Source organism: Helicoverpa zea, chromosome 4 (assembly GCF_022581195.2).
Source record: "Helicoverpa zea isolate HzStark_Cry1AcR chromosome 4, ilHelZeax1.1, whole genome shotgun sequence".
Taxonomy (NCBI): domain Eukaryota; kingdom Metazoa; phylum Arthropoda; class Insecta; order Lepidoptera; family Noctuidae; genus Helicoverpa; species Helicoverpa zea.
In genome coordinates, this window is record NC_061455.1 from 7,378,286 (window position 1) to 7,500,181 (window position 121,896).

Here is a 121,896-nt window from a genome sequence, read left to right on the forward strand (position 1 = left end):
TCAACGTAATCTAATTTGGTTGGCTTTATAGCATTGCGTTTTTCTTGCTCTGTTTTTGGCGCTGCTTCCAGACGCAACTCATGGCTGACTGATTTCAGAAATTAACATTAAAATGCTTTAAAGGAGTCTGTGCGCATAGCGAATAAATAACTGTTCTGTTTATCAGCTGTTTATCATCTAGCTTAATTGTCTTTTGGGGAAATGAGAACGGACTCACAGAACTGATAAGGAGTTCTGCACCATATTAATTATATTTTTTATCTTTATGTACTTTAAGCTGATTTACTGCCAATACTTTTGTGGAGCTTTGATTAATACACTAAAATAATGAAGTAATAAAAAATTGAGTTAGCAGAGCAAAATCATGTAAAACAGCAGTCCGTTGAAAAGTGAAGCGAGTCAAAAAAGAAAGTTTCACAAATTCACTAACATCGAGTGAATGACATATTTGCTCAATATTGACACTGCGCCGAAAAACGCTGTGAAAAAGAGGCTTACCGTTTTAGTTTACAAACTGTACCAGTTGCTAAAACTGTAGATTGGTCCGGCCAGCTCTTTTATAGATTCCTAACTGTTGAAGTGAATTAATTCGGTAGCACATGTTAGGTATAGAATTGTATAGAAACCTGAAGATAGGAATTAATTTCGTGGAAAGTTGTAGATATAACTTCTCATACTTAAATATTCGAAACTAATCAATCAGTTATAAAAGTTACACACAACAATGAGAATCTTCTACGAAAGCCTCTTGACATAAACATGACGCTTAGCTACTATAAATGATGTCCTAAAATACCCCGTAAACAACAAATAAAAGCTACACTTAGTATTTAATTAGTTAATAGAATAAACGTGTCTGTGTGTAGTATCGAAGTAGATTCAGTGTTATTTGCTCTGGCTCGGACTACGAGTCGTTTAACAAAATGACGGGCCCTTTTTATCTTAGTCGGGCTACAATTTGTTTCTGGCTCTATTTTCTCGAGACCGCAAACCGACGGTTGCTATTTTGAATATCCCTTTTCTTTAAAATTAAACTGTGTGCGTCACTTTGGTGGTTAAGCTCGTATTTTAGGACTTGAGAACTGTTTTTTTTTGTCTTTGGAACTTCGAAAAAGCAATTGATAAAAAATGCCTGCAGTTGAAAATATTGTATAACATTAACTTATAATAAAAATATAGCTTTAAATAACTTAATTAAATAAAAAGCTACTAATTAAATGTATCTATAAATATCAGAGTACTTTATTTCCTAGCCCGCTCTTAAACATGGTTGAAGAAAATGAGACATTTATCAATGACGAAGAAAATAATATTTCCGTGGCTTGGGAGTATAAATTTCTTGACATCTACAACAGCATTTAGATACTTCGAGGATGTTAGCTTCAACTATAAACCAAGTTTAACTCTGTTTGTAGGGGAAATGTTAAATTATTTTCTTTTATTTTGTTATATTGATTTTGGGACGATACATTGGACAAATACATACAAACATACGTATTTAATTCCTAGAACACATACAAACAAAAGATATTATAAGATCAGATATATATTAAAAAAATAAACTTCTTACTCTTGGCTTTAAAATGAATACTTCAATCGTACATAGCATTATGTGTTATTTGTTTGATGCCTGAGATTACCTCAGCGCTTTATTTCTATGATATAAACACTATGCCCTGATGTACTTCCAATATATTGTCTGAATCCGAAGAATATTCCTGCTCCCTTGTTTCTAGTAGATTGAAACAAGACGATTTCTATTTAAGTTCGATGCTGCTGGCTAAATCTTCAACATTCCCTCGTACACAAACAACCACACACAAGATCTAAGTTTGAAATCCAGTCTAACTTAAGCAAAATAGTTTGGATCGAGTGGCTATCCCTGACTTTCGTCTCACTAACCCGCCATAGGTACCTATCCTGAAACGTGAACGTACGTAACTTTTAGGCCTGAAAACCTATTTGTTTTAAATACCTACGCGTTTTACGCAAATAGATTTCATGTAATTTAAAGTTTTGCAGGCTGATGACGCAAACAGAAGCGTCAGCGTTTTGCAGTTAAGCAACAATATCATTACCAATATTGTGGTGCCTATTTCAAGGTGCAACAAAGTGTCTCTATGTGTAGGCGTGTGGATTTTGCAACTGCTTTCATTTCACTATTGTCATAAGGTCACTACAGTCATGTAAAAGTCAACATTCAACCTTAATTTTCATGCTTCAAATACAAATAAGCTGTCATACGCTGTTTCTAGAGGTATAACTGCAGATATCGCTGCAAAATACGCCGCTTGTAGGCAGATATAAAAACTCAATTTTCGCTTAAGACTTAAAACTGCAGGGGTGAAAAATTACATGGATTCCTAAAACACAGATATCTATTTTTAGGAACCTGGAAATAGCGGAAGATCTACATAAACGTATCACGTGTTTGTTGTTGGCCAAACACGTGGGCTGATAACGTTTTACATTCTGAACTATTATTATTTTAACAAAGGCTTGATCACCACAATATTTACCTTAAGTTTGTAAGCTTGAGGCCAACTTCGATTCTGTAGGATAATTTTCAGCTCAACTATCAACGATTCAACTATCTTTGGTATACTTTTACTTCATAGTGAGGCTTAGAGTTGGGTATTACCTCTGTTGCTGGTAGCAGGTAGAACCAATGGAAATGATGCAGATATGCTATTTCAAATTATGTTTGAGCTGACGTCGACCTACTTTTATACAAGATACTTCTTCCTTGACTACAGACCCCTAAAAAGGAAGATCGTTAGTCTTCCACATTGAACTGCCTCCGGAATCTTGCGCTTATACCAATTCAATAGAGTCGCCGAACACTTTCAAGAAAACCGTCTGTGGCCGATAAATCTTGCAGTTAACAAGCGGTTGGAGGCTCGTCGGTAGTTCACTTGAATCGGGCTGGGCCGACGGAAGCCGAGCTCGGCGCGCACTTCGTTTGTCGCGATATCGCTCATAAGCGCGCGCTATCTCTCCGCGCCGCCATCCTATTCACCCGAAATAGTACCTCAAGGAGTTTGGTAATGAGTTCCCTTGAAAACTGTTACTAGCTCCCCCACTATTTTTTAACGACGTCATTTTTGAAAATTGACTCTTTGCGGTGTACGTTTCTTCGAGCTACGCCATACTGGCTTTATTCAGCTGCTGGAATTTTTACGGTAAAACGGTTTACCTTTTAGAGAGTTTTAGAAACTATTTATATAGCTGTACCCGTTTTCTGTCGTTTCTGAGGCTCCTTTTATTTGTTGTTAGACGTTATGAAATATGTTTTCCGACCAAAGCTTAGGGCTGTAAATATGACACGAAAATTTATCGTTCAAGCGACTCTTTATTCTATAAATTATTATATGTTTCTTTTTCCAATGATAATAAAATTCCAGTCTAAAAACAGAGACTAAATGGAATTTATTTACAAAGCAGCGTTTGCGATATGCTGTTGTTTCAGTCGCCGCCGTTGTATTATACAAAATGGTTTTTTAACCAGCTTACAAAATCTCGATACTTTAATTAAAAGTTAATAACAAGGCAACACAGCGACCGTCAGCTACGGTCGGCCATTTACTTCACTTTGCCCGTCCGTACGCTACGGACTAACTAAGGAAAGGTAAATTTACATTACAAACGAGCGAAATACAAAATCTACGTTCGTATATCATTACAAATGTATTTGTCCTGAGGAACTTGGATATTTAATATGTTTGCTTTTAGTTCAGAATTAAGTTACTGCAGCTCCGAAGATATTTTAGCACATTGTTCGCAACAACATTATATCTATATTGCGTTGCCTGAAAGGTGACATAGTTGTAATTCAGACAGCTATCTAAATAAGTCTATAGCGAAAGGATTGACAATTTTAATATGCAAAACACGGATTACATTATTGAAGCTAGTCTGTATTCACAAAACATAGATTAATAGACTTTTAAATCCGTTCCAATTTACTGAAGCACAAACATTTTCCGACCGCAAATGGAAAAAGTTTTGAAAAACTCAAAAACATCGGACGTGACCGCACGGAGGTTGAATGCCGCCTACTCACATACCTGCCTCTGTTTCGCTGTTTTACAAATTGATTCCTTAACCCGGTTCGATGGAATTTATTTACATACATATTATTATTTACCCATAGAACCGTATAAACGTATCTGCCTACGTCCGCTTTATACCTTGCTCAATTTTATTTAACAAGATCCCATGGCGTATTATTGCGTATTATTGGACTTGAATGGGAAAGTTCGGAGATCACTGAAGGTTCCATTAAAGGGTATTTTGTAATGAAGACAAATCTGCTGGATGAGTTTTCATTGCTGTATTTTGTGGTACAGTTTAAAATAAGTTAGTATAAATGAAATTAACCAGTATAAAGTAATGGGGATTTTATAATAAAGTATCTCGGAGTAATTTAAGTCACCATTCTGTAGTTTAATCTTGTAAGGAACATGGAATTTTCTGTTGATAATAGTAAGAAGAGCTAAAAATATGAAGTAGGGATGTCTGTTCTTATTCAACATTAAACTACTGTTATCCAAACTAATATTATAAATGCGAAAGTAACTCTGTCTGTCTGTCTTTCTGTCTGTCTGTCTGTCTTTTCTTCACGCCTAAACTACTGAACCGATTTGTGTGAAATTTGGTACAGACATAGTTTGAAACTTGAGAAAGGACATAGGATAGTTTTTATTACGAAAAATAAAAATAAAAAATAAAATTTATTACGGACATACAGTGCCATCTATTGGTCAAATGTCGAGCTGTTCCTATGCTCCGTAGATAGATGGCGTTAATCGCGCAATGGTGTCATTACACGTGTTCGGTTCATGTTATTGTTTTAATTCAAGATCGGGAACTATGTGGGTAAAACCAAAAATCTACCGGAAGTCACTATTCCACGCGAACGAAGTCGCGGGCAAAAGCTAGTTTCAATATAAATTGAATCTAAATACCTAGACAAATTATAAGCATAGATAATCATATAAACCTCGTAAACATATAATCTATGAACCTTACAATGAAGACGTTTCCAGTACCTACCAATTTAAAGGACAAAGAACAGGAAAGTCATTAACTAAGAGGTTTTTTTAGTTAACGAATGTATCGAAACGTCACACGTGTAGTTTCGTCTGACGATTCGAAAATTAATGATCGTCTAGTCGGTCGGTCAGTTCGTACCGAGAACTATATTTGGAATACCAATCTTACCAATCTGTTGATTGGATAACATTTGAGAATATACCTTAAGTTGATGTTCAGGAATTGATACTAAAGCGACATTGGAGAAAACTCACGCTAAACATATTTAACCAACCCACATCATTATCACTACCTACATGGTCGAAGAAAAGATTAATTATGTTCAACAATAAAAACCCCAAAAACCCATGTGCCTATGTTACCTATTCTTGACAACAACTTCTTTAGCAACGAACACATTGAACAAACATGGCATGGCGACCAACATTCAAGCAGTATTAAATACCTCCTTCTCACGAAGAAATGGCGTGATAACAGCTTACATTGCTTTTACACTTACGTGGCTATGCAGTTTCCAAAATGCAAACTCCCGTCTCAAGCAGCACTTCGTACACAGTAAAAGTCGTTCGCGTTCCGCTCTGTCTGTGACTTGTACAATCAAATTGAAATAAAACCACAAGAAGTTTTATCTTAAAAACATTTTGGCGAATTCTTGTTTTGAATACACCCGTATTGTGTTTGTTTCCCCGTCTTCGTCCTTTAAAATTCTCGAGGCCGATTTTTTTTTTATTTACGAGAGTACGTCTCAATTAAATAAGTATTTGCAAAGTTCGGTTTAATAGGGGATCAAACACCGTTGGCATAGTAACAACAAGAGTTTCTAGTCGCTAAACATTTTCTTACTTTTCAGATAACATTTGATATTCTAGTGAGCTCACAATATAAGAACGAGTAATACAAATGCATGCTATTAACCCAAATACTTGACATTTCAGAATAGACTATTATCCTCCCCTTTCTAACCAGTCTGGAATATACGCAGTGTATCGGCCAGTTTCAACGAAGTATAATATTTATTATGAATACCGAAAACGGACTCCAAAATATATGTATAACGACTGAAACTCCTATTTCCAGACGAATGTTACAGTAAGAGCCAAATATAGGGGCTTTGTTTTTGCATTGAGGAAACAGAATTAAGAAAACATAATCTTTTCGAAGAAAAATATTAAATTCTCCATCTGAATGTAAGAAGAATGAGCGTTTTACTTGCACGATTTTAAATAACGAGGAAACAACATAACAAAGTTACAATAAAGGTAATTTCGTAAGTTATAAAGCTTATGACTTGCAAAAAATAAGAAGCTATGTATACAGTGCGTAAACTTTTATTTTATTGAAGCGGCGGTTCGATACCGTGACGGGTAAGTTTACGCGTTCAGCAATTTCTTTGTTAAGTCAAAAGATCGGCTTTCTTTTGCGCAAAATAATATGAAACATAACATGAATTGAAAAAGTTCACCGAGGAGAAACTCGTGACAACACAGCGGAGATCCATTGTTGAAAACGACGGTTACTTTAAAAAAAAAGAAAGACGCTGGGTACCCTTTCTACAGAACTACCCGTTCAAATCTTGTAATTACATATTTGTTTTTTCTTTTCTGGAACCGTTGAGTTGTTAAATAAACTTTTACTAGAACCTTATTTATAAGTCTCATCGCCTGCATTCAATTCTCTCAGAAATTTCATGTAGGTGTTGTATATTTTATCCATCCATTCTGATACGTTCGTGAAGAGAAAGCTTTGGCATAAACACGTGATGAATTTTGCACCCACAACGCAGAGCAGCATACATAGAGCTCTTTGTACTTTTACGTTTTATATCTTTTGTCGAATTTCAGAGTAAGCTTGCAACGGAGATAACGTGTTTTTTTTTTAAAGAGTAATATGCAGTACCGATAATAGTGCTTTGACGTTGTATGTTAAAGGCTTATTACTGCAGTGCTGTTAAGTAAATGAAGGCGGTCAGCGGGGCCGAACTCTCATCGTTAGCGAGGCGACAGCGACGCTTTGTCCAACTCGGAATGGAAAAGCATCGACATCAACATTGAAATACCTAAATATTTATGGGATAGAAATTTTAAATGTATTCGGGTACGTAACGGGGCCGTGTATCGCAAGCAGAGATCGCCGGCAACAAATTGCGGTTGGGCGAGATAAAAAAGGTCCGTCCGTCATTTTGCTAAACGACCGGCCGGAGTACGGCGTGGTCGGGTTGCGGCTAAAAAAACGACGCCGTCGACCCTTGCCGGGAGTTCCACTTCTGTCTTGAAAAAATGATACCACTGTCAATTCTATTTACGATATAGCTTCAAGTACGTACCTACTTCGTTGTCCGCAGCTCGCCTTAGTGAAGACTGACTTGCAAATCCCCATGATTTCTCACCCTCCGTTTCATGTCGAAGAAGATATCCTAATTGAATTATTCTTCTTGATGTTTTAAAATAAAGTCGATACTTACGCAAAGTTTTCAACAAGAATATGACATATAATAATGGAATAAAAGATCACAATATAATAATGTTCCGAAGCTATTGAAGAAACATATTGGATTCTTAGAAGTCCTTTGATGTTTGCATTCTATTCTCATAGCAGTCAATCGCATATGGCTCCCGCATAGAATAGCTTTATAATGCAGTTCGCTTTCGAATATATAAAATACTCAACTGACTTGTTATTTTGTAGGATATTGAAGTTTCTACAATACTACCTGATATGACGTTTTGATTTCAATAAAACAATGCTTTATATTTTACTGTACCTTATTCCTATTTATAAAAAAAGTCACATACAGTTGACATAAAAAAAATGGAAAACATTCGTAAAAACTACAAGATTCCATCAATCGGCAGCAAGTATTCTGACTGTAGATAAAAAGGAAAACCGCCATTCTTGGAAATGGGTTCCGAGATGGGTTGCGTCTATAGCCTGTACTGGGATTCTATAAAACTCGATCAACAACTCGCATTTCACTTCGATTCGTAATGTCATTTCATACTTTAGGGGAGGTAGGGGAGGGATGGGCACTTTTTCACAATTTATTGCATAAAAAATCAGATTTTACAGATCATTATCAACTTTTATTGCCATTTCTTATATTCGGCTAGATATAATGAAAGAGCTTTCCTAAAAATTACAATCAGTTTCAACATTACGAGATATTTAAACGGTTTTATTTAGCTCACCCCGTTTGTTTTATTATTTATTCTTGGATCAAATTTAGTAATTCAAATTTCACCCTCTTCCTGTCAACCGATTGGTCTGAAATTTTGTATACACCTTTAATTAAATCCAATATGGCCGCCGGCACAAAATGGCACAGCCCCCTCAATATGGGTATCAAATGAAAGGGCTACACAAGTAGAATACTGTCAGCAACCCCAGCGGGGCGCAACAGGGCCAAGGCCTGCCTGCACGTCGATTCTATAAAATTCGAACAACAACTCGCATTTCACTTCGCTATTCACTCTCACTTCGCATTCGATTCAGAACGACCTTGATTTTGCATTCTGTAAACATCACCTAATCACTTGCGAAGTGAAGTGAGCTCGACATCGACCAATGCTGTGCTAGTGACTTCCCCACTCGACAAAATGTCAACCGAGATTAATCAGTTTTTAATTTTATCAGTTTTGACACAGAATTTTTGCTGCTCTTCCACCATCACAACGGCGAACGGAATTCTCCTCCATGACTGAGAGATTCCTGAGGTTGGAAGAACAGCAGCTGGAGATACAAAGATTGAATACGCAGATCATGCAGTCCTTTCTGGAGAGGAGTGCAGAGAGGGACAGAATTTTTGCTGAAGCTGTAGCTGCAGTCGGTCAAGGGCTGCAAGCATTGGCAGAGGCCGTCAACAGAGATAGGAATTCTCCTCCATGACTGAGAGATTCCTGAGGTTGGAAGAACAGCAGCTGGAGATACAAAGATTGAATACGCAGATCATGCAGTCCTTTCTGGAGAGGAGTGCAGAGAGGGACAGAATTTTTAGATTAAAGTTGTCTCAAAAGGGATTCAGCGTTTGGCTTCGGCCTAAACTAAACTTCGAGGTCCTAAACTAGGTAAATTGTTATAGGTGGTTGAACAATAAATAAGCTAATTTACATAAGTTTATTTTTTTATTTTTTTCAATCAAAACAAAATAAACATCAGCTAAGATTATTGAAAGAATATTTAAAATTGGTCCAGTAGTTTTTGAGTTTATCCATTACAACCAAACAAACAAAGTTTTCCTCTTTATAATATTAGTATAGATATATAGATTTAACTGCCTCGTTGGTCTAGCTGTCGCAAGTGCGGCTGCTGAGCACGAGGTCTCGGGTTCGATTCCCGAGTCGGGCCGAAATCGCTTTGTGGGTTTTAGAAGACTTTCACATAGCAGCCCGGAGCCTGGAAGGTGGTGATTGATACACCCGTGCATCGGAGAGCACGTAAATGTCGGTCCTGCGCCTGATCTCTTTCCGGTCGTGTCGGATTGCCGTCCCATCGGGCTATGAGAGTTAAGGAATAGTGAGTGCACCTGTGTCTGCGCAAATGCTCGTGCACTATAATATGTCCTGCGCAGTTGGCTAATCTCCTTACATGAGAACAGCCGCCGTAGCCGATAATCGGCTAGGAGAACATCATCATAGATACATATTGTCACACCCAGACCACGGCCAACAAGCATGCTCATCACACAAATGTCGACCGAACCGGGAATCGAACCCAAGACCTCTGGTTCAGCAATCCGGCATAGTTAATTGTGGCTGACTTAGTAATTTAGAAGCCAACATACATTTTTGGGCCGAATAATGATAATAAAAAGAAGTCTATTTAATTAGCACCCATTAATTATGACGTGAACGCCAAAGCCCATTCACAAAGTTTCGCCTTCGTAATTGACCTAAAGCTAAATCGGCGTTGGATGGTAAATCTCTAGTTTGCCTCCTTGTTGCTTCAGCAATTATTTCAAGCTCTTCTACTCTTTCTTCCTCGGAAATAGAGATTGCCGGAATTCCCGCGCGATTGCACATGTTGTGCAAAACACAACATGCAATTACTATTTTTGCAACTACATCTGGATGGTAGTCGAGTACTCTGTGTACTAATAAGCACCTAAATCGTCCTTTTAGGAGGCCTATTGTTCTCTCAACTGAGTTGCGAGCAGTTGAATGACGCTTATTGTAATAAGCTTCAGGGGAATTCTCTTCAGCGCCACTAATTGGCGTCATGAGGTAGGCACGCTGAGCATATCCTGAATCACCTGAAAAAAAAATAACTATGTAGTTTTTATACTTAGTAATTAGGCTTATATTCTGAAGCAGGGTCAGGAAAGGATCTACTTACCGAGCAAAACTACTTCTTCACCAGCATTTGTTAATGCCTCTAAATGGTCTTTGATAGCACTATAATTAAAAATGAAGCTATCGTGAGTAGCTCCTCCATATGTGGGATCCACGTGTAAAATATTTAAATCTGCATCTGTTATCTGAAAAAGAAATAAATTACAATGACTCTATTATACCTAATTATAATTGATTACAACATTGAAATCCATTTTACCAATTGCACATTTCTTGCATGGTAGCCTTTGCGGCAGTAAAACCGTTCTTCGTTCTCTGCTGGTCTCTTCATTGCCACCAGAGTGCCATCAATACAGCCTATGGTGGCTGGAAACCCAAACCTTTTGTAGAACCTGTAATTTACAATAATCACTAACATGATCAACTGTAAAAATAAAAGGGTCAGTTTAATTATAATAATATTAAAATTATATTATATCTAGGTACTAACCTTTCTTTTAAAATTTGCCTTTCTTGCTGATTTTGAGGAAACCTTATATATTTTTTTACTACGGCCGGATTGTTCAGAGCTTCCACTACTTCATTTATGCAACGAGATGCAGACGGTTGCGATAAATAAGTTCTGATGCCCTCTTTAATAACCTTCTGGTAACTGCCACTAGCCAAGAATGATAAAGTACATAGTATCTGTGAAACAATAAATCAATAAAAAATGTAATACCTACTTTATCTGGATTTAGTGAAAACAAAATTGAGACCAATTTGGTTATTTTCATGCTTAAGAGAATACCAATATTATAACTGAAGTACAGAGGCTTTTGAAAACATATCAGCTGGCGGGGAAACCACATAAAGGGAATACTCCTTATTAAGAACTAAGTGTTTTTCTTATTATTGTGTGCTTGATTACAATTTTTCAACTATAAACTGTGTCAATACTTACTTTTACACGAGTTGTAAGTCCTTTGCCTCGACGTTTTGTGGGCTTTATCAGGGGCAGTAAATCAGACTCCAGTTGGTCAATTAGCTCCTTTGACAATCTATATATGCTCACATAGTCATCATCGCGAGTTAATAAAGGTAAACTACGAATTCTAGCAGATTGTTGACGCTTTTCTAAATTATCTAAAGCATGAGCTTCTTCTAATAAAGATTTAAGCAAAAACATTCTAGCCATCGTTAAATGTAGGCACTTAATCACTTTAAAACACTTAGAACTTTATTTAAACACTATTTTAAATATAATAGTCTCTAGATCAAGTTGGCAACGGTACCTGAAACAAGATTCTATAAAGGATTTTTCGCGCAGATTTATAACCTCACAAATTTTCACTGACGAAGAAAAGCCTCCCTACCATAGAGAGCATTGGACACTTTTGACTTAGTTTATGAAAAAAAAATCGGTAAAAAAACTTTTAAGTTAAACGGTTTTATCTTATGTGCACTGAAAACTAGAAAATAAAAAATAGTTACTTACCTGTCAACCTACGTAGGTGGTCCCGGTCATATTAGACTAAAATAAAAACGTGGGGCCCATTAACTATTGCTGTAGTACTCTCTTCTAAAGGTATAATAGGTGTGGATTGCATCGACTTACTATAATTGTAACTGGAGATTTTGACAATCAATAATTAATAATAGAAAATACACATACCTTTCATTAGTTTTCTCTTTATAACGATCCGAAACCGCAACAAAATATTTAAGTACTTTTACGAGTGTTTGTTCTTGACAACTCACAGAAATGACAGATAGTCAAAGGATGAACACCGTTACCAGTCGGTAACGTAAACTACCCAATTAAAAAAAAACAAAACTATGATCAGAAATCAGAATAAAAGGACCCCCCTTTTATTCTGATTTGATCATGTCTCCCAACTGCCCATCTCTCCCCTACCTCCCCTATAGATAGACAGATTTTGACAAATCTGTCAAAATCTCGACTTTGATTTAGTTCAACTTGTCAACACGCTCGATAGTGAAGCGCTAGTGTAGTTTGACAATGTCAATCACGAAACTTTAAGGTAGAATTCCGTGGGTCGCGATTGTCGCAGCCGCGCGCGACAAAAGTCAACCTATGAAAATGTATGGCACCGCTGCCGAGGGCTGCGACAGTCGCGCGCGGACGACGAATTTCGTGAGCCGCTCGCGGCCGTACGCTTCTCAACATGGTCTAGCGCTTAATAACATCTATAGAATTTTAGTAAAACCAGAATTAAATTTTTGACAATGCCGCGAGCAGCTTACGAAATTCGTCGGCCGCGCGCGACTGTCACGGGCCTCGACAACGGTGCCATACATTTTCAAAGGTTGACTATTGTCGCGTCCACGGAATTCTACCTTTAGATCGAAGTCGAAGTGAGAGTGATGTCGAAGTGAGTTGTGATATTTTATAGAATCGACATGCTGCTCTATATAACTACGTATGTACGCGTATACACGTAGTACACAATCTGCTATTGTCTACACTATATAAACTCCTTGCGGTTTCTTTGTGTAAAAGGTACACGCTACTTACTCGACACTGGCAACTAATTTTAGCGTCGCCAATATACGTAATACTGAGTACAAACACAATAATGCCTATTAGTCTTGTAATACTGTTGTAACAAAACCTCATTCGAGCAAAACAATACTGGCACACCGAATACGCAGTATCCATTCAAAACAGAAATATTTTGCACTAAAATTAAAATGGAGCGAAATAGCGGACACAATTAACATGTAAATATGGTACAACTCGGGAATTGAACACAATTTTGTTTTCAAAGGTGTAGTGGGGATGTTGCGGCCATAATGAGACAATTCCACGGCAAACAATCGCCAACCGCGTTAAGTAGAGGTGCCGAGTTATAAATGTCGCTAATTTCATCTTGCACTGTGGATTTTTTATTGTCCTGTTGAAGCAAAGTAGCACAGCTACATAATGAATTATTATAAATAGAAAAAAAAACAAATCACTCCCAAATCGTACGATAAAATCATAAACTGTATCCTCAACAAACATAATAAACAACAGAATTTCTCTATAACTAGGCAATTGGAACCGCACAACAATTGGGCAAATAATGCTTTTCTGAGAACATAAATAATATGGTTCAGTCAATCATTAGGAGCGGTAAATTGTAAGTAACCGACGGAACTTACCGCCGGTGTATGGGAAAAGGTTCCGTGGGGTGACCCTTTGACCCCTGACACCCGTGACACCTGTACAATCTGAAAGTGTCGTAGACTTTTTAACAAGGTTTGGCTGCGACCCGGATTTGGGACCAATACTGATGTTGAAACGTGCTGTGGCGATCCCATTTTGTACTTTATAATAACGAAGTTTAATAACAGTCATTTGTTTTGTTACTAGAATTGCAATAGATTGTTTTACTTTTATTCTGTCAATAGATAGATATAATTATGAACCTATAATTTAATTAACCTGAAAATAAATACGGCGTATATAGTAAGGCGTTATTTAAATTTTTTATATTCATTTTGAGTTTGAGTCTATATTCAATCCCGGTGCAGGCGGTAGCTCTCACGGGACGCGGGCAGAAGCGAGGGAAACTGCTAGCTCAAATATTTATACCTTTACACCTAAAAAAGTAAAAACTTATAACAAACAAGCACGTTAATCACTTTGATTGTCTTTACGGTAAATTAAATAAACTCAAATTTAATTAACTAGCATGTAGCATAATCCACCACATGACAGCAGGCTAAGGAAGGCTTCTCAGGCGGTAATTCAAGGAAGCCATTAACAATAATTATCCTATTATATTTCAGCAATAAAGACGTCAGCTATACAATTTATTTTCTAAGTAAGCTTTACTGATTTTACCCATTATATGACCTATTCGATTCATATTTTCATTTTCTTGTAAAAATGTTATGGAAGATCGAACACACCGTAATGACACACACACATCTCTAGAGTTTTTAATAACACTTATCCCAGTGTTGCGAAACCTCATATAGCAAAACGAAACAAACAGTCGCTATTACAACATTTCTTACCAGGTTATTTTATTTCCTAAAGAAAACATTAATTGATATGATCCATATTTGTAAAGAACTAACCAAACCCGAGCCCAAATTCATAAAGTCAAGGTTTAGTTCATTTGTAAACAAAGGCTACACAAGACAACGTCATCCACGTACGTCGTAATCTGAATAATGAATAGAAGTGCATGGTATTAGAGTTGTCCGGCGTGTCCCCGTCTGCCGACGGATTCGCAGGACAATAACATTAAATCAACATGAACTTATTGCTAGAATACGCAACGGGAACGCGACGACATCGTCCCGACAACGGAAAGGCAATTTACAGCAACAATAAAAGTATCGCTTTTATTGGCGAACACACAATTCGTTCGGACAGCTGTAATTGCGAACTCTCGCACTGTCTATTGGTTCCGTAATTTAGATCCCACAGTTTTAGCATCATGTTCGTGCACTGAACCGATTCTATTTTTATTTTTGCCTGTTTTCGTGCACTAACTGACCGGCACTATAAATAACGGACTGAACTACTATAAATTCGGCAATTAATTGGAGTTTTAACGACAGAAAAATTAGTAATAGGATGTAGGACTTTTTTTTTACAGCGCATTGTATAGTTAAATTAAATTGTGGCTGTAATAAAATCCATTACAGGTTTTAGATTGAAGCTGATGGTGCTAATAAAATCCCGTTATAATAATTTGATCTTTAAATGTCAAATATTGATGATGGAAGTCTCCATAATATTAAAACCGCAAGAAATAAAATTCTATAACAAAAATGTAAAAGAATGTAACGGTATTGGTTTTTGTTCCGCTACCATTTATGAAGCAAATAATTACCGAAGCTGACTAGATTTGATGCGTAACAAACTACCCCCATTAAGAACTTCCAGCAACGGCCTGTAATTATGAGTTGCCGACGCTAAATAGTCCAATACATACCCTTCAATAAAGCGTAATTGATCAAGTTACTAGTTCATCAATTGGTACAAAGTGTCGTCGGATAGCGCGTGTGAAACTCCACCGGCCGCTGGCACTAAGCCAGTATTATCCTGAATACTTTTGGTTCGTTAGTTTTACAAAATTATTGAGTCTCGCTAAAAGCACCTGAGTATGCGCTGTAATAAAACTGAAAGACTAAACGGTGTTCATTGAAAATATTTCCATGAATACTGTTAAAACATTGCGTACCTACCTAGTTCGTCGAAAGCTATCTTGCATACTAAATGTAAGTAACAAAGACGGAATTCCGCGCCATAATTCTAAATATTGTCTCGCTTTGGGCCTATTTATTTGTTTCTTGATCTGATGAATGCTGCTGGTTGGACGAGAGGTAATAAGCTTCGCTATCTTAGAGATGGGTGGATTCTCTCAAATGGTTTGTGTTTGCGCCAAATATGTACATAAACTGATGTTATGGATTCCATATTTAAGAATTATGGACACCTTATTGTTATGCAACTATACCTACGAATACTTCTAAATAAAAAAAATACTGAAATAAAATATGTTTCAACATTAAATGCCTTACAAGTACCTACTACGACAACAAACTAATATCAAATAACTGTAACGAATAAAGCTTTATATTCATCTGAATATAAAAAGTTAGCCCAAATCATACTTCAGCTACGGATCAGGAACACAAAGTTAAAAACTATTTCGATGGAAAAATGCAATATTTTTCGATGAACTCTTTTATTTCATATCGATTAATTTAACCCAGCATAGTCTAAAAATACTCTTACCCAAAATAGTAGTAGGTTTATTTAAGGGTTGGTTGGGTAGCAGCCCAAACTACTAGAAAGCTCAAGCCCTGAATACCTACTGAACGAGATTAGGATAATTCGGAGCCCAAAACAATAAAAAAGAATAACTTCATACAGTATTTTATCGTAGACCGATATTTTATTCTAGATCGTGTACGGAACGGTTGAGAACCTTTCTTGAGAATTGTACTTGAGCCAAGAATGGACGTGGAGTTTGTTGGAGTAAGCGTTTATACTGAGAAGGCCTAATCTAGTTCAACAGTTAAACAAACTTTAGATCTTCTAAAACTGTTGGCGTCCACACTCAAACATAAGCTGCTTGTGGAATAAAATTCTCATAACTGATTTAGGTAACTGAATTAATTTGTAGATTTTGAAACTAGATAGTTGGAACTGATTAAAATTTTTTGTCTTAAGATTTTATTAAAGGTTTAGGTGTCGATTTACTAATAGCGTCCTCCAACCTTTTGCTTAAAACATAAGCCCTAATATGATTCAACTGTCCCTTACAATTTAGTATAAACCAAACTATCAATAAATTGGATTCATTTATTCTAAATGGATCAAATACCTCTCCTGCTTTATTTAGCTCCAAATAGAAAATATTTTGGAAAGGTTGCTTGAATAACATTTTCCTCGAGGAAATAGGACAAATGTCTAGCTATTTGAAATGCTGAGTTGTTCTCAAACGTTGTATGTAGGTACCTTCATATACGGCTGCGAGGATTTCATAAGTTGATTGTCATTTATTTATTTCCCGAGGAAGAAGAAGCTTGATTGTGTGAGCCCATAGATGAGCTACTTATATATCTGCCAAGTTTCATATATATCCATCCAGTAATTTTAGGTTAAAAGAAAAACAAACATATACTTACATACACACAAACTTTCAGTTTTCTAATCCTATTCATAAAACTGAATCGAAATAGTATGGATAAATAATAAAACACTAGGCATAATATAATTTTGGTATTAAGTCTTGATCAAGCGCCAAGACGCGTAAGTTCCAAACTTGCCAAACTCACTTTGCCGACTGACTTTAATTTTACATCATGATCTTAGAAACTTAGTCTAACAATCTATTAGAATCCTTCCTTGAAGAAATAGTTAATATTCCCTCTCTTCACCCTTTAAGCTTATTTTCTGTGCAGATATGCTGTGTCCGCCTGTTGTTGGCATACCAATCATTTTCACTTGGCTGACAAAGCAAAATGTCAAACAGCTACATTGTTGTCCTGTTAAACTTTGTACTATTTACAAGCTAGTTTTGCGTTGTTCCCGTCCAGGCTTGCTTACTTACCGTACCTATTAATTTATGGCTGTATCTGGTACCTCCCAGCAGCGACGCGCCGAACAAACCCCGCAATTCGATTTTGAATTTATCTCTTCCTCTAAAAATGTTTGTTTTATTCAGAACCAGCTCCACAGTGTACAATGACTACAGAGTGTTTTAATAGAATGCGTTAAAATGTAAGCTTGTTTCACAAATAAAAAATGTACATTTCATAGTAAGTGACCCAGAGTTTGTTGAATCTGACAAAGTTTGTGTTAGCTAAATTCCTACACTAACAAATTGACCTTCAACCCTATAGTGCTGGAGCGCAAATAATATTAAAATGTACATTCATACCATTTTTTTTATTCTTATTCAAGAAATTTGATAAAATCTTGCATCATATAAAAGTGTTATCGTGATGGCCCCGAGGTTAAGAGGCCCACTTCTAAAGCGGCTGAAGTGCCTCTCAAGATCCATCATTATTTTCTATTTCAAATAATGTTTACCTTACAAACTTATTCTTGAATCTTGTGAAATAAAGGCCAAACAGAATATAATAGCTCTCTAAATATTTTCCACTTTGACAAATCACGAATTATTAAAGTCCATGTTTAGCTGTGAATAATAAAAGCTTCTAGGTTTATGAATAGAGTTGAGCCAGAAATATTCCTTGTCCAAAGGAGTACCGTTCCTAATTGAAGTGCTTTCAAAAGCCATTGAATATAGATTGCAACAAGACGTTTGCATTTCCAAACAAAAGGGAATGGTGAGTAGCGTTCATTCAAATATCAAAGCAGGTCGTTACTACTGTTAAAGCACTGACTTTATTGTATAATGGGGAATTTACATTGCTAGATTGCAATGTTAATGACGATTGGAATACTGTTGAATAATCTTATCGTATTCCTCTCCTGGGTTAATCTAGACTTTCCTCCAATCTCTTTCAATTGAACTTTAGATTTCAATAATTAGACTCATCTCGCCACCGTTTCCAAGTTAGTGGGAATACTAATATTCAATCGTTTGTGTTCATCCGAGATTAGCCAAGTTAGGAATGTCGACGCTTAAAAAGCTTAGGTTTTATCTGATGCCCGTACACAAAGACCTTATGTGTTCTGTTTCTTACCGTAGTTGATGACTCAATGGAAACCATGTGGGTAACCAATTCAAGTGAGGGAACAGAGCATATTGCCACAGACACGTATTCTGTATGAGCGACCGCTACCATTGATTTGATTGGACCGACCACGTCTACAAGCTTGTCTTGGTTTGCCTGATTTCATTGTTTTATATAAGGATCGGTATTGACGTTTCTTGTTACGTAAGTATCATAAATAGCAATCATAGCCTTGCGAATAAAGCATTTCTATAGTAGAAAAATTCTTACTTAAAATATGTAGTTTTTATGATTTCATCAACAATTTAGTTACATAAAAATATCAAAAGATGTTTTTTTGTATATGTATTCATCCATTGTATTTATAGCGCAGTCAAAAGGTCGACAGTCAAATTTGCCACAAATAGAGCTTAATGATGCGTGCATTTTCAGTTAAACATCATTTACGCGCTGAAATTTATAGTTACGCAAAATGAATATGTGCCTACAACTATTTTAGATATTTAATATTTCTTTTCAAGTCTTTGTCATCAAAACAAGTGAAAAGCGGCCTGGCAAGTATTCGCAGCATGTGACTGACATCCAACATGTTCCGACGAACCGCACACTAACGACTGCGGTACCGACAACTTTTATATCAACTTTGTTAGCTTTCTGAAGTCGTTTCCCCGATTTCAGCCACGTGAATGCCTAGTAATAGTTGCCTAGTTGATCCATACTTTTTTTACTAACGTTGATGAAATCATAGGGTACACCTTTTATAAAATAATCAAATTCAACATAAACGACTTTGAAGGAGTTGTAAATTTTCTTTCAAACGTTTTTATGTTGATGTTGGAATTGGGGAAAGTTAGAATGTATTATCCGCTTACCCACCCACGTAAGTTGGAAAAGTTTGTAGGTGGGCCCGCTCGTACCTTTATGTAACATTTGATTGATATTATTTACATTAAACATATTTGACGTTTAATACTATTAGCAATTTAAGACTTTTATTTTGGGCATTCAGATAATTCACCTGTTCAGCTAAATTATTTATGAAACCTTATCATCCCACGCTCGAACAAACGTCTTTCTTCAATTCCCTTTACAGTGATAACACTTTCCACGTACATTCTACGAGGTGTGCTGACACCGAGGATTTATTTTTCTTTCATTGATACTTACCCTTTCAGAATGTTTGATACTTGGTCCTCTTACAATAGCTTACTAAAACAATTGAGACATTGAAAATGATTTATTTCAACTTGAAATTATGCTTTCATGTTTTCACTTTCTTACAAACAATTATTTTTAATGACTTATCAACATCAGTTCAAATATGAACGCATTTATTTACAAGTTCTTAACTTTCTAACAATTCATGATTGGGTCACTTTAATCACAAGTCATCCCATGTCTAGTAGATTATTATAAATGTCCGATCACATATTCGTCTATTAAATCAGACGTGATAATATTTACAAAACATCTACTTAATTACGATATAGTAATGACGTCAACCACTCAGGTCTCGGCTGTGAAGGCTTATACTCCGAGGGGCTTAGAGCCAGCGGAGACGCAGCATCTGCTAAAGCCACCGAGGACGAGGTCTCTGTCACAGCTATACTAGGCTTTGGTTTCAGTATAGACCGCAACTCGTCGTTGTCTGAAGCCCGGTTGCGTTGCAAATTCTCCCGGGTCTCCTTCATCCTTGAAAGTTGTTCTCTCAAACTTCTGTATTCTTCAAGGAACTTTTCCAACTGCGAAGCTCGGAAATCAAAGTCCTCAATAGGTTGACCTGTCCGAGAATAATCCCGTAACCCGGAAAGGTCAAGGAGTGGTGTGGCAGAGGGCACAGTAGGTTGCTCCCTTGAAGGAGAAGCCGGGAGACTAGGATTTCGACGAATTCTATTTCCACCTGTGGAAAGATCTAAAAAACTATTCGACCTCCTGCCAGATCTTTGCCTGCTTTTTTCATAAGTTCTATCCAAAAAACTAGCAGAGTCTGCACCAGAACTATTTCTCCGACTATTAAGGAGAGGACTACGACTATCGCCATCCTTTTTTCGTGGTATTGTGTAAAAGTAGTATGGATCATGTTTCATTTCACTTCGTAGGTACGAGGAGGTTCCTAGAGCACTCATTTCGATGAGGTCGGGGTAATTCTTTTCGCTGTCACTACCAGACAGGTCGTTGTCGAGGCGCTCGCGAGGTCGCGTACGTGGACATGTGCGCCCATTGTTGTTAAACCGACTGTTTTCAGATAATATCTCTACATGGGCACTCATCATTCCCGTAGAATTGGAGCTCTGCACTGACTCTGACGTGGCATCAGATCTGAAACAACGAACGGGTTTAATTAAAATATGGCACATGGAAATGGAATAGAATAAAACAATGGAAAATAATGACTGTGTGACGATACGTATTTTCCGTTGCATTGTTTTGCTTAAATCAATATCTTGCAAGCGGCCAGAGGGCTCGGAGCAATCAGCAGTCAGCCGACTGCCTCACTAATCGAAACTATACACACATGGAGAGATGATTGGCACAATCATTGTACTCGTCCGCCAAAGACGAACAAAGACAATTGAACTATTCAGAATTTACAAAATAAACATTATTCCTTCCCCCGATTGAAGCCCAGACCTCTCTGTCTGAGACATTAAGCTACTAAACCAAGAGGATTAGACAATAATTACTGAACTAATTTTCTCTCGTGCTCTCTAGGTTTGGGGAGATTTTCATCACGAGCTCGCCCCACGACCCACGTTAATTTGTAGTAGGTTCGCAATCAGTTGCGATTTAGGCACTTGGCTTAGCATAAGCCCTTACAGACATAAAAACCCAACACATAAACGTTTATTGACCAAATAGGATTGTCAAGGCTGTTTAATGTATTAAATCAAACTTCCAATCCTACTTTTTCATACACGGTAGGATCTTATCTTCTACATTAATATAATCTACCTATTCAAATTTTCACACCAACAAAATATGCTTTACGTTATAACATAAAATATTATATTGAAGGTAATAATCCTTTTGTTAACGAGACGAACATTTCTGATTGTCCTATATTGATAGAATTCGCAAACACCGCAGTAAAACTTCATCTCACTTCGAACAAGTCATATTGTCCCTTATCTGTTATTGTTTTCTGCGACTCTGAATAGGTATAGGTACTCGTAAATATGTATTCTAGTCGCCACCGTCACAAAACTGAGATTTAACGATGTCAAAGTCTTTGATGCTTTACATAAATGTAATTTCGATCCCATTTAAAATATGAATACTCTTTGTCACTATTAACTTGTAACAATAGAAATACTAGTACCTTCAAAGTGCTTAGAAAATACCGTTTTGTAACCCGCATTTGCTTATGCTATAGAGATTGTATTTCATAATAGGCAAGATCAAATAACCAATTATTATCATAAATTACGTAAGAAATATTGAATTACCGTAAATTGTAGTCGCTGAACCGTGGTATGTGTAGATCTCGTTCGGGAATGTTACCCCTTGAGTTTGGCGGCTCAAAGTCAGCCCTGCGCCACCCTGCCTCCATCGTCGGCGTCACAGAACACTCCCTTTCCTCCCGCGCCTCGCCTCTTAAATACCCCTCGAACTCATCCTCTGGGTCATGTGATGGCACATTCCTATAGTCACCTCTTTTACGAGCACTATCAGAAGCTATCACCCGTGGCACCTCCGCATTCGTTTTGAAATTCGCTTCTAATTTATCGTAACTATCATCGCGATGATTAGTTGTCACTATCTGTTCGTTCCATCTATCTAATTGTCTTTTCTTACGAGTCTCGTATACACACAATCCTATTAAACACGAACTTAACACTATCACTGCTGACACGGCCATCCCGGCCATCAGTGCGCGCCCACCAAAACTTTTATTTTCTGGTTTCTTTTCTATTGCTAAACTTAAAATCACCTCGGCTTTGCCAGCACGATTTTCGGCATTACACGTGTAAGACCCAGCGTCCTGCAAATCTGCCGATTTTATGGTTAAATTACTAGTTTGTCCTTCACTACGTAACATAAAAGCTCTACCAGAATTGACATTATTTGAAGTAGTGTTGGCAAGTAGACGACCCGCTCGGACCCATCTAACTCTCGGTGCAGGCACTCCACTCACTCGACAAACCAGTGTCACTTCATCACCTTCTAGGCCTTTGAATTGACTTGCTGCGCTTACTTCTGGGTGACAAGCAAAATCCTCTAAATCTAATCGATCCCAAGATTGAGACATTAACCGTGGTGGCAACGCGCAGTCGGGTACCACTGTTGCTGGGACATTCTTTCTTATCATCCAATCTCGCATGGGTCTCAGAGCACAAGTACACTCCCACGGATTACTTGCTAGCTCCAAGCCTTTCAAAGACCGCAGCGGCGCTAAGACCGCTACGTGAAGTACTTGAAGTTTATTCTTACTAAGCTCCAAATACTCCAAAGAAGATTCGAGTCCTGCGAAACCACGAGGCTCTATTTCGGCTATTTTGCAAGCACTAAGTGTAAGGCGTACTAGATGGGGGAGTGCTATAAAGGATTCGTCCCCAACTTTCGTAATGGGATTACCACCGAGCCGCAGTTCTCTAAGCTCGGGGATTGAATCGAACGAATGTGAAGGTATTGCTTCCAGACGGTTGCGAGAGAGGTCCAATTCGACGAGGTTAACAAGCGCTCGGAAAGCGTATTGTCTGATGGTCCGTACGTTGCAAGCGGGGAGGTAGAGGCGCTGGAGGTTAAGTAGGCCGGCGGCAGCGAAGGCGTCGTCGCGGACGGTGGGCAGGCGGTTCTCCGCCAGGTCGAGCAGCTGCGTGGTGGGGTCGAGGCGCGGCGGCACGGAGGTGAGGCCGGCGCGGGCGCACAGTGCGGACTCCTTGCCGCTGCGCCACTTGCACTCGCAGTGGCGCGGGCAGTCGGCGGACGCGGCCGCCGCCAGTGCCAGCACCAGCAGCACCCACATCCCCTGCGCCTGCTCACCCAGCGCCGCGGCGTTCGTCTTCACCGCCCAGCGTCATCCCCCGAACCAAGGGCACCCTGCACAAAAACACTTCGCTTTAATTATGCTATACTCACATAACTATGCCTATAACTTTATTGTAGTAAATGTAAAGCTACTAAAATAGTAGCTTTGAGTAATATTAGTTTCAGTCTTGAAAGTCAGGACTTTTAGTCTATAAATGAAAAATATGGTATGAATATTATTTAGAAACATATATTGCGTAGAAAGACGTAAACATATAGAGTACGTTCGAACTTTTATCCATTCAGGTATCTAAACAGACATATTTGGACAAGTGCTATTTCAGATTTTGTTTTTACTTCACGCCTACTCTGTGTTACTACCTAGAGGGGCCCGTAATAATAATATTTTATATGTAATATCTTAGCCGTCAACAAAAATATTTTTATTAGATACCTACTTAGTTACATTTTGCGGCTGGCTATAAACTTTATGTCGTTACAGCTTGACCGAAAAAAGGAAAAAAAATGGTTCCATACCCTGAAGTTTATAGAGGTTACTATAGAATCATAATATAAAGACAGTGCTATAGCCTCGTGGAGATTATATTTGTTATAAACTACATAGTGGCTTCTAACAGTACTTGACAATGCCATTAACGTTTTATATGAAGGTTGTAAATGAGAATGAAACTTAGGTTTGCAGGTTATACGATATGTTGGTGATAGACAAGGAATGAGATCGAATGGAGCTCACCACGACTTTGTAGAGGTAAGCTCTCGTGCCAAATATTACTTTACAGCTTTGCGGTTGTTATGCAAATACTGTTATCAGTTCGGGCACCTAAATACCGACATTGTTGTTCAACCCCGCTATTATGGTTAAATAGAACTTTCAACTTGTCTGGCGATGTTTCCAACCAATGCTTTCAGGTAAGAAATTGTATTACACTCAATGTTACCGTGCGCACTTATCGGTATACTCTCGAGAGCATAATTGTTTTTTATTTGTTTCCGATAAAATGTGACAATGAAGCTTTCTATAGAATTGCTGTTTCGATATTGTATGTTACTTACTGTGCTAGCGACACCTGTAACTGTCAATTTAGAGTGCAGTCTACAATTCTGCATAATGGATATTAAAAAGATTGTAAGTATACAATATTGTAACTTTTGTATGTATGTGGAAAGATAGCAATAGGAAAAATAGCTTTGAATTGCTTTTAGGGACCATTATGGGCATAGACCCCTCAAAACCTAAGCCCTTCGAAGTGGAGCAAAAAAAAAGCAAATCGAAGAGACTGATACTCACGACAATGCCTCATACTGACATGCTTTTGTAACTTATGCAGATGACATGACTCTAATAGTATAAATGCGAAAGTAGCTCTGCATGTCTGTCTGTCAAACATGCACACCAAAACTACTCAACTGATTTATGTGTAATTAGAATTTAGATAGTCTACTAGCGCCTGAGAAAGGTGGCTAGTTTTTATCCGGCTGTGGGAAGTCGTATACCCGAGATGCTTTTGGAACGCTAGTATACAATAAGCGACCTGTTTTGATATACAAACATAGGTAGATCCTTTTTATTTTATTCATTCATACCTTTATTTCAGACAACTAGAAATTAGGCCCTAGAAAAGACAAATTCATAGTTATTAATAACAATACCTTCTTATAAACTAATACCTACATAAAATAATAATAACGTTACTATTTTTATCTGAAACGATTCTGAAATATGTACTTGAAAATGCCTACTTATGTACCAACTAGTTTGCTAGTTAATATTACCTAGAAACTGTAGGCAAAATTCTCCGTAAGAGTACATACAAATACACTCTTTTGCAAAAAAAGCGGGCACCTATGCGAAATCTTGGTTTTGAGGACTTTACGTGCATTTGAAAGGGTTTTAATAACTGTAGGATGTTACTAGCATCAAAAGAGTTATCCAGGCATGCGTGAGAGTGTATTCTAAATTTGAATTTTGGAGAAATGCTAAGAAACTGGTTAAACCTTGTTTGGGACTAATTCCTGGTAGAAAGTTCGTCGGCGTTTTGAAAAGTTTTTGACGTGATTTTCAGAAAACTGATATTGCAGTTTTAATTAATGTTTAATGGACCTTTTTTTTACATCAATTTTTTTTTTAAGAACTATGCGTCTTTGATAAAATTTTCACCTGCTCTGAAAGGTCTATAATGATGGTTGATGGCAATGTTAAGGGTTTCGGTATTTTTGTGTAAAGCGTTCTATTGTTTAGATATTGTTCTCAAACGGTTAAAAATATCCCTTTCTCATAAATAAACACTATTTAGAGGTGTATCATTACTTTGGGCTGCAACAAAACCAATTTAAAGTCAGCAGTGCCGTTCACAACACAGTCCTATCAGACTACATACAATAGACATACAATAGACATATACAATAGACATTTAAAAAATACCGAACTTTGTCATAAATGTTAAATTAACCATATGAAAAATGTTGAGGAGGGTTAAACCTATCCAGACAGTAAAATTATTGCCGCGTTGAAGCTCTCGATAACTCCATAGGTGTCGGGTAAATAAACGATGTTTTGGCTGAAAGAGTGTCTTGAATTCAAAATTATTGGCCGAAGGTATGTTTCTTAACAAATGAGCAGGTAGCCAATTATTGTTCATGATTTAAGCAGGAAAGTTCTGTAGATACACAAAAACCTCGGCGCAGGCAAGTTTGTTTAACAAAATGTCCGTTTGATGAAAACATGTTATTTGAACGCTCAGACTCATAGATCTTCAGAGGTCCACGGGGTTTCTCCAGAGGCGAAGTAGTTTAAAAATCAGTGATTACGAGACCTTAAGACCTCATGCTTACAGTCTATCCGTTATTTTCTGTATTTTGTAGAATTTAAAAATTTTTCAAAATGTCAAAGTCTGATAGGAGATGAGTTGTGATCCGCACTGCTAACTTTAAATTGGTTTTGTTGCAGCCCAAAGTACTGAGCCTCCTCTAAATTGTGTTTATTTATAAGAAAGGGATATTTTAAACCGCGTGAGAACAATATCTAAACAATAGAAGGCTTTACACAAAAATACCGAAACTCTTAACATTGCCATTAACCATCATTGTAGACCATTTAAAGTAGGTGACAATTTTATCAAAGACGAATAGTTCTTAAAAAAAAATTTGATGTAAAAAAAAGGTCCATTAAACATTAATTAAAACTGCAATATCAGTTTTCTGAAAATCACGTCAAAAACTTTTCAAAACGCCGACGAACTTTCTACCAGGAATTAGTCCCGAGCAAGGTTTAACCAGTTTCTTAGCATTTCTCCAAAATTCAAATTTAGAATACACTCTCACGCATGCCTGGATAAATTTTTTGATGCTAGTAACATCCTGTAGTTATTAAAACTCTTTCAAATACATGTAAAGTCCTTAAAACCAAGATTTCGCATAGGTGCCCGCTTTTTTTGCAAAAGAGTTTATTTTGTCTACCTATGTTAATGCAAATATTTGTGTGCTCAGTAGTTTTCCGCAAGGAATCTAATCTTTCGCTGTGGGTGGCGTAAAAGGTAACTAGGTTGGAGTAAATGCTACAATCACCATTTTTTTCGCTAAATGTGCGGGTGATAGCAATATTCTCAAACAAACGTTCACATTATCGCTCTAACAGGATTTTTGTTACACTTTTAAAGGTTTCAATGTGATTAGAATCTTATAGAATTCTATCTCAACTCCTTTTCCTCGAATAACGCGTAGAAGCTTATTCTGACTAAAAGTACACTCTCACCAATCATTAAATCGAAAGTGCTCTATGAGTGCTCAAAAAGTGGACCCTACCATTAGCGTTAGATTTTCCCTTATTTCGATCGCAAATGTCTTTTACCATTTCTCGGACGCCGAATGAAAAAAAAAGATTCGGATAAAACGAAAAAACCTGTCTTTACGAGGAACGTATTTCACTCAGATAATGATTAAGTAGTAGGTAGATGTTTGAATATCTTCAAAATAGCGGTATGTTTCCGCAACTACGGTAAATCAAAGTGATTTCCCGCGGGGATTGAAAAACACTTTGAAACCAAGCATGAAATGAAGTCGCGACAACGAAACCGTGCACGACAACTCACTGTCAGTGCTACTAAATACGACGTCACATATATCGCAGTTTAGATACAATGCATAAAATCAACTGTCCTTCGCAAATCACTGCCCCATTTGCATATGCCTTGAACTCGTGCCGCTGCCGACTGTACGGCACGCCTAATTGCACCGCAACAAATCTGTGGCGCACTGTACCCCCACAACTCTATGGCTCGACGTGCACACCTAATGGCTGCCACTCCGATCACGCAACACTCGCGTGTTTCGTTTCATTCACGTACGAGTACCTTATATGCAATGTATGATTATTCGATTCCACGTGTTATAAGGCCTGCATGCCGCGGGGGCAATGTAGGACACGAGGTCATATACTTCGCACACATACACAGCAAAAGGGTTCACTCTGAACGATGTACTCATTTAAATAGCTATCTTGGGACTATTAATAAACTGTAGCTCACAAACACTGTTTGTTTCATGTTGTTTTTCTATTAACAGTTTTTTACGGAACGAAAATAAACATTTTGGCTATAAAGATACTATAAAACTATAGAGGACGGGTAAATAAACGTCCTGACGATTTATGTCCAATAATGAAATTGCAGGCCAAAGCTAGTCCACATTTTAATCCTTTGATAGTCGTTTACGCCGAACTGAATCTGCCCTCTGACGCAGTACTAGATTTATGGTTAAAATACACTAACTGGAAATCTATAGGCAGATAATCCCAGCGTAGCGTGCTGATACATTGTAATAAACGTTAATGTCGAATCATTTGACAGTCTTCCAAACAAAAAACTCGCCCTTTAGATAAAAGGGTTTTTTTTAATACACATCACCCCTGGTTCATCCCTAAGTCCACAAAACTCTGTGAATAATTTAAAATCAATTGGATTGCTCCAATAATCCGGAACTTTCTCGTGAAAAATTTTGTACTTTGAACAAAAGGGTAGCGCGGGAACTTATTCAATCATTTCACACGTAATAGCATCGGTCACTTCCAATTCATGAGATAATTCGCTAGTAGGCAAAGTGTCACAATTGCTTAAGATTAATCCTGAGGGTATTTCAGGCCTACGAGGAAAAATAAAGGACTCATTGTGCCTCTTTTAGTGGGACGTTAAAATTAATTTACTTTTGTGTACGGAGCCGTGGGTCACTTCTTGTTATTCAAAAGGTGAATAGTTGTGTTTCTTTATCCTCTTTGTTTAATATTGAGAAGGCACTTCTGGTTTCTACAGCAACGCTAGTATAATTAAATATTATATAAATTCAGAAGGCCAAACGCCATTAAAAATAGTAAGGAGGGACTTATCTTTACGAGTTGTTGTAATAAATGTTTGTTATTTTATAGCGGAAGGTCTTTCCAAATTGAAACAATAAATCTTTGTTATAAGCTATAATAAATAGTCCCGAGGAAATAATATTGGAGCGATTTTATTTATTTTTGGTAACAAGCGAGCTTACGAAATAGATCTAATATTATTGTAAATGTTCACTGGACGTATCTACTAAGTATTTTAGGTGCACGTTTATAAAATAAATATATCATAGTAGAATAATGAATTTCAGCTAGTGAAGTTCAAGTTAATTAATACTAACATAACAAAGTTTGCAACTTTATTTCAAATTAGCCGTTTTCCCCGCGGTTTCACCCGCATCCCGTGGTAACTACTGCCCGAACCGGGATAAAATATAGCCTATGTTACTCGTGGATAATGTAGCTTTCGAATGGTGAAAGAATTTTTAAAAACGGTTCAGTAGTTTTTGAGCGTATTCATTATAACCAAACAAACAAACAAAGTTTTCCTCTTTATAATATTAGTATAGAAGTATAGACAAACAAACAAACAAACAAAGTTTTCCTCTTTATAATATTAGAATAGATTAATCAAAACTAATATGTATTGTGAAAATAATGTGCAAAATTGATGTCTATTCAATTAGGGTTTATTTTTTACTAAAATTCTATTTTTTGCTCGCTTTGCATTCTTTTTCTTTGTATACATTTGTCGGCACATTTCGATCCAAATCACCTACCGGGCCAAGGTAAGAGGAAGCCCATACAAGTTCGTGACCCTAGTGTGCAATATGTGCGTACTAACATTTTAGGGGAAATTTCTTTGTAAGCATTATTGAAACAGACCGACAGGCTGATGACGACGGACAAATTCATCTGCTAGTGTACGAAGAAAGAATACTAATAGGTAGTGAGGTCTTTAGGGTCCCGATCGAGATTGCAACAACTGACTAAGATGTACACAGAGCTAAGCTGTGAACAAATACGATTGACCAAATAAACTTGAACGCTGAAATCCGTCTTTAACCTAGCTCCGCTTTCCAGAAAGTTCTAAGATAAAATATTTATTTTCACTCACTTTTCGTGTTACAGATTAGAATGTTATATAAATATAAATCGGGGAAGTGATAACGAAATTAATAATATGTGAACATTATTACTCTTTCTTACTGTAGTGGGTAAAGCTTGAACTATGGATTTATTAATAAGCAATTCGAAACTACGATTACACAATTTATCTAAAAATACAACATTATTACATGGATGATATAACGGCCGAAAAAGTTTATAAAACATCTGTTAATTCTGTAAACATATTGTTCAACACAAACCTTACAATTAAATACTTTATTTTCTTAGAACATTATAAAACGGTTTCTAACAAAACCTATTGTTCTATGTTTCCAGTAAAGCACCTGGTTTTACATCTAGTTCATACTAAATTAATCAAGTTAAAACAACTGCGAAACAGTAGAAGTAGGGCGGCGGTAACTACACCCAATATTTCCATTATCTCTTATATATGCAAATATATTTTCATTATAAAGTTTCTCTATTAATATTGTAGAATGAAAGGTGTGAAATATGAACAGAGCTTATGTTTTTTTTTTGTTGTAAAATAACGGTTGTTTTCCCTGAAGAGAAGTAAAAGCGAACCTTTGTTACGTTTCATTTTGTCATTTTAAGTTTCATATAATAATAATCGAATACAAATTGGGAGGCCCTGGCGGCTACTGAGAAAAAAAATAACACACATGTAGTACTATGTTTTATATAAAACCCCCAACAATACCACTTGTTATTTCGTTATAATGGGTGTATTTAAGTCAGTGTAAATAATAACACTGTTCATACGTGTCACAAAATACCAACACATTAGAAACCAATCAATCAATTCTATGTACCTACGGTTCCGCAAGGCAAACAGCATTTTTATAGGTATATAAATATTGAACAAACTAAACCAATATTTACAAACCATATTTGTATTTCCTGAACCAATAATCTCATGTTCTATAAGTTATGGACTAGCAACTTGCCTTCGCTCGTAACATTGTAATTTCCATCCTTGTAATTTTCAATTAGTTTTCGTAGTGGAACAAATATGTACATAGTTTACAATCTTGCGTGACGAGCGAAATCGTTATTTTCATAATTACGAAGTCATTAATGTCTTGACGACACCCCACTGGAGCACAAACACGAGAGGGGCAATCTAGCGCGAATACCCACCTTCCTCTAGTGTTGACACTTATTGCTCAATCTTAGAATACGTGAGCGTATACACATTTACATAAACATAGCCACAACAACTTAGTCCATCTGTTTATGTCAGAAATGTATGCAGGCTTTCGTACGGAAAATAACTTATGAAATTCACGAAACCTTAGTAATTTATCATTGTAATTATTTATTGTAGTTACCTTTTTGTAAACGGTTCTCTGTCTAATATGGCCCGGCTATGGCTAATATACCCGCTCGATGGAACATTAATAACTTTTTTCTATCTACCAAAAACAAACACAACCTATTTCTCGCCTCGGCTCTTTCTACTATAAATCCTAGTCATGTACGTTTGAAGTGCTGTTGAAAAATACATTTATGATATTATTATTGTCACAGCAAAATGGAAAACCGAGCCTTTGAATGTTTTCCGTGAAGTGCGTCAATACGGCTACATAACAGTAAAAGTAACATCTTACTTAGCTCACGCTGGTGGTACGACCACTAAAAACACAACGAGTAAAAACCATAGGAACGCATCTCCCGCCGTTAACTCTTATGGTATTGCTCTGCTCTGAACGCTGTTTTCCTACACTTTCAGGACGGAATGGGAAATTTCCCAGATCACATATTGGTTTTACCTAATCTTCACTTTGAGCGGTACAACATAGAATTTATCGAATCGGATATTCGAAGCGGATAATCTTCAATAGGGGATCCAGCGGTCAGCACCACATTCCCGTGGCTTTTGTTGAGCGTGCGTGTCGAATTTTATCCGCAAATGGCAACATTTGTTTTATAGGATACTATCATGCTGTGACGGCCCTTAGATTCATACATAAAACCATGTGGAACTCATGGATTTTATATTTCATTCCCTCGCGTTACGTCTTCGCATACCCTCTGTGCTTTCAAACATCTGACAGTTTGCTTGAGCCCGTCATGTTTGAGAGAAAGCTCGTACGACAAATCCCGACGTCTTCCTCGGGTTTTAACGTTTCATTATAATGGCTGTTAAAATTCCAAAAGAACTGATTTTATGAACAAATAGGTATTTATTTTTTAAACTTTTAGGCAGATATTATGTGCCTACTATAATGAATATCCAGGCTAAGCCAGCATATGGCAGATAGAGTCATAAAAAAGGCCATGTGTCACTAGATCCGATCGAAATGTACCCTGGATTATGTTAATCCCGGCCATCAGCTGCTTTTGTATGCAAAAATTCGTTTCGCTCTCTAGTTATATTGTGATATGTGGTAGCCAATAAAGGCAACTTACAAATAGGTACTTTATAAACAGAGATGTATTGTAAAAAATAACAATACAATGTATAGTGTTCAATAATGGAGGTCAGGCAGGGCAGTCGCTCCTTGTAAAGCACTAGTACTCAGCTACATCCGGTTAGACTGGAAGCCGACCCCAACATAGTTTGAGAAAAAGGCTCGGAGGATGATGATGTATAGTGTTCAATAGGTAACAGTACTGTACTGTTTCGCTTAGAGCTATTTAATTCTACTTAATTAAACTAATACGCATATCTAAGCCCATCATCATCATCATCATCATCAGCCTATCGCAGTCCACTGCTGGACATAGGCCTCTCCAAGTGCACGCCACTGAGATCGATTTTCAGCTTCTCGCATCCAGCTCCTGCCAGCTAAGCCCGATTTTTTTTTAAATAATTTTATATACCTATGTTTGCATGTACCTCTCCGGTGAAACAAGTAGAACTTGTAGACTTGTTCTAGGAATCCACATTATGCCTGACTACTCAAAATAGGATTTTGGGCAACTCCATACATTTTGCGTCTCAGAAAGCAATTACGATATCAACGACGCGGAAGATGGTAAAGGGTTGCTAATGCTTGAGTACAAAGTGAGTGGCTCGAACATGTACTTAAATAACTGTGAGTACATGTCGAACACGCATTATTGTACGGAATTTTAACACGAAATACTTCCTTTACTTGGAACCAGGAGGCTGCTCGTTACTCCTCTAAACGTACCACTTTATATGATTAGTTACACTTCTCTACTTCAACTGGAAAGTTGCAGCTAGCTTAAGATTTAGAGGTCTACAGCTCGCATGTGCATGAAGCCTCCAATGAAATACGGTCATACATGATACATAGCACTTACTTTAGATACTTGTATGTAATGCTTGTTGTTACATATATAAAATCACAATGCAAAAAGCTGGCCACTTGTAATTGCAATTCAAATAAACTGAAATCTGACACAAAAAGCTTTCATAAAACGTTTAGAGCTACATTTATGTTGTTTGTTTTTTTTTTTGTTACGTCATAATGTCTAAAATGGAATTCTAGTTATTGTTTTACATTTTAGATCAATAGTGAGCTAAAACCTTTTTTTTACTGGTCCATTTTTAAATTTTCACGTTAAAGCATTTATCTGTTTAGTTTTGAAACGAGAACAGGTCAATATCCAAAATGGAACTGACAGAAAGGCAAATTTACTTATTTTACTGTTTTGAAACAGTTAAACATCATAAACGAATATTGAAATTCGTTCATAAACTAATGTTAAAATATGATTGTTTAGTTTCAAATAAACAGCCTCTGATTTCTATACGCGAGTATTTCAATTAATATCTAAACCTCGTGGGAACATTCCCAGAGACTCTGACATCAGAGTCATTGGCAGGAAGAGCTATTATCGTACTCACTAATTAACTATTTCTATTTAAACGTAATAATAATAGTTTCTGGAATATTTCAATCAACACTTAAGTATTACATTTTACACTAATTAGCTTTTTCTGTTTCAAAGAAGGAGCGCGGCTGCGGAGGAATTTCTAAGACCTGCTAAGGTATTTGATTTCTTGTTAGGAATGCTCAAGATGTAATCATTATAAGCCAGCACCACATAGGTACGTTAATCAATATACAACAACACGTTTAGCTGTTCGTGAGAATGGTGTGTCTTGTAAGAAGCGGCGCAAAGCTAGGTAACTCTGGGACTAGTTAATTCCGAAAACTACATACCTACACTGTAAAACATGTTAAGACCTATCACAATATGAATACGGTGAAGCACATAATCTCTTCTACAATCTCAATCTACAGTTGATAACAATTAATTTGTATTAGTTACAAAATCTTAATTCAACTAATTATGCATTTAATTTCATGGAAAATTGACCATTTATTGAGCTATATTTACGGTTTAAATATACTTTCGAAGGCAAGCGACGGCCTATACTGAAAATTTCCTTTCCGTAATGAGTAAGCCTACTATAAGTAATACCTTTCTGAATAATTTAAGAAACTTTTCAAACCCTAAACATTTCAATTTTCTTAACAAAACAAAAGAACGAGAAAGCTCTTTACAAATTAACCGAAAACGCTAGCGGAGACCGTTTTGAGTGTATGGAAAGTTATATAGTAGTTTATGGAAAAAATATCGCATTAAATGTCGATTAAGTTGGTTCGGGCGCCGCGACGCCCGCGGAATGAGGCGGATGATCGATTGCGCTAATTTACCAACTCACCTCAAATACTCACTATGCTTCGCTCGAGGAAAGATCGCGTCATCTGAAACCAAAGATATACTTTATGTAAAAATATTAAAGTGGTCGTAATTTATGCAACGCAATGTAATAAGAACTCATGTAAATTGTTTGAAGCAAATTGTACCAGTATTTATTGTCACATGAATTCAAGAATGTATGAATGAATGTTTCACTCCAACATTATTGAATGGATTTGATGATACTTGATATATGCCGGTGAAATCGACTACCTACTACCTATTAATATATTTTGAATTGATCATCTTTAATATTAGATAGGTATGAACATTCATATATCACCACTGTTTGAGTAAAATGAACGCGCAAAAATATTGCCAACTAAAAGTTTTCAAACCATATTTTTAATTTTTACCCCAGTTGCAAAAAGTTGTATTAATTCCGTTACACGTATGCCTTCAAAAGCTTAACGTCAACTTTTGGCCTTCAGTTATTTTTGTAGTAATATTAAAAACCTTTGTAACAAATCTGAGAGGGAGAAAAGTAAATCCCTGCTCGGGAAAAAATGTTAAGCTTTGGTAAAATGTTAGCTAATGACGTCACCTAAATCGAAGGCTTAATGTTACCCAACGACATCTGAAATAGATGGCTTAAGTGCAAATTAAAGGGAACAGAAGGGTCAGCTGTCATTCATATTGATTGCCTTGCAATACCGACTTTGTAAATTAATTGACGTAATTGCCAATTGATAACTAGGTTTCATTTGTGAGAACACCGTAATTTATTGCAACAGGGAATTGCTATATTTACAGTCGTGAAAACGATTGTCTTTTTCATTTTGATTATTAATTGTAGCCTGAAGATGTAGCTTTTATAGAATGTTTGTCTTTAAATACCAATTTTCTCAGTAACTTTTAAAGACATGGAATTAGACAATACTCGTAGATTAATTACGTTAAAGTTAAATTGATCCCTTAAAACATTTTAAATTGTATGTTTCGTTAGAAAAATATTTTGTACTTAACTCAGTGCCTGTGCGAGTAAAACTCATACTCGATCATTTTGTTTTAATTGGTAAGCTTTGTATGAGACACTATACCTCTAATGGGTACAATAATAGAAAGCACAACTTATACACAAACGTCTTAAGTTAATATTATACTTATGTAAGCACAGTCTCTGAGAATTAATTGATGAAAGTCAGATTCTAGCGTATTCCTTTACTATGTGGAACTTTGATCAACAGATTATACTCAGAAACAGGAAAACCTTTAAAAACTACTCGACAATAGTTTCGTCAATGGTACAAAGACACAACCATGAAACACATATATTAAATGTAGATAGACAAGACAAGACATACGCCATATAAAGTTGTATACTCTAGAAAACATATTGTTCTGTTTTCATAGAAAAAAACTGTATTTAGAACTTGACAAGTATAGCAGTAAGTTCTAAGTTATTTCCTTTAAACATTCTGCTGAATTAAATTTAGAGACCACTTCCCCTCAATAATACGTACGACCAAAATAGACTTAACCTACCTAACCTGTGCATGTGTTTTAATCATGTTATAGTTCGTAGAAACCTAGTAACTGCCCGAAATAGCAGTATTAACATGTCGATAATGTTGACTCCAGCTGCGTAGCAGTGTAGCTACGCCGCGTAGCCGAATCGTAGCAGTGTGGTAATGCGTAGTAGTTTTTACGTATTGTATGTAATGTATAGTAACAAGTAATAATAGAATGAGTACTACGAACCATTAGTTGTCAAATGAAAAAAAACAACAGGACTAAAAGCATAATCAAAATGTAATTAATACTTCTAGGTATCGTACTCGTAAACATAGAAATGATACAAATCCAATCACAACAATACTGTTGGTAATTAAAATTATCTTGATTTACTGAACATGTTTTTTTCTGTGGCGCACTTATTACTTACTAATCGCTGGAGGGTAACTCATCAATCTCGTCACGCTACGCAGATACTTTTATATCTGTGTTATTTTCTGTTATTTTACCCGACTACTGTAAAGTAAGTGTAATGAATGTTCGTGAATGACTTTTGAACAAATATCGTGATAGTATCACAAGAGTACTGGAAAACTTTAATATTTGACATCAATCGGTATAAAAATACTCAATGTTCTATACAATTCAGAATGTTTTAAGTTAGCTAGTGTGTTTTTAGTAATATTAATTGTTTTACTCGTTTTCATACAAATGCTTATTATTTTCTTCCGAGAAGAAGGTATTAACTGTTTTCAGAATACGGGAAATGTCAGGATTGTTTGTTTTCTTTTAAATTTTTCCCCTATAACACAATTCACTCTGAAAAGCTACCCATTATATCCGAATATATATTAATCAATTTATGTCTTGTAAATGCAGACTGAGGCATATTCTTTTCGAAAGAATTCCGTTAGTTTTATTGGGAGATGTTCAAAGCATACCTAGTATATAGCATAAGTATATCTTAGACACCAATGACTGTGTTTCGGATGGCATGTTAAACCGTAGGTCCCGGCTATCATTGAACATCCTTGGCAGTTGTTACGGGTAATCAGTTGCCAGTAAGTCTGACACCAGTCTAACCAAGGGGTATGTGGTTGCCTGGGCAACTGGGTTGAGCAGGTCAGATAGGGCAGTCGCTCCTTGTAAAGCACTGGTACCCAGCTACATCCGGTTAAACTGGAAGCCGACCTCAACATCGTTGGGAAAAGGGCTCGGAGGATGATGTTCGAAACATGGTGGATTATGGTCATAACCTACAGAATACAGTTATGTCTCTTTCACAATATTTCACAGCGTCATTTCATAAAACCATTGTCGCGTTTATCCAAATAATAATAATTTCATGTGCAAAACAATAGCGGATTCGCGATCGTCCTAATTATAATACTCATAACACGATAATTATTGCATGTAGTTAGTAATAAACACATTATCCGTATTATCAGATAACAAAATAATTATTCATTGTTTTGTGTTTCAAAACGTTGCAATGGATTAAACTGTATTGATCTTTGAACTGTTTAAAACAAAGAACCTATCATAAGAGGATTTGTTTGATTTACAACTATTTAAAATGAATTTGGTTTGTCATATGAGTTGAGACCAAATGTGTACTTTACTTACAAAGAGCAGTTTCTTGTGAAGGAAGACTTCTGAAGTCTATTATACTAAATACTCATTACAAAGCAGCTCATTTGGATCGCCATACTATTTTACAGTTGAATAACCCAATGACTTAATTGAAAGTTTCCGCAAAATAAATTTCAAATTGTGGCGTTCACGAGTAGAGATGTTAAAGTGAAATAAATAGTTTGATAAACCCATATACCTATGCTTATCCATTTCTATAGCGACTTCAACAACTACTTAGGAGTGACAGATGCAGTTGGCTATACCATCAAGTGACGTAAGCTTGTTTGCCATAAAATACCATAAAAATATACATTCATCGTCAAGCGACGCCGGGATATATCGCTAGTAAAATATATATTGAAGATGTTATTTCCTTTATTTTTATATCTCCGATTTACGAGTAAAGCCGTTTAGGGATTTCCAGTCTTTGCTTACCCGTTTCGCTAACAGCCTTCGTTATTTATTTCGGACGGTCTTGGACTTGTATCTTATTTTATTTAAGTATTCCTTTATCTGTAACTACGCCTGTTTTTAAATGTAAGGTACATCACGGAGAAAATATATTTATTTTTGAAGAAATAATGACACATCCAACATTGGTTTTAAAATTATACATTCCTCGCTTATTCTTGTAGAGTATTATTATGAGCAACCCGATTCTAAATTATTTAAATCACATAAAACACTGTAAATTATAAGATACATTATTTTGAAGGAACATAATACTTTCGTACCCGTGTATGTATTATTATTTTATGGAAAATCGTAAGTAGGTCAAGCCAATTATTGTTGTGTACGCTAACACAAAACAGTTAACCGAGGTAGTATTATTTTAGTAGGATAATTATTTACAAAGTACGCAAGACGTATTGATAACATCAAAATAGTTTGGAATGAAAAGGAAAGCAAACTGGTTTGGGGTACTGGTTTTTCTAGGATGACTAAATAAACACTTTTCTCTGAACTATTGTCAATTTTTTTCTTGTAAAAAATTATATTAATACAATATTAATATAATAATTATATTATTAATTTCTCATAAAAAGGCCACTGCAATACAGTTGATATGGAATCCAACTTATTATGGATAGAAGAATTAATTTAGGCTTCATTTGATCGCTTATAAAACCAGTTTTTTTGTATTGTTACAAATCCTCCAATTATTACCAGCTTATTAATAACCAAAAAGGGTTAAGGGTTAAGCAGCGTACAAACAGTGTGCGGACAGTTAACACGTTGCGTGATAAGAAAATCAATCTTTCGGAGCGAAACACGCGGGACCTTGCCGACTTTTATTTTTACATGCCAATTTCGGGTTCTTCTTTTTAATAGCGACATTCGCGTGCTGAATGAGCATGGGTCATTCCGTTGTAATTGTAGTGTGCCCTTTGGTTATCACGCGATCGCGTGCCGTCGCGGCAAGTTGCCGTGGGCGGCAGAAACCGACGCCTCGCCGTCACGACCACGCCAAGTTTTCATTGCGCGTACTGCACAACTTTTACAGACAATAAAAATCTATTTTTCTTTGGTCAGATTCGTTCGCGTTCTTCTTTGTGTTTTAGTTTTCAGTTTAAAGGTTTCCCGTTTAGTTTCCGCATTGGTTTGAACAATAGGAGCTCTCGTAAACTGAAGATGGTCGGTAATGAATTGAAATGACTAGATCTACAACCTGGCTTTCGTGCGACTTACTAAGTTACTCCTCCACATGATTTTATTTGTTGGCGCTACGTGTGTGGGTATTACAGTAAATGTAACCCACTTTAGACACTCACGGAGAATGACCTCGAACCCGCACAAGCGCCCACCTGAACCCATTCCACCTATTGCGAATTCGATTGGCCCAATCCAGGTCAGACCATGTGAAAGAGTTCTGCGAACATTCTTATTTAATGTTAACAAAACAGTCTAAAACCAATCAATGATAAGTTAAAAGAAGAACGAGAAAATGGATTTGAAATGCCTCTTTACAACAAAGTTTTCCAGTTCCAGCAATCCAAAAATGATTTGACTTCTTTCGAATGGTCGTTGACTTTGTTAAACGTTTCTAGCCTATTTCGCAACCAAGGGAGGGTTTTTGCAAAAGCACAAAAACTCCAACTTACCAAATCCTTATTGCAAACTTTTTAATTTAAGAAAAACAGAAATATTTTCTCCTTCCACTTTCGCCTGCGACCTGTAGGGGCCCTTGTTAAAACTTTGTTTAAAAGAAATCGTTAATAAGTAGCGTTCACCTACAATATTTAAATCGTTTAAGATTTTTTTATTAAAGCAGTTTTTTTAAAGTTAGACCGTTCGCGGCCGGAGTTTCAAACAAAATTGTTGAAAATTTGCATGTAACATGCAAGCAAAATGAAAGTAACACATTTACCAGTCGGTATTTGCACTTATTTCACGATATTACTGGAATTTGCACGCAACCACCACGTCAGCAATGTGAACCTTTTTTGTAAATGTAGGTTAAACGAAGTGCAATGATACTTGTTAAGTTTACGTATACACGAAATGTTGGTAAAAGTGCCCAAGTTTGAAACACATGTTTACACAAAAGGGGAAACGTTGGATCTCACGACGTAACATATGTGTGTTCATATCTAAAGACCCCTTGCCACGCTAGCATTTATACCATTGTTGCAATCAAAATGGCATTAGGACGGTATTATTTACATAAACGTACGGTATTATTTAAATAAAATAGGAACCCACCTTTACTACGTCTAAATACATATAAAAACAAAACTGGGTTCTTTGAAAATATTGAAAGTAGAAATTTTGTGAAAGGTTTCACATTAAAATGTTGGATTAAAAGATTTTCTAGCATTCTGTCCGTCCAAAGATTAAAGACGAGCGGTTGCTCGACAACACATTAATTTATTAAGAAGAACGATTCCTTGAGTTCGACCGAAAGTGTATTCAACCACTCAAACATATTGTTTTAAATTGAAGGCAACAACAACGTAACATACTATTAACAGTTTCGTATAATGCCTGGATGAACGTGTCAAACTTACTAGAGCAAGAGTAGAGTAAAGTATCAAGAACTACGAAAAGTATCACTTAGTTACTTTATTGGTGGAGTTAGTGTATCGGAATAGGAACGACAATTTATCGAAGCACTGTGACTAAGCCTCACAGAGAACTAAATATAATAAATAAAATGAAGACGATCAAAATTTTATCAATTATTTTGGACCTTATGTCCTGACAAGAAAAGTTCAAATTGTTGTGAAGCCGTAGAACAGCGCTGCGAGCAAATTCGAGGCCGCGTTTCTTGCCCGCGGCACCGCAGAAACCGCACGGGGGCAGCCACACGACTTTCCTAGAGCGGTAAGATTCAAAAAACTAGACTGTGGCAGAACATTTTGTACCAAAATACTTCTCTAACCACTGAGCTTTGCTCTTTCAACATGACCTACCCTAAGTACATACTTACCTATTACCCTAAGTCCCGTGTTAATTGTTATTGCTACTTACTGAGATCGTTAAGCCGTTTCAAAACACAAAGCATTGCCTACGCTTCCTAAAACAACATAGGAACATTTTATACACAACGTGGAAACAATAATAAACATGTATAAAAGCCTTTTTGTAGTCATTGTAATGCAACGCACGGAGTATTATGAGACATTTGGATGTTTCTTTTGTAACATGCCAGCTGCATGGGGGAAACTTCCATTTGTCAGACTATTGACTTTTAGCACGAGTTCTTTTACACAATTTACTCGTTCTCCAGTCAATTCTTTACACAATTTCGTCGTTTCAAACTCAATGTTGCATTCGGGGTACAAAAAAAGAAATTCTGCAATCATTATTCTGATCACATCCTTAGAATAAATTGCTCTTTTCATTTTGTAATTCGAAACGTAAAGCGCTGTAATAATAAACTGTCTAAGTTATGTTAAATTCTTTTATTTGATTTATTCTTTGCTTTGTATAAATTGTGGGTAAATAAAGCAGCGAGCAGTTGCAAATTAAAACGTCTTACGTGATTTCCGTGACTTATTTTCTTAAGGAAAATACGTGTGTATGAATTTGCTTACAGATTGTTATATACCTATAGATCAATTAAGTGAGCTTACTCCTCCTCAAAAGAAATTAAATAAGGTTTTGTCATCCCATATCCCTGTTTTATTATCATGGTCTGTCAATGCTCCCATAACATTATTGTTGCGTGGGCTAGTTCATATAATTGTAACATGAAGTCGGAACAAATGGAGTGACCCTTGTCAGTAGTAATCCGGTGACAACATTACCGTCTCTTGACATTGTTTGTAATTAATCTCAAATATCATCTACACATTCATGGTATGAAACTTCAGCGTAGTGTTAATTCCCTGAGTTCCGTGGTAAGGAGCTTTACCGTGGTCAGTTAGATTAATTGTGCAGCTGAGGTATAATTTTATACAGTATTCAAGTTACGTATTCATGTGCTGTGTGGTTTACGGCAAACAATGGCTTACTTGAAATTTTGATCGGCTTAAACTGAGATATTTTATTAGAAGTAAATCTCTATAGCAATCATATTAGGCGCAATAATTAAAGGCTTATTAGACCAAATATATCTATTTCTCAACATAAACTCGCTTGTAGTTCAAGCAACAAAGTAAAAAACGTTGTATTAGTACTAATTATAGTTACAAATTAAAACATCAACTGTAAAAAACCGTCAGTACCCAGTGGAAAACGACAAAATGCCATCCACTCAACATATGGCAGCTGTTCTTTGAATTAATTACAACACATTGTGATCACAAATTGCCTGCCTTTTCCCTATCCCTTTAACACACCCTTTCATATGCATATAAAGTATAACACATGCCTATCATGCAACTTGAGTTATATATCAATTGGGATACACTGACATAGACTAAATGGTACGTAAATGTAGTTATAAAGGCGGAATCGAAAGGTCACGCGATGCAAATAGATGCGTGCTTTCAGAAAACTTTATTACTATTTAGTGAAAAGTGAAATTTTTAACAACTTCCCCATGCCCACGTGTAGTTGGTAATCAATGACAGGCACGCATTATAGTTGATCATGCATGTCATAGGGGCATTATGATTACACAAAACTTCTACACGGTTACGAAACTAAATGTGTCTGTGATTATTTTGGGACAGTTTCAGCAATTGGTTAGTTTCTTTTGTTTTTTTAATATTCACTTACAAATATTTTGCACACTCAACCTTTTAAGATCGTAAATTGTTGTTTGTCCCTTAAGGGAAATAAGGTGTAAAATTCTTCAAAGATCATCTATCTTTGGAAAAAAAACGTCTTCCAATTCAAATTTATTACGCTGTTTTATTGTTACCAGCATTTTCCAATAAAGATCTGAATAATAAATAAGATTTGTTTATAACGCCGACGTTTAAATTGAAGGAAAATGTGACAGTAATACAGCTAAAAAGTGGGGAAGACATTTTTAAGCTTCCTCAGTTTCACCCCTAAGATGAGATTGAAATTGATACTTATAAGCCAAGATCTTCGGTCAGCGAAGCAGAATTTAGTTTGCGGTGTAGCGGAAAGATTCTTGCATAAAATACTGTTAAGATTTCCTTTCTAGTTCGTTATTTTATGCATAGCCGATCGACTATTTTTAAATAATTAAGTGACTTTAGATTATCACGTATTTCCATTACCATAACAACATAGAACATGAAAATACATTGTACCTATATGTAACTCTCAAAAGTAAACATGTGCACAAAACCAGCAATTGGTGACTAAATTACACATTGATTCACATAATAAGCGCTCATAAAACCACAAATCTCCTATTTTGCCATCACACAAATGAACAATATTTGAATATCCACTGAATATTTTCCAACGAATAAAAAACAAGTAAACAATTAAATTAAATAGCTTTTCCGTCAACGTAGCAATTTGTAACAAATAAAGCTATCGAGCCTCATGACTCGGAAAATCCGTAATAAAACGAAACTTACGTATCATTTAACGTTTGTAGTTAACATTTTTGGCGCTTTTGAACCATTTACAACATTCGTGGTTACTGTGTGTCTGACCATATGAGACATCCGATCGTTTTGGTTACCACCGACGCCATAAACGATAGTAAACGTAGAGAAAACTATAGTACAGCGATAACCGTTAAATGAATGGTATATCGTTTACTCCATAGGTACGTAGAACGTTTACTAGGCAACGACAACATCTATTCCAGTTTTTCGAACTCCCAGTGGACTTTCACGGTCCATATGCGAGATTATTTAAAGTACTTTTATATACTAAGCGTGTGTTTTGCCGCTGGGTTCACTTAAGGCGATTAAAGTATAGAAAATGCTAAAAAATATACTAATGCTTCTGCAGTTTATTAAACTCCACTCGTTACCCACAAGCACTTTGTACGCTTTGTTTTTGTTCTGAATGCATTTTTATTACCTTGTAGTTTCAGAGATCTCGCGTCGAGTAAACAGAACTTGTTATATTTTTAATCTTTATAATTTTTAGGGTTCCGTACCTCGAAAGGAAAAAACGGAACCCTTATAGGATCACTTTGTTGTCCGTCTGTCTGTCTGTCTGTCTGTCTGTCTGTCTGTCTGTCTGTCTGTCTGTCTGTCAAGACCCTTTATCTTAAGAACGCGTGGACGTATCAATCTGAAATTCACATGAAATACTCGGGTCTATTGTCCCTTTAGGCTGTGAAAATATCAAGCTTCTAAGCCAAGCCAATCAAAAGATACAACCGATTATGTCGATATTTTCAACAAATTCTCGACACTCGCAAAGGAATCAAAACCTACAGGGTACTTCCCGTAAACTCAGAATCTTGAAATTTGGCATGAAGCATTGTTATATAATGCAAATATAGGAAAAATTGCGAAAATCTCATTTTTTTTGTTATATAATATAAAAAAAATATTTTAATAAAATGAAACTTACTACCTTATTTCTCACGAACGAATAAAGGTACCAAATTGAAATTTATACCAAATACCTAGGTCTATTGTCCCTTTAAGCAATGAAAAAATCAAACTTCTAAGTTAACGCGATCAAAAGATACAGCAGTTTTACCGACACCTTAGACGAATTTCCGTCACACGCTAGGGAATCAAAACCTACAAGGTACTTCCCGTGAACTCAGAATCTTAAAATTCGGCACGAAGCAACGTTATATAGTACAGATAAAGGAAAAATTGCGAAAATGATAAATTTGAAGTTACATAAAATATTAAAATATTATTTTTGCTTACATGACATAAAATATTTTTTTAATAATTATAAACTTACTACCTACCCTTTTTCACATGAACGCGTAGAGATATTAACGTTTTGAATAAAAAGTGAAATTCATATCAAACACTTCTTAAATATAATGGCCTCTAAACTGTGAAAAATTTTAAATCATTCAATGGTCATTGGGCACCTTAGTATGAAAACCATACCCACGGCGGATACGAACGAAATATAGCACAGTATAATGATAAAGGCTCTGATTTACTATGGCATTAGTCGCATCAATGTGAACCATGGGAATCTAGAGAAAATCAGGTGTAAACATTAAATATTTTCCTCATTTCAATGGGGAATTTAAACGACCAAGTTTGACGGAATTGAGAAATCATTTCTTTGTAGTGAAAGTGTATACTCGCCGTTTATTTCCATTGTCATCAGGTCAGGATCTGATGATGGAAATCCTGAGAAATCGAGGGCAACTATCAGAAATTGTAGGCATGCATAGGATTAAAACTTGATTCTCAGATGTATGTCTGGTGATACTGTCAAACAGTGAAGGTTTAGAGCTTACCTGATGATGGAGACGTGAGAAAGTCGAGAGAACTCCTCAACGCTATGTTTTAGTTACGTCGTGTTTGGGCTTATATTATTCGTATTGACGAGAACTTTTCACAAAAGTTATAAAAATAAAAACTTTTTACAAAAAAAAAACAACTTCTAAAACAACAAGAAAACTGTTTATATGCATCGGTCTAGATCTCGGTGGTTAAATAAATATAGATGCATCCTCTAGACACCGACTTCTAGACCGATGCACCTAACATCTTTTTAATTTCTTTCTTGCTTTTGTTTTCTTGTTGCTTTTTTATATGTTTGAAGTTGGATTTGTTTGTAAAATGCTACAAAATAAAATAATGCCGACTTTATAAAACAAAGAAAGGGACAGAATTACACTTTTGTCAAGGCTCTAGAAACCAGGCGGAAAAAAACCTGAAACTAGGGCTCTTTAGGTGATTAATCCCTCAAAAATAAAAGATCCCATTCCTGCAATGGCTGCTTTAACCCAAGTTAGTAGTGAATTCTCATCACCTAAAATAAAATAAGCTCCAACACAAGGTTACGTTATAAATTGTAAAGGAGTTCCCATAACTATATCTGATCTTAGCTGTCGATCCCACAATGGCAGTCAAACCTATCTTTGTGGAAAGTCTTCGCCAATACGAATAAAATAAGCCCAAACACGTGGTAGTTGCAACATACCGTTAGGGAGTTCCCTTGACTCTCTGTAGTCTCCATAATCAAATCAGCTCCAAACCTTCAGTTTACCAGTACCCTCAAAAATACACTCACATGTCTGGTTATGACTCGATGCGTGCCTACAATATTCAAGAGTTGCCCTCGATTTCTCTGGGTTTCCAGATCCTCATCAGATCCTGGTCATCCGGATTGGCACCTTCCTTCTTTATGAAATGTCTTTACCAATAAAAACTAGCATTGCAACCTGTACAATCCTCTGAAACTGCTTGTCTTTTATATTTTTCAAACGATCCTGGACATTCGTCTCCATGGAATTTTAATAAAATATTTATATTCAAAGAAACGTCATACCATTCTCCACGATTTAAAACGACTTTGATTCATGTCCGCCACTTTTTACAAAGCGGGTCAGATATGCCCCATGACCTTTAAGACATAATTAGTTATTTTCAATCAGATTTCTGAATGATGACTATAAAATGTTGTATATAAATAACTTTTACAAGGTACTGACCTACTATTTTAGTTATATTATAAAATAAAAAATATTAACTATTTTGACTCTCACGAAATTACCATAACTATGATTGTTCTAAACTGAACGGTTGGCGCGAAACTCACTTTTTATCTGTACAGCATTTGTACGGAACCCTCGGTGCGCGAGTCCGACTCGCACTTGGCCGGTTTATTTTGCCTTAATCTTGTTTACTTTATTTAAAAATAATCTGTAAGTACTAACATCATTTTTCAATATGAAAAATTACGCCTCTACGTCTAAAAAATAAACACTCTTGCATTGTAACAGCAACATAAAGCAAAACTAATTTATTCCACATTCACGACGCGACGTCTTGACTAAAAATGTTTTACTTGCCATGTATTAGTTAACACGACGTAAGGATTAATTAATTCAGACAGTTTGCGAACATATCAGAACTAATTACCAAAAGATCGGCAGGAGGGCGCGTCGCAATTTTCTCGCGAATTTCATATAACTTTATTAATAAAGTATTAGTTAAATCTCCACTGACTTAACATTTCCCGTTTACGTAAGCAATTGGCCAAAGATATTTCATGTTAGCATTAGAATGTTTCACACACCTTGGACTGCAAAAACGACTGATAAATCAATACTCAACCAACTGAAGATGAAACCATATTTTTCACTATCTTTTACCAACGAATACTAGGTCACTTTGGTCATATTGCCCGCAGAGAGCCCGACAACTTAGATAAGTTGGTTGTTGTGTGTAAGATTGATGGCAGAAGAAAACAGGGTCATTTACCTATCCGTTGGTCATACCGAATAAAAGACGTGACCGGACTCACTATACCCACTGCCCTGAGACAACCCGGAGACCTTGTCACCGACTCGGAAAGGCATTTCAAGAAATGCGACCCTAGTTATGTAGGCCTCTTTAATATGGGGCTGAATATCAATTAAGGTCCCAACTACGAATACCATCACCAAATGAATCTACTCGTTACCCTCAATTACTAAAAAATTATCTTGAGTACCTACATAAGACGGAGTGACTGATTCTAGGACTTCTTTGTCTCATGTCTAAGATAGACACGCATGAGACAAAGAAATTGTTTAGTTCAACTGATGACCAAAGATCAGAGAAAAGGCACAAGCACCTACTCTAGAATCATTAGGCTTACGCTGGGAGGGCTTGTGAAATCAAAGATTTTTTTAGATTTTCATTTGATAAAGATGAGGTTAAAGAACTTTCTCAGAAGTTAAAGTCTGTATGAAACCTACAATCCAGAACAGTTTCTTATCTTTGTAACCATGGAACAAACCACAACTAAACGATTTATACCCTTGTCTGAAACCACTATGATATTGCTGTATTGGCAAAATCTTATAGCTTGGCATAAAGCTAAGGTAAAATTATTACCCATTTAGCAGGCAATAACCCACTCGATGTTAATATCGATAAAATGGTTTAAAGAAAATAATTCTGGGAAATGAGGTCATTGTGTTAGCGCTCGCCGTAAAAAAGTTCTTTACAAAACGCGTTTCAGAAATGCTCGCCCTACAGCGGTAAATTCACCGAACAACAACATAATAGCAATAATACCTTCAATAAACACAAAGAAAAAATAGCAAAAGAAAAGGAATTGACACTTGCACACTCCGTGACTTAAACAAAAGCGTCGTTAACAATTCGTGGTTATTAAAAGAGCCGAGCATAATCACCCCTTGCAGAATAAAATTACCGTTCTGACAATCCTCATTAGCATACTTAATAACATTTCAAACGGTTTTCACACTGCCAAGAATACAAAAAAAGTCGAAATAAATAATTCAATATGTTTTAAATGTTTGTTTTAAAATTATGCTGTGACTGGAATTTTGAATTTTTTTGGGATCGCAATGTGAGGCGTCGGCGATAAAGAGAATTTGCATTGGTATTTGTGGAGCTCGGTGTGTATTCGCATGCAGTGCTTTCGTACGTATATGATTTATGAATTCTGCATCATAATCTAAGTAAAGTATTCACATAAGTTCACTTTATGTATGTGCGGAATACATTCTGTTCTTTATACATCGTTGTAGCTCTGCTTATCAGTGGCGCTTCTGACCTGGTTCTGTCTAACCATCATCATCGTTAGGTAGCATAACCTGACTTACTTAACGAGAATAATCATAGAAGCAAATTCTATTACATAGCTCAAATAAGCTCCTCTCACATTCTGTATTACGTAGAGACTCAATTAGAATCGCAATAGATTAGGATATTGAGCTATTTGAGTTTAACCTCAATTGATTGTAAAGCAGTTTAGTTCTAATATGGTTACTTTAGGAACGATTCAATATCTATGCATTATAGTTACATAGCGATAGGGGTATCGGGTTGCCCGGGTAACTGGGTTGAGGAGGTCAGATAGGCAGTCGCTTCTTGTAAAGCACTGGTACTCAGCTGAATCCGGTTAGACTGGAAGCCGACCCCAACAGGATTGGGAAAAGGCTCGGAGGATGATGATGATAGTTACATAGCGAATCACTTGAATATCAGCGCTCATAAGCAGTATATTAACCAATAACATTCATTTAACATTCGAAACGTAGATGCACGGATCCAAAAGTCAAGCAATATTTCTAGTGCAGGTAAGTATTTCCACTCGCAAATATTGCTTTAGGATTATTTTTAAACAAAAGCTCTCAAAAGCTGCGCCTAAAAACAGAGGAACGAAGTAATCGAGTGTCAATCATAGTGTCGGACAGTTCTCCATGTATCGCGATACACCTGTAGTTTATAGCCAAACGTGGAAATGTCTACGTTGTTTACAAAGGCCGATGTCGGACATACTTCAAAGTCTGTTCTCACGTATGGAATACGTCAATTTGGAAATGCCGTCTATTGGTAACTTTGAATTTCGGTGAATGGATCGTACCTAAATGTGTGCCTAAACCTTAAAGTGGATATTTTGCAATTCAATGGTTGAAAGTGTGAATGTAATTTTACATGTTTAAAATATCCAAAGGAAGACATATTTCAACATTCAGTGCTATAAAAATTTGAGTCACAAAATAGACATTTCTATTTAATTTTACAATAAAAAAATTAAACAAAGTATTCAAAGGCTTATAACTGGAGTCTCAGTAGGCAAGCATAAATACGACTAAAAAGTACACGGCGCCCGCAACTAACAAACTACAAAGAGATTTGCTGAAACCCCAAAAGGTTGCTTGTTACTTAATCCAATTTCCACGCAATCTTTTGCTGAAATTCTTTTTAAATTGGTGTCACGCGCTCGGTATTATACAGTTTGTACAATTTAGTAACAACTTCATACTACCCAACCGTTTTCACACTGTGGTTTTGTACACTACGTTTTTTTAGAGCTAGTGTTTCTTTCATATACTGTTACTGAACGGGTATTCTAAATACAGAGAATTTTCAGTTTATTTTGAAAATGAAGATGTACAAACATAAACTGGGTTTTGGTTAAGTGGGCCCGTGGCCTATTTTCTAATATACTATTTTAGTTTAGTTCTTCTAACCTTGTCTGAATATTAACGTATAAATTAATATTAAAACATTAGAGTAAATTACAACACAGTTCAATTTAAATAAATTAGACAATATTTGAGCTAAACAGTACTATTTTGTAGGTGCTAGAAATGAGATCCGCTCGAGTACATGATTAATTTATTTTCAGCCTCCTTAATAATTTCATCACGAACAGTGCCCAGTTTAATTTAAAATAAATAGGCCTTTTAAAACGAAGACCTTCACACTCTCGAATTTTATTCAGTGAGTATTCCGAGTGGAACGAACCCTTGAAAGTAACTTTTAAACAATTTAGTAGAATCATAGAATCGAGTCAAGGCATCAGAGGACATCAAAAATATTCAAATCTCCAAAGGATCTCACAACAGAGCCGAGTAAGTATTTACAAAACAATCTTTAAAAAAACATGAACCAATTTTAACGAGAAAATTGTTTAGGATTCTTCACTCGGATTCTTTGGAAATATTTGATCTAAACTACGTATAAAAATAACAAAATAAACATCGTTTAATTTTGCTTAAAAACTTGGATAACGCAAAAAGTTTTCTATTAGGCAATAAAATGTTTTATTAAAAGGGTTTTACAAAAAAGCTAGTAATATGTCCCAGACATTTTGATAGAATAGTGTTTGAGATAAAAGGGTACTCATTTACAATTTTGTATTCAAATGAACAAACATCAGAATAAATAAAAAAGGGTGCTAGCCTTCGGTACCTAAACGTTATTATGCAAATAAAATATAAAATATATTTCTCTGTACAACAAAGCAGGTGAGTATTGTAATACAAATGCTATACTAAGTACCTATGTATTTTAAAAAAGAAAGTGTTCTATATAGGTAGGTAAAAGAATATACAACAATTTCACAAGACAGAACATCAAAGTATCAGGGGCAACAACCGACAACTGCGATCATATCAATACGTTAGTCGAATCAATACTACAGTAAGTACGTAACATATACGTATCCGTTTTATAACAAAAATATTGAAAACGCTGGATTACTATTCGACACACGCCGAAGTAACTACGTGATTCGTTTTCCAATATTTGAAACAAAGCGAGCCCTTGACAAGAAAACACAAATCAAACTACGGCATATCCGTTCAACTATTTTAACTGTCGTAAATATAAATTTATCGCGGCACTGTTGTTTGCTATTTTATTGTTGCTTTCAAGTTGTTGTACAAGTTTAATTGTTGGTGACCACGAACTATGTACGTACTTTTATTACTGTTCCGGGAACTGTTCTTTTTGTCACTTTGTGTTTTGTGTTGTACACAAACTGACAGAAAGAACACTGAAGACTTATAATTCTGACGTTTTCCGCAGACGGTAGTACGGAACTCTCACTTGTCTTATACTGCTATCAAACTTGGAGATTGACACGCCTGAAGAAAAAAAGTGTAATATAGGTATAGTTTATCGAACAAATGTCAGTTTCCATACATTTTTCATTATATTCTACCGATAAGATAAAAGATAGTCTAGACAGCAGCTCCGTCGTGGATGACTTGAAGGTCTTCCCTCCAGCGTAGCGAGTGACAAAGTTTTATATATTTTTCCGGAACATTCCTAACCTGTTTTGTAATGTGACATGTGCAATTTATTGCTCCAGTAGTATGATTTGAGTTATTTTTAAGATTAATTTTTAATTCCCAAATTAGGCTCTTTCATACTCGCATTAGTTTCTGAGTTCATATTCATGGCTCCTTCATTACCACTATAATACAGGTTAGAACCTAAACAATATATTTTTTATTACACATACATACAATATATTGGCATTAAGTGTTCAAAAACATATTATACTTTTGTTATTTTAATTTTAAAGAATAATTTACGATGGTAATTTGGTTATTAAAATGAGAAATATGTTCTTGATTTCTAAGAATATTTCCTTGCAAGCCTTATTTATATACTTTCATCCTTTGTATAAATAACATTACATTAACATTACAATAAATTGATTTTAAAATGGCTTTTCAGTGTTATGATAAACATGCTGTTCGTTCTTAATACTTAAAACCTACTTTGTTTTTCTGCTGCGTTAATTTTTATCGTTAATAATAAATAACATCTAAGCTCATTTGTGTTGTTTTTTAAAAAAAATAAATAACACACCCTTAATTACATTTGTATTAAACGTAATAAAAATTGTATATTTAGTTTTTTAATTAAATTAACGCAGAATAAATTATAATAGCTGCATAGGTAGGTGTGTGTTTTTATAAATAATGTTCCGAACAAAGAACTTATGGCTGATCCTATTAATTGCTTCCAGAAAGTCTTGCTTTGCGGATACTTTAAGTTAAGAAAAAATTGATAAAACTTGTCGTAAACAATTATCCCGTTAAACGGCGCCCTTGTCCTATTTTTCTACTACAGAAACACGTGAATAAAGTTTTCAGTGAATAGTGTAAATTTAATGTGGTACAAAATTTTAATTAGCCACATTTTTCGCAATAAACAGCTCCTCATGTGCATTTGAAATTAGAATCACCTACGTTTGCGTGACCAATGGATACTTAGATTCCTGTCGGGTCACGCACGCGTTACAACCTAATTCCGACTGAAATAACTACAATGGCCGCCGTTTTTACAGCGAATTTACTCGTGTTTCTGTTAATATCTTTATTACACGAATTCATGAAGTTAAAGTGAAATTGAGAACGGCCTTAATAATTAAATTGGTTTACCTTTTTAATTTGGCTCTTTTCCTGATTTTACAATAGCTTTTGAAAGAATTGAAATTCTTTGAAAGGAAACTTTTTCTGAGGAAGTAGGCACAGTCACTTAAAGCTCCTCCGTGCGTATACTATACCAACAATACTGAACTAATTTAAATATTTGGTACACAGATTACCTAGACGGAAAATTGGGCCTGTGAATGTGATTCTCCCAAAACACAGGTGAAACCGCGGAAAACAGCTAATATGTAAGCATACACACAAATGTTAATTCCACGTCTTCGCACACTGCGCACCTCGTACATGTGATTTCAGCTTCAAAATCTGGATGATAAAGTTTTGAACTAAGTAAACAGTTAAACACTTAACTACTTTACGTTCAATCTCATTGGTGTTTGCGGTACTGTGATTACATTGCATGTTGCACAAGACTGTTAGACTGGTACCCTTCAGGAATCAGGCATCGTTTACAAAGTAGCAGGTGATCGGCTCCCGGATTTACGAACACCCAACATTCAACCGTCTGGAAAGCTAAAAGTTAGACTATCCAACTTACACATTCTTTGGATACATAGCTGTTGGTTGGTGGTGGTTTGCATAGCTTTCGTGCAGAAAGATGGGTATGGAAAATAAATATCTGAACAAAAATGTTGGAACAAGATCCTTTACAACAATTGTAAGAGAATGAAAGTGGTTTGAACATGAAACTATGCCAAATAAATTACACTCGCCTGAAAAAATCATGCCTAGAACAAAAACACTAAATAAGATTTATTGCCATGATAAATTCTTATTGACTTTGGTGTTACCGAAGCAATAGTAACAAGTAGTAACGCAAAAGTACCTACTCCTACTGCAAAGCGTAAATAACCGCAATTTATACCTCATTACCTCCAACTATATCTGAATATTTCAGACATGCACCGCAGATAGGTACCTACTTATTGATCTTATAAGAAAAAATATAAAACGCAACGCAACGGTGACGTAATATTATGTTCTGCATCTTCAGTAACTGTTCCACAATATCGGAACAGTATCGGAACAGCTGCGATTTCAGTAAATAACATTTAGTTTTATGGTTCTGCCACATGCTTCTAGGTGAAGTTTCCAATCTTCCGGTCACGCCAACGTCAACTTTGGTAAAACTAAGAATATTTTTCGGTTAATATATGTGAGCAGTATGAATTTTTGTGTGTGACCGTATTTTGTATATGCGATGGATACTGATGTTACAACAATAAAAATGTTGACACGATATTTCGAAGTACAGCAGAATTATATTTTTTACTTATTAATGATTGTTAATGAAATACAGACACATCATAATATAATCTAACTTCAACTAGATAACAATTCAAGTCAGTAATTAAGAAACTTCAATTGAAATCTCATGTTCATCTCATGTTGAAGATCACAATTGACATACCAATTATATTTATACCACCAAAAGATGTCAAACACTTCTGCGCTAATACTAGATTATATAGAACTCCAATCGACCACCATTTGCCAAAACTTTTCATTAGGTACCCTATTCTAGAAACACTCCCACTCACTGTCATATAAAGACGAGTATAAAACAGAATTCAAACATAGAATTTGAAATGAACCCAGAGATTGATTGAAACTAATTTAAAATTGAAATCTTGTCTAGAACATAGTTTTGGAGCCAGATTGTTCAATTTAGATTTAGATAAGATCTAGTGCTTTAATTTTGAGTTAAATTGTGAAGACATACTAACTCAATTAATGGCCTACGAGATAGAAATCCATGTCCTTATTTTACAATAACACACTAGCCAATAAATAACAAAACACTATCTACATTGTCCGAAAAGCTTCCACTAATGCTTCTTTGATTTTTCAGGCGAGCGCGGCTGAAGTAGCTCTCTAGGTGAACAGGGCGAATCTGACAAGTCTGAGATACGAACCGTAAGTAGAACAACGCGGACGTAAGTGGCCCAGTTAGAGCTTTTGTCCTATCTAAACAGTTGTTTCTGTCATAGGCAAGCCCGAGAACGGCTGTTTCATATAATACGCCACGTACTAGAACGATGCCAGCGATTCTTTTAAACTGTTGCCGGGAACTTTGCTGTTGACAGATATTACAATGTGGATACGAATGTGGTCTTTTAGATTATTTATTTTCGTACCATTTGTTTTTGATCGTTGTTTTGTTTCGTGCTTACGTTTTGTCGTGTTGGAAATTTTGTTTTATCTAGTTTACAACTCTTATATAAGCTTCTTCGTTTATAAAGTGGTTAAGGTTTCATTGCATGTGAAAACTTATATTTATATGTATTTCGATTTAAAACCACACTTAGGCTAAAAACTAATTATTTTAACGCCAATGCGTCTTTCGACAACAAAAAACCTACAACATACACGGAAAACTTACCTTTGCTATAAAATCATCAATTTAACCGAATGAAAACTGTGTGAAACGCGTCGAGCTTTTAATAAGGCCTAAACAATAGGTTTTGCTTGTCACGTCGGGCCTGAATTACGGCGCGTCATTGATACATCAGTGACAAGCATTCATGCCGATGATAGACACTCGATTAAGTACTGCCAGCTCGACAAAACCTACAAAGCGATCATTCATTTTTTTATGTGCAAGTAAATACGGAATTAAGCCTGAAATTTCGATTTTATGTCGTTTGTATTTCACGTTAAATTATTGCTATAAGTAAGTACTGATAAGTATTTTGGAGAGATATTTTTGGATTTATTTACTTTGAGTAAATGTATTGTATGATTCTAAAATCTTGATCATAAAGTTTGCAATACCATGTGAATGAATGTATATTTATTTCAATTCAAAATGGATGACGCTTTGAAATTAAACCAAGGGTCACTTCTCAAAATATACTCAGTTATCCATATCCAAAACAAGATCGGTCTATAGAGGTCCACAGATGGACAAAGGCCTACTCTAGTGTATGACATGCCGGTCCCAACTTGACTCACAGATTGCTAATTGGCAATTATTTGTACGTCCCGATCGGTACCACTCTAGCGTGGTACTTCTTATGTTCAATCAGAGAAATCCCTGCTTATCTTTAGCAATATTATTTTTATTAATTTGACACTCGTATTGATGACTTAGAAAGAAATTGTAAAGACTTTATCGATTCGTACATTAGAGATCAAAATCTATGTTGAATCTTGTGGTCTTAAAGCGGTCTGAAAAATATTTTAAGTCATTGTCGATACCTACTTATTTCACAACTGACGTGGTTGTTGAGAAACCATTGTGTAATTGAAATAGGCCAGACTAATGACTTGATATCATAAGTTTAAATTATATTATGTGCTGTGTACATATTTCACTATGTATATCATCCTCCTGGTAGCATTTTGATACGCATCTTCCGATCGAAAATATCAAATTGAGCCTTGACAGGTCACGGATCCCGAACATCGAATTTTATCCACAAGATGTTGTTTTGCTAATAAAAATGTAAGTATTCATAAAACTCCGGATATTTTTTAAAGAAATACGATCGAATGAGATAAAACATATTCGATTACTTATTCATAGATCGCGATAGGCCAGCTAGTTTATATCTCATCATAAAATCGAATAGCATATCAATGTATCGAATAACCGCATACATTTTGAAAGGTTTCGGATGTAATAGAAACCCTTACATTTCATTCAGTATTTTTTATTTGAAAAATTCTTTTCGATCTGGGCCTGCAGTCTCGACAAAGATAGCGATCGCTTAACGACAAAATTCGGTCGATAAGTCCTAACGATCCGATCGTAACGATTTTTGGTAGTCTCTACTGCCAAAACTATCGAGTGTCATCGCAAAGTTACCGAATATTTTCGGTAAGATAACGATTTATCGTTATGTCATAGAATTTCCTTGCGACAGTTTTTGACAGCCCGCTAAGTGATAGCTACTATCGATATCGTTCCTATATTTGTTTATTTTACGTCAGAAAATATTAAATAAATAGTTATTTAATAAATAATGGCTTCTGAATATTTAGCATGGGACTTAGTTGTGCTCGAGCACAGACGCGATGTGCTTATGGGTCGACAAATAGCACGAAACAAGCGAAACGATGAAAATCCCTTGGATTTGGAGGATGGCCAATTTCTTCAAATGTATAGAATTTCAAAGGAAATGTTTCACAGGCTACTAAGTGAACTGCGTCCATCTCTCCAAAGACGACGGCCTTACGGACTTTCTGTGGAGTCCCAAGTAAGTGTCTTTGCGACCTACCGTGCATAAATAATATTTCTATAATATATTTTTTCTTATAACTAAGGTTGAACTTTTTTTAAATTTTCTTCTTATTAGATACTGACGGCACTCCGATTTTACGCATGTGGGTGCTACCAACAACCTGTTGGCTTGCAGTGGGGTTGTAGCATGAGCCAAAAATCTGTTAGCCGAGTCATCCGGGCTGTAACTTCGGCAATAAATGAAAAACTTTTAAGAAAATATATTAAATTTCCAATGACTCAAGGAGAACGCCATGCGGCAAAACAGAAATTTAGAAATGCCCCACAGCCATTCCCAGGGGTAATTGGAGCCATTGATTGCACCCATATAAAAATTTTAGCTCCTAAGACCAATGAGGAGTCTTATGTGAGTGGTCACCATGAGGGCCATTCATTAAATGTGCAAGCTGTAAGTTGACCTTCAGTTCTATAATATCTAAAAATATTGTTTGAAAAATATGTACTTACATATTTAATATATTACAGGTGTGTGACCCTGATCTTATTATTTTAAATATTAATGCTCGATGGCCAGGAGCGAGACATGATGCTCACATATGGGCAAATTCACCGGTGCGCTCAACAATGAAGCGACATTTTGAAAATGGGGACCGCCGTGCTTGGCTGCTTGGTAAATAAATGAACATTATAAATCTGCCTCGAAGAGGTTGCCCATTCGACTTCTGAAATTACTTTGTATTTTTAATCTTTTAGGTGATGATGGATATCCTCTGGAACCGTGGTTAATGACTCCCATAAAACATCAACAGCCTGGCACACCGGAATATAAATATACCGAAGCACACTGCTCAGCTAGGAACATCATAGAAAGATGCTTCGGTGTGCTAAAATCTGTGTTTAGATGTCTATCACACCAACGCCAGTTAATGTACGAACCCTATATGGCTGGCCTAATAATTAACGCATGTGCAGTGCTCCACAATATGCGGATAACATATAAATTACCGGAACCAGAGTCCACCACATCCATGCAGCTGGTGGATAATAGTAGATTCCATGATGATATGTTAGAAGTTACAGGTAACTTATGAACTGATTTTTTATTTTACTATGTATGTATACCTAACACCAATACATTTTATTTTTGTTATGCAGGTTCTGGGCGAGCTGTTGCAGAGCGCATAAGAAGAAGGCTAATTAACACTAGTTTCACATAATTATTATACTTTTTTTCATTTATGTACTGTTTCAAATAAAAAACATTTTATATCATTTATTATTTTTATTTATGTAATTATTTATTGCGTCAGCTATTTTGTTTCCGACTTTTACCAATTGCAGCGTCGCCTCGGCTTGTACCTTGGCTGCCTCAGCCTGCATCTTGGCAGCATCTGCTTGCGCTTGAGCAGCAGTTGCCAGCATCTAAAAAACGTTGGATTTACTGAATGTGTCTTAATGTTCTCTAGCATGCTAGTGTGTATAATAATTAAGAGGAAATTTACACTATAACACACCTTCATTGTAGCAGCATTTGCTTCTGCAACTGCTAGAAATTCTCGTCGAGCTGCACTATATTGCTCAGAAACACTTTGGCGAGGATTCAGATCTGAAAATACCCAAAATTATTGGTATTGTAGGAATTATTGGCTGACCCACCTGCAGAACTAATGTTTTTATTATAAATAAAATTTAAGCTTACTCCTCTTTCTTCTGGGTCTCTGTCGCAGTGGTGGTGTTGATGATGCAACAGTTTCTGTCCTTCTGCCACGTACTGCTGGAATTATCAATTATAACACATTAAATAAAAATCAATGAAAATAAACATAGGTGAGCAAAATAACTGCAACTTACTCATTTGTAGTACTGGCGACTGAGGGGCATCTTGCACTTGTTCTTGGATGGGTGGTGGTGAAGAACCAGCCGTTGCTCTGCTGTCATTGATTGCTAAAATATTTTGTTAATTAATATTTTGGTAACATTAGTGTACAGATGTATACACATAATAAAATATATTATAGCAGTAACCAACTAGTTACTAAAAACTCCAACTTACTTGTTTCAGTCGGTAACAATTCCACAAAATCTCTAGCTGTAATAAAATAAATAGTAACATTAAAATTAAAATAATTATATTTTGAATTGAGTACCTATTAATTTAAAAACTTACCCTGAGAATGAGGTAAGGTGAGAACCTCAGAGATTACCACCCCAGCCTCCATCTCATGTTGTAATAACTGTAAATAACAATAAAAGTATTTTTAGTGTTATCAACATTCAAAGATTGAGAATATTAAATTGTATTGAATACAATAATCACAACTTACATCTTCCTCTGGCATAGCGTCCGGGCAGTCTGTCCCAAAGGAATAATCTGCCCCAACTATTGAAATTATCCGGCTCTCGGCCTCGGTCAGGGGAGCAGTGCTGACGCCTCGGTTGCCGGTACGTTTTTGTTCTTTTTTTAATTTTGCCGCCTTACTGCAAGCGCGGCTTTTTAAGTCTCTCCAAACCTACAATTAGAATAATTAACTCAAGTAAATAATAAAAAAAAACTGACGTGGCATGTACATGCTTATAATTAAAACCAATTCAATCTTTGAAAAAGACTTACCGTCATCCACTGCTCTGGTGTCTTTCTAGACCCGTTAGGGAGATTATTGAGCTCCTCGGCAACCTCCCTCCAGCCCGTTTCGAAATTTTCCCGGCCCTGCAAGCCGGTAAATTTCCGCGTGTGCAAATATGGACGCGCTTCTAATATTGATAGTAGTGCATCAATTTGAGCGGGTGTAACACGAGGGCTACGCAGACGCTTACGCCTGAAACATTAAAGTAGTCATTATGTAAACACAGAATACTTCGGATGTATACAAAGTATTCAATTTAGTAAGTACCAAGAATAGGAATAAAAAATTCTCGTTGTAGATGTACTTACCTGACGCTCAAGCTGCTGGCACCCGGCAGGCCTGCCTGGCCTGCATCTACAACGAGAATTTTTTATTCCTATTCTTGGTACTTACTAAATTGAATACTTTGTATACATCCGAAGTATTCTGTGTTTACATAATGACTACTTTAATGTTTCAGGCGTAAGCGTCTGCGTAGCCCTCGTGTTACACCCGCTCAAATTGATGCACTACTATCAATATTAGAAGCGCGTCCATATTTGCACACGCGGAAATTTACCGGCTTGCAGGGCCGGGAAAATTTCGAAACGGGCTGGAGGGAGGTTGCCGAGGAGCTCAATAATCTCCCTAACGGGTCTAGAAAGACACCAGAGCAGTGGATGACGGTAAGTCTTTTTCAAAGATTGAATTGGTTTTAATTATAAGCATGTACATGCCACGTCAGTTTTTTTTTATTATTTACTTGAGTTAATTATTCTAATTGTAGGTTTGGAGAGACTTAAAAAGCCGCGCTTGCAGTAAGGCGGCAAAATTAAAAAAAGAACAAAAACGTACCGGCAACCGAGGCGTCAGCACTGCTCCCCTGACCGAGGCCGAGAGCCGGATAATTTCAATAGTTGGGGCAGATTATTCCTTTGGGACAGACTGCCCGGACGCTATGCCAGAGGAAGATGTAAGTTGTGATTATTGTATTCAATACAATTTAATATTCTCAATCTTTGAATGTTGATAACACTAAAAATACTTTTATTGTTATTTACAGTAATTACAACATGAGATGGAGGCTGGGGTGGTAATCTCTGAGGTTCTCACCTTACCTCATTCTCAGGGTAAGTTTTTAAATTAATAGGTACTCAATTCAAAATATAATTATTTTAATTTTAATGTTACTATTTATTTTATTACAGCTAGAGATTTTGTGGAATTGTTACCGACTGAAACAAGTAAGTTGGAGTTTTTAGTAACTAGTTGGTTACTGCTATAATATATTTTATTATGTGTATACATCTGTACACTAATGTTACCAAAATATTAATTAACAAAATATTTTAGCAATCAATGACAGCAGAGCAACGGCTGGTTCTTCACCACCACCCATCCAAGAACAAGTGCAAGATGCCCCTCAGTCGCCAGTACTACAAATGAGTAAGTTGCAGTTATTTTGCTCACCTATGTTTATTTTCATTGATTTTTATTTAATGTGTTATAATTGATAATTCCAGCAGTACGTGGCAGAAGGACAGAAACTGTTGCATCATCAACACCACCACTGCGACAGAGACCCAGAAGAAAGAGGAGTAAGCTTAAATTTTATTTATAATAAAAACATTAGTTCTGCAGGTGGGTCAGCCAATAATTCCTACAATACCAATAATTTTGGGTATTTTCAGATCTGAATCCTCGCCAAAGTGTTTCTGAGCAATATAGTGCAGCTCGACGAGAATTTCTAGCAGTTGCAGAAGCAAATGCTGCTACAATGAAGGTGTGTTATAGTGTAAATTTCCTCTTAATTATTATACACACTAGCATGCTAGAGAACATTAAGACACATTCAGTAAATCCAACGTTTTTTAGATGCTGGCAACTGCTGCTCAAGCGCAAGCAGATGCTGCCAAGATGCAGGCTGAGGCAGCCAAGGTACAAGCCGAGGCGACGCTGCAATTGGTAAAAGTCGGAAACAAAATAGCTGACGCAATAAATAATTACATAAATAAAAATAATAAATGATATAAAATGTTTTTTATTTGAAACAGTACATAAATGAAAAAAAGTATAATAATTATGTGAAACTAGTGTTAATTAGCCTTCTTCTTATGCGCTCTGCAACAGCTCGCCCAGAACCTGCATAACAAAAATAAAATGTATTGGTGTTAGGTATACATACATAGTAAAATAAAAAATCAGTTCATAAGTTACCTGTAACTTCTAACATATCATCATGGAATCTACTATTATCCACCAGCTGCATGGATGTGGTGGACTCTGGTTCCGGTAATTTGGGTGAATTTCCCGGGACCAAAAATTGCGTGGCATCGATGAAATCGGTACTAAAAATCATTGTTATAATATTCTAATATTTTTTTCTAAGTAGGTGAAATAGTAATCTATGTGTAGCACTAAATATTTTGTTAATAGGATTAATTGGTTCTCCAAAAAAAAAAAATAAACCTCAAAATCTTTCATTGCCGTGTTTGTCCACACGTCACCTTGATGTGTACTAGACCTTATTGATAAAAATGTATTAGTTATTTATATTAAAACCTACTTTTATTTGATTCGTGAATAGTTAAAGTATTATTACGGACTACATTTGTTGAAATATTTAAACAATACAACAAATGGTAAATAAAAAATAGTTTGTCCCAGAACCACCATTCATCGCCATGTCCTAAACATATTTAAGAATATTCCTTTTTCTAACGGTTTGCGTCCCTTCCGCTGTGCGCTAAATGTTGCATATTAGTGGACATCAAGTGTTCGACGTGGAATGACGTGTGCACGTGCCTGCGTTTTCGCGCCATAAATGCAAGTATGCAATTTTTTTATCACTGGACATTTTTTCTATCATCGCCGTGGATAGGTCTTACTTCTGTTTGAATAAGTTTGTCCTCTTAATTGATCATTCGGTACAATGCCATCTATCTTATGTTTATTTGTGACGTGTTAATTACTGTGAATTATTAACAGATTTTTAGTTTTTTGATGTTTTTGCCTTGATATTCATTGCCGTGCTCTCATTTCCGTGGTTTCCGTGGTCAAAATTTGCTATGGAAATGAAAAAAAATACACAGCAATGAAAAAATTTTCATTGCCATGCCTTGTAAAACAATTTCGTTTCATTGCCGTGGCCGCATGTTTCATTACCGTGACTTATGTTTTCATCGCCACGGCATCATTAAGAAAAAAAAACAATTTGTACTATATAGTCAACTACAAAAAGATATTTCCACGTTCACCTCACTAAATGATAAACTTACACACACCACTTCAGGTTCAGGTTCACTTAGGTTGTTTTACTAGAGGAGTATTTAAGAAAAGAAAGAGAAAGATATGTCAAAACGATGGCTGCAGGAATAGTTTTCATTGCCATGGACGCATGTTTCATTGCCGTGCATGCATGTTTCACCGCCGTGGCATGAAAATTTTAGTCTTGTATATCTCGTTAGTTTTTTAAGCTATCTACTAGATATTAAGGAAGAATACATATCTTATCAAAAACTTTAGTAAACACTATTTTTTCTTGTTCTAAAGTTGAAGTATAAAAAATCCACGGAAATGAAGATTTTATTGGACCTGTTGAAATTCACCCTTATATGTTATCCGCATATTGTGGAGCACTGCACATGCGTTAATTATTAGGCCAGCCATATAGGGTTCGTACATTAACTGGCGTTGGTGTGATAGACATCTAAACACAGATTTTAGCACACCGAAGCATCTTTCTATGATGTTCCTAGCTGAGCAGTGTGCTTCGGTATATTTATATTCCGGTGTGCCAGGCTGTTGATGTTTTATGGGAGTCATTAACCACGGTTCCAGAGGATATCCATCATCACCTAAAAGATTAAAAATACAAAGTAATTTCAGAAGTCGAATGGGCAACCTCTTCGAGGCAGATTTATAATGTTCATTTATTTACCAAGCAGCCAAGCACGGCGGTCCCCATTTTCAAAATGTCGCTTCATTGTTGAGCGCACCGGTGAATTTGCCCATATGTGAGCATCATGTCTCGCTCCTGGCCATCGAGCATTAATATTTAAAATAATAAGATCAGGGTCACACACCTGTAATATATTAAATATGTAAGTACATATTTTTCAAACAATATTTTTAGATATTATAGAACTGAAGGTCAACTTACAGCTTGCACATTTAATGAATGGCCCTCATGGTGACCACTCACATAAGACTCCTCATTGGTCTTAGGAGCTAAAATTTTTATATGGGTGCAATCAATGGCTCCAATTACCCCTGGGAATGGCTGTGGGGCATTTCTAAATTTCTGTTTTGCCGCATGGCGTTCTCCTTGAGTCATTGGAAATTTAATATATTTTCTTAAAAGTTTTTCATTTATTGCCGAAGTTACAGCCCGGATGACTCGGCTAACAGATTTTTGGCTCATGCTACAACCCCACTGCAAGCCAACAGGTTGTTGGTAGCACCCACATGCGTAAAATCGGAGTGCCGTCAGTATCTAATAAGAAGAAAATTTAAAAAAAGTTCAACCTTAGTTATAAGAAAAAATATATTATAGAAATATTATTTATGCACGGTAGGTCGCAAAGACACTTACTTGGGACTCCACAGAAAGTCCGTAAGGCCGTCGTCTTTGGAGAGATGGACGCAGTTCACTTAGTAGCCTGTGAAACATTTCCTTTGAAATTCTATACATTTGAAGAAATTGGCCATCCTCCAAATCCAAGGGATTTTCATCGTTTCGCTTGTTTCGTGCTATTTGTCGACCCATAAGCACATCGCGTCTGTGCTCGAGCACAACTAAGTCCCATGCTAAATATTCAGAAGCCATTATTTATTAAATTACTATTTATTTAATATTTTCTGACGTAAAATAAACAAATATAGGAACGATATCGATAGTAGCTATCACTTAGCGGGCTGTCAAAAACTGTCGCAAGGAAATTCTATGACATAACGATAAATCGTTATCTTACCGAAAATATTCGGTAACTTTGCGATGACACTCGATAGTTTTGGCAGTAGAGACTACCAAAAATCGTTACGATCGGATCGTTAGGACTTATCGACCGAATTTTGTCGTTAAGCGATCGCTATCTTTGTCGAGACTGCAGGCCCTGATCCCTATATTAAAAATAGTAATTAATTTAAAATTCAATTTGGAATTTAAAACTATACGTTACCATAGGATAAATGAAATATCTATAACTCGATAACCGTAAAATATCCTTTATTGAGATACTCGAAAACTCTTAATAATTTACTGAAAGGTTTCCAGCTCAGTGCTTATCTAGGTATTCGCACTGAAGCAGCTCTTCAGGGAAATGGCTTCAAGTTAATGGCGGTGACTTGTAAACACGCTGGAATACTACTATCTTCAATGAAGGGTTTTAAAGAGTAGGTACTTCATTAAATAGCGTTTCTTTTAAACCTTTCTCTATTTAAAAGGTTTTTCTTCCATGTATTTGATTTTACGCGGTAAGAGAATGTCCTTTGTTACAATTTGTATTTATATATGTACTATGACTAAAAGTCACTATTTTATATACTTTTGTAATTGTTATACAAAATACCAACAAAATAAACATTTGTGTTCGAGAACGATCTCACCCGCGGCCCGCAGTAACGTAGACAATTTCACCGTTATCGAAACACCATTTCTTAATTAATTTACGTAAAAGGTAACTTTTAATTACTGCTTAGATTTCGTGGAGCTTTACTCCAAAATAACAAATTAAAAAATAAATTACGTTAAATTAAAAATGGTTAGAGTACGTAGCGCTCATATTCTCAAGAGGTGGACACAAGAGATGGGATCCTTTCAGCCTCCTCAAAACGTTAATTTTCTTAAGATCCATTAATTCTCGAGATGATGACAATATTAAAATTATGGGAAGTACGTAATAAGATTACAGAGACGTTCAAAACTGAAGTGACTTCGTAATTAAGTAGAGATATCAATTATTTGTTAGATCGATAGCGGCAAGACTAAAACTAGATTAAGGTATGACGTAAGTAGTAGCTTAGCAGGCACACGTGCAGACCTTCGGTTAATCGTCTTCAGAAACCGAAACCATGTTAAAATTCAACCTTTACCAAATATACCTGAAAAGAACAAAGTTTTACCTTTCGTAAACCTATATGTGGTAAGATATAATGTTTCCAAAAATAAAAACATTATTAAGTTCTTACGCAGTTGTAATAAAATGGCAGAAGTCATTTAAATAACAATTATTATATTCATTTTCAGTAACTCAAACGTATTATGTATATTTTTTTTGCATCAAACACGTCAGGTGAGTTAATGATGAAAACATGAATAAATGTTGAAACTACGAGGACATTTAATTACATCCTTTTTAACCCGCTGTTAACCTCTATTAAACAGGAATATCATGTATTGGTTGGTGCAATAATGGTTACATATTTTAACGTAGCAACGAATGTCAAAAAGTCTTATTAATTAATGGCAAGTGAGATCATTCGTATATTCATTTATAGAAGTTAAAATAAAAAAAGATGTAGCGACGCACATTGAGATCACAGAGACACAAGCTAAGAAGCCTAAAAAAGGCAAACCTGCTTTCTTAGAAACAACAAACACGTCAAAGAGTAACTATTTTTTTCTTAGTTGTTGGCATGGACAGAGACCTACACACATTAGTCGTATATAACGGTAGAAACGGCCATAACTCACAGAAGAGATCTAAAAGCAAAGAAAAGGCCCGATTGTGATCGGTCATCTATTCTTATATAGGAAGGCTACCTATTCAAGCTGAGTGGCCGAAGCTTACCATGTGATCGAACGATCTACCCAACTACAATTGCGGTACACGCCTTAGATAACTACGCTTTCAATGGCCAATAGTTTCGTTTGGGATAAATGTTTGAACAGAAAATACACTTTAGCGTACAGCATTTTTTGTTAACGTTTCTCACTGTGAGCAAAGCTCCTACTTCTATCGAGCTGTGATCGATCAATCGATGAGCAGACATCAATTATACCGTCTGTTAAGGCTATTAGGGCTTAATATTATGATAACGTTGATATAATGCCATACAATGACGTGCTGTGGCCATCATTGTTCTGGGGCAGACACGAGGTGAAGCGAAACTATGTGCATGGCAAGTCTGTTTATAAACCATGTAGGACAATGTTTGATCTACATGTTTCACTATATAAATATAAACTGAGAGCTTTTTATATTTTGAATTAAAATATCTTATTGATAATGGTTGGCCAGTACAGGGAGAATTTTGTTTTAACTAAACAAAGCCAAGGTTACCTATAGAATATAATGAGATATAGTAATAGGATATAGTACCTTATCCTGAATTTAATGCTATTTACGCTCTGTATTTACGACTAGCCGTTTTCCCGCGGTTTCACCCGCGTCCCGTGGTAACTACTGCCCGTACCGGGATAAAATATAGCCTATGTTACTCGTGGATAATGTAGCTTTCGAATGGTGAAAGAATTTTTTAAAACGGTCCAGTAGTTTTTGAGCCTATTCATTACAACCAAACAAACAAAGTTTTCCTCTTTATAAGTATAGATGCATAAAACACGTACGAGAATCAAGTCGTTAAATAAAAACGAATAAACCAACATGAGTCTATTACACTAAATTAGTCTTTTATATTTCAAAACATTCTACGAGTAGTATGTTCAAGGAATTTATCATTCTGTGATGTACTCTCAGGAATTTCAATATGAAAGCGGTTAAAAATAAAGATTTTTCTTTGAGAAAATCCCATCAATCGTCTTAACTAATATACCTCTGTGTTTATTTAATAATCCTTTAGAAAAATACACCTACATACTTAACATAATTTAGATACCTATGTTTTATTATAGCTGTAATGTAATAACAGATAAAAGTGTTTAATTCGTTTTCAGATTTACTAACTCCGTATCAAAAGAGATTTTCACAAAAACTGAAATTTTTCATCGAATAAAATTCTTGTACTGTACGTACGAAATACAGTATGAAATTCATTTAACATACAGAATACCAGTTAAACTTTATCAACTGAATATACTTCTCTGATAAAAGCGACAATTTAAAACGATTTCGTTTTCCTAAGAATTTACGGGACAACATTTTATTTCTCCAAAATAAATACTCCTTTCATTCGTGCTGAAACCAGCGACTTCATAATTTTGCAGTCATTCAGTCAGTGCTTACAACACCCACGCTGAAGCCCGGTGTGGGTAGCAAAAGTGATGGAATTTAATACGAGAAAACCTTCTCACAGTCATTTTTTGAACATTAATGATGACAAAATGTTTAATGAGACAAAAAACCTTTTTTCCTTTGACAATTTTCGCAAGGGAAGTAATCACATTGAAACCAAATTAATTCACACTGTCTGCTGAAAGTATGTACACACGTTCACAGTTCACAACTAACTTGTGCTGTGTAAATGTGTGTACCGTGTACTGCAAATCAACATGCCTCGAGTTAAGTGTTTTACTGCAAAAACATTTATTAAACATGAACTACCTATATTGTTATTATTTTAACATTTTTTTACGTACTTGTTTAAACAGTTGATACACACTTTTGTAACATGTTAAACCGCGAATAGAATTTATCCTAATTCTTTAATTGGATTTCGATATATTCTTAGATGTGGACTGATTTTCGAATATTCGAAATGGAATCAAAATTGGATAGACCACCAAATTGAACGCAGACGCGTAGGTACATGGTACAAGATCCGAAAAGCTGTATCTCATTGTGATTTTATAAGAGGCATCTGTTCTTTTTCCCAAGCATCTGATATAAATGAAACCCTTTAGCGACTGCTTTTAAACGCAAAGGAAAAGGACACAAAATATATTTTGCTTTTTGCATGAAATACGTGTCTCATCTGTCAGTTTTTTGTCTGCAACAATTCGCTGACATTTATAAAACGACATGTTTCATACAGAAATAAACGACAACCCTACTACTATTTACCCTTTTTTATGAAGTAATACAATTATATTTGCTAATTTGTTTAATACTTAATTTTGATAAAGGGTTTTCCAAATAAAACCAAGGCACAATAAACAAAGACCCAACTGAAACTGTTAGCGTTTTTGTAAAAACAAACAGCAATCCAATTTTTAAATGGCGCTTCTCTAAACGTCTAAACAAACGCAACTGGATATAGTTTTCCAATGTTTGTTAATTATTAAGCTCTGTCGACCACCATTCCAATTGTTTTTTTAACAAAAGTTGCATCGGGAGTTGGGAGTACATAAATGTATGTGCTTAGGTAGTTGTCACGCGTGTCGAGTCCGCGGCGCCGATAATCCCCTTAGTGGGTAACGAACTGGCCAAGTGCCGGACAGATAACTAGCTATTCCACTTTAGGTTATCTTCGAACTGCTTACATTTAAATCCTCTATTGTTTTAAATAAGGGCTTAATAAAAGTAGGTACCTTTTTCGGTATCAGAATAATTTGAGCTCATTTTTATTTTAATTGTTAAGCCTCATGTAATGTTTTACAAAGACATAGTTATTGTATACATATACCTACTTAAGTGTCGTCTTTACTTCGTCTTACTTGGCATTTTGCTTACGACCAAACTTCTTTTAAGCAAAATACATTTTAGAAAAATATAAAGATTTAAACAAGTTTAAAAATTAAATTATATATGAAAAGCTTAAAAATAAAATTTCAAACGCTGTTGCACTTCAAGAGGTTCATTTTATATCACGCAGAGCAACGACGAAAATATGAAAGAAAAATTTTATGAGTCCATAAAAACTGTCAGACAATTTTTAATGGCAGTAATATTTTTTAGCATTTTAAAGACGAGTTGCAGACAACTGTGATATAAGCTATTTAATAATTCAACTTTACACGACTGTAAACAAGCATCATTACGTTTAATGACGTGATAATTATCGCGTTAAAAGTAAAAACCCTCAGTTTACTTTTAACTCTACTGACACCTTAGTTAGCTCAGTTTGTTTATACATAAAAACAAATAAAAAAATATATAATCACTTCGGAAAAACACAATTATACACACGATATACAATGGCCATACATAAAGATTAAAGACGAATCAACGTCCGCTGGCAATAATTCTGGAACAACCCATCGTATTTAATGGAGGTGACCAAATCGACTTATTTATTTCAATACGCGACGAAACTTAAATCGTAAACAAAAGCGTAAATCCGATTAAACGTACAACGGCGTTTTAAAAGGCTATTTTGGTCCATGATCCCGAGAGACTTCGGTGTTGAAACGAAAACTATCCAAAACGTAGGTAGCCATATCGGTTTTCCTGTGTGGATTGTACGAACGTGCAAGATCAACGATTGTACTTTTCGAAGGAAACTTACTGGAACATCGAAATGCAAGCCAATTGCTTTAGTAAGAACTACCGAATGCAGGATTTCTACAAAGACGCGTTTTCATTAGATTATCACAATTATTGACAGAGCTACTACGAGACTAGGGTGTTAAGTATCAGCAACGTCTTATTAGCTGTTTCATAATTCATACTTATTTATTTAGCTCAACAAATCGCTAAAATAGATACCTAACCACCAGCAATGAATTAGTCTAAATATTAAAAAAGTAAACGTATTTATGAAATGTACAGTTCAAAAAAAAGGACCGGTAATCAAACCTTTTACCTCTCCAAAGTAATCAAGTAATCCGTTTCCTAACTTCCAAATTCAGCTATTAAAATTCCCGAATAAAAGTGAAAATCAAACATCAACCTCGAAATTAGTAGAATCCAAAGAATTCAAAACGTCCAGCAATAAGGCCGGAGTTTCACATAGTCAAACACTCGAACAGCGACGAGCGGCTAGTTACCAAAACTTTATCTCGTCCCGATTGCCGGTTTGTAAATATTAATTCAGGCAATTTGCTAAATTTGTCCCGCGTTAATTAAATAGTAGTCGCGTCGTAATCCAATAAATAAATCGTGCCGATAAATACCGACCTATATAATTGTAGGGACGCGACTCGTCGCACGTAAGTAACGATCGACTATTGTGTCTGTGACGGCAATAATTCACGAATGACGAATTCGTTGTAATACCTACCATTGTGTTACTGTCGCGCACAAGATGTATTAATCGGATTTTATTTCTTTTGTTAACTACCACGAGTTCTATCATTTCGGTTTCAGTTAATATTTTTATAGCAGGTCAGCGAACCGCGCGTGGGTGGTTTTCCTGCCAATGCGAACAAACATGTATATAGTGTCTTTCCCTGATAAGACACTTTATAGATAATGCGAATATTTGTGGAGAAGGAATTACTGTGTTTATGTAGATGTGGGTTTTCCTTTACAAAATAGTTTAATCCTCTAAGATGTCACCCACAGCCATAAAATCAAATATAGTAGAGGCGTAATCTCTCTCAGTAATAAATGTTGAAGCCCTAGGATACTAAATTAAAATTATGCTAACAATGTACTAATAAATTAGTTCAGAATTGTGCTAAAGCGATCCATAACGAGCCATAACTGCACACACAAACCTCATACGCACGTTCGAGTATTAGTAACAATCCAATTAAATTCCATATAATTTGATCGCACGAAATTATAATTTTGTGGGTTATCATGCGAGCACATTGTATTATATTTTATTTAATTTAAGGTTAGCCATAAACTGTGGGTATATATGACTTGAATGCCAGTAAAGATGCATAGTATGCAAAGCCACAGAACTTCTTCGGGGCCATAAAATGCCCAGTTTTACGGTCCCAGTGAACCCAAGCGTTCAAAGATATTGAGGAGAAGAAACTTGCCTGTAATTGAAGTCGTTTTAAGACGGTCATTTTATACATTTCCTGTTCCAAAAACTGGGGTCGAGATATTTTGTTTAACATTTAAAATAGACGCTCGGTTTGATAAGACTTCGTTACCATTTTAAATTTAACGAGCATTGATAAATAATAGAACGAATTTTCCTTTAACACAAAAGCTACATGCATAAAACTATCAGCGTCTATTGTGATGATTGCTTTTTTCAAGATCAGCACTTATAGATGAAGTAAGAAAAGATAAGGCAACTGCGTGTTTTGCCTCTTGACAGGAAATGATATGAATAAAAATGATCAATTTTTGAAATATGTACTAAATTTAACTTATTGTTTTCTGGGGTTACCAAATTTCAAATGAACGGCCAATTTTTTTAAAAAAAGTATCTGAGTGTTAAACGCTCTATAAACTAAAACATTTGCTAAATCCAATGTTAACGTAGGTACAATTTAATGTTTTACGCCCTCATTGAGCCAGTTATGAACAATAGTATCCACTCGGTCTGGCTTATTTATTATTCATAAATTGTATTTTGGACTTGTCAAATTGTAGGTATATGTGGAATGCGTGACTATGCTATTGATCCGTATCTTTTGTTTCAATAAGCATACAGCTTCATTACAAATTGCATTGCAATTGTTTCCTAACGTGAAATTGCATTGGCAAGTAATAATAAAACGATCAGTGTACCAATACTTATCAATAAATTCACAGATATTTATACTATGACTTGTAGAAAAACTTTCCTTGTTTGTTATAATAATATTGAAACAAATTCAGAATTCACTTATAAACATACATCTCAAAGAGACAGGAATTAATGTTATTTTAAATCATCGCGTCGCTTGGTCCCGCAGCAGTGTTGTTCGGCTTTATAAACGATTGCGCCCTCGAATCCAAGTAATCAGAATTCAGACGACTAAAATAATACTTTAGCAGACACAAAGACAAACTTTAATCCTGGACGTTCTCATAATATTGTTATTAATTAACCCAAGTCAGTCTGATTAAATTCAAACGGAGGAAATAGCCGGAATGTTATAAGGGTAATTTGGTTAACTGACACTAATTGCCACAGAAGATCGGAAATCGGAATTATTTCGTGACTATCCATTGTAAATGAAGACTAGAATATTAAGATGTTGAATAAAATAATCGCGACGCTTCGTAATAATACCATATGGTACCTAACAAAGTTGATAATCAAACATGTATCGAATGTATATCGATCGATACATGTAAATTGTATCGTTCTGAATTATATAAATGGATATTAATTTTAATTAAAACAAAAACTAACATAGAAATACAGAATAAATTCGGGTTTATTAAATAAATAATTGTTTCCTAGAACGACCTCCAATTTTCCTTTCAAAATCCTGAATAGAATATAGGACTTAGACTTATACAATGGAAGGAAAAACTAAATAAAAAAAAAACAAAAACGTATGCCATCATTTCAATCAAAGTAAGTAATGATAATACAGGTTACAATACCCAGACCCACAGACTTGTTTCCTTGTAATATAACTTAATTGATAATCGCGTTTACTTCTCTCACTTTACTTTTCACCTTTATTATCTTTTCTATAGGGAAAATACAAAGGAAGTTCTCATCTTCCCATTCAACAAATTTTCCTCAACTCTGATTACTTAAATGTCAGTCAAATATACACTCATTAAATAAACACGTGAACTCTAAGTAATATTAGGTATCAGTACGGGTCACTGAACCTAATAAAAAGTACCTCAAACCCTCGACCTTTCATTAAAAATCCTATTGTACTATTCTTTCATGTACATAATATAAATAAAGGTAAGAGATGTTAAATAGATACCTGCAAGTATAATTAAGTATCCGTCCCTAATAAAAATAGGCTACCCTTCTTTTTACGTCCTCGGAGGCAAAGCAAACTTGATTTCTCAAGGGTTTTTGGAGAGATATTTTATTATATAACAAATATAATAATCTCCGTAAAACTGACCTTAAATACAGCCCGTGCTATATATGTATATTATACATATGTATATACAGGCTGTATATACATATATATATCAAAGATCATATTGTATTTTACATGCAAAGTAAATCATAGTACCTATGATAGTTTGGGAAACCTGAATTCAAAACTAGAGGAAAAGCTTTACGAGTACCGGCAGGAGATTATACAAACAACGTTGTATTTCGAATCCAAACGGTATCAGCCAGGGAATTAAATGTACGTAAATATATTACCTACGGTTTCTAAAATATTAATGCAATCGGTTCCAATTAAATTCCGTTTTAATGTTTAATGGAATCAAAATTATACCTTTATACGTACGAGTTTAACTAATTATCTAAATCAACTTAATCAAAATTTTACAAAACGATATTTTAATTTAGGTTTTACCAGCTTTCCAGAATTGTTTCAATTAAATTGGGACGTGCTTAACAATCTATCCCACTTTGAGATAAGTTGCTTGCTTTCAAAAATCTTCTTCGTACCATTTAAACTCTCAGAAAACAATGAAAAATTATTCAAGCTGACCTATAAAGCAATAACATTATTACAATATAATCCTGAAACCTTATTCTCACCTTATTAAATGCCATACTTTTAGTAGGCCGCCTTAGCATCATTCCCGACGTACTTAAGTCAATTTTGTTCACAATCCAATTGCACTTGTAAAACAACTTTCAACACTATCCACAAGGGCTCGAAACAGCTATTAATTACTTCTAAGTTTTCAAACAAGTTATAACACGCTTCTCTTATTTTTTATTAACAACAATAATTGTTTATTTAACGATGTTAACTAAATTTATTTGCGGTGGACACACGACAGCCTTCGGTCGCTGTGTTCGAAGACTGAATTCCCGCCCGCCCAAAAGGCCCGAGGCGGTACGAACTTTCCCGAGCGCTCCCGACTCGAACCCGATTCATGAAAGCCACTCGATGAAGTGGTAAGTTTTTACGACTACCCGTTGGCGAGCGCGGTCGGGACCAATATAAAAGGATGGTTTGACACCTGTTTCTGATTATCTTCCTGTATTCGTATTCTTTTCTATTCGCATTCTATTACGCATTAATATCATCTGACTTCAGAACAGCTACATCGACTAGCGTTTGAAATTCAAAACTTTACTTGTGTAGGTATAACAATGACTACGATTTCATTTTGTTTAATAGAAACATTGAAAGTACTCTTGAAGTATCTACATTTAATTAAGACATTAAAATATCTGTGTTCCTACAGAAACTGCTATTGAAACACTTTATTTACTTTTAGTACCCAAAAAACGGACCATATCCAAATTCACTTCAAAAGTCAATTAATCAAAAAGTTAAGTACCAGTCTAATTACATATTTAATACCAAAACCGAATTAACCGCTGAAAACTGTATAAAGAACCGCCTTTATGAGTCAGATATTCAACCAGCATCTAATATTCGTCAGATTTACAGGTAGCCGTGAGCAAAAGGTAATATTGCATTGAGAAGTGCAATAAAATCGGGATCAACTGTTATGACTCCTCTTGCACGATGTAACAATGGCATTAAAATGGCCCACGTTTTATATGGAGCTGGAATTTTCGCGAGCTACTACTGTATAGAGTAGGCGGGTTTTACCAATTTAAAACATCTTTTTTGTTTTCATTTTTTTTTTTGTGGTTCATTCGAAATCATTAACTGCCTATATATTTGTATCATATCCGTTCCTTTATAAATACTATGATGATGATGATAACGTAACACTTTCTAAGATAATTGCCTTTTTCAGTTTGAAGTTGAGGATTGGCTTATCACATAATCAAAATACCTATTCTAGAAATATACACATGCTGACTAGGCAAATCAGTTATAATAGTAATTGTGTGATTGACATTGATTTAACCTCGGTACGACCAGCCTTTATTCTATGTAAAAAACGAAATTTATATTAGGATAGTTTAATGGAGCTGGAGCGAATCTGAAGATCGTGGTAAGAGGTTGCCAGGCCTCGTATCGATGCCTCAAGACATCAATATCGAGAATACACATAAAAGAAACAGCTTACTTCGACATTAACCGATACTGTTTACTCGTATCTGCTATATAAATCTGAAACTAGTATTTACCCCGAGTTACTCCGAAACTTTCGCAAAAACCAAATACAAGCCTAAGTATTGACACGATTGAGGAACTGAACTGTATAACTAGGATGAACAAGCCAACAATATTCCACAATTTTTTTCTTTAAGGATAAAAGAATACGCATTTAACGCAATTCCTCGTAATTTTTCAACGTAAGCTTTTTCACCGCAAATTATCATCCCACGTAAAGTTCAAATTTCTTTTAAGACAATTTCTTCCAAACTTTTGCAGTCGTTCAATCAACGTCTTCTAGATAACTAACTTTTTGTACTTTGTTAGGCAATCATCTTTTAGTCAATCCATCAGACCGACTAGAAATCTATTATCGCATTCCATAAATAATTACATACGTACAACGCAAGATTAATTGTTATTATGTGGATCAATAAAACTGAAAGTTTGATGGGCAAACAAATAATGAGTATTGTTTCAGAGTGTAGCTCGGGTTAGTTTCGAGTAATTTAGCAAATTTGGAAATACGTGATTCGCCCCTTTGATACGATAGACCTCAAATCTCTTTGCAGAAAGTTTAGAAACCGGGCTTAAATCTTTTGCGGGGATTCAAAGTTAGTTAAATATCAGATATTTCAGGAGCCGCCGACGGTGAAACCACATTGAATTTAACTTATTCGTTACAGTATAAAATTAAAAGATCAATGGTAAATTCTACTCCTTCGTACCGAGTGAGCTGCACCAAACAGGCCTCAGTATCAGAGTTTTATTTCAAATCTGCCTGACGGCCTCCAACGTGGAATTTTAACATTTTCCCTGCTTCTGCATAGGTGACGAGGATGCTAAGTTCACGTGCCCTTCCAGGCACGGGGGTATAACACTACCAACTTTGAGACTCCGGGCTGCTTTGTGAAAGTTTCTAAAACCTACAAAGCGATTTTGGCCTGACCTAGAAATCAAACTTCGAACCCCGTGTATAGCACTCGCTCTGGTGACTACTAGAATAACGGGGCAGTAAATTGATTTTATGATACACAACATTATTTAGTTGATTATGTAGTTACATTTTTCAAAATTGCTTTATTTTTGAGATAGGGACAAATAAACGTAAATAGGTGTAGGCTCGGGGGAGATTTATTTTTCTCTTGGTTGAATATAAATTATGTATACAAAAACATGGAAATTCATATACCTACCTATTTTGTATCATGATTCCCAGAAATGGAATGGTACCACCTATATTATTTTTGGAATTACTGCGAACGGAAAATGAATCTTTAAGCGTTACGTATTCGCCTTCACAAATAAAGGCGTACCAATTCAAATAAAATTAGTAGGTTTATAAAGTCATCATCTAGCCATATGGTAAAAAAAACAATAAAAGATTATTAATAAAATGCTGCAGTACATTGTAGACAGATACCTTTTTTTTATAATAAAATGACACTAAAGAACATCATGATCTGCCAAAAAATTTCTCAACTCCGATCGGCCTAACCGTTCAACCGTATTCAACTGAGTTTTACAAAGACCAGTGTTTTACAAGGAGCGACTGCCTATCTGACCTCCTCAACACAGTTACCTGGGCAACCTAATACCCTTCGGTAAGACCGATTGTCAAATTTTCTGGCCTCTGATTACCCGTAACAACTGCCAAAGATGCCGAAAACATTCTCGATAAATATGTATGTGTCGCTTAATACTTAAATGTTAAAAGAGTATACTTTGTAGGGATTTACCTACTAAATTACTGGATATAAATCGATCACAAGTATTTGTATGCTATCGAACATAGTTGTTATGTAATTTATAGCCACGGTGAATAATAATTTATACCATACTTACAAACATAATTTTACTTCAATTTTATTTTTTCTTCCAAAACAAAAGAACGTAATACTAGTGCCGACTTACAAAGTGTATAAATTATTAATGAATACCTAATTATGCTTTTCACCATTAAAATAATTAGTTCTACCATACCTTCTTGTTTAATAAAAATACGTTGTTATTATAAATACCATATAATGTCGCTTCTTGTAAAGCACTGGTACTCAGCTGAATCCGGTTAGACTGGAAGCCGACCCCAACATGATTGGGAAAAAGGCTCGGAGGATGATGATTATAAATACATATAAAAAAGGTGTGAAAATACTTTCAATTCAATAGGCTGCTTATTACGTATTTCTTTACTATGGTATTTTAGCAATGACATGTTATTATATCGTACCCACAGTAACATTCGTTAATAACAACAACACATAAAGATGGCACGAATCGTTACCAACTCCACAATCAGACTGACTACATCGTAAGCGATTTGTGTTTGAGCGAACGTAAATTTTCGATTTCCTTGAATTTCTCACAAGAAACTCCATTTTCAAGCAACGAGTGCTGCTGACTGAGTATCAATTTATATTTCGAGACTATTCTATACATTTCCGCTGCGTTCCCGGATTACTATTCACGTGTTAAGAGGGCTGAGGTTTTTACCATGTTATTTGCGGTGGCTAGATGCGCGGATTAACCCGAACAATGTTTGGCTTTTTATGTTTTAATCCGACTAAAAATATCACATGTGACCAGCACAGAATTTGTTGCAGACGACCTTTTACGAGTGACAAATTGGCATGTAGCTTTAAAACTGCAACGCTGAAGTATTTTATAAAATATTTTAAAACTAATAAGTATGTAATGCAGCTTCCAAGCACACATAAAATACAAGCATTATTTCAAATGAATTATCTATACTAATATTATAAAGAGGAAAACTTTGTTTGTTTGTTTGTTTGGTTGTAATGAATAAGCTCAAAAAGTACTGGACCGTTTTTAAAAATTCTTTCTCCACTTGAAAGCTACATTATCCACGAGTAACATAGGCTATATTTTATCCCGGTACGGGTAGTTGTTACCACGGGACGCGGGTAAAACCGCGGGAAAACGGCTAGTGAAATATATAAATCTACTTACTTATCATTTTTTACGTAGGCAGGCCGACTATAAACTAAAATATTGAATTATTTGTGTACCTAGACGGATTGCCCATCGCCTATATCTCACGAACTATCTTTGGATACCACACCACAGTCAGTAATATTCAAGTTTATCAGTTCTGACCAAAAGTGAGGTCTATAAAACCCTTTGATGTATCCCTTTCAAATATCCAATGTAGACAACAATAAAAAAATGTGTCAAACATTTTCAGAATTTTAATAATTCTACGCCTACAAAGTAGTCACCCGGTCTCAAAGAGTCGTCGGTGCTTGATAACAACAATAATTTTATTACTAAAATACAAAATTTAATATTAATTAATGGGCACTTGTACAGTATTACTTTCTAATTTGTTCTTATAATTATAAAAATATATTTTCCTCAAGCGTATCCAAGGCAGCCCCTTAACATTTTTCCGCAAGTAAGTAGGAGTATAGCTAGCTGCTACGTTATTGTAGCCATGACAGCGGCCGTCTGCTGAAGTAATGGGTTGGTCCGGTTCGTTAGCCCGCGCCTGTCCCCCTACTCTGATTTAGCCAACACCGGCCAGCCGAATGTCTAACCCCATTCTCCCTCCGATAAAATAAAAAAAATAAACTCGTTAATTGGAACATTATGGTTCGGAATACACCGACCGCTAAAATTTCGTCCATTTGTGGTCAAATTAAATCATATTACATCATACGTTTCAATGTAAAATGATTATCCTTCATGTTTCCGTTTTATGAATATTGACTACGGACTGGTAGCGAATACAGTTTTATCCGTAGTAAATATAAGCAGTTAAACTTTCTGTTCAAATAAAATACTTTATCGAAACAGGAAATATACGAAATGCGAATTCAGATGCGAATCGGAAAATACAAATCGTGTAATCGGCTACACTATCGTAGACGTTTGTAGCGCACGTAGCGCAGCGTCTATTAGCGTAGTTGCTACGGCGTAGAATGTAGCTGTTGCGAACTCCCGATCTATAGGACAAAGCGACATTCTCTAAACGGCTTTATATTGACTTTATAGTTACAGTATACAAATTATTAAATGTCTTTAGGTATTATATCCGTAAATAACAGTTATTTATTTTATTTAATAAATAAAACAAACATTAAAAACGCATACCTTTCTACTCAATCCACCGCGAAGTTTGCATCAGGCAAAGATATCCTTTAAAATTTTAGACCAATGTTTCATAAAGACTGTTAAAAATATCCAACACTATCATAACAGCACAATATAAATTATATGAACGACAACATACTATAGTACCCCATCCACAGCTATGGCGGGTATCATCATCTAGCGTAAGCCCGTGCTCATGACCCAATGTATTATGCACTTTTATATGAATATCTGAAGAAGCTGCTATCATAAAAAATGCACTGCATCTCAGATTAATATTCCTACACCCGTAATTTGAACTTCAAAACAAAGAATAAAAATATCAACGAAACAAATCCAACACAAATTAAAATGAAAACGTAAAGAGAATAGCTCGTTGTATAATATCTTAAATGAAGACACTTTCCCCCTAGGAAATCGGCAACGCTGCAGCGCGAGCGCCCAGTTAAAAATACACCGTATGACTACAATTTTAGTAGGAAAGAAGACAAGTCGAAAATTTGCTATCGTTAAAATTCCCTTTACGGCGACCGGGGGAATTTGAAAGGGAGGAATTTTAAAGCCCGGATTTACTACGGAAAATTATATCTAAGTCTGTTGGAATCCGTCCACACGCGCGATGCCGTTTTAATTGTGTTTACCGAGACTTAGTTAGCAAACATTGAGCTACTTAATTCAGGGATATAGGGGAAAGGAAGTCTTTTATTGCTTCGCGCTAACAAATTGACAATGTACGTATTAGAGAATGGATATTAGCAGCTTCGGGTGTGACATTTTTATTGTATTCTGAGAAAAGTTTCGGTAGAAAAGACTACAGTAACAACAGCTGTACTTTTGGTGCTTGCCAATTTGGTGCTATTATTTTATGCCCATTCAAAAAAATATATTTATCCTTAGAGGTCTACAATAGCTCTGAATTAATTTCATATTTTTAGTAACCTCTAAGTAAAGTATACCAATTAAAAAACATTAAGTAGAAAGTCTATTAATATACAATTTTCCTAGCACTAAGTTATATTTAGACCTCATTATTTTCGGTCATCGTCCTTTTTGGTTACTTGGAATTTAATTTACGATGAAGATGACAAAACTGAGAATCATATTAAACTGGTCGGAGTTAAAATTAAAATTTTCGTTCGTGGTCACTACTGTTTGATAGATGTATTCGACAATCCCTTTATACAAAGACCGCTATTAAAACGGACAATTGCTTTAATCGAGATTATCTATGTGATCTCCGACTAATAATGGGCATATGCGGAACGATGGCCCAGGGGGCTACTGCTACGTTACAGATTAGTAACACCCTCGGGACTCGGATCCGAAGATATTTATACCCTATGACAAACTGAGAACTATTTGCATACATTACGTATGTGCAGAATAATGTTGTAGAAGTTCCGAACAAAAGGTTTTCTTATGTCACGTATGCTGTCCTGCAAATTTGTTAATTTTTTTTGTTCCTTATTGTTTGTTTTTTGAAGTCTCTTGTAATATTATGTTCCTAAAGCCAGCTGCTATCTGCAACTATCAGGATTAAAAAAAAAGGTTTCTTAAACATATATATTAAAAGTTGAGTAAATAACAAACATACAGTATCACATATTAAATTTTTAACCATACTTAAGAAAATATCATATCAGCTACGATATGATCAGCCAAAGTCACATTTTAGCCTCACAAGAAAAATAGTTGAGTTAAAGTAATAACGACAACTTACATTAAGTGAAACATGTATACACGTAAATCATATTGTATATGACTTAAGTAAAACATCAAGGCGAAGATGCCACGATTAATAATTCAAACGCGCTGGAGTAAACCGTACGCATCCTCTTTAAATCCTGTATGGCGGCAACCACGGTATTAGGCCTCAATACTACCACTTCAATCTCCATAATATAGTCCGAAAACACCGCAATTCAAGTGGCGAACTAATGCGAGGACATTATAAATAAGTAGAAATAAATATTTATAATAAACTGTTCTACTTATCTGTTGTTGTTGCATTTCTTGCCTCGTAACACCTAAAATAACATTTGAAGTTTGCGGCGTTAGTTCACCTCTCGCCACATTAATTGAGCCATGCCGAGTATAGCGTATTGTAAATCATATTCCAAGCACGAATCTCTTGCAGCAGTCAGAGTGCACCATATATCCCGTAATCTAATAAACGGCCTGCCCCATACTCGCCGCATGACAATATAAACGCACTCTGACGACGAGATTCACTCAAGGGTGCTTTTACACAATTTCCTTGGCATACCCTTTTCGCTCGGCACTCCACCTTTTTGCCCCCTTAACACCTCTCTTCACCTTTTTATAATCAAAGGGAACCAAGTGTCTCCATTTATTGAACTCGTCTTTACATAAGTTGTGTTAGTATTTTATTGTCACGCTACCGTTAGATATTTCATGATGATAAAGTCGGAATTAATATAGCAATTGTTTCAACTTATCAAAACTCATTTCTTCTTAAAAAAAAATTAGAGTACCTCCTATTCATTCATATGAAGCTTAGATATATCCTGTCGATAATATCAGTTAAACAGAAGGCTGTTCTTGATTTTCAATATATTACTTATTATAATTAATACATAGCAACGAGTTCTAATTTCTATTCAGCATCATATAATATAAGTTAACCCATAAAATGATGACACACATCATACCCACTCATCGCGTGACTCAAATTGATGCGACACACAAAAATATGAAAACAAAATGGGGTTCCGGAAAATAATTTGAATCAAATAGTTAACATATTAGTATCTGTTATCGGTCACGAAGTTAGCTCGTTACGAGATCGTGACGTCATTGAAGTAAACGAGTCACATGTAACCGATAAGCTTAACGACAGTTCCGATTTACTACAAGTGAGCAGAGGTTCGACAATGTTTGGGATCGTGCCTCTGACTGACGGTTGCGTATGCAAGATTTGTAGCTGACTTATTTTACTTTTACACAGAAATCATTCATTTATCGATAATATGTATTTACTCTCTACGCAGCAAATAGAAACTTCTTTATTCTTAGAGTAATCTTAGATGCGTAAACACCAAACCATAGATATTTTTTATCTGTTACGTCTCCGTTCACTACCTACGTACTCCCGTCCATTCGTGTTTTTTTTCTAAAATGTTCAGTATATAGGTAAGTATTGTATTGTAGATGGATAGCATACCAGACAACACACGTATAGTACCGTTCATTTCCAGAAATGGCCGTAGAAACTCACAGAAGCAGACGGATTTCATTACGGTAAAACCGATAACTCCGTTTTGCAATCATAGATTCGTGATATGAATGACGTTCGTATAAATTCAACCCAATCCATTCCATAGGGGTACCTACTGTTTCAATAGATATATGACCGTCTTTTATAACGTACCTATTCTTATGAAAGTCTAGACATTTTGTTGAAATTAATGTGGATTTAAGTAACGTTATTATTCAAGTGTTTTTTTTTTTGTCACGTGGAGCATAGTCCTATTAGAATTATTACCAGTTACCTACTCAATAAATTCTTTTCTTAATAAATATCTAACTTATAATGGTTTTATAACACCAAGAATCAGCAATGAAAAATGCCATGCGTAGGGACCGAGCGTGTAATCACGTAACTTTCTCAAACTTTCGGTATGGCGTCCCTTACCCCATATTATTCGGCATCTGTGTATAATATTTGTATACGTACGACATACATAAAACATGTTCCGGACATATTGACAATGTTAACAACTGTTGCCGTTGCAAATTCAAAACGCAGTGTGAGTATCCGCAAACACTACCGTCCCCCTAAAAGTTATATATCGAAATAGTATTTATTTACATTGAGTCAATAGCGGGGCGACCACCCTCGTCAATTACTCTCAGTTCTTGGGATATACAGTAATATTAACAAAAACTTTGGAATAATTCAAATTCCACCCCAGTGGGCTTGACCGTGGCTTTGACTGTCCAGAAAACAAAGCCTAAGTAGTTTATTAGTATTCCAGTCGATTCTTAAACATTTTCAAGTAAGTAAATTGTGTATAGTTCGGCCATTCAGAGAATGCGTTCCTGACACGTCGCGATTGAACGATACTAACAGCGATTTACTTGCGTTGCAGTTACGATAAAAATATTTTTGCTGGTTGTTTACCGTTTTAACAATTGAGGAGCATTAAAACAACATTATTATATCAATAATCAATGAATGTAGTTACGTCGTCAGTTCAATCGCGACGTGTCAGGAACGCATTCTCTGAATGGCCGAACTATAATATCTATAATGTAATGTATGTATGTATGTATAAGTGTGTAATATAAATAATGTGACAAATTTCTTATATCACCATTAATATAGAAGTAGATTTTATAGTATAAGATTTGCTTATTCCGAATTAAAACAAGAGGCTCCCCTGCTATTCTAAAGATGTAACTATTGACGTAAACAGTGTAGGGTTAAGGGTAGTGTCAGGTACTGTTATTTCAGGTTCACCTGTAGCCAACGTTTCGGAGAACATTCTAATCTAGTTACCCTTGACGCGTCAGGCCATGAATAGACATCATCACGCATCAACACCCGTTCGAGCCTGAATGAAGGAGCATATTAAACAATCAGTTTCAGTTACCACAGGAACGTCTATGACAAAATCAGGACGTCTAAAGTCATATCGATCGAGCGTTTAGAATGTAGCCTTATCTTACGGTTTTGTTACGGGAAAGACGTCGCTAAAAGTGTATCCAAACTAATATTATAAATGCGAAAGTAACTCTGTCTGTCTGTCTGTCTGTCTGTCTGTCTGTCTTTTCTTCACGCCTAAACTACTGAACCGATTTGTGTGAAATTTGGTACAGACATAGTTTGAAACTTGAGAAAGGACATAGGATAGTTTTTATTACAAAAAAAAATAAAATAATAAAATTATTCCGGACATATAGCGCCATCTATTGGTCAAATCAAAAATCTGCTGGTAGTCACTATTCCACGCAAACGAAGTTGCGGGCAAAAGCTAGTTCTGTGATATATTTAATGGAATCCATACTGAACCTCGACTGTTTTAAAGTGCAGTTTAGAAAGGCTTATATGACACTGTTAACGCCATATTCTTATTTCATAAAAAGATAAATAAAATATTTTAAACACACATAGGTAGTTAAGATCGCCAGCATACCTAATTTGTCTCTCTCATTGAGCTTTGACTTAAAATTTCCATGAAGTATTACAAAATATAATGTTAGTAACGCTGTTTCCAGGAAAACCTCGCTAAAGTAAAAATGGAACAAGTGGAAAAACTATTTATTACGTGACCGAGATCTGAATACAGCTCTAAAAAACTTTGATGCTCCAGTTTTTTTTAATATTTCCATAGTTGAACTTAATATCATAACATCGTCGGATGTCATTATTTTTGTGTTTTTATTTACGTTATTATTGCTCCAGGGTGTTGCTCAAACCATCGCTAGGACAGCGGCCCCTCTGATACAGGGATACAGCTGAAATATAAAATAACAAACAATTATCTCATGTAAACTGATGTTTTGCTAATATTTTAAGTTGTGTAATTCAATGAGTACACTCACCCACACCACACTTTTTTGCACAATCAAACCTTCCAGGATTCATATACGTGACGTTATCACTCCCACAGATAGGATCATACTCTGATGTGGACGGGCAGTCTTGAACACATTGTTTCTGAGTTGCAGCTGTACTGGAATCACAAGTATTCAAATAAGGCCTCAAATACTTATTAAAATGTATGATAATGAGTAAAACCATAATTAATATAAAATTAATGGTCATATCAATTTACCTATTATCAAGCACAGCTTGCCCCGGCGATGTGGTAGGTGGTACTATCACCGGTTTTCCCAAAATGGCGGCTGTGTCATTATTGCTTGGGTTATTTCCTTGACCGTTGGATATTTGTGGTCGGGTTTGAGGTGTATTGTTCTCATTTCCTGGAAACCCAGAACCTCCTGAATTGGGATACTGAGCCATTCCTGGATTGGCGTTCGTTCCTCCTATGCTATTCGAAGGGAACTGTGTGTTACTATTAAAATTCGGATTCCCGTTCCCTGCTGCAATAGGATACTGCATTGTTCCAGGATTTGGCTTAAAACCCCCCGGATTGCTCGTTGGATATTGTACGTTGGGATTTACATTATTATTTGTCGGAAAAGACTGGAAATTGTTGTTAGGTCTGAAGTTTTGATTTGCTGATGGGTAATATTGGTTAGGTTGATACCCGTAGGCACCGTTTGGTAACTGTTCATTGGTATTAGGTAAATTACCTAAGTCGTCTGGCCTAAAATTGTTGTTCGTTTGACCTGGTCTATAATTTTGACTGTTGGGGTTGCCTTGGAAATTTCCTTGAGAAGGATATTGATTGTCTTGCGGATATTGGTACGAATTTCCAGACCCTGGTCGATTAAAGTTTCCTTCAGGGTTTGAAGACATTCCTCCATTTTGATAAGGTCTTCTTATGTCGTCCGGATACATCATTAATCCTTCGTCTGGTCTGTTTGTGTAAGATGGCCGTTGATAATTTGGGTATCGGTCACTACTGTCTCCTTGATATGGAAAACTGTTTTGATTTGGATATCCTTCTTGTGTTGGTCTGTTCTGATTAGGATACTGCTGATAATTTGACCCAGGATTCATATCACCCTGGTACGGATAGTCTGGTTGATTTTGATAACCCTGTTGACCTGGGTAACCTTGATTCGGTCTATTTTGATAATTTCCTTGATTTGGATTATAACCAAAACCAGACTGTTGAGGCCGCTGCCTATTGTTATTCTGCAAGAAAAAATAAAGTATAGGGCAAATCTAATGATTCCTATTAAAAAATATTTCAATGACTAGAACCTTTTTCAAAGAAACGCTATAACCATAAAAGAAATGAAATTCTAATTTATGACTACTGAAAATGAAATTAATTTAACTTAAGAGTAATCTTAGCAAATCTGCGAACAAAAACTAGAGCCAAAGTAATTCATTAAATACTTTTAATAAATAAACTTTACCTGATTTCCGAAAGGGAAAAAGGAATTCGTTGGATAATTACTTGTCGGATTTCCGAATCTTCCCGAGCCAAAGTTAGGGAATCCCATGCCGCCGAGATCGGAAAACCTCGGCTGTAGCGAAGTTGGAGAGTTCCCTTGATTATTACTTGTATTGGGAACTTGCTGTGCCCCAAGTAGTTTGATTTCCACAAATACTAAAAGAAATAAATACGTCAATATTGATCTCCATCAAATTAGTAAAGAAGACAAAAAAAACAGCACATGAGTTTCTTTCTTCTTCTATGGAGCCGATCCATTGTAATGTTCATATTATCTTTAAGCACATTAAAGTTATAAAAGACAGAACTCACATAACACTACATAACATAGTATATTTTTCATTTTATCAATCATGTTTATCACTTTCTATATTTCAGCTATCGTAGAAGGGTAGGTATATTAAGACTATTCGTTTGTCTCTTTTCACTTGGCTCCCAAAGAATTGACTGACTACCAATTACACAGTAACTGTGTTAACGGTTAACTGATACAATAGTTAATTTGTCAGTCAACTTGTTTTTTAATGGGCATCGAAATCAGTGTCCAATCATTACATTACGATACGTAAAATCCGCACATTAGGTAAGTACCAAAATATTTCGTGGGTAAGTAATTACCGCCATATATGCCTACCTAATAGGTTATCTGTGCGAGTTCGTTTCTTTCATCGAAGGAGAAAGTATTCAATAAAGTAAGTACATAGCACGTTGATAGAGATAGGTTTTAGTGGTCATTATTGATAGTTAGGTATTGAGTTTTTATATGAGTAGCTACATAACACCAATATTTAGCTAGTATTTTGACGAAATTCTCGGTTTTTGATTACCTAATGTCCTAATTAGATAAGGTACCTACCTACTTCCTACTAACATGGTTTTAGATCGATGGCTGTTCAACAAAAGTATTTAATCAAAAATATAATTATAAGTTTATTTCATTAACTTACCAAGGCTCTATCTAGATTTCCAACAAAATTTAACAATTAAGTACCTACCTTCTGCTTCTAAGTATCACTCTAACTTAATAAAATGTAGGAACATTATAAAGAGCAATTTATCAAGAACGTTTAAAGACACCTATTTATTTTCAAAATAGTTAACTGTCTTATATTATGTGCCATAACTTTTGTGGATCTCCGGTTTTTATTAGGGTTGTTTTATACCTTAATTTTATTAGATATCAATAACACATGATAGGTACCTACCTATCCTATCCAGGTTTCCTGATCAGAAACAATTTATTTGCTCCGTGCAACACGCAACAGTCAATTAGTCAGCCACTGTTATTCAAATTAGGCTGAAATCAGCCTAGTTTGTACAGGTTTTCTTCTTTAGGTATATACTTTTTTACAATAAACTATAGCTATGAAATAAATATTGTATACGTATCTAAACTATATTCATATGTTATTAAAGTAAACAACAACATTCGTAAATATAAATCTGGAAACGTTTATTATAGCAGTGCCCAACAAGCGGCAAATGTACCCTAATAATACCATTCATTATAAAGCTATGTGGCATAAAGGACGAGTGCTTTCCGACTCGACCCCTGAACGTGTCGAAAATAAAAGAATTCGGAATAACACAGGAGACGATTACCATTTTTATATTCTATTATGACTCTTTTCTATTTTCATGCTAACATTTTAGTTGAACAGAGTTTCGAAGTGGTTTTCTTTCAACGTTGGGAAGCTGTATTCCTGTGTACCTATCATAGGCTATACTTTATCCGGGTACGTGAAGAAGTTCCCCTTAGCGACACCCGTGATACCTAGCATTTAAAAACAACTGGCAAAATATCAGAGTAACATACAGGCTTATCCGTCTGGGAAGTACCTAGTTCCCTTGGAAAGCGGATGAAACCACTGGCAAAAACTAGTGATTTTATAAACCACAGATGGACGCTGCTGCCATCTGTGTTTAAGTTAATGTGTCACAAAAGTGAGTTGTTGTGACGACGGGATCAACCCTCGATAACTGCATCACAGGTTTGCTATAAAAGGAGCATCAAAAGAACTTCGACAGATATCGCTACTGCTGTTACTTTCGACTTATTTTTATGTTATTGTCTAAGGAATTCTATTTATACAAGCTGTTTCTCGCGAGTTCGCAATCAGCAATCATAGCAAGAGAATTAGAGAAGTAGGTTTGTCCGTCCGTCATAGGACCAATATCTAGATATAATTACACCCATGACTATCAGTTTATCATGAAAACAAACAAAACAACTTACATTAAAAAAAAAAATGGTTTTAGTACCGTATAACAGCAAACATCGAAATGTTTACAAAATAAAACGAAAAATATCAATGATTCGGCATAAATGCCTAAATAAATTGGGCATATTATTATCTGTGGTTGTAGAAGAAGCGAGAAAATTCCGTATCCGACGAAGTGTCAATTTATTTGTTTTATGCGGTCTTTGCAGTGCGGTTTCCTAGTATTTTATTAGAAAGTGAGAAAATTATTGTTATTTTACACGTATAACCATACTCTCTTTACCTGTATTGTTCGCAGTTCAACTTGAAATCTTAAAATATAGGTTTGTGACGCTATATTTCGTTGTGTTAATTATTCATTTTGCCGGCAGCTTTATCAGTGATAGTCAAGAAAAATGAGTTGTCCATTCAACGAGGAGCAACTGACGCAGCTGAAAGCATTTGTAGAGTTTTGCAAAGGCGAACCGCAGATAATACACCATCCAAAATTAGCTTTCTTTAAAGAATATCTGGCTTCACTGGGTGTCACGATTCCCGGCCCAACACCTAGTGCTAAGAATTTTACCCCATCAGGAGATAAGTAAGTATAAACTGTAATATTAATGTAATACCATCGTCTCTAGCCTATTCTTCAACCAATACTTGTAGCAATTGCTTGAATTTTCACAGAAATCATACAGGCATTTAAATCCCAAGTTTATATTGGTATGTTAAATAAAATGCTATGTTTAAAGCATAATTGCGTTTCACATTCCACCAATGAAGGAGTCCATCTCTTTATCGTTCACATTGTGATATGGAAATCATATAACTTATGATTATGTATGGCAATAATTAACCAATGCACGAAAACAATGGACCTCTGTCTACACTGTTTAATGACCTGCACATGAAACTTTGAATCTTTATTAGCTATACTTTAGTGATTCAAATAAAATCAATCTTATCATGAAGTATAAAATATTTTATTAAGAAAAAAACTTGACTACATAGTATTGCAGCTGTGCAAAGCCAGGACGGGTTTGTCTGGGTGTTCATAATCCAACCAATATTATTATAATCCTACAGCCCTATAGTCAGTTATGAGATTATCATAATGTGCTGTGCTAACACATGCACAATTTTAAAACTTCTAAATAGAATGTTGCTAGCTAAATATTAGTTTCTTCACCTCTGGTTCAGTAAAAATAAATGTGTTAATATGAATTATTGTAGTTACAGCAATGCATCAAACAACAATTCTGAGGAAGCAGCTGCTGCCTCATCCGGTGAAGAGTCCTCGGCAGAATCTGATGTGGAATTGGACATGGAAGGTAAACATTTTGTACTAATATTTGCCACCAATATCTGTTAGTTACGCCATCATACAGATGCAGCTTGCTATACTAGATTAAAATGTACCTTGAATATATTCTGAGTAATGCAGTCTCTAAGCTATCATCGTTATATCAGACTGTTGCTGGCCATTGCTAAATGTGGACCTTCCCCTGAGAGCACCAACAATTCCCTCTTAATCAGTTTGCATCCTTTTAAGTGTTGATCTTATTAAAATGAAATTTTATTTAATTACAAATAAAATTATCAACAATGCTATGTCATAACATGTCTGTGGACAAGATAACTGTGTTGTTATAAAAACAATGTACAATAACTGCCACGCCACTAATAAATCATCTCAAGTTATTTACAATGGAGTGCCTTTGTTAATAATCTATATTATATTAATAAAGAGAAAACTTTTTTTCTTTGTTTGTGCTCTAAAGGCTCCAAGCGGATTTGACTGTTTTTGAAGATATATATTGTCCCCGAGTGACGAAGGCTATATATTACTCAGCAAATACAAGCTGTAGTTCCCATGGGATGCAAGTGAATCAGTAGTAAATAAAATAAATGTGAAAGAAAAGGAAACTACACTATGCAACCATAGATATTCCAAACTCTATTATTCAATTTACTTTAAGAATTCAATTATGAAGAACCTTTTTTTAATTTCACACAGGTGTCATAGATGCAGACACGGTGGACAGTGCTCAGGTTATGGGAGATGAGACCAAAGAGGTGACCGATGAGGAACGTGACCAGTCCGATGAGAAGAGGTCTCAGGCCATGAAGGCTTTCTCTGAGCAACAGTATGATGAAGCCATCAAACTGTACAATGAAGCTATTGAGCTCAACCCACAGAGTGCTTTACTTTTTGCTAAACGTGGACAGGTATAATACAAGTTATACATATCTTGTTGAAATCTTATTATTTCTGTTTCTTTGTAAACCTGAAGCTCTTTTCTTGACATTGATTAATTTTAATGTAATTACAACCGCTTGCCATGCAAGTAGGGCTGCCATCCGTCTGGGTTTCCCCGGATTTGTCCTCGTTTCGAGGCCGTCCGGGGGCTGTCTGGGCGGGGTTTCAAGAAGTGTCCAGGGAAAACCCTGACACTTTTCATGTAAGTAATCACCACATTGAATTTAAGTATATGTTAATAGTAAATGGAGTACAAATTAGGCATTATATTGTTTAAAAAAAATCGTACTTGTTCGGGGAAAAAATGCGTTTTACGCCAAATGTCCGTGTTTTTTTTAATATTTGTCCGGGTTTGCCGAAATTCGAGATGGCAGCCCTACATGCAAGACATTTTAATTGTACCGAAGTTCTCTCATTGTATGCTGTACAAAGTACTCATCAGTCCCGTTGTATATCCATGCTAAACATATCTATGTTTATATTTTATCCACAGATATATCTTAAGATGAACAAACCAAATGCCTGCATCAAAGACTGCACTCGCGCTCTGGAACTCAACTGTGACAGCGCCGCTGCTTACAAATTCCGTGGACGTGCTTACAGGTGACTTTGTCCTTAAATCATAGTGTAGGAATATTCTACGACCTTTACAAAACTGAATGTTACAAAAATGTATGACACAGGTTGCAATTTACATCTACGTGTTAATAAAAATACATAACATTTTCACACTAATGTTAAAATTATTGCAGTAGCCTAGCATATCATCCATTTAATTCTGTGATCAGAAACTCATAATATTATTATCAGATATTATAATGTTAGGTTTTTCTTTGGAGTAATATAAAAATAAAAAACACAAAATTGCAGTATTCCTCAGAGTGTAACATTAATGTCAAGCATCGCTTCACAGGTTACTGGGCAAGTTCGAGGAAGCATCTCATGATCTCTGTGAATCTCTGAAAATTGACTATGATGATCAAACCAATGAATGGCTGAGCGAGGTCAAACCTAATGCTGAGAAACTGCGCCAACACAAGCTCAGTGTGCAACGCAAGAAGGAGGAGAGAGAAGTATGTACTTACTGCTTGATTTATGTGCCCCAATGTGCTGCAAACGACTTTTTTTTTAATCTGTTTATCAAAACAACCTCTTTAATTAATAAGTGTGGTATATTACCTAAATGAGACATCACATTATAATCCCAACAAATGTAGGCGTTTGTAACAAAAGAGAAAATCGTTACATTATTTCAGCATCGCGAAAAGCTGCGCAGGGCTCGTAAAGCTCAGGAGGCCAGAGCTCGCGCCGCGCGTGCACAAGCTGAAGCCAACGCTCGCGCCCCGCCCACTGGAGCTGGTGGCTTCCCCGGTGCCGGTGGCTTCCCTGGCGCGGGTGGCTTCCCGGGAGCCGGAGGCTTCGGAGGCGCGGGCGGCGGCGGCTTCCCAGCAGGACTCAACCCTCAGGACTTCAGCAACCTCCTGTTTGATCAGGAGATCATGTCTGCATTCCAGGTAATTGCGAGTTTAACATTCTTGTAGGTGTGGGTTTAAAAATAATTACATGACCAAATGAGTATGAAGTGAGTAATGAAGTTGTTTATTCAATATTGCTGAATATTTGTACTGAAACTGAACTCTTCAACTTAATCATTTAAGCGTTATGTGCACCGTCTCACCATTAATACAAAAGCTACAGTTGTCTTTTGAAATGTGCACGAGTGCCATGCTCATACACTTGCAATCAGCAAAGCTTTGAGAGAATCAATATTTATATTGAATTTCTTATTTTTAGGACCCAGAGGTCGCCGCAGCATTCCAAGATGTTTCGTCTAACCCGGCTAACTTCGTCAAGTATCAGAATAATCCCAAGATTGCTGCAGTTATAGAAAAATTGCAAACAAAACTCGGAAAAGGTGGAGCTGGCGGATTCCCAGGTATGTTTTTCTTTTTTACAAGCTTTTACTTCAGTCTACCTAGGATGAGCCAAGTTATTGCAAATATAACTTGGCTCATCCTAGGTAGACTACTAATGACTGGCAACAGTCAAATTGACAAACATCAAGATCGCAATGACAGGGGCAATTTTGTTTAATGAGAGCTATAATATTTTTTTAAATTTTTTTATTAGTCTTACGGCAATATTTTAATTTGACGTTCTGTTCCAGGTTTCGGCGGCGCCGCACCAGGAGCGGGAGGGCCGAAGGCTCCCACAGATGACGACGTTGGTCTTGACTAGATTACACCATCGCCTATGCAATATTTGGTATCAAATTAGTAATCAGAGTTGCAAATTCACTAGGTATATAAAATACTGTATAACACACTTATAATATGGAGTGGGTATCATAATTATCTATGTGAAAACATAAACCCATGTGTATATTTTAAGCATTCTTTAAGAATTATTTTTGTTCAGATTGTTTTCTTTTGTAGATTTGGCAAACCTTTGTAGTGCAAAGCTAGCTAGCAGCAACTAGTCGCTATATGGTGCGTATATAATATATTGGGCCTCAAAATTTAAATAATACGTGTGTACTAGGTTCTCAACAAGCACATGATATAAAATTTATTACCATCAAATCTGGTTGCATTTATTGAAACTAAGTATTCTGAATATTTTACTTAAGTATTTAGTTTTCGTTACGCCATATAAATAGAGTCAAAATTAAATTATGATTAACTTTCTAATGTCTGTTTTTTTTTTAATATATTTTGGAAAAAACCTATAGAATGTTATTACAGACAACATACTATTTCTGATTATTTTTTTATTGGAAAATTAATGATGCTCAGACTGTACTAGATGTAACTATATTTAGAAGTTTACGCAATTTCAAGAAAAACCCATTTCTTTGCACATTGTTTAAAATTTGGTCTGATTTAAGAAAGTTAGTTTTATATTTTAATGTTTAATAAAAGTTCGTAATGGAAATAATGTTTGTTTTATTTTAACTCGTGCGGCGTAGACATACTAAGCAATGTTATTTTTGTAAACCATCCAAGCTTTTGGACTCCCTAAATTAGATAGTTTTGGGTATAGACTTGCAATGGAGGATTTGCCATATATTTTTGATAAACTAGATAATTGATTAAACTTTCAAAATAATGAAACAATTATATTTCTAGCTAATACATTTATTATATCTAAACCTCATTAATTCTACCCCATCCCATCCGTATCTTCTCTTCATGAAGTTTCAACCATGATGGCATGTTTTTAGGGAACGGTTGGGCATTGGGGAACTGGAGAGGCGGTGGAGGCGTCTTGAAAGGATCCTCATTCTTCAACTTGCGTAATAAATACTCCTTGTTAATCTGCTTTGGATCCCTGTACTTATCCATGTATATGTTGAATGCCTTTCTTCGGGGAAACCATTCCTGTGGCCTGTGATAGGGCTTAGGGAAATCATACTCATAAACTGAAAAAAAGTGATTATCATTTTAGTTGAGCAAAACTGCTGTCAACATTAATGTTTTTTTGTTCTAGCCAGATTTAGTTATTTACAGACTATTTCAAAAGTAAGTTGCTCATTTATTTTATTTAAATTAAAGCTGTAAAACTTTCTGTCATACTTAATTTTATCTTGATAGGAGAAAAAGCACCAGTAGGTAAAGGCTTGTTTTAATGTAGCCAAAAACCACAACCTTAGCTAACAGACCAATATAATTATACATAGTAAAGATATAACAGTTACCTGGCTCCTTGCTTTGCAGCACATCATGGAAGAACTCTCTAACTGTAGCATCCCAGTTGGTTTGGAAAAATGCTAGCCCAGCAGGAGTTATCTCATCTTGGTACTTTTGGTACCACTCTCTCGTCACAAATGTCCTGTCTTCCAGTGGTGACGATGAAGTTACTAAAAAAATCCCACTGTTATATAAGTAACAGAAAAAATAATGAAAGCACTATTAATTTACTATGTTACTTAAAAACCTTGAATTTTAAATAAAGCAAGAATTACCTTTTGTAACATCATAAGATAATTTCCCTTCTTGCTTGTATAGAACAAATGCATATCTGTGATACCCAGTGCCTTTCAGAGGTATGGGGCGCAAGTAATCCACAATTGTATCACCTTTCTCTACAGCATTACCAGGGATGTTGGCCACTAGCCAGTGCACATACTCTTTGTTGCTTTCTGTTAAATGACCATCTAAGCTTGTAAGAGCCAGTGTCCACAGAGTACTATCATCACTTTCATAGTTAACAATAGGATACTCTAGAGCTTCTGCTGGTTTTATTTCATTACCAGTATAAACAGGAAGATAAGAACCATTTTTCAGATCATACAATACTTCCAAATTCAAATATGGAACAAAGTATCCTTCTCCATATAAATGTTCAAATACACCATAGTGATCAGCAATTTGTTTCTTATGCTGGGGACCCAATGTGTTGAGCCATTCCTTCTTTGCTTCATTTAAATCAATTTCCAATTTGTTATTGCGTGCCAGCTGCTCCAGCTCCTTGTCTGCCTTATTTTTCTTAAGATGATCTAACCTTGATATGCGTTTACCCTCTGTTGATTTTCTGGAATGGGTTATAATTGTTATTGTTATTTATTTTCAAGTTAAGAAAGCATTGCTTTACAAAATTGTTTTATGTCTGAGACTGTTCAATTCAGGAACGCGTTATAAAATAAAGGAACATGTTGAAATGAAATGGGTTCATAGTGGTTTGTTGTAACTATTTTTACCAAACAGTTAAAAGATACCAAATAGGAATCAAAAGGGTAAATTTAATTTCGAAAAATAATTGCAATGTATTTCTTACTTCGCTCGGGGTAAACCAATATCAATTCTTGTTGTATACAATTCATCTTTATAGTTAAGTTCGTCCAACCGCTCCTTTATAGTGCGGCAGAAAATGGGAGCTTTGCCTCTTATTCTATGTGCACATCTTATCTGTTGTAATTGTAAGTTGGCTGTCAAAGCCCCACGAAGTGTATTTAACATTTTTCTTTTAGAAATACACTTTAAATCGAAAGCTTCTTATTTTTGGATGCTAGCTAAATCACATTGAGGTTATCTAAAATGACATAATGTTATATGACGGAAGACAGATTGTCACTTGAGAGTTTTTTTGTTGCCAGTTTACTTCAACGTATACCTTTATTGGTTGTTGGATACAACGCAGCATCATCGCAGGTCTAATTGAACAAAGATTTTTTGTTTACCCTACCAAGTACCAGCCCACGCGCTTAATGTAATGCCTAATTTGAATACTTAAACTTATTTGACTTTATAACTGATATAGATGGAGTAGGTACTATTTTAAATGTTTTTTTTTTAATCTAAATGAATACTATCACTATTATTAATAATACTTTTATTATTAATTTATTTATTAATTATTATTTCGATTGACCCTGATCCTAAGGAAACAGACTCCCGCTACTATATAGCAACAATAGCAACTCTCTCCGGCCATTTTGGAGGTATTCTGTGTCCTATATAGTTATCGGCACGGATATTGAGCTCTCGGCGGAAGAGTGGGGATCGCTTTGCGCACTGTACACATAAGGCAATAAACCAATAAATCGCTTCTGCGCAGGTGAAGGTCAGGGCTCAATATCCGTGCCAATAACTGTACAGACCTACCTCGCCTTCTCGCCTCGCCGTGTAGTTAAATTTGATTTCAATCGGTTCAGCCGGTTACCGTCAAAGCACATCAAATACGCAGTGCAGCAACCCAATGTCAAAATATTATAAAATATAAACGTAAATTCAAAAAATTTTATATAAAATAATAATTTCTTATGAATCTTTTCGCCTACAAGTAGTTTCCGTAAAAGCGTATTCACTTGGATTGTTCCTGGTAGGTTTAATACCTATCTATGCATTTATCCGGGTAGTGGTAAGTACCTACGCAAGTCGATAAAGTATAAGTTCAAAAATATTTTTATGTAAATGTTTTCTGGTAGGTACACTTTTTTCTTACGTATGCTGGCAATATGAAATAAATCGATTATTTGTACAGTCAAAACAAAACAATAAGTATAAAATATAGGTATAATACACACATTCATGAGATGATCACAATTTTTAACCGACATCTTAAAAAGGGGGAAGTTTTGAATTCGGATGTTTATATGTTTTTTTCATGACTTTCCGCACATAATCCAGCTTCCAGCCGATCTGAACAATTTTTTTTGTTCTAACCGCTAACCGGTACACTCCCCAAATTTTAATGATTTAATCCCTGAGAAATAGAGGCCATCTCTCGAAAAATATATTCACGCATCGGGTAAAAATTGACAGTGATTTGATATAGAGTTGACTTGATGATGCAGACTACAGAGTGTCGAGGGCTTATTTTATTTATTCGTATTTATAAGAACTTTGCATTAGGTAATATGTGTTATGAGAACTATTGAAGTAATTAAGTGTAGTTATTTACAAATGGATGATGGATGATAAATGATTTTGGACTAAAAGCCTAAAATGCTGAAAATTAAAAACCAAAAGATGTTAAGAAGTGCGTAGGTACTTAACATCTTTTTACCATTACTACCTACCATTTTTTTTGGGTTCCTTATATAGTCCGATATTACTATTGTCTTTTATACAGGTAGGTAGTAGAATCTGAACTAGGCATAATACAGTTTTCATAAAATTGTATAAATGCGTAAGCAAATCTAGTAAGTTTAGGAATTTAAATACCTAACTGAATTAGGTTAATATCTATAATTCAACATCAAGCTATTTTAGAAAACTGTAGGTAGATATAGACCTCTAGCAATATTTTAAACTGCACTAAGTTATTAGAAAACGAATGTTTCTAAGTTATGGAATCATTCTCGCAATAATTTACAACAGAAAACTTATGTGAACCTTTTATTAAGAGAGTCTACGTAAGTAGGTATTCATGATATCAAATGGTCAAGAAATATTCGATAAAAGCCTTGGTAAACATTTCGATTCACGTCGATTGTGATTGAGGAAGAGCAAGACGACATTACCTATATATTGTGCACGTAATATTTTTGACGAGCGAGCTGCGTTTGAACGAGGCATCAATGAACGAACTGACTGTGTCGCCTGTGTCGGTCGAGTGAGTTATCAAGTAACTGGCTGGTTGTGAGTCGTGAGATGTGACTAGCCCGATACAGCTTTTATAAACGAAAACCGTATAATCAATACTTATTTTGTTTCCGTGATAATTAATACTACTTACGTTTTGTCTTCAAGGAAATCAGCAATGATATTATCTTGTGTTTAAAACTGTGCGTATATCTCAAAATGCGGTGTAAATATAAAATGGCAGTGTTATAGTGTATTTTACTATCTCAACATTTTAGGAGCCATTTACACATGGTGAAAAGTCACGTAGACTTTTACTTCAAGTGAAATGTTTTACTATCGTGAAATTCAATTATTGGGTTAATAGTGTGGCTTTATTTTGTCAACAAAAATGGATAGCAAAAATATACAGAAAAATGCCATGCATAAAAGTGCAGAATTCACTTTCACTCCACCACCCGAAGCGCCTGTGTTTGAACCTACGCCCGAAGAATTCTTGGATCCACTCGGATATATAGCAAAAATTCGTCCTGTTGCAGAAAAAACAGGCATCTGTAAAATAAAGCCTCCGTCACGCTGGCAGCCACCTTTTTCTTTAGACGTGGACAAATTGAAATTTGTTCCTAGGATACAGAAAGTGAACGAGTTGGAAGCCATAACGCGTCTAAAACTTTTGTTTCTCGAGAAGATTTTAAAGTTTTGGGAACTTCAAGGATCGCCATTGAAAATACCCATGATTGAAAATAAAACCTTAGATTTGTACTGTCTCAAATTTTGGGTTGATGAAGAAGGTGGTTTTGAAGCCTGCAATAGTCCCAAAAAATGGCGTAAGATTGCTAATGCCATGGGTTACAGTCAACACACTAGTTCTATGAATTTTCTAAGGAGCAATTATGAAAAAATTTTGCTTCCCTATGAAATATTTGAAAAAAGTAAAGCTGATATATTAAAAACTGTGAAGAAGTCTGAGCCCAAATTTGAAGTAAAAGAAGATGAAGTTGGGAAGCCACAGATTATTGAAGTACCAATAGAACGAATAACAAAGATCAAAGTAGACTTAGATTTTGATGAAGATAAGCCTCACACAAGTATTAAAAAAACTAAGACAGGGTCTGATATCAAACCTGATGTTGATAGCTTAAAGAACAAAGTTGAGACTGAAGAGGTAAAACGCAACAGAGAGCTACGAAGATTAGCCTGTTATGGACCAGGGCCCAAAATGCCTGGTCTTAATGATGAAGAGTTTGATATTACAAAGTCGAGGAAGAGGCCCCGCTATGATCTGGATCCTCTTGCTGTTTACCAATGTGCAATATGCCAAAAAGATCACAGGGATGACTTGCTATTAATTTGCAATGGTTGTTCTGACACTTATCATACATTTTGTTTAAGACCTCCATTGAATGCAGTACCTGATGGAGATTGGCGTTGCCCTTGTTGCATAGCTGAGGAGGTCCATAAACCAGCAGAAGCATTTGGGTTTGCTCAGGCAGAAAGAGAATACACATTACAACAATTTGGAGAAATGGCAGATAAATTTAAATCAGACTATTTTGCTATGTCTGGCCATTTAGTTCCAACAACAGTGGCTGAAAAGGAATTTTGGAGGATTATTTCATCAGTGGAAGAAGATGTAACAGTAGAATATGGTGCAGACCTTCACTCAATGGATCATGGATCTGGTTTTCCAACAAAATCTTCACTCAATCTTTATCCTGGTGATCAAGAATATGTAGATTCAGGGTGGAACTTAAATAATTTACCAGTACTAGATGGTTCTGTTTTAAGATTTATTAATGCTGACATATCTGGGATGACTGTACCTTGGATGTATGTTGGTATGTGCTTTTCAGCATTTTGCTGGCATAATGAAGACCACTGGAGCTATTCAATAAATTATTTGCATTGGGGTGAGGCTAAAACCTGGTACGGCGTACCAGGCAGTGGTGCTGAATTGTTGGAAAATGCCATGAAAGCAGCAGCACCTGATCTCTTCAAATCACAACCAGATTTATTGCACCAGCTTGTAACGATCATGAACCCAAATATTTTGATGGCGGCTGGGGTACCAATTTATAGGACTGATCAGCATGCTGGAGAATTTGTAGTCACCTTCCCCAGAGCATATCATGCTGGCTTCAACCAAGGTTATAATTTTGCTGAAGCAGTTAATTTTGCTCCACCTGATTGGCTCAAGATAGGACGAGAGTGTATAACTCACTACAAAAATCTAAAAAGGTTTTGTGTCTTTTCACATGATGAATTGATTTGCAAAATGGCTTTGGAAGGGGATAGACTAGATTTGGAGACTGCACTAGAAACACAAAAAGAATTAGTCAGAGCTACTGCAGAAGAAGGGAGTCTAAGAGCTCACATAGCAAAAAAGGGACTTAAGAGTGTTCGTAGGACTGCATTTGAGTTGCTCGGTGATGATGAACGGCTCTGTGAAGTGTGCAAAACAACATGTTTCTTATCTTCAGTATCATGTAGTGATTGTAAACACATGGTTTGTCTGCAGCATGCTGATGACTTATGCAAATGCCCTCTGGAGAAAAAGACATTAAACTATCGCTATGATATGGATGAACTGCACATTATGCTACAGACTATAGACTTTAGAGTAAATAGTTTTGATAAATGGATGACAGAAACAAAAAAAATATTACTTCCTACTGCACCCGACATTGGGAGGCTCCAAAAATTAAAATTGTTGATTGATGAAGCTGAGGAACTTAAAATACCAAAGTGTGCCCTGTTGGCGCAACTAAAAGAAGAGTATACAAAGGCAACAGAAAATGTTGAACCAATAGTTATAGAATTAGATGATGATTAAGTTAGCATTATTTTTTCCTTTATAGGTACCTACAAACTAATATTGATTACTATGTATATTGTGTAACTTGTAATTATGCAAGATTAAACATACTCTTGGATGTAATGTCTATCATACATTCTTATCAATTTTATGTTCTCATCACAGTAAGGCAGCTTTAAGTATTGTGCTCTGATGTTTGGTTTTTTCTCCATTATTTCTAAACTGGGTACTTATTTTTCATCTTTGTAAAATAATTATAGTTATAAATGTGTTAATATTACATTGAAAATAAGAAGTAAATGAACATTCATTATAATGAAATGTGTAATTCTATGGCTATATAATGTATATTTGAAACCTGTGATTAGGAACTTTTACTATGTAAATATCACAGCTTTCTATTTCTTGTCATGTTACAGTAGAAATATTGTATAATTGTAGTGTTTTCCCACCGTATCATAATATATAAGATTTTGAGATAATTTTAGTTTCAAATAAATTATATTTGATTTTTATTATTTTCTTAATGGTATTAGAATCTAGATTCATGATAGTTGATGGCAATGGAGCAAATAGTTGAGAACTAATTTGATATTAAAACATGTCCTCTTCATTTAGAAATGTACACTTTGGGAAGGTAAAGATGTCTTTACATTATAGTTGTGTTTATTGAATCGAAAATGTGGACCCAACACATATGTGGCCACGTGAATGTTAGTTTAAAATTGATTAGGTCGTTTATTTACTGCACAGTCTCGCTTTTACTAATGATGAATATACTGTTGCAAACCATGTACCTTCAAACACAGTAAGGATTAAATATAACATTCGGATTATAGTTGTACTATTATAGCGCCAGTTTTAACTTCAGTCTATAATAATACCTACCTAACATTTTTGGAAACAAGTCTACTGATTGTATGAAAAGTATAAAAATATATGTTTTCTATTTGTTTTCAAGAAAAATAGATATTTGTAATTCTTGTTACAATTTAGGTGTGTTGATCTCAATTAGTAATCAGCATTATAAATATATGTCATCACAAACAAGCTTTATTATTTATTAACCTTTTTGTGGAAACAAGGTTTCAAGCTATATTTATGATGTTGAGAGTACTGTCGAAATAGTTCACGCTATACACATGGAAATGTTATTTATAAGTATGTTTGTGGGTGTGTCAGGCAAATAGGCACTGAGGTAGAATTACCTTGTTGAGTGCAACTTTTGATTAGGTAGGAACTCTAAAAATATAATGATATTTCTCTTATGTTGCCTGCATTTATACATTTTTTTGTACACCCAGTTATAGGTATATTTTAATTAATGTAGTATTGATTAAAAATAGAAGATAATGTGTAAATGTATGTTTCGGAAGTAAATACCTACCGTTTATTATAATATAAAATAGTTGATGTTGATTGCATAACTGGCTATGAAATGTGTATAAGAGTGTGTTTATGTCTGAAAATAATTAGCCTTTAATATATACTGTAATTTACTAAGATAAATATCAATTTTGATGTTTATATTACTTAAGTAAATATCAGTGATATTTATTGTAGTTAATTACAAGTAAGATTCACTTTAAACCTGACAATTATAAACTTGCCCATCTGATGCTCCTAGTGTGTGTAACTAATATAAATCAACTAAAAATTACTTCCTAATTTCATAATCGCTGGCCTAAAATGGCACTTATTTAAGACATTTCTGATATAATTATAACAACCTGTGTAAGGGTGCGTTTAGACTAAACGCACATTCACATTGTTTTGTGTTATTTCTGTATTCAATATTTTTAATGTAAACAGACGCAGTCAATTCTGTCGCTGTTTTCTCTAAAATAATTGTATAGGCTGGGCTATATTCCCTCATTTGGTTTAAAACGCACCGTAACACAATGGATCTAAAAGAGCAACAATTTCGTTAGGTTTATTTTTGTTTGTTTTGATAATAAGTTCACTTATAGCGCATCATTTGGTATTTATGTGATCGAGATCCACGAATTAACCAGTTTATTTATTCGTGTTTATCATAGCTAACAGTTTAAATAAAAGACACCTTAACATACACCTGCCACAATGATCCTTAATAGTAATAAGGCCAATACAAAGATGTACGCCATTTATTGACTGACTGCTTGTATTCATAGGAATTTAGTTTTTTAATTTAGGTGAACATAATTATATGTATTACGTACCTTACAGTGGAATGTGACTAGTAAATTATTTTTGCGTTGTGTGATTTAATACTGTGATTACAAAATTTTATTTGCTTCTGACATAATATGTAAAATAATGAAGAATGTGAGTATTAATTTCAACAGATTTAAATTAATTAAATTCTTATATTATTAAATACCTCTTTTATTTTTCCTTTCACCATTTTTTCCACTCATCTAACCATTTCAAGAAAAAATAAAAATAAAAGATCTGAATTGTGCAAAAGTGTTGTTTATTAAAATCGTGTAAAACTTAACATTAAATATTATAAGCATTTAAATATATTTGGTGTTACAGCTGTGATTATATCACCGTAAAATATTTAGTAGCATAATATATAATTATAAAACTTTTATTATGTCTATGAACATTATAATTATAAAACTGGTCACATTTATGCTAAATTATAGTTCGGCCATTCAGAGAATGCGTTCCTGACACGTCGCGATTGAACTGACGACGTAACTACATTCATTGATTATTGATATAATAATGTTGTTTTAATGCTCCTCAATTGTTAAAACGGTAAACAACCAGCAAAAATATTTTTATCGTAACTGCAACGCCATTGCAAAGTTACGTCGTCAGTTCAATCGCGACGTGTCAGGAACGCATTCTCTGAATGGCCGAACTATAATATTATTTCGAAATACATGTTAATCGTAATTTATATTCAGACTAAAATAATTGTAAGAGATTTGCTAGGTTTACAATAAATGTTCCATTCTCTATTTGTACACATAAACCCTGATTGACGTTATTGAACAAAGAATTAAATCAACTTTAGATGAAAATTTGAAGTGTAGAGAAAATACATATGAATGCTATTGAATTGTTTTATTATGAGTTAACTTATTTTTTGAATAAATTGAAAAATGCATAGAAATAAAAGTAGCCGAATTGAGAAGTTCTCCTTTTTAGAAATTGCTTTCAAAGAATTGGATGTAACTTCCAATCTTACAATAGCCATTAGTACAATTTTGTTTGATAATAGGTATACTTTGTTTTGTTACCAATATTACATGAATTAAATATTTCGTAGTAAAGCAGGTACCTCTATAGCACCTGGATACTTAACGATATCACAACCTTAAGTTATAATAACAATTCGATAGTTAGAGAACGCCAGAAACCTAGGCTAACGATATTGAACATATTTTGAGTAAGAGAGTACAAAAACTAGAGACTAGAAAATTTCATGAATGTTGGATTGGTTTATTTTGGTTACTGTGACTATTCGATAGAATATTTTACACGCAAGGAAAAAAAATAGGAATCGAAAAGATTACAAGTCAATTTTAAATCATCAAAGAATTTGTTATTTAATTGGAAATTACATGATGATCATATTGTTATCGTTGTGAGATAAAGAGTTATCGTTCAGAAAAATGCAAATCAAGCCGATAAAGTTGTATTTAAATTGTTATGTGATAAAATATGAGTCGTAATTAGATTCGCATAAGAACCAAATTCCAATGTATATGAGTCATTGTGCGGGTGCATGGATATCCTTCTATATCATAGTCAATTCTTCCGTGTTTTGAAGTGAATGATGAATTGTGTCCCGATGCTCATTTGTTCATTATTAGTAGTAGCACCAGGAAGTCTGATAATCAATCATATCGAGAGGTATCTTGTTGCCCATGTTAAATCTGGCTGGGCCGGCCTATTCCAACATAATAGTAAAAAGCTAGGCAGTTGATACATGGCGTTGGTACATTGAGTTGAAGAGCGGTCACATAAAATGCATATACATATGACTGGTAAAACGTGATCGATACTTGAACACGCGATTGTACTCATAATTGCAAACTTTCCCTAATAAACTTGTTACTACTGTTATAGATAACAGCTGTTTCCGACTTTAAAAACGCTCGAATTATTTACTATTAGTTTAATTTAATTAAAAACGTGACAGATTGTTAGTGGCTAGTTAGACCACAAAGATTCACATAAGTATCGTCACAGCTTATTACTTTCAGACAGCTGTTATTGTGAATAAAAATAATGAGTATAAGAAAGAGAGGGAAAATTTATTTGGGAAGTTGTTTGTAATCACGAGTAGAATCACGTGTTTAAGTATCGGTCACTATTAAATACCAGATACCCAAGTTTTCAGACTTGACTTGACAGAAAATATTGTCGATTTACATGTATAAAAAATAGCCTATACAATGTAGCTTTTTGACAAAATCTTGAAATAAAGTTTCGTCTGACGCGACGGTTTTAAATCAGAATTCCAAATAGCTATAAGGCCATAAGCCTAAGTACGCGTTCGCAGCACGAATATGGAGCCGCCATTACATAATTATGAATACTGACAGTATTGGAAGACAATAAACAGGACGGATACATTTCTGAGTATTCATTCATTAGTTCTGAGTATTTAAGTACATTTTGCATTTAAACATTACTATAATCATATTAGGCACATACTCAAAAGCAGTCTTTTGGGAATTAAGCCATATTTTACTTAAATTCTAGGAGTTTCTTAAAAATGTTATAAATTAAAAGAGACTGCCATATTCTGTTGTTAATAAGTATTGGCAGTCTTTATATTTCTTTAAATTAGTATGTTACACTAACTTTTTAGTCATTATAATACTATTAACGACTAAGACAAAGTATTGCGTATATTCGAGGACACATTTGTATACTTAGTAGTAAGAAATAATGTACATAGATATCTACACATTAAAATATAAAAATGACAGGAATAGAACCTGTTAGAAGTCAGCTGCACTAGGCATAGTATAAATAATAATTGTATAAAATATAAAAGTAGACTTATAAAAATAGAGTATATATTAGAAAACTTTTGAGATTCAAACCTCCGTGATAAAAATACGCAAATTTCTTAACGCTTACAAAGATAATGTGTCATGTCCGAATTATCGCAAAATTGCGCTAATTGACTACACGATTGAGATTACAAAAAATATTAAGTACAATAAAATACTGAAAGAAGATCGTTGAATTTGAAACCTAATATTAATACCAATAAAGGTTTTATTACAATGACCAATATTTTGAGATACGGATGTATTTGGTCTAGCTTGTTACCGTGACGGTGTCTCTCATTTCCCGGCCTTTGGTCTCAATGGGCAGTGCGAGGCAGGCTCCTGCTGCTAACACTGCGACCAGAGAGTAAACGCTCGTAGCTATCACTATGGAATTCTTTAGAAGAACCTGAAATAATATAAAAATACATACTCTTTATAAGTAATAACGATACCGAATATCTGTTGGCCGTGCTGTTGGCATTAAAAATGTCCAAATTATTCAAGTACTTGTATTTTTATGGCTTTAAGTATCTCTAAGAATGGATTATGAAATTGAATATACGGTAACTGTATCAAACCAAAAACCTGTATTCATTGGGTACTGTAGCTGTATCTGTCAATTGCAGCGTACTTTTTTTTTTTTTTAACGACGTCAAAAATCATCAAATGACCCCTCCCGCTGTGGGTTAGCAGCGGTGAGGGAGTGTCAGACTCTTACTAACTAAAAACCGTCGTGTTCCGTCATAGGCCTTTTATGTACCAGGGCCGCGGTATCTCTTTCGAACAACCCGCAGCAATTGCAGCGTGCTCAAATGGGACTTTATTTCCTTATTTATTCTCTTATTTTAGCTATTTATTTTTCTCTTCTCTTGATTCAATATTTATAAACTAACTACCAGCTTATGTTATAAGTGTCAGATTAAGACAATTTATCAAGGATTATTGAGAATATGAGGATAATTTGAAATTGCTTATGTGTTACCTGTGCCACATACGGTGTGATCATAGCTCCGAGCCTGGCGACGGCACTGCAGGCGCCCACCGCCGTCGCTCTTAGCGCTGTTGGGTAAACCTGGAACAAATTAGGCGATCTAATTAACAACTTAAAATTATGAAATGAGGTGGTGAATGCTTTTGAATGTCAACTTTAAATAATAAATAATGTTTGAGTAGCTATGTGTTTTTCATTAAAATTGTTTCAGTGGTTTAGGGGTGCACAGATTATAACCACATTCATCATCATCATCTTCCGAGCCTCTTCCCAACTATGTTGGGATCGGCTTCTAGTTTAACCCGATGTAGCCGACTACCAGTGTTTTACGCCGGCTCCACACGTTGGCCCCAACGTTCGTTCCAACACTATTCGTCCAACGTGTGGATCTAGAAAATGGCATTGGTCCCAACGTTGGGGCGAGCGTTGGTAGTTGGCCGTCTCGTGTCGGTTTTATCAAAGGAATCTGCGCGCCAACGTTCGCGATCCGTCCACACGATGGCGCTTTGTTCAGTTCTGATTAGGGCATGCAATACCGGTTTATCGGTTTCGGTTTTACCGGTAAGACCATAATATGTAACCGGTAATTTACCGCTTTTTACGTTTTTGTGATAATATATAGCAATTGTTCATTTAACGTCAAATCTTCATTATGTAGCCTGAACATAATGTAATATTGCATACATTACATATTGTAAGAGTGTTAAAGTTGCTGTTTTTTAGGAAAGTAAACTTATGTGACTCCTTAACTATCTCTAGGTTACATACAAATCTTCATTATCATCTTAATTTATAATATCTAAACAAATTTTATTCATTCGGTTATTTTTTTTTTTTTTTTTTTTTATAATGTCGCGACACCTTTTCACACACGGTCGGTTAGCCCCATGGTAAGTTATTTTATTAACTTGTGTTATGGGTGCTAACACAACTGATAAACTACATATAGCTACATATATACATATTTATAAATACATATAGTAACACCCAGACCACGGCCAACAAGCATGCTCATCACACAAATATCGACCGAACCGGGAATCGAACCCGGGACCTCAGGTTCGGCAGTCCGGCTTGGTGACCTTTGCGCCACAGAGGTCGTCAAATTATATTATTTCTATTATATTATTCTGAATTTCCTTATAGCTGTCAGCTCCTATTAGGTAAAAATGTAGCTTATGCTTATTTGACCTACTCTATGACCTTATTGTGCAAGGGCTTTTCATTCACTACCATGCGGAAAGCTCTGAGGACACGGTGGAGCACACAGTCTAGGTATGCACGGCCTAGGAAGGGTACCGCCGTGTCGTCGTCGAGCCAATAGGCAGCGGCGACCTCTCGCGTCCGGCCCTGGTTCAAGCCATGGTCCGGAGCGAGAGGGAATGGGAAGCCGTCGCCTCCTTCTGCGAAGCATTCACGCGCCTGCGAGTTCGCACCTCTCATCCCAGCCGCAGTAGTGGACCAGGAAGACACCACGGGCGCCGAGTGTCGAGAGACATCTCCCGGCCACCGTAGGCGTCGGTCTGTGGACGGTGAGTTCGGGTGGCTCATCGTTCCTCCGTCTGCATAGACAACAGACCAGTGTCGGCGGCCCGAGTTGTTCCACGCGCAGGGCCAAGGTCTGCCGGGGCTGCGGGATTGTTCGAAAGACCGCGACTCTGGTCCATAAAATGCCTACGATTTACCATAAAGAAGGGCTTGCACTTCAATGAAAAAAATGATTTTTTTTTTTACGGTTATTCTTAGCGTTTATCCCGTCTTGTGACGGGGTCCGCTTTCCGTATCTTCTTCTTCCACTTTAATCTATCCAGGACATCTTATTCTTCGAGTTCGTAGATTTTCATGTCGTTCATTACGACACTCAACCACCACAGTTTCGGCCTGCCTCTGCGCCTTTGACCGGGTATATCGAGATTGAGTACACAACATTGGCGATGTATTCGGGTGGTCTCCTTTTTACATGGCCGAACCATCGCAGCCGTTTCTCTTGCATTTTGTCGACGACATCGCGTACGGATGGTTCTGATATGTTTTTTGTTACGGCCCACGTCTCAAAAAATGTTTACCACCTTATACCTTGTATTTTTTATTATTTTTTGCTTTTAGACTACCCAATCTTATTGATATCATATCACATTAAAAAAAAAAACTAAAATTATCGTTTTACCGGTAAAAATATTTTAATTACCGAATTTTTACCGGTAATTTTTATTTTACCGAAATTGCATGCCCTAGTTCTGATACAACACGCAGCGAGTGCGTACGTCGAGTGACAATGGCTTCCTCATCCAGCAAATCGCCACCGGCATGGACAAATGAAAAATTAAAAATGTTTTATGATGTGTCGTCATCCACCATCTTCTTTGACGTGGTTTTTGTTTCAGTAGAATAGAATATTTTTATTTGTAAAACATAGGTATTGACAAAATAAAGATCTTACGTATGTATAATTAGAACGCTATGTATTGTCATTAAGACGTACCAATGTAGTAGAGAGAAAAAAAAATGTACAATAAATTGACAAAAAAGAAATAGTAATGAAATCATCAGAAAACAAAATAAACAACAATAAATACAATTCACAGAGACATATCATTCAAATATTCATCCAAAGAGTACTTAGTAACATTTTTCGGTTAATACTGCCTGAAGAGCCCTTTTGAATTTACTAAGAGGTAGATCTCGGATTAAGGTGGTGGTGGCAGTATCAAATATAAATCTGCACTCATCATATAAACGCGCTCAGAGCAGTTTCGATTTCTGTATCGGACATCTTCACATTGGCCCTGACGCGTCAGGGCCAATGTCCCGTCATGACGGGACCGAACTAGTTTATTGGCGAACGTGTGTACGGGTCACCGAGTTTGCAGTCCAACGTTGGAACGAGCGTTGGTACCAACGTGTGGAGCCGGCCTTACAAAGAGCGACGGCCTATCTGACCTGCTCAACCCAGTTACCTGGGCGAACTAATACAAGAGTTATTACTAGGGCATGCAATACCGGTTAACCGGTTTCGTTTTTACCGGTAAATCGAGCATTTTTGCGAGTTTTAAATTACCGGTAAAAATAATATGAAACCGGTAATTTACCGGTTTTTACGTTTTTCTGATAAAATATAGCAATTGTTCATTTAACGCCAAATCTTTGTTATGTAGCCCGAATATAATGTAATGTTGCATACATTACGTATTGTAAGAGTGCTAAAGTTGCTGTTTTTTAGAAAAGTAAACTTGTGTGTCCTTAACTATCTCTAGGTTAGATACAAATCTTTTTTCTCATCTTAATTTATAAAATTTAAACAAATTGTATTCATTCGGTTATTCTGTTTTTCCTCATAGCTGTCAGCTCATACTAGGTACAAATGTAGCTAATGCTTATTATATGTTATATGCTATGACCTTACTGAGCAAGGGCTTTTACTTCACCACCATGCGGACAGCTCTGAGGACACGGTGGAGCACACAGTCCAGGTGTGCACTGCCTGGGAAGGGTACCGCCGTGTTGTCGTCGAGGCAATAGGCAGTGGCGACCTTTCGCGTCCTTCCCTGGTTCAAGCCATGGTCCGGAGCTAGAGGGAATGGGAAGCCGTCGCCCCTTCTGCGAAGCAGTCATGCTCGAGAAGGAGACGGCGGAGCGACTGCGAGTAGCACCTCTCATCCCAGCCGCTGTAGTGGACCAGGAAGACACCACGGGCGCCAAGGGTCGAGAGACGACTCCCGGCCACCGTAGGCGTCGGTCTGTGGGCGGTGAGTTCGGGTGGCTCATCGTTCCACCGTCTGCATAGACAACAGACCCGTGTCAGCGGCGCACGTTGTTCCACGAGCTTCTCAGGGAGATGTCAGCAAACCCAGTGGGGCCCAGCAGGGCCAAGGCCTGCCGGGGCCGCGGGATTGTTCGAAAGAGTTGCCGCTACCCTGGTCCATAAAACGCCTACTAAAAACATGGGTTTTAGATAGAATGAGTCTGTCATTTGATGATTTACCATAAAAAAAGGCTTTCCCTTCAATGAAAAATATATATTTTACGGTAATTCTTAGCGTTTATCCCGTCTTGTGACGGGGTCGGCTTTCCGTATCTTCCTTCTTCCACTTCGCTCTATCCTCCTGAATAGACATCTTCCTCTTCGAGTTCGCAGATTTTCATGTTATGACACTCAACCACCACGGTTTCGGCCTGCCTTTGCCCCTTTGACCGGGTATATTGAGATTGAGTATCACATTCACACTGCCGATGTCCTCAGGTGTCACTCCTTTTTACATGTCCGTACCATCGCAGCCGTTTCTCTTGCATTTTGTCGGCGACATCGCGTACGGATGGTACTGACATGTTTTTTGTTACGGCCCACGACACAAAAAACGACTTTGCATATTTATTTAGTTTTTGCTTTAAGACTACCCAATCTTTTTTTTATTGTTATTTATTTATTTTCAAGCATATAATTTACATTTTTAAATATTAAATATAAAAATAAAAAACATTTAAAAATATAAAAAATAGGTTGCCACCGATATCGGGCACAGGGTCCAAGGTACCGGTGGTTAGGGTCCCAGAGACAGAAACCTCCTCACAATACGTGCCGTATCAAGGAGTACTGCCTTCTGAATCAGTCCCTTGATCCAGCCGCCCAACGAGAGCCTCCTGAGGTGTTCGTCGAGGCTCTTGGCTATTAAACCATTGGCCGTAACGACAATCGGCACAACAACAGCCGTGTCGACACTCCACATGGCGACAACCTCGTGCGCTAAGTCGAGATACTTTATTTGTTTCTCTTTCTCAGCTTTCACAAGGTTCTCGTCATGCGGAACGGCGACATCGACTATCATCGCGCGGCGCGCTGATCGATCTATCACCACAATATCAGGCTTATTGGCTACAATAGTCCTGTCAGTGATGATAGATCGATCCCAGTACAACGTGATATGGTCCTTTTCGAGAACTGGGTCGGGCGCATACTTGTAGTACGGTACCTCAAGGTCTACAAGGTTGTATTGCAGAGCAAGCTGCTGGTGGATAATCTTGGCCACTTGGTTATGTCTGTGCAAATATTCACCATTAGCCAAACGAGAACAACCAGATATAATATGTCTGATAGACTCACCCGGATGGTGACATGCCCGACATATGTCAACCGTCCCGTCTTTCACGATATATCTCCGGTAGTTATTCGTAAGGATAACTTCGTCCATAATTGCACATACAAACCCTTCGGTTTCTCCAAACAAGTCACCGAAGCGTAGCCAAGATACGGACGCATTGAAGTCTACATCGGGACCATGAAGAGCCCCGAAGAAGCGTCCGTGTAGCTGTTTGCTCTGCCATACCTCCTTGCGATCATGGGTAGTTAGTACCACAGGTCTGCGCCAGTTCTCATTTGCCAACGATAGCGGGGTGAGTCCTTTGTCCACTGCTACCATATCACGATGCATACCCACGTCGCTTTTGAGAAGATATTCTCTGAGACTGCACACCTCACGGTTGTGGAGCGTCTTTGCATTTAAAAAGCCTCGGCCTCCACATTTCCGTGGGATGTACAGTCTCATCACCGACGATCGTGGGTGATGCATTCGTTCTGCGGTCAGCAGTGTGCGGACTCTCCTATCCAAGGTATCCAATTCAGTTTGAGTCCATTTGAGTATGCCGAAGGAGTACATCAGGACTGGCATGACCCAACCATTATAGGCGCGAACCTTGTTGCCGCCTGATAAGGAACTTTTTAGGACCTTATTCAGGCGGCCAAAGAAACGCTCCCGTAATGACTGTTTCATGACAGCCACATTGATGCCTAACCCCTCCGCCATACCCAAGTATTTATATGTATCGTTTGCGGAGAGTGATCTCAGGTTTATGGAATCTGAGAGTTGTACTCCCTCAGATTCCACAATTCCCCCTCGCTTTACATGCATGACTGCACATTTGTCCACACCGAACTCCATCCTGATGCAACTACTGAAATTTTCAGTGATCTTCAGTAGCTTCATCAGCTGCAGTTCTGTAGTGGCAAACAGTTTCAGATCATCCATATAAAGCAAATGGGATATAACCTGACCCCCTCTCCGCAAAGGATAGCCCAGCCCCGAACCCTCTAGCAATGTGCTCAAAGGGTTCAAGGCCAGGCAAAACCAAAGTGGACTCAAACTGTCACCCTGGAATATTTCCCGCTCGATCTTAATAGGATCGCCGGTCCCTTCAATTTGTCTACATCCTGGATAGTGAAGAACCGTTCTCCATTGCTCCATACATGACGCAAGAAAGGCGCGTAGAGTTGTATTTATTTTATACAACTCCAGTACCCTCCTAAGCCATGCATGGGGGACCGAGTCGTAGGCCTTCTTATAGTCTATCCAACATGTCGACAAATTCTTTCGGGATCGTCGAACCTGTTGGCTGATGACCATATCAGTGAGGAGCAGCTCCTTAGTAGCACGGGACCCCTTCTTACATCCATTTTGAGAAACTGACATAATTGAATATTTTTCAATATGTTGGTTTATTTTTAATCTCAAAATAGATGTAAGAAGTTTATAGACCGTCGGTAAACAAGTGATCGGTCTATAATTTTTGGGTTCCGCGGTACTGCCTGATTTGTGGAGCAGATGGGTAACTCCTGTTGTTAGAAACTGTGGGAGCGACCCGGCTTCTAAGGATGACTGAAACTGTGATGCTAAACAGGGGTGTGAACTTTGCAGCCACTTTAACCAGAAATTGTGCAGTCCATCCGGCCCTGGTGATTTCCAGTTTTGCATCGGACGAACTGCACAGGCTACGTCGGAGGAGGTAATATTGACCTCCTCCATTTCTGGTATTTGTTCACACTTCCGTTCAACATCACGTGTCCAGTCACCCTCCTCGTGAAATACGGGCGTCGACCAGAGGTTGCGCCAAAACGTGTTTGTGGCACCATCATCCGGCCGGCTCCCGTCCATCACGTATTGCTCAGGTCGCTCCCAAGTTCTATATACCCATCTTTGATCACTCTGGAACATACGATTCTGGGTGTAACGTTCTACCCGTCGTTTATACCTTCGAATACGGCTAGCCCATGCACAGACTTTTTGCTTCAGGAAGTCGATGCGCTCCGCGATACGCGGCATATATTCATGAGGACTGAGTCCAGTCCCCATGAATGCACGTCTCACAAAGCGCATCACCCGTGGTCGGGTATTACCCTCCCTGAAGCAATATAGTTTGCCGATGAGTACTCTGGCCCCCTCGATACGACGCTCAATCCTGCACTGCCAAGCTGGTACCGCTGATTTTGGTCGTGTAGCTCTGTTACTGTCAGGGAATTTGACATTAACTACACGACATGCAGCAACAGCCGCGCAATACATAATTGAGTGTGTATCAAGGAGGTCTTCGCTGTTTTCAAAATATTTTTCCAACAGCGAATCCAGAGCACACACCAACGCCCTATTCTGTCTGTGCATAGGCAAGCGAGGTAGTCGCGGTCGGTTTTCGACGAGTCGCGGTCGGTTTTCGACGCTACCCAATCTTATTGTTATAATATCACATTTTAAAAAAATTGCAAAAATTACCGTTTTACCGGTAAAAATATTTTTATTACCGAATTTTTACCGGTAATTTTTGTTTTACCGAAATTGCATGCCCTAGTTATTACCACATTGATTTTATAATTTTAATGGTAATTAATAGAGACTCACCTCGGGAGTATAAACGTATGCCGCTTGGAATAGACCAGCTATGATTCCTCTTGCAAGAAATAGAATACACGTCAGGAATGTACGACTGAAAACATATTAATATATGTTAATTCAAAGATTAATATGTGTGTAATAAGAATTCACATGTGTTATTTATACTAACTTTTTACAAGTATTAACAAAATCAGTGCAATTAGATATAAGGTCGATTAACTTACTTTCCATTATATATGAGAACGCAGACACACATTGCGAATATAACAAATTGGGTAGCCATGGTCTTCTTACGCCCATACTTTTCGATGATAAATATTGTTGCGAATATACCTGGTGACAAAAAAGGTATAACATGTTCTTGCAATTTTACTATACATAGCAGTTAAAGTATATTCTAGATTTTTGTCAATAGTTAAGGCATTTCATGAAAGCCTCAGGAATACAGAATAGGATATGAAGGATTCCTGATTGATATTAAAATTAATGAATGTAATTTTTTTATCTGTTCATCCCTTCACTGTAATAGGTTAAATGTTTTTATTTATTCAGCTAAGGTTGAGGCTGCCTTGTGTTTGTGATTTAGTGCCGTTGTAGGGGATAATATCAGCTGAACGAATTTAGATTTTTTTTTTACTATCACCCAGCCAACGTTACTTATGAGTGTCATAGCCTATAATTTTATCTGGTGACAGAAATTAGTTCCCTACCGCCTACTTAAAATTCGCATTTGACTCTTTCAGTATAAATCTGGTTCTGCCACTTCTTCCCAGGAAAAATACATAGGAAGTGGTGAATGGGGGGCATTTTGGGGGCTGTCTTTTGCTTTTGACGTTCGAAAAATGCTGATTTATCAGCCTGATTTGAATAAATGTGTTTGAGTTTGCATTAGAGTAAACAAACAAAGAGATAGAAGATATATTAGTTCTAGTTCTGTTACCAGGGAACTCAGCGAGCGTGGTCCACAGCAGGTCCATGTAGTCGGTGGTCTGCAGCGGGCGGCAGTCGGCGGCGCAGGGCTGCTCCAGGCCGCCGCCCTCCGACTCGAACAGCTCCGTCGTCATCAGCACCAGCCCGTAGTAGCAGAACGCGCATGACATCCTGTACAGGGTAAATTGATTTTAATATTATTGTCATAGAATAGCTTCATGGTCGCAAACGACGAGGTGCATGGTTTTAATCCCACTGCAACGAAATCTTTTTGTTTTTAAAAGCTTTTATTTAATTTTCGATTTCGATTTATTTATGTTACTGTGGATTCTTTGACCTCAATTTTGAAGTAGGTATCTTCAACCGATTGACCTGAAATTTTGTATACACGTTAAGTTTGGATAACAATGTACGATATGCTATATGACGTCATTCTAAATCCAACATGGCGAACCATCCAAGATGGCGGAATAGTTGTTTTTAATGCGCTTCCACAATATGGGTATCAATTCATTTAAAACATACCATATGAACCAGAGCAGTAAACTGGTGTTTCTCAGATGCGGTATGAGCAGATGCTTCAGTCTCCCTCGCTGGCCGATCCCCACTGAGTCGTCACACACCAGACGACCTAATAGCATCGGTCTGCCATTGTCTTGAGCTATCTGGAATATTACAAGGGAACATTAAAAGAACAACTCACATAATTATTAACTACTAACTGAATGTTTTCCCAAGTACCTGAATAAAATATGCCTATGTTTCTCAGGGCTAGTGTAGCTTCTTAACAGTGAAGGAATTTTTAAAATTTTCAGTATTTTCGGTTTATTATACAAACAAAAAAAATATATATGTACATATCTTTATTTAGACAAGTTAACAAGGTGCCGCAAGTGTATAGTATTCAAAATTAGTATATTCGTATTTTTTGGGTTATGGTTATATAATAGATTTACTATAGGTACCTGTTCTAATGTTGCCAAAGCTTTATCTGGTTCGCCACTCGCCACATGATATCTTGCAGATTCAGGAAGCCACTGAAATTGTTACAAATTGGAAATTTATTTTTAGTATAGTAAATATGAATTCTATTTTGAGTAAAGTTTATGTTTCAGATATAAGAACATCGCCATTTTTCAGTGCCTAAATTGATCTTTTAGTAGTTTGCTAAGCATGTCATAATGGCAGAATATAATACTTTTCAAAGTATAATTTTGCTAGTGAGCAGTCAAATTAACTCAGAATCTCAGTAGAATTCTGTAATAGTTAGCAATTTAAATAAAACCCCTGCTATTCAATCCAAAGACATGTCACATGTTCTACACTTACAGGGCATATAAGAGCAAACAACAGTAGTGGTATAGTTGACAACGCCAAGAGCCAGTGCACACCTAATGTGGGCATCACCACCAGCGCCAGAGCTACTTCCAAACAAGCTCCCAGCGCCCAGAAACACTGAAAATATATGATTAACAACAATATTATATTTAATACCTACCTTTTAGGTATACATCACTACATATAAGTTTTGGAGTTTCGTTACTTATTGCAACTCAACAAAAACTTGGGTGACATTGAGAAATTATTGTGTGTTTTTTAAATATTACATTGTAGAGCTAGGCAGTCAAAGAATACAGTTTAATGGTTTTTTATACACTAGATATTAATACTCACATCAAGAAGTACAACACATTTTGCTCTCTGTTTTGTTGGCAAAAATTCTGCATACAATGTGACACTGAAAATTAAAACTTTTATTTATTCTACAGATTGAAATACATTTACATATCCTTTGAGTTATATTTAGTGCAAAGCAATGTTAATTTAAGTTTATTACTATGGTGACACAATTACTTACGATTGTGGTACACATCCAATAGCAAAGCCCACTAGTCCTCTTAGGAATAACAACCAGAGGAAGTTTGGAGCTATTGAGCTCAGCAGACCATAGTAGAACAGTAATACACCACACATACTTAGTGCCTGTAAACAAATACATGTATAAAATTTAAACTGCTTGATTAGTATCACCTATTTAACTACAAAAGGTCTGCTTATTTTGGGACTTTGTAAAGGAGATATGTGAGGAAGTTTATAAATAAAATATAGCCTATAGAAAGAGTGTGGGCTTCTAACACTGAAAAAATTTGTTAAATCTGTTCAGTCGTTTCGGAGCCAATAGGACAATCCAGCAAACAAAAAAATGATTCCTCTTTATTGTTATACTAAACATAAAGTAGATTATATTGAAGTAGTTTTCACACATGATTGGTTAGCCCCCTGTTAAGTTATTACTAGCTGTGTTCTGGGCCCTTAACACAACTGACATGCTGCATACATTATATTATACTATTATTTCTGTGTAAATACTGTGTATGTTTCAAGAGATTTTAATAACTTTGTGCTTACAGTTTTCCTTCCATACCGGTCACTGATGTTCCCCCAGAAAGTGGAGCTTAACATCATTCCCATGAACACTATTGTAGTAGTCAATGCCTGCTGGTATCTGTAATGTGGGGAATTTAACTCTTAACAATTTTACATTCCTAATACAACGTAGTCTAATTAGATTCTTACAGAAAACAAAAAGACAGAGATTTTGCTGTTTAAACTTTGAATGTATACTTTTTCTAAAAATACAATTTATAGATCCATTTCACTTAAATAACAGTGACGTGAAGTTACTTCATTACAACATTTTAGAAAGGTATGTCATGGCTAAGACTGAAATGCATTATATACATTTTAGTGAAAGTATTTGGCTGAAATACATTTTAGTGGCTTTGCATTACTCACTTGCTGATATTCCATTCACAATGCAAGGCTGGTGACAAGATGCTCAATATAGTCATCTCCATAGAGTCCGCCATCCAGCATAGGCCGGTGAATAGTGACAGTTTAACTTGAAACCAGCCAAACCCGAGAGCATTTACTGCTTGAGTCACAGTGAAAGTGTCTGAAATATTCAGCATTTGTTAACCACATTAAATAGGTAATTAATGTCTAATATGCATTATGAGATCTGTTGATTAAAATCTTTTTTGTATGACAGGTGATTGACGGCAGATTTCTAAACAGTAAACATGCATACTGAAATATTTAGAGATCTGTCTGCTTGTCATATATTCTGATGGAATACGTGAAATATTTTCTTGTTAAGGACAAAGTAAAAGGTAATTGTCAAATTAATACAATTTAGATTTTCTGTAAAGAAAATGAAATATACCGTCAGGGACTACGGACACCGATGCCATTTCAATCTCTTGTGGTGGTGGCATCGGCGGCCCCGGAGACCGTGGCCGTATATGGCTGTCATCCAGATCCTGGTACCCTTTAGACCGACCCATCACGATAAATATATTAACTTGTATACACTTCTGACGTGGATATCACTGCGAACACCGAGTAACGGGAGTATTAGCGGTTTCTACATTGAAACTTTTTACTGCTGAGATTCTACCGCACTAAAATAATCCAGAGCAACTGGAAAGTTGCACCTAATACCCAAAGTTATTACTTTCACACACATTCAATAACTAAACTAATAAAAAAGTAAACAAAACTATTTTATTGGATTTGTTTTGATTTCATCTTTAGAGTTTTTTGAACGAATGAATGAATGAAATTGACGTCATTTCACTGACATATAACATTGGTGTTGCCACTTGCAAAATTTTCCGTTATTATAAGTCGTAAAAAAACAACTTTTTTTACATTAAACAATAAACTATGCTTTTACAGTGTTCTTCAAATTTTAGCTCCAAAAGTTAACTAGTGACTTCACGGTAAAAAAGTACATTACTAAAATAACGCGTGGGCGAAGCGTAGGCGCTTCGAACTTGGGGTTTGCCGCAGCGCCGAACCGACAGGCAGGCAGCGGTAGTGCTAGCGCTACCGCTGTGGCTATGGATAGCGGATAAATCAATATATAAATAAATATATTCCATGTATGCGGAATAAATATGTCGATGCTTCCGACAACAAAGGTCGTAAACACCAAAATAGCACTTTTGGTAATCAACGAAAAACAAAAAATAATTTCGTTTTTGGCTTATATCTTTTTAATTTTAAAAGTTGTAAAATTGTGTTCTATACAAGAAATACGTAAAATACGTTGGTGTTTCATAATATATTATTGCTATTTATGTCAAAGCCTTATTTTAAAAGTTAGCTTGGACATACACCCCAGAAGATTCAAGAAGTTGGTATTTACGACCACTAACAAATCAATGGAGAACGATTTGTCTAACGGAAGTTAGAAGTATGCACCAGTTTTTAAATACAATAGTTCTGGGTTTGGTTTTAAAAACCATATACTGAAATAAAAATGAGTGTAAACACCACGACCTGATGTGATGGTATGTAACAAACATGGAAATATCTGAAGCAAATAATGAATTTAAGACTGTAAGTTGAGTTTTCATTACTTGTAGCAAAAAAATAAAACACAAATTGACATAATTGTGTCCTCAAACACAGGCACCATGTTTGATGACACCACCTTCAGACTCGCCGTTTGCCTCCGACTAGGTGCTCCATGCTGCTCTCCTCATTGCTGCCACTGCGGGGGGAAGCTGTCAACAGCCTCGGTCACCACGGCCTGTCGTGCAGCCGGAGTGCCGGCCGCATACCATGACATGCCAACATAAACGACGTGATCCGTCGCGCTCTTGTTGCCGTCGGCGTGTCAGCCGTACTCGAACCAAATGGCTTGGCACGCGACGATGGCAAGAGACCAGACGGCATGTCGCTATTTCCGTGGAAGGTGGGTAGGACTTTAGTGTGGGACGCGACATGTGTCGACACTCTTGCGCCATCTCACCTTCCCGGAACTGCATGTTGTGCTGGCTCCGCCGCTGCACAAGCAGGGAACCTCAAGCGGCGCAAATATAGTAACCTTATAAGCTTTCTCCCGCGGTTTCACTCGCGTCCCGTAGCCGGATGGTGACAAAAAGTATTCTTAAACCTTCTCCCTGGTCTAAGTTACCTCCCCTCTAATTTTCAGCCAAATCGGTCAAGCCGTTTTCATGTTATGTCGTGACAACGGAAATCGGGTTTCATTTTTATATATATAGATTACATGTTTGAGCCATTTGGGGTTGAAACTCTAGGGCCGTGGGGTCCGAGCGCCCACCTTCTTGCCAGGGATATTTCCCAGCGCCTGGTTGACACTTCCCGGGACCTAAAGGCTTCGCACAGAGGTTGAGCATTGCCATCCAACGTGGCAATCATGTGGCATCGCCAGTCTTTTGGGTACATTACCCAGTGACAGCGATGAGGAGCAATTTTTTGATGCACTGTATTAGTTTTAAGTTGTATATATATATAAGTTTTTTTTTTCAATTAATGTAAATATTTTGTGAATAAACAGTGAATCTGTGGATTGTAGATTCTCCAAGACCAAGTGACATTACGACAACTGTTTCTCAGCAGAGCTTACGTTTTAAAAATGATTGTAGGGTGTATTTACCATTAATTATGTCTTCATGTTTTTACGACCGACAGCTGCTTGTACGTTGTATTATACGACCTGCACGTTTATTCGGTTCTAAGCAATATGAGTTATACATACCCTCTTTTCTAAAAAATTTTGATTATACTAGTAAAAATTTTGGATGTAAAAGTATTTTTTTAGACGAATATTTTTTTCACATTTTTAGAACGACGCAGCGCCAAAAATTAAGTAGGGCTGCATTCTTAACTCATTTTCGCCAAAATGGCGTTTACGACATTTGTTGCCGGAAGCATCGATGTGATAATAAATGCCTTGCTCGTAAAAGGGCCACAACATTACCAAAGCTAAAAAAATACACCCACATTATGTATTGCCCCCCAACTTGCTTGTCTAGCGCGAAGAGTATGGGCAAATGCACATGACATGCAATGTAATTTTTTAGTTACGTCGTTTAGCTGTAAAAAATGCATTTAATTCAGAAGAAACACACACAGTTTGAGGATTTTCGTGGAAGGCTAATTTGTTTTTTGAGGAATCGAATTACTCTCTAGCTAAAATAGAAAGTAACTAATCAAAATGTAGAGTGTTTTTTTTGCGGTTGTACATAATGATGCGTCTACACGGTGCAAGTAACCTGCGCATGTTGAGGCACATTCCCATGTTACATGCATTTTTTAAAAAACGGGGTCCAGCGGCTCGCGCTTATACCAAAGCAAAATAGCCACCCTTGTCACTTAACTTGCTCCAGCTACTTGCACGGTGTAGATGCACCCTAAACCGCAACATATTAGTTTTTTACCTTTTTGGTGACGACGACGACAACGTAGATTATAGTAACCACA

The 121,896-nt window shown here is 36.1% G+C and overlaps 10 protein-coding genes and 1 long non-coding RNA gene across 11 annotated transcripts; 5 read left to right on the top strand and 6 right to left on the bottom strand.

Moving 5' to 3' along the window:
• Window positions 1–19,719: 19,719 nt before the first annotated feature.
• On the bottom strand, window positions 19,720–74,302 carry LOC124629785. Its single transcript, XM_047163345.1, has 4 exons — window positions 74,057–74,302; window positions 34,586–34,628; window positions 21,944–23,537; window positions 19,720–20,816 (listed from the first exon to the last, which is right to left on the bottom strand). The coding sequence occupies exons 3-4, from the start codon at window positions 23,461–23,463 to the stop codon at window positions 19,973–19,975; spliced, it is 2,364 nt and encodes a 787-aa protein (XP_047019301.1). The 5' UTR covers window positions 23,464–23,537; window positions 34,586–34,628; window positions 74,057–74,302; the 3' UTR covers window positions 19,720–19,972.
• LOC124629786 (putative nuclease HARBI1) lies at window positions 56,584–58,358 on the top strand. The gene is made up of 5 exons (XM_047163346.1): window positions 56,584–57,102; window positions 57,202–57,534; window positions 57,612–57,756; window positions 57,840–58,166; window positions 58,242–58,358. The coding sequence occupies exons 1-5, from the start codon at window positions 56,869–56,871 to the stop codon at window positions 58,301–58,303; spliced, it is 1,101 nt and encodes a 366-aa protein (XP_047019302.1). The 5' UTR covers window positions 56,584–56,868; the 3' UTR covers window positions 58,304–58,358.
• Window positions 58,354–60,049, bottom strand: LOC124629787. Its single transcript, XM_047163347.1, has 9 exons — window positions 60,019–60,049; window positions 59,698–59,902; window positions 59,411–59,596; window positions 59,254–59,320; window positions 59,140–59,175; window positions 58,938–59,030; window positions 58,786–58,860; window positions 58,601–58,692; window positions 58,354–58,508 (listed from the first exon to the last, which is right to left on the bottom strand). The coding sequence occupies exons 2-9, from the start codon at window positions 59,701–59,703 to the stop codon at window positions 58,356–58,358; spliced, it is 708 nt and encodes a 235-aa protein (XP_047019303.1). The 5' UTR covers window positions 59,704–59,902; window positions 60,019–60,049; the 3' UTR covers window positions 58,354–58,355.
• LOC124629790 lies at window positions 60,070–60,533 on the top strand. Its single transcript, XR_006984326.1, has 2 exons — window positions 60,070–60,375; window positions 60,477–60,533. It is a non-coding gene; the product is annotated as an uncharacterized LOC124629790 (long non-coding RNA).
• On the top strand, window positions 60,761–61,719 carry LOC124629789. The gene is made up of 6 exons (XM_047163348.1): window positions 60,761–60,819; window positions 60,898–60,933; window positions 61,043–61,135; window positions 61,213–61,287; window positions 61,381–61,472; window positions 61,565–61,719. Exons 1-6 carry the CDS (start codon window positions 60,768–60,770, stop codon window positions 61,715–61,717), a joined length of 501 nt encoding a protein of 166 aa, XP_047019304.1. The 5' UTR covers window positions 60,761–60,767; the 3' UTR covers window positions 61,718–61,719.
• LOC124629679 (putative nuclease HARBI1) lies at window positions 63,275–64,800 on the bottom strand. The gene is made up of 4 exons (XM_047163192.1): window positions 64,284–64,800; window positions 63,852–64,184; window positions 63,630–63,774; window positions 63,275–63,546 (listed from the first exon to the last, which is right to left on the bottom strand). Exons 1-4 carry the CDS (start codon window positions 64,515–64,517, stop codon window positions 63,275–63,277), a joined length of 984 nt encoding a protein of 327 aa, XP_047019148.1. The 5' UTR covers window positions 64,518–64,800.
• A 10,659-nt stretch (window positions 74,303–84,961) lies between the features above and the next one.
• LOC124630073 (putative uncharacterized protein DDB_G0282133) lies at window positions 84,962–86,851 on the bottom strand. The gene is made up of 4 exons (XM_047163794.1): window positions 86,676–86,851; window positions 85,460–86,448; window positions 85,227–85,357; window positions 84,962–85,139 (listed from the first exon to the last, which is right to left on the bottom strand). The coding sequence occupies exons 1-4, from the start codon at window positions 86,760–86,762 to the stop codon at window positions 85,075–85,077; spliced, it is 1,272 nt and encodes a 423-aa protein (XP_047019750.1). The 5' UTR covers window positions 86,763–86,851; the 3' UTR covers window positions 84,962–85,074.
• Window positions 86,852–89,037: 2,186 nt separating this feature from the next.
• Window positions 89,038–94,111, top strand: LOC124629778 (hsc70-interacting protein-like). Its single transcript, XM_047163318.1, has 9 exons — window positions 89,038–89,171; window positions 89,307–89,515; window positions 90,151–90,248; window positions 90,935–91,146; window positions 91,671–91,780; window positions 92,091–92,250; window positions 92,434–92,691; window positions 92,972–93,113; window positions 93,345–94,111. The coding sequence occupies exons 2-9, from the start codon at window positions 89,331–89,333 to the stop codon at window positions 93,413–93,415; spliced, it is 1,236 nt and encodes a 411-aa protein (XP_047019274.1). The 5' UTR covers window positions 89,038–89,171; window positions 89,307–89,330; the 3' UTR covers window positions 93,416–94,111.
• Window positions 94,112–94,298: 187 nt separating this feature from the next.
• Window positions 94,299–96,322, bottom strand: LOC124629780 (39S ribosomal protein L38, mitochondrial). The gene is made up of 4 exons (XM_047163319.1): window positions 95,954–96,322; window positions 95,142–95,710; window positions 94,875–95,036; window positions 94,299–94,598 (listed from the first exon to the last, which is right to left on the bottom strand). Exons 1-4 carry the CDS (start codon window positions 96,133–96,135, stop codon window positions 94,324–94,326), a joined length of 1,188 nt encoding a protein of 395 aa, XP_047019275.1. The 5' UTR covers window positions 96,136–96,322; the 3' UTR covers window positions 94,299–94,323.
• A 1,906-nt stretch (window positions 96,323–98,228) lies between these two features.
• On the top strand, window positions 98,229–103,376 carry LOC124629881 (lysine-specific demethylase lid-like). Its single transcript, XM_047163537.1, has one exon. It carries the CDS (start codon window positions 98,594–98,596, stop codon window positions 101,033–101,035), a length of 2,442 nt encoding a protein of 813 aa, XP_047019493.1. The 5' UTR covers window positions 98,229–98,593; the 3' UTR covers window positions 101,036–103,376.
• Window positions 103,377–103,896: 520 nt separating this feature from the next.
• Window positions 103,897–119,206, bottom strand: LOC124629969 (synaptic vesicle 2-related protein). The gene is made up of 13 exons (XM_047163652.1): window positions 118,826–119,206; window positions 118,396–118,555; window positions 118,009–118,105; window positions 117,458–117,582; window positions 117,274–117,337; window positions 116,929–117,054; window positions 116,565–116,636; window positions 116,125–116,264; window positions 115,610–115,770; window positions 114,894–115,002; window positions 114,676–114,760; window positions 107,006–107,095; window positions 103,897–106,429 (listed from the first exon to the last, which is right to left on the bottom strand). Exons 1-13 carry the CDS (start codon window positions 118,944–118,946, stop codon window positions 106,292–106,294), a joined length of 1,488 nt encoding a protein of 495 aa, XP_047019608.1. The 5' UTR covers window positions 118,947–119,206; the 3' UTR covers window positions 103,897–106,291.
• Window positions 119,207–121,896: the final 2,690 nt, after the last annotated feature.

Bases quoted from the DNA above. Each gene is read 5' to 3' on its own strand.
- LOC124629785 (XM_047163345.1), bottom strand. From the start codon at position 23,463: ATGTGGGTGCTGCTGGTGCTGGCACTGGCGGCGGCCGCGTCCGCCGAC. The intron at 20,817-21,943 runs GTAATTCAATAT...TCGTTGTTTCAG, and splicing joins TTCAGCGACTACAATTTACG to ATCTGATGCCACGTCAGAGT.
- LOC124629786 (XM_047163346.1), top strand. From the start codon at position 56,869: ATGGCTTCTGAATATTTAGCATGGGACTTAGTTGTGCTCGAGCACAGA. The intron at 57,535-57,611 runs GTAAGTTGACCT...AATATATTACAG, and splicing joins ATTCATTAAATGTGCAAGCT to GTGTGTGACCCTGATCTTAT. The intron at 58,167-58,241 runs GTAACTTATGAA...TTTGTTATGCAG, and splicing joins TGATATGTTAGAAGTTACAG to GTTCTGGGCGAGCTGTTGCA.
- LOC124629787 (XM_047163347.1), bottom strand. The intron at 59,031-59,139 runs GTAAGTTGGAGT...AAAATATTTTAG, and splicing joins ATTGTTACCGACTGAAACAA to CAATCAATGACAGCAGAGCA. The intron at 58,693-58,785 runs GTAAGCTTAAAT...GGGTATTTTCAG, and splicing joins GAGACCCAGAAGAAAGAGGA to ATCTGAATCCTCGCCAAAGT.
- LOC124629789 (XM_047163348.1), top strand. From the start codon at position 60,768: ATGGAGGCTGGGGTGGTAATCTCTGAGGTTCTCACCTTACCTCATTCT. The intron at 60,934-61,042 runs GTAAGTTGGAGT...AAAATATTTTAG, and splicing joins ATTGTTACCGACTGAAACAA to CAATCAATGACAGCAGAGCA. The intron at 61,288-61,380 runs GTAAGCTTAAAT...GGGTATTTTCAG, and splicing joins GAGACCCAGAAGAAAGAGGA to ATCTGAATCCTCGCCAAAGT.
- LOC124629679 (XM_047163192.1), bottom strand. From the start codon at position 64,517: ATGGCTTCTGAATATTTAGCATGGGACTTAGTTGTGCTCGAGCACAGA. The intron at 63,775-63,851 runs GTAAGTTGACCT...AATATATTACAG, and splicing joins ATTCATTAAATGTGCAAGCT to GTGTGTGACCCTGATCTTAT. The intron at 63,547-63,629 runs GTAAATAAATGA...TTAATCTTTTAG, and splicing joins CCGCCGTGCTTGGCTGCTTG to GTGATGATGGATATCCTCTG.
- LOC124630073 (XM_047163794.1), bottom strand. From the start codon at position 86,762: ATGGGATTCCCTAACTTTGGCTCGGGAAGATTCGGAAATCCGACAAGT. The intron at 86,449-86,675 runs GTAAAGTTTATT...TTTTTCTTGCAG, and splicing joins TTTTCCCTTTCGGAAATCAG to AATAACAATAGGCAGCGGCC. The intron at 85,140-85,226 runs GTGAGTGTACTC...TTTATATTTCAG, and splicing joins TGCAAAAAAGTGTGGTGTGG to CTGTATCCCTGTATCAGAGG.
- LOC124629778 (XM_047163318.1), top strand. From the start codon at position 89,331: ATGAGTTGTCCATTCAACGAGGAGCAACTGACGCAGCTGAAAGCATTT. The intron at 89,516-90,150 runs GTAAGTATAAAC...GAATTATTGTAG, and splicing joins TTTACCCCATCAGGAGATAA to TTACAGCAATGCATCAAACA. The intron at 92,692-92,971 runs GTAATTGCGAGT...TCTTATTTTTAG, and splicing joins AGATCATGTCTGCATTCCAG to GACCCAGAGGTCGCCGCAGC.
- LOC124629780 (XM_047163319.1), bottom strand. From the start codon at position 96,135: ATGTTAAATACACTTCGTGGGGCTTTGACAGCCAACTTACAATTACAA. The intron at 95,711-95,953 runs GTAAGAAATACA...AACCCATTCCAG, and splicing joins ATTGGTTTACCCCGAGCGAA to AAAATCAACAGAGGGTAAAC. The intron at 95,037-95,141 runs GTAATTCTTGCT...GGATTTTTTTAG, and splicing joins ATCTTATGATGTTACAAAAG to TAACTTCATCGTCACCACTG.
- LOC124629881 (XM_047163537.1), top strand. From the start codon at position 98,594: ATGGATAGCAAAAATATACAGAAAAATGCCATGCATAAAAGTGCAGAA.
- LOC124629969 (XM_047163652.1), bottom strand. From the start codon at position 118,946: ATGGGTCGGTCTAAAGGGTACCAGGATCTGGATGACAGCCATATACGG. The intron at 115,771-116,124 runs GTATGTTTTAAA...TACCCTGTACAG, and splicing joins TTACTGCTCTGGTTCATATG to GATGTCATGCGCGTTCTGCT. The intron at 107,096-114,675 runs GTGAGTCTCTAT...AATTTGTTCCAG, and splicing joins CATACGTTTATACTCCCGAG to GTTTACCCAACAGCGCTAAG.